The sequence below is a fragment of the Anabrus simplex genome, chromosome 1 (genome assembly GCF_040414725.1).
Source record: "Anabrus simplex isolate iqAnaSimp1 chromosome 1, ASM4041472v1, whole genome shotgun sequence".
Lineage (NCBI taxonomy): Eukaryota > Metazoa > Arthropoda > Insecta > Orthoptera > Tettigoniidae > Anabrus > Anabrus simplex.
The window spans coordinates 1,261,576,033-1,261,720,211 of record NC_090265.1 but is presented as its reverse complement, the minus strand read 5'-3'; the positions used below and the strand labels follow the sequence as shown (position 1 = coordinate 1,261,720,211).

Genomic DNA, 144,179 nt, shown 5'->3' with positions numbered 1-144,179 from the left:
TATTGAGTACATCGTTCGATTCTAGTCTTGATCACTTATTTTGTTTTCTGAACGCATCAATCAATGTTCTGATCACATGTCGTATCGAGTACAGCGTTTGATTCTACTCTTCTTATGTTTCGAAAGTCTAAACATGCACAATAATGTTATCGCTGTACACGCTTGCCTTCGCGATGCAGGTTTAAACTTGTTCGATATAAAGCTATGCCTTGACATAAGAGGTGGAGGAGGAGGTAGAGAAGGGGGAGGAGGAGGGGGGAGGAGGAGGAGGAGGAGAATGATAAGGCCTTAACAGCCTATGTATAGTCGCCATTGTTTTTAAAGATGATAGCTGTCAAAAGAATTTTTCAAATTATCCACCACCACATTTCAGCTAAAGAGGGCAGCAGGGTGCTCTGTTGATTAAGCACATAGAATTTCAAATTGCCCTCCACCACATGCATAACAGCAGCTGTTATCTTGCGCAGTAGCCTCTAAGCTAGCTTTCTTCATAAGAGTAGCCGCCATCTTGTGCGAGCACCCCTAGGCCGTCTCATAAGGAGCTATGTATAGTCACCATTTTGTGTCTGCCATCTTGCGTAAGCATCCCTAGGACGTCTCAAGGCATCTTGTTTCTCATAAGAGCAGCCACCATCTTGTGGAAATAGATAGCTGGGAATGCCAAAGGGCTTAAGTAGGAATCGAACCGTTGATCTCATCATTAGACTATGTTTTTTTCTTGTTCCTGATACTACGAACCTACGTGTTAGGCGGAAAAATTTTGTCCGTTTTGCTCTACGATGCATCGTTTTCGAGATATTTAACATTTTGCATTTAAGCCTCCAAATTTAATGAATCGAACCTGCACGGTACGTTATACTCTCTACCATAGCTAAACCTGATCATGTTACGAAGACTCGCTTCAATACAAGCTAAAACAGAGTGAATGCCAAAGGGCCTAAGTAGGAACCGAACCGTTGATCTCATCATTAGACTATGTTTTTCTTGTTCCTCATACTGCGAACCTAGGTATTGGGTAGAAAAATTTTGTCCGTTTTGCTCTACGATGCACCGTTTTCGAGATATTTAACATTTTGCATTTAAGCCCTAAATTTAATGAATCGAACTAGCACGACACGTTAGCCTCTAAGCTAAGAGCAGCAACCATCTTGCGCAAGCACCCTTAAAGCGTCTCATAAGGAGTTATGTATAGCCGCCATCTTGTGTCCGCCATCTTGCGCAAGCATCCTTAGGGCGTCTCAAGCCATCTTGTGCAAGGACCCTTAAGCCGTCCCATAAGAGCAGCCGCTATCTTGCGCAAGCATCCCTAGGGCATCTCATAAGGAGCCATGTATAACTGCCATCTTGCGCAAGCATCCCAAGGGCGTCTCATAAGAACCTGTGTATAGCAGCCATCTTGCGTAAGCACCCTTAAGGAGTCATGTATAGCCGCCATCTTATGCAATTAGCGTCGAGAGAGGGCTGCTGTAGAATTTTTCTTTTTAAATTATCCGCCACCACATTTCAAACGTATCTAGCTAAAGATGGCAGCACTGCGGATGACAGGTGACGAATTTACATCTACTACGATAAAGAGGGCAGCACGGTGCTCTCTGTATTAAAGATGGCGGATGACAGCTGTCAAAAAAGCACATGGCTATGTTTACCAAACAAGAGCACGTGGAATTTGCCGCTATCACATTTCAAACTAAAGAGGGCAGCACTATGCTCTGTTGATTAAAGATGGCGGATGGTAGCTGTCGAAAAAGCACGTGAGTTTGTTTCCAAACAAGAGCACGTGGAATTTTTCAATTTGCCGCCACCACATTTCAAAGGTATCTAGCTAAAGATGGCAGCACGGTGCTCTCTTGATTAAAGATGGCGGATGATAGCTAACAGAACTTTTCAAATTGTCCGCTACTACGTGCTTAAGGTAGTAGCCATAAAGAGGGCAGCACGGTGTTCTGTGGATTAAAGATGGCGGATGACAGGTGATGAAATTGCCCGCATGATAGTAGCACAGTGCTCTGTTGATTAAAGATGGCGGATGACAGCTGCACGTGGCTTTGTTTCCAAACAAGAGCACGTGGAATTTACCACCACCACATTTCAAACTAAAGAGGGCAGCACTGTGCTCTATAGATTAAAGATGGCAGATGACAGCTGTCAAAAAAGCACGTGAGTTTGTTTTCAAACAAGAGCATGTGGAATTTTTCAATTTGCCGCCACCACATAGAGGGCAGCACTGTTCTCTCTGGATTAAAGATGGCTGCTTGTCGAAAAGCATTTTTCAAATTATCCGCCACCACATTTCAAAGGTAAGTAGCTAAAGAGGGCAGCACTGTGCTCTATAGATTAAAGATGGCGGATGACAGCTATCAAAAAAGCACGTAGCTGTCAAAAAGCACGTGGATTTGTTTATCTCGAGCTAGTGAGGTTAAGTTGGTAGCACTAAGGTTTAGGCCCGTCAAGATGGCAGCACTGCCGATGACAGGTGACGAAAGAGGGCAGCACGGTGCTCTGTAGTTTAAAGATGGCGGATGACAGCTGTCAAAAAAGCACGTGGCTGTCAAAAAGCACGTAGCTTTGTTTATCTCGCGCTAGTTAGGTTAAGTTGGTACTACTGAGGTTTAGGCCCGTCAAGATGGCAGTACTGGGGTTAGCGATGCGTTGTTGTCGATGACAGCTGTCAAAAAGCACGTGGCTTTGTTTACAAATCTGTCGAAAAGCACGTGCCTCTCAAAAAAACACGTGGCTTTGTTTACCTCATGCTAGTTAGGTTAAGTTGGTACCACTAAGGTTTAGGCCCGTCAAGAAGGCAGTACTGAGGTTAGCGATGCGTTGTTGTCGATGACAGCTGTCAAAAAGCACGTGGCTTTGTTTACAAATTCAAATTTCCCGCGGGAGGTGGAGGAGACCTCTGGGAGGCCTCTGGCTGAGGTGGAGGTGGAGGAGGCATCTGGGAGGCCTCTGGCTGAGGTGGAGGTGGCCTCTGGGAGCCTGAGGTGGAGGTGGCGCCCGAACCCGCTTATTATACTACTCACCACCACCGCAAGCCTAGAACACAATCCTAATTTTCATCTCACTTTCTAGGACTTGAATTGTGGTAACATTATAGGGTCTATTTACAACCACTAAGCTAACGGTACTTCTTTCTAAGTTATCACGTTGAAACTTCCCTAACAGTAAATAATTTGCTTTCACAGTTCCAAACTGAACTTATTGAGTAACTCTTCTTCTTTTTAAATGTTCGACTTGTTCCCTTAAAAATATGAGGTAAAACAAAGATTCTGTACTTTAACGAATCACCTAACGAAACAGTATGAGCTTGCCGGGCATTTTTAATACATTTCTTTGTACACATTCAACACTAACACAAGTAGGACTGCAGGAGTGACTCCTATATAATTTACATAAATATTAATTTTGTTGAGATCACTTGGATATTTTACCATCAGCTAAACATGCCATTTCTTTTAGAAACACTCGGTAACTATTAACGTACACAGTGTCATTTTGAATTGGTGTATCAGTGGTGAATTTTGAGTAAATGGCTTACATTTGGCAAATCATCCATCTTATTGTTTTCCCTACTCTTCATTTCCAATCTCCTACCTTCGGGATATGACAGATATTTCGAAAAATTTGGGAAATTGGACATACATCAGGAAGAAGCTAATTATGTTCAGGTTGTAGTATAGTTACGTTCCCTTTACTATCACAACTTTTATTCCCTGTTGAATAACTTTCGTATGTGAAATGTTTTATGCGCACGACTGAATCCTTCCCAGGTTCCCAATTATCCCGTTTAAAGTGACAAACCCATTTTTGTTTTAATTCCTCGTCTGAAGGAAACCTAAACGAGGTAACAAAACCTTCTTTTTTATGTTATAGTTGCTACGATACATGAGGGACATAACATATTCTGGGCATCTGCAAATACATGAAACGTTGTTTTAGTAACCAATATTCAGTCTGCGCATTCACAAATAATAATGTAGTTGATTTAACGTCCCACTAACTACTTTTACGGTTTTTGGGAGACTCCAAGATGCCGTAATTTTGTGCCGCATGAGTTCTTTAACGTGCCAGTAAATCTACACGAGGCTGACCTATTGATCAATGCTTTACTTCTCGCAGCCCAGCACTCGCTACATTCAGCTGCGCGCGGAACGACTGTCGTTTGTTTACACGCTCGTGGCCTTCTCGAGAAGGATGTTGTGAAGCTATGCTCAGAGCTGCCAACCTCTGTACGGAGGAACTAATGAGTGAGGTGCTTCGATGGCTGGTGGCAAGACGATTAGTCTGGACGGTTAGGATTTTTGCCGTGGACAAGACGATTGGTCTGGACGGTTAGGATTCTTGCCGTGGACAAGACCATTGGTCTGGACGGTTAAAAGCTGCGAAGCGGCCTTAGGCCCCTAGTTTCATGTGAAAACACGATTGGTCTTGGTAAGTCTGTACTGTATGACTTCATTGCAAATGTATCCTTCTATGATTCCATGGTAAGCCTTTCCGTTCATATCTTCAACTGAGTGACCGACCAACTGTCGCCTCACTCTCTCAATGACTAATGACTCACTGAGTCTTCTCCATCTCATTGACTCTCGTTGACTCTCATTGACTCTCGTTGACTCACCGAATGAGGCCTCTGCATCCCTATGACTTCTTCACTGTTCAGCTTCCGTTTAACTAATGACTAATGACCGACTGAGGCCCCTCCATCTCGTTCACTCAATGACCAACTGTGGCCTCTCCTTCCAATTGAATAATGACTGACGCTACAAGATACACCCAACTTTTATAGACATTGGTTAACACACCTACGTAATCTCTAGAAATAACTATGATCTACTCCCACCTCGCGACAAATGTTACACCCTACGGCGAAATCGCCCGCAGCACCCAGTAGGTATCTCCAAGAACATGAGATCACAGCTAAATGCGCATGATGACGTAGCGAGGACTTGGCAGTAATGCCAGCAGTATTGCACAATGTAGCAATGTCATATCCACATCTGATATACAGCAACACTTACTGTACGGGTTTTTAGTGTTAATCTACACACACATATATATGCATACATTTAACTACAATCACCCAAGCGACAATGTGCCAGTCGTACCGGCAATTACTAGCACAAGTAAACAAGGGAAAGAAATAGACAAATCAAGAAAAACTTTAAAGTGGAAGCCAAATACTTACCCTTAAAGACACCAACTGGACCATTTAACAGAGGCAACACAGATCGTTACTAGCAGTTTTCACAGTGGTAAATGATAGAGAACGTGAAAGAAAAACCCAAAATTCTTATTTGAAGGAAAAAAAAAGGTTTAATTACTCAGAGCAAAGCTTACAGATGACATTCAAAAGAACTTCATTAAACGAAAAGGTGCACCTTCATGAATTCACAAATATTAATGACCTCGGTGCTAAGCTGGTCAGAAAAATAGACTTTGAATATTAAAACAGTAAATAATTGGTTAACTAAATTAAAATAACAAATACTTATAAAATGAGGGACGCCCTCTAGTACAAGAAATAAATTAAAGATTAATTTTAACCTGATCACTTACAAGTACCTATTTGAATTAAAGTCCATGGATTAAATTTTACAGCTCCCCAGATGAGTCCGAGTAGACAGACAAGGATTTACTTGGATATTAATAATTTAAACAAAATTTTCTCTTCAGAAATAATTGTACATAAGAAGAGAGTAGTTTAAATGAGACCGCAAGATTCTCTGCCGAGCCAGATCACGAGAGGCACAACTAGAAATTAAATAGTAAGTACAGAAAATGATACGAAGCAGAAGCAGCACACCTGAGTATCAGATAGAGCACACATAGGTTCCCAAAATAGTATGAAAGAGAGGGTAGCACATATCACAAGGGAAAGATCCCACCTTCAAACCAAAAAAACATTAAAAGAGAAATATATAGAGCCAACTGCTCTCACATAATGACACGCACGTCACCAATTCAACCGATCGTCAACACTTCAAAAAACCACATGGTTTAAAAAAAAACATCCCAAAACAATCGCTCCCATGGGCAACGGTCGCCTAGGAAACGTCAAACAAAACAACCATGCCAAAGAGAAAAGAAGGAAATCCCCATGAAAGAAAGACAGGAAAAATTAAAATAAACACAATTTAAAACCAACTAGACCCTGTTTCACAGAGATTATCTCGCGATCTCAATCATATAAGAAAGCCCTTACATGTTAAGTACCTTTTCTTTTTTTCTTTTTTAACTTAACCCGAAACAAATTAGTCCACAAGTCCCTTTGACCTCTAACATTTCGCCAAAAAGGAAAAAAAAATGTACACATAGTTGATTTAAGCGGTACAGTCAATAGGCCGTAAGTGCTTCCATGTTGATTAATTTTCTCAAGTTCATTTCAGCTGAAGGTCAACCGGAAAAGCAAATCGTAGAACAGATCCACTAGTTTAGCTAATTTTTTTTGAGATGATGAAATGCAACTCCCGTAGAAAGGACCAAAATAAATAGCTTGTAAATAGCCTTACTCATTCAGCATCAGTAGAAAGCTAACCCATGGCATCAGTTTGAGCTGTTCATTACTTACAGACTTGGAGAGTTAGAATTAAGTAAAGTAGAGAAACAGGCGTCTACACGAGGTAGTAAAATTTAAAAAAACATAAAAGATAAAACTTTTCTGGGCCTTAGCCCCACATCCTTCACATTTTATCCAGATTTGTCCCGATGAAAAGAGGCCCTGTTGAAGAGCCAACCTTCTAGCCATTTTGAAGCTCGACAATAGAATCAATCTCATGCCAGTAAGGCGATGTAGCGCAACAGAGAAAAGGAATAGTCAGCGGACCATAGGGACTCACTCTCTAGGTGGCGCGTCATTAGACTATTACTCCATAGCAGTGGCGGCCGGTCAATACGTGCTACCGGGCTCCAGCACGTAGCTTGGAACTGTACGGAATTATTTATGTACAGTACAATTATCCTGGTGCCTTTTCTTTGTTTTGAGTACGGTATGAATTTTGTTTGGTGAAAATCAGGACAAGATCTGTTGAACACCTAGCTCTCTTCTCCCGGGAAACTTAGTCCGTGCTCATCTGAAATGAGCTCTGGCCTGTAGCCTGAAGGAAGCAATACGCAGGCGCAGCCAAGCTTGCAACACACCCCGTAGCCGGTGGACTATACCATAAACCGGGCTCAACTTTCACTGATCCCGTCAATAGTTACTTTTTCTCCCGCAAGGGGGGTAGAACTGCACGATGTTTCCTGCTACCCTGATGTTGAACGTGGTAAGTGGTTAGCGATTCTGCCACTAGAGATTAGTATCGCCTGGGATTGAAAGCAACGTCAGTCTCGAAAGTAAAGCGTAAGTGGAGGCAATCTATCGCAATGATAATGTTGTTATTAAGGAAACCAACCAATGCTTATTAAAATATCCATCTTCCTTTTGGAATCAAAAATAAGGAATTCGTTGGTGAGTCAAAGAATCTTTGACTGGCCCTAAATGTTTTCCTGCATTACAATGTAATTTTGTTCTTGTTTGTTCTGAGTTATAAATTGTGAGAAAAGCTTTATTATTATTATTATTATTATTATTATTATTATTAACAGGTTTGAAGTATGTTGGTCATCATGGCAATATGCAGACTTAAAGAAAGCTTATTCAGTGGTTTTCCTGTAGCACGTAGGCTGATTTTTTCACGAGCCGCCACTGCTCCATAGTCGTATATTCCTATATTAATTACCTTATTGTTGTGTACTGTCCCAGACAATATATCCCTCCGTTCATTTATTTTTTTGCAAATAAGTTATTTAATTTTTAATTTAAAATTCCCCCCCCCGTAAAGAATGGCTAAGGAGCGCGAGTGTACTTGTTGTGGGTGTGGTGAGGCATTGAGGGGTATGAGGGAGGAGTTGGAAAGTTTGAGGGAGATAATTAGGATTCTCACAGAAGACAGGAAGGAAGATAGGACACCCTCAAACAATGTACAGGTTACAGTAGGTGTACAAGAGGGAGGGGAAGGAAAGGGAGGAGTTGTAGAAGACAGGTGGTCTAATGTTCTAAGGGGAAGGAGATTGAAGGCCAAGGGCTCTATTCAGGATCAGAATTCAGGACAGGTGTCTGTGCGAAATCGGTACGAGTCACTCCAGGTAGAACAACAGAGGGAAGATGAGGGACAGGGAACTGTTGCTGAGATGCGTGGAAGTAGAAGGAAGGGAAAAGGTAGGAAAGGGAAATGTAGAGTAGAGGATATGAAAAGACAGGTGGAACAGGGTCATGGGAAGGAGAAAAGGGAGGAGGAAGTAGCTTCTGCAGCTATCAGGAAAGATAGGGCTGACGAGGAGGGGAGGGGATCAAATGAGGTGGGTAGGGTTGAGGCTCTGGTCATGGGGGATTCCATCGTTAGACACGTGGGGAAAGTGTGTGGAGGAAAGGGAACCAGGGTAGAATGTTATCCAGGAATTAGGTTGAGGCAGATGTTGAGGAAAGTAGAAGAGAGGGAGGAGGGGAAGGAGAAGGTGGTAGTGTTTCACGTTGGTACCAACAACGTAAGGCAAGCTGATATAAGTACTTCATAGTTGGAGATGTGTGGGATCTGGTAAATGCAGCACGGGTGAAGTTTAAGAAAGCGGAGATTGTTATTAGTGGAATACTGTGTAGGAGGGATACTGACTGGAGGGTGATTGGGGATTTAAATGAGACTATGGAGTGGGTATGTGGGAAACTGGGAGTGAAATTTCTAGATCCTAATGGGTGGGTAGGAGAAAGGGATCTGCGCTCGGATGGCCTTCATTTAAACCGCAGTGGTACGTATAAGTTAGGAAATTTGTTTGGAAGGGTAATAGGGAGGTACATTCAGGGAAACGGGATGGCCTAGGGAGCGGTGATAAGGGAACAGGGAACTGGAAATCAAGTAGGGATGACATAAAATTTTTAGTGTTGAACTGTAGAAGTATTGTAAAGAAAGGAATAGAATTAAGTAATTTAATATATATATATTTACCAGATATTGTAATAGGAGTTGAATCATGGCTGAGAAATGATATAATGGATGCAGAAATTTTCTCACGGCACTGGAGTGTGTATCGTAGAGATAGGATAGGAAAGGTGGGAGGGGGAGTTTTCATTCTGGTGAAAGAAGAATTTGTAAGCTACGAAAAAGTTAAAGATGAGACACATGAAATTCTAGGTGTAAAGCTCATTTCTAAAGATAATAGGCAACTTGATATATTTGGAGTGTACAGATCGGGAAAGGGTAGCACTGATGCGGATTCGGAATTATTTGATAGGATAGTCAGCTATGTGGGAAACGACATGGAAAGAAATGTGATTGTAGCGGGAGATCTGAATTTGCCAGATGTCAATTGGGAAGGAAATGCGAACGACAGGAAGCATGACCAACAAATGGCAAATAAGTTAATATGGGAAGGACAGCTGATTCAGAAAGTGATGGAACCAACCAGAGGGAAAAATATTTTGGATGTGGTGCTGATAAAACCAGATGAGCTCTATAGAAAAACTGAAGTAATAGATGGTATTAGTGATCATGAAGCTGTTTTTGTGGTAGTTAAAAATAAATGTGATAGAAAGGAAGGTCTTAAAAGTAGGACTGTTAGGCAGTACCATATGGCTGATAAAGCAGGTATGAGGCAGTTTCTAAAAAGTAACTATGATCGGTGGAAACGGTAAATAAAAATGTAAACAGACTCTGGGATGGGTTTAAAGACATTGTTGAGGAATGCGAAAACAGGTTTGTACCTTTAAGGGTGGTAAGGAATGGTAAAGACCCACCTTATTATAATAGAGAAATAAAGAGACTAAGAAGGAGGTGCAGACTGGAAAGAAATAGAGTTAGAAATGGCTGTGGAAGTAAGGAGAAATTGAAGGAACTTACTAGAAAATTGAATCTAGCAAAGAAGGCAGCTAAGGATAACATGATGGCAAGCATAATTGGCAGTCATACAAATTTTAATGAAAAATGGAAGGGTATGTATAGGTATTTTAAGGCAGAAACAGGTTCCAAGAAGGACATTCCAGGACTAATTAATGAAGAAGGGGAGTGTGTATGTGAGGATCTTCAAAAGGCAGAAGTATTCAGTCAGCAGTATGTAAAGATTGTTGGTTACAAGGATAATGTCGAGATAGAGGAAGAGACTAAGGCCAAAGAAGTAATAAAATTTACATATGATAACAATGACATTTACAATAAGATACAAAAGTTGAAAACTAGAAAAGCGGCTGGAATTGATCAGATTTCTGGGGATATACTAAAGACAATGGGTTGGGATATAGTACCATATCTGAAGTACTTATTTGATTATTGTTTGGCCGAAGGAGCTATACCAGATGAATGGAGAGTTTCTATAGTAGCCCCTGTGTATAAAGGAAAGGGTGATAGACATAAAGCTGAAAATTACAGGCCAGTAAGTTTGACATGCATTGTATGTAAGCTTTGGGAAGGCATTCTTTCTGATCATATTAGCATTTTTGTGAAATTAATAACTGGTTCGATAGAAGGCAATTCGGTTTTAGGAAAGGTTATTCCACTGAAGCTCAACTTGTAGGATTCCAGCAAGATATAGCAGATATCTTGGATTCTGGAGGTCAAATGGACTGTATCGCGATTGACATGTCTAAAGCATTTGATAGGGTGGATCATGGGAGACTACTGGCAAAAATGAGTGCAATTGGACTAGACAAAAGAGTGACTGAATGGGTTGCTATATTTCTAGAAAATAGATCTCAGAGAGTTAGAGTAGGTGAAGCTTTGTCTGACCCTGTAATAGCTGAGTTCCTCAGGGCAGTGTTATCGGACCTTTATGTTTTCTTATATATATAAATGATATGAGTAAAGGAGTGGAATCGGAGGTAAGGCTTTTTGTGGATGATGTTATTCTCTATAGAGTGATAAATAAGTTACAAGATTGTGAGCAACTGCAACGTGACCTCGAAAATATTGTGAGATGGACAGCAGGCAATGGTATGTTGATAAACGGGGCTAAAAGTCAGGTTGTGAGTTTCAAAAATAGGAAAAGTCCTTTCAGTTTTAATTACTGCGTTGATGGGGTGAAAGTTCCTTTAGGGGATCATTGTAAGTATCTAGGTGTTAATATAAGGAAAGATCTTCATTGGGGTAATCACATAAATGGGATTGTAAATAAAGGGTACAGATCGCTGCACATGGTTATGAGGGTGTTTAGGGGTTGTAGTAAGGATGTAAAGGAGAGGGCATATAAGTCTCTGGTAAGACCCCAACTAGAGTATGGTTCCAGTGTATGGGATCCTCACCAGGTTTACCTGATTCAAGAACTGGAAAAAATCCAAAGAAAAGCAGCTCGATTTGTTCTGGGTGATTTCCGACAAAAGAGTAGCATTAAAAAAATGTTGCAAAGTCTGGGTTGGGAAGAATTGAGAGAAAGAAGAAGAGCTGCTCGACTAAGTGGTATGTTCCGAGCTGTCAGCGGAGAGATGGCGTGGAATGACATTAGTAGACGAATAGGTTTGAATGGCGTCTATAAAAGTAGGAAAGATCACAATATGAAGATAAAGTTGGAATTCAAGAGGACAAACTGGGGCAAATATTCATTTATAGGAAGAGGATTTAGGGATTGGAATAACTTACCAAGGGAGATTTTCAATAAATTTCCAATTTGTTGAAATCATTTCGGAAAAGGCTAGGAAAGCAACAGATAGGGAATCTGCCACCTGGGCGACTGCCCTAAATGCAGATCAGTATTGATTGATTTGTTAGGATTCTTGCCGTGGACAAGACCATTGGTCTGGACTGTTAGAAGCCGCGAAGCGGCCTTAGGCCCCTAGTTTCATGTGGAAACACGATTGGTCTGGACGGTTAGGATTCTTGCCGTGGACAAGGCCATTGGTCTGGACGGTTAGAAGCCGCGAAGCGGCCCTACGCCTCTAGTTTCATGTATAAACACGATTGGTCTGGACTGGTTCTTGCGTGCGGACGGTTAGGATAAGACCTGGACAAGACAATTGCTCCGGGCGGTTAAAGCCGCATTGTAATTTACATGGTGTTTTTTTGTTTGTGCTTTTATTCAGCCGGGGTTTGTAACGCAATGTATTTATCAGCATTGATGGCAATGACGCCACATTCCGTTCACCATGACCAATGAGAATGCAAGAAACTACTTGAGCCATGGACGATGGCGGCTACTGCTCTTTATTAGGTTATAAAAGTAAATATATTTCTCGGGGCGGGCTGGTTTGTTCCTAGACATGGCAATGAACACATCTCTCCTCTGTCTGTCTGTCTGTCTGTCTGTATGCATGTACACGCATCACGAGAAAACGGCTCAAGAGAATTTAATGAAAATCGGAATGTAAAGTCGGGTGATGAACCGCTACAATCTAGGCTATCAATTATTTTAATCACGCTGAGTAAAATGGTAGTTTAGGGGAAGGCCTGAGATTTAATTCTCAAATATTTATGTTATTAGTGGTCGTGTCTTAATGAAATTCGCTAGACAATAATGGGAAATAAGTCGCTACAATATAGGCTATACACGCTGAGAAAAATGGTAGTTTAGGGGAAGGCCTAAAATTTAATTGTCAAATATTTATTTTATTAGTGGTCGTATCTTCACGAAAATTGGTATGCAAAGTCGGGGAATACGTCGCTATAATCTAGGCTATCAATAATGTTATTCGCACTGAGAGAAACGGTAGTTTAGGGGAAGGCCTGAAATGTAATCTATATATAAAATAAGTGTCTTGCCTTATCATTGCTCAGAATTTGAAATGAATGATATTTCTGTATCTGTCATGTCCACAGTAACAAAGAAATGCAATTTTTAATTTTCCGTAATTTCTATCTGTCTGTCTGTACACGCATCAATAGGAAAGGGCTGAAGAGAATTTAATGAAAATCGGTATGTAATATCGTGTGATGAACCACTGCAATCTATGCCACAAATTATTTTATTCACGTTGAGTGAAATGGTAGTTTAGGGGAAGGCCTGAAATGTAATTCTCAAATAAGTTATTTATGTTATTAGTGGTCGTATCGATAAATACTACATAACTAACATAACTTTAGTTATGTCGTAAGTTAGTAGTAGTTATGTAAGAAATTATTAAATTTCCGATCACTTATGTCTTATACATTGTTACCGTACCGCATATAATCAGAGATATTCATGAATTTGCATTTTTATTACTAGGTCCATATCAGCGCCGAGTCACGAGAAAATGGGTGAACAGAATTTAGTGAAAATCGGTATGTAATTTCTGAGAATAAGGAACTCCAGTCTACGATATCAATAATTTTGTAAAACACCCTAATATCAGAGAGTCGGAAGAAAACTAATGTGAAGGCCTGCAATATAGAAAGCTCATAAACTTTATCAACAATAACATTACATTGACCATTGTTTGTTGTGATGTGCTTTTTGTCTTCTGTTTCCTCTCATCCCCGATAGATAGGATTACTGCAGCGTACCGAGGTTTTTTCAATTTGCTTGACGTCGCACCGACACAGGTAGGTCTTATGGCGACGATGGGATAGGAAATGAATAGGGGTGTGAAGGAAGGGGCCTTGGCTTTAAGGTACAGCCTGGTGTGACTGGTGTGAAAATGGGAAACCACGGAATACCATCTTCAGGGTTGCCGGCAGTTGGGTTCGAATCCACTATCTCCTTGTTGCAAGCTCACAGCTGCGCGCCCCTAACCACACGGGCAACTCGCCTGGTCGTACCGACTGTAACAGCCTGCGTGTATATTGGCGGGAAGTAGCTGTGGAGTGAGATAACTTTCTTCTTTAACATGCCATTCCTCTGGTTCATACATTTTCTGATATATCTGGTACGTAACACACTGGTTCATCATAGTATTCGAGCTATTCAATCCCTACTCTGCGGCACTGATCGGATTGATTAGTGTGCATATTTAACGGAATTATGACAGAGGAGTGTTCACGGCAGTCTGCGACCTGGTTATTCCAGCTCTGGAACTTTGGACTCTTAGATCGGCACCGTAGTACTGTTCGTTGAATGTGAGAAAGTGTGCGGTTTTTCATTTGATCGAGTATTTTATATGACAACATTGCTTTCAATCGCTACATTCCTACTGACGTTTTTGTAATGACCTATGTTCAATTCAGTTAGGGAAACCACAAATCAGTCTTTCTGATAATCCCGTAGCGAAGCACGGGTACATCAGCTAGTAATGTTATAAACGTTGGGCTGCGGGAAGTAAAGTTTTACCACGTATTGGAACACTTTCAAATACTACCGGACTGAGTTGGACTCGGAAGCCGTCGAAACTACTGATCCGTTTTGCACCTTTACATTATTTCAATAGTACCGGTAAGCACTAGGCATGTTTATTCAATCACTTATCTTCTTCTATATACTCGAACATACCCGTGAAAAATAAAACAAAAGACAGGACGAAGATCATTAACCATCAACAAACACGGAGAGCTCCCTCGCTTTCACCTTGGACTCCGCGGCACATTGCCAAACTTTTACAATACCCGGCTTGTAACTATAATCGGCTGTGTGTAGAAGGCAAGAAATTTCCTGCTTTCATACAAGAAATATTCCCTAAGAGTAGACATTGAAGAAGAGTATGTCTTATTATTTTTTAATAAAGCAGTTAATTTTATGATAACCTTATCTGGAAATGTTGAAAGCACCGCCGTCTCGATCCTCCTATACTGCCTGCTCTATGCGAGCCTTTTTGCGACTACGCTGCGACAAAATTTCTCCGCTAGATGGCAGACATAGACGCACAATGTTCTAAACTTATTCTAATGACGACAGCCTACAAAACACTATGCAGTATGGTCATATGTTCACTGAAGCTCGTAAATTACATCAGTAATATTAAATATCGGCAAAATTACCTGTATGAAGTTGCAGTTGGCCTCTTCATGCACAATTTAAAGATTTCCCTGGACGAAGGCTTGGAGTGGTACCGTACTTTTTGTGTTCTTGCCTACGCAATATAAACAAATAGAGGTATTACGAACTTGATTAGGATAATATCACTAACAGTTTGCTGATATTATTTGACCTCACACTATAAAAAGCACATTCTGAAAGGTTTTCTTTGCTGGTTGTTTTACGTCGCACCGACACAGATAGGTCTTATGGCGGCGATGGGATAGGAAAGGCCTAGGAATGGGAAGGAAGCGGCCTTGTCCTTAATTGAGGTACAGCCCCAGAATTTGCCTGGTGTGAAAATGTGAAACCACGGAAAACCATCTTCAGGGCTGCCAACAGTGGCATTCGAACCCACTATCTTGCGGACGAAGGCTCACAGCTGCGTGCTCTTAACCGCACGACCAAGTCGTCCGGTATTCTGAAAGGGAAGACGTCGCAAGTTCTCGTATTAAGCTCGAACGATTGAAGGACGTCGACAATAGGGCACAGCAGCTTCAGCGAACTCCTGCATATGCTTCACCAGAGCAACAAAACAAGGTTTTGAATATCGAACTTCTACTCTGTCCTGATGCATAATCAGTTCCATTTAGCGGTTTCGAAGCTCTAGGCAATGAGATGTTGCTGACACAAATGCACACTCCATCCTCTCTTCATCAACATGAACCTAGTACCCGCAAATTAGGATTTGATTTCCTGTTTTTAGTTTGATTGGAATATTATCGACTGGATATCTGAGGTTGTCCAAAATGTCTAAACATGAAGACGTTTGCTTTGTGATTGTCCGTCACAATTCTTATCACAAGGAATCCACTATCCTCCACGGCTTGAATCACCTTCTGAAAAAAAAATCTGCAGTCTGTTTCCAGTCATTCGACCGGGTCAGGAATGGAATGAATAAAGCCCCCATCTAGCAGCGAGGATAGGAATTGTGCCGGCTGCCCAAGCCTGTCGCACTCCTCCGGGGTAATGATTAATGAATGACAGACGAAATGAAATGATATTCGAGAGTGGTGCTGGAATGAAATATGACAGGGAAAACCAGAGTATCCGGAGAAAAACCTGTCCCGCCTCCGCTTTTTCCAGCACAAATTTCACATGGATTGACCGGGGTTTGAACCACTGAACCCAGCGGTGAGATGCCGGCGCGCTGCCGCCTGAGCCGCGGAGGCTCCATCACCTTCTGAAATAAGGTGTAAAGGCACAGATGCGAGAGTAATCTGAGGATAACCAATTACTTCCTTTATTAGGTCCTTGCCTAGATAAAGCCGACAGCCGCTTTTCTCTTAATTCCCTTCTAGACGGTGTTTCATGGAGTCGTATCTTTTCTGGCTGTGAACCACCTTGCCGAGATTGGCAAAATGGTACACAACAGTTGAATATTTCGGGGAAAGAATCTGAAATTTCAGTTCTACGAAAAATAGGACTTACACAAACGAAAAGAAACGAGTACCAACACCTTACAATCACTTTTGAAATATCTATCAGCATAACATGATTAATTCATTTCACAGTTCTATACAAAATATCTCTTGTACGAACGAAAGTGACCAGACACGTTTACTTATTGTACGAAATAACTCAGGTTTACACACACATTCATGCACCAATAACACAGTGCTACACCCACACTAACAGCGAAGATTGTGCGTCTACTGCTGCACTCTTACGGCGACTTGGAGAAATGTCGGTAGTCGCGCCTTCCTGTGTTAAAATAGTGGCATAGAGCAGGCAGTATAAGAGGATCGAGACGGCTGTGGTTGAAAGCAATATAAAATGCTCACTGCCTGCTCGATCTGCATCCGATGGCTGCTTATACTGCCTGCTCATTACAACATTTTAACATAGCACTAAAGTAATCGCCACGTAAGGAAATACCCCAGAACTTATTCTCTTTGCCCCAGAAAGTAAATATCGCCGCCCGATGCTCTTCTTTTCTCTTTTTTGTAATGGCTGATCACTCTTGCCAACCTGCCTGGTTACATATTAAAATCACCAGACATACCATAAAAAACTAACCTCAATGTAAACACCGATAATGAATGTTTCCCTACCCTGGTAAATGATAAAAGATAAGATGAAATAAATCAAGATAATTATGAATATCTCGTCGATTTCCACGCTCAATGAGGAATTAAGGAAATAAACACACTTTCTCACTCAAATTATCTGTCTTTATTTTGATATACAGTAGGCGTACTATAACCATATTCTTGAAAAGCGGGGCATGTTAAACGATGCAGTTTATTTAATAAGTCTTTGCAGTGTGATTTTCGAAAGTTCCAGACATCCAATGACTTCCCTTTCTTTTGCGCGAACATTTCCTTCTCTCTTCAATACCGGTAACCAGTAAGGAGAGAGATTATTGGGCATATTTTCAGCCTGCAGGCTGGTTATATCTTCAAGCTTATCAGGAAACATATAGGAATACTAATGTGCCAAGCTCCGTGAACGGAATTTAGGTCAACTTTCAAGTTCACTGCGGATTTTAAAATAATAATGTTACAAGTTCTACTGCCAAAATTTCGTCCCGCAAGAGTTATTTCATGTACCGGTAGATCTAGACATGAGACTGGCGTATTTGAGCACTTATATCATTTCACACAAACAATGTTATTAAATGCATTATCCGAACATGCCACAATTCTACTTACCTGGTATTAGCCAAATATATTTACAATCGCACAGAAAAACAAAATATACTTTAAATATTCTCTCAAATATATCACTAGTGACTTTAACGGCGATGCGGTGGCAACACGCAATTCACGCTAGAGCAGTGATTGAACGTTGCCAACGTGCCAGATTAACGTTAAATGTAAGACGTCGTATCGGCAAGTAGGGTCCCTAAACTGTATGGTTACCGACACTGAAAAAGACCCAACAGCAAGAAAAGTAACTATAAATCAGTACCTTAATATTACAGGGGAGAAAGGATAAGGTTGCACTCTTAGGGTACGTCCTTACACGGAGAGGACTTTAAATGAAACACTCCGTTTACAAATGCCCACAGCAGGTGGCAGCACTAACCGGCTCCAGACCTGTCGGAATGAAATAGCGGGAAATAGGATAGACTGTACTTGTTTTCAGTGAAAATGGTGTGTTGCTGCGTGCCTTTCTGCAAATCAAAGAAAGGGAAACCAGAATGCCGTGATATTTCATTCCATGATATACCTTCAAGTACACAATTGCGTCGAAAGTGGTTAAGTATTATATCCAGGGAAGGAAACAGCAAGGGAAGTAAATGGATTCCTTCTGATTATTCCGTGGTTTGCAGTCTACATTTCGTAAATGACGATTTCAAAGTGACCAGCAAAACACGAAAATTAAAAACAGGATCTGTACCCAGCCCTTTCCCTGATTATCCAGCTTATAAACAACCGCTAATTTCAGCGATGATTAAGAGAAGGGATTCAAGCACAGAGACGTCTAACAAGAGCTCTTCAAACACCATTGCAGAAAATGGTAAGCGTAAGGTTTGAAGTATTACATACTAAGTAATATAATATAATATCTGGGGACACTGTACTGTTAATGTGAAGGTACAAAACAGAATAATATGCTGTCATAGATTCCATTGTCCGCCTCTGTGGTGTAGTGGTTAGTGTGATTAGCTGCTAACGCCGGAGGCCCGGGTTCGATTCCCGACTCTGCTACGAAATTTGAAAAGTGGTACGAGGGCTGGAACGGGGTCCACTCAGCCTCGGGAGGTCAACTGAGTAGAGGTGGGTTCGATTCCCACCTCAGCCATCCTGGAAGTGGTTTTCCGTGGTTTCCCACTTCTCCTCCAGGCAAATGCCGGGAGCTTCCTTCACCCTTTCAAGGCCCCTGTTCAGCATAGCAGGTGAGGCCGCCTGGGCGAGGTACTGGTCATCCTCCCCAGTTTCATCCGCCCGACCCAGAGTCTGAAGCTCCAGGACACTGCCCTTGAGGCGGTAGAGGTGGGATCCTTCGCTGAGTCCGACGGAAAAGCCAACCCTGGAGGGTAAGCAGATTAAGATTCCATTACGAGTCTTTTGCTAGCAGTATAATATCGTGTCAATATACTGCTCTTTTTATTACTATTATTATTTACGCAAGTAGGGCCTATTCAGTTAATTAGTTAATTCGAGTGGCTCGGGGGCTGGGGTGTGTATGGCATCTTCAGCATTAGAAATCATTCTAGGTAGGGCTTTCATCTTCACAGATATGCAAGTCGCCTAATAGGCCGTCTATTATTATTATTCCCTGAGTATGTACTTGATTTACTGGAAGATTTTCGTGAGCCCCCTGAGTCAGTGTGTGTCACTTCGGAAACTGCTTACCGGGGACTAGTGTGTGGTTATTTAGTGCGTGTAATCGAAGAAAAAACAGAATGCAGCACGTGCCTGAATAACGTTTCTACCTCATTTAATTCATCCCCATTGATAGCTGCGCTAGCCCTAGCAACGATTTATTGGCCTAATTATGAGGCTTCAGAAATTTGTTGAGGCGGCTCTACCGTACTGCAAGAAATCTGCAAGTCTGCTCCAGATTATAAAAAACTATGTTCTACCTTCCTTGTGCCAATGTAAGTTTTTAAAGTGTTTTAGTAACAATAAGCACCAGGAACTTTTGTCAGAAACTGTGGTGGCCAAAGTCGTGAAACCTCTACTTAGTAATGTAGGGAAGTACCTACCATACAGACAAGTTTCCAGGTTTTCTTGTTCGTCGAAACTTCTTTCTCGAAAAGTGCTGAAACTATAACTCTCTAGAGCACCACTTTATACGTAAAATTCTTTAATATTTCTCTTACTTTTAGATTTTAAATTTTGCTGGTATGCTTATCTAGTTGTATTCACGCGGTAAATGGGTACGTTTGCTGCTGCCATCTAGCGGCAGATTGTTTGTAAGGCGTGTTACACGTTTGAGTATGGAATGAGCAGGCAGTTTAAGCAGCCAGTTCGCGCTGGTTCCCGGTGGCGAGTGGACGTGACTCTCGGTGCTAGCGTATTAATCGGTATAGTGTGCGAGTAGGTTCGGTGTTGGTAAGGTGTTCAAGTTTCTTCGCTTCCTTGGGAGTGGTGTGGGAGTCTTGTGAGTAACTATATGTATTAATTTCTCAACTCGCTCCGAACCTCATGGCGGAGTCGAGTGGGGGACAGCGTATGGAGGAGGAGTCAATTGAGGTAGATAGTCGTGAGTTCTCTTTGGATAACACCCTCGTGTTAAATGACCCACCCCCACCTGATAGTAACCGTGCTCCCTCTCCTAAAGTTGATGTGTATTCGCTGAAACCTGACACACAGACATATGATGAGACACATACGGGACCCTACGTAGTATTTGTGGAGGCCCTTGCTGACGGTAAGAAATTGGGCAGCATCCATCCCATGGCTTTGGGAAAAATTTTTTATGATCGTAAATTTGAGGGTGTTACTCAAATTGCTCGGCGAGGTCGCCATAGGATCCAAATTGAGTTTAATTCACGAACAAAAGCTAACGATTTTCTCACCAACCCTATTTTAAAGGAAAAAAACCTTAAAGCGTTTATTCCTTCTGCGTCAATCTATAAGATAGGCGTTATTCGAGGGGTTGATAAAGATTTATCGGTCGAGGAACTTTGTAAGGTTGCTGAATCAACTGCCCCATTAGTCGAAGCACAGAGAATGAACCGACGCTCCTTTCAGGATGGCCGCGTCAGTTACATTCCCACTGGTACCATTAGACTCACGTTTCGCAGCCAGACTCTCCCTGCTTTCATTTCCGTCTACCGAGTTCGTACCCAGGTCGAACCATTTGTTTTCCAGCCGACGATTTGCCGGCGATGCCAACGATACGGCCACACCAGAAAAAACTGTAGGGCTCAACACCCTCGATGCGCTAATTGCGCACATGAACATGAAACTACAGAATGTAAGAATTCTACCCGCCGTTGTCTCAATTGTTCCGGAGAACATTCCGTAGGTTCACTTCAATGCCCAGAACAAAAACGGCAACAGGAACTGAAAAAACAGCAGGCGTTGGCCGTCCCTCAGTTATCCTCAGAGTCCTTTTTTACTCCGACAGCCAATAGATTCAATCCCCTTTTGACCTTACACAACTTTCCTCCGCTTCCGAGCACTTCGTCGTTTCCTCAACCCCAGCAGCCGAGAAAGCGAAAATTTACGGCGGTTGTTTCATCGCCTCCACCTAGTCCGGATCGTTCGCCAGGTTACGATGTCAAGGGATATCGTGCTCTTCTCAAACAGCCTCCCTCTGTCACCACTGCTATACATCCTATACCTTCCATATCGGGGACGAACCTCCCGGCCACTTCCAGGCATGTAGATTCTACTGTATACTCAAAGCAAGACAGTTCCCGGGCCTCGAACCCGGTATCGGCTACCATTACAGCTATTTCAAACAAACTCTCTGCCTATGCCCGGGCGGCTGAAAACGATGCTAAATGGTCTAAAATGCTCCTCACCATGCAAGAGGAAGTTCAGTCACTACTCCATTCATTAGTATCAATTATATCGTTACATGATCATTCTTCAGTGGAATGCACGGAGCGTAGTTCACAAGAGACATGAAGTATTCTTACTTATTGATTCTTACAAACCTCATATCATTTTCCTTAGTGAAACTTGGTTGGCTCCGGCCAAACATTTTCATATACCCCATTATACTGTTATTCGTCATGACAATTATGGTTTTGACGGGGCGTGTATTTTGGTCCATAACAGCCTATCATACTCGTCGGTATCATTAACGTATAAAATACCTGGTACACAGGCGGTCGCCATTGTGATCAACAACATCCATTTTATTTCCATCTATTGCCCCCCGAGAATTCAAGGCACTTATGCTGATTGGGCGACCTTTTTCTCACACCTGCCGCACCCCTTTCTTCTGGGGGGCGATTTAAACGGGCACCATCGGAGTTGGGGATGTGACGTTTCGTGCCCTAAGGGCAATAAAATAGCTAAATTAGCGGCATCACATCATTTACGGATTTTGAATGATGGGTCACCTACTCGCGTTACGCCCCCTTCTACAAATAAAAGTGCTGTGGACTTAACTATCTGTTCGAGTAATCTGGCGCACCGTGTGGAATGGGAGGTCGTCAAGGACACCCATTCCAGTGACCATTTCCCTATCTTTATTGGGTTGGCTGACGGTCTCCCCGCCGCTCAACCCCCGGTTAAAGTAAGCAGACGAATGCGCAACTTCAATTCTTCTCAGTTTCAACATTTTTTAGCCCACAAGTTTGCAGCCTTAGGAGGTCAACCGGTGTCCTACAGTTCCTTCACAGCTATTATCACTGAATATCTCGATCTCTACCATCCACTACAACCATATTTCCCACCTAAATCTATCGTTTATGCTCGCTGGTGGGACGCGGAATGCACCGCCTTAATATCACGCCGGAAAGCAGCATTGCGCTCTTTTCGACGTTTGGGTACGTTCCAATCTTATTTACATTATAAAGTCATAGTAGCACAGTCGAAAAAGGTTTTTAATGATAAACGCCGCCGAGCTTGGAAAACATTCATTGCCTCGTTAAATAGGCAGACACCGTCCAAACATATATGGAGAGCAATCGCTGGTCTATCGAACCGCCTCCTTAATCCACCGTCTACTATACATTTCAATATGGATGCTTTGATTAACTTTTTTCATCACCTCACGCCAGATTCGGTAGACCCTCAGTATGGTTTCGTTATCCCTCCTAGTTCCAATACTTTTTCGTCGCTCATGAGCCCAATTGACATAGACGAATTAAATCTGGTTATCAATACTTCCAACAATTCGACACCTGGACGGGATGCGATTTCGTATTCCGTATTAAAGCAACTCCCCCTTCTAGCTAGGCAACATTTACTTCACATTTTCAATCATTGCCTTGAGACGGCTCGAACCCCTTCCACATGGAATTACTTTTATCTCGTACCCCTGTTGAAACCAGGTAAAAATCCTCTCCTCACTGATAGTTACCGGGGTATCTACCTGGGCCAATGCCTTAGGAAACTTTTCCAAAAAATTCTTCTGGAACGCCTCAAATGGTCTCTCGATTTTTATAACCTGTTACCAAAATATCAATTTGCCTTCCTCCCGGGTCGTTCTGCCTCTGATGCCATTCATCTTTTGGTTACAGATATCAGTTTAGCACGCTGTCGGAAGGAACCTTTGTTGGCAATTTTCTTTGACTTACGGGGAGCATATGATCATGTTAACCTAAAAATTTTACTCCAAAAATTGCTAATTTATAAGTTTCCGCCGCTCTTTATTAATCTCCTTTTGAATATGCTCAGGCACAGATCACTTCAACTCAAACACTTCCCACAAATCTCAGCACGACTGACCTCTACGGGGCTCCCTCAGGGGGATATCTTAAGTCCTATTCTTTTCTCAATTTATTCGATGTCCCTCGAGAACATTATTACACGCAGAGCACGTATGATTCAATTTGCTGACGATCTCGTGATATATCTCAGTCTTCCACAACTTGACGAGGTTTATAAGTCATTACATCTGACGTTACTGGATTTTGGAAAGTGGCTCCATGATCATAACTTAGAGGTATCTTTTGCCAAATGTCGTGCGATGATTTTCTCTTGGGCTCGGCGTACAGATCACCCGCCTATTCGCTTCCAAGGGTTTTCGATCCCGATAGTCCAGTCTACTAAATATCTTGGCATTTACCTTGACCGGAAATTACTATGGCACTCTCACATCAAATACCTGGTGGATAAGTCCTTTCCAAAAAAATCACTCTTTGTTGCCCTACGACATAGATCTTGGGGATCCGATCCTAGTACGATGCTTCTGTTATATCGTAACATTCTTCGATCGTCTTTGGATTATGGCTCGGGGTTTATCGACACGGCGGCCAAGACCAAACTTAATCACTTGGATTCACTGCAAGTACAGTTTGTTAAACTTTGTCTTGGGGCTCTACCATCTTCCCCCAACAATGCCACCCTGGTTGAAGCTGCGGAATTCCCCTTAAATCTGCGGCGAAAATTGCTAGCAACCAAGTTTCTTCTAAGGACTTTATCTCTAAACTCTCACCCTCTCATCCCTAAATTATCTTTACTCGTTCGCTATTATCACGATATGGGTACTCCGTTACACAGATTCCCCGCGTTGGCTTGGGCTTATTGGAAATTTAGCTATCTTCGCAACTCTATTCTGCGTAATCCGTCCACAGCTAACTACATTTTTCCCTTTCAGGCAAACTACTATGTCCCTGACATGATACTCCCCACGTCAGGGGAGGTCCCATCTTTTGGCCCGGCCCGGACACAAAGTGCTCGGAAATATGTCCATCACATTTTGGCACAGGATGTTCACACATTAGCACCAGTCTTCTATACGGATGGGTCCAAAATTGGTACCCCCCCAGGTGTGGGGGCGGCCTTTTTCTCCCCAGATCTTGTCCTAGGTAAACAATTCTCCCTCCCGTCGGAGACTTCTATCTTTACGGCTGAAGCTTTCGCCATCCGTCAAGCCCTCTTATACGTTAAGTACTCCCGCCTCGAAACTGCTACTATTGCTTCTGATTCCTTGAGTGTACTTCAGGCTTTACACAATCCCACTCACCGCTCTCATTGGTACATTCAGAATCTCAGAAAAATTTGTTTCGATCTTCATCAACGAGGTAAACAGATTAAATTTCTCTGGGTTCCGGGTCATTCCCATATCACTGGTAATGAACAGGCTGATCGCTTAGCCCAGGCTGCTGCGCATGGTCAGGGTGTGGCGTTTTATTTGATGTTGCCCTACATGGAATTTTGGAGCGGCTGTTGCGAGACCCTACGACAGATTTGGCAGACTGAGTGGAGTAACCCCGCGTGTCGAACAGGACGGAACTTATTCACAATTCTCCCGAATGTCCCACGTTCTCCGTGGTTTACAAAACATCCTTATACTCGACGTCATATTACGAATCTTGTCCGTTTGCGGCTTAACCACATGTGCACGCCGGATCAATTATTTCGGATGAAGTTGGTCGCGTCTAACCTCTGTCAGTGTCGAACGTCGATTGCTACCATTAATCATCTACTTTTTCAATGTCCGTTACTCGAAATTAGTAGGCGTAAATGGTTACAACCTTTTTTTAGTACACACTTCGCGTTACCCACTCAATTGACGTTTTGGATACTCGATCCCACGCCTACTACGGTAATTGCCCTCTCGAATTTCCTTCATGACACTAATTGTTTACTGTAGGTTCGGTGTTGTTGTTTTTCCTTTTCCCCTTATGTGTCGACCTGGTCTTGTTTGTGATTGGTAGAAGTCGCCAAGTATCGGTCACTCTGGCGTGAAGTCTAGTACCTTGTGTCCTTGTGCTTTTCCTGGGTGGTAGATATGTAGTTGAATTCCTTATTCCCTTTTTTTTTACATTCTACATATTCCTTTTCATCTTCTCCATCTTTTGGGTTTGTTTAGAGGATGCGTGGCTGGGTATACCGCTCCCAAGCGAAGCCCATTAAATTATACGATCAAGACAAGACAAGTTTAAGCAGCCATCGGATGCAGATCGAGCAGGCAGTGAAAATGCTATTTAGAACTGACTGTTGTACAGAAGTAAATATTATTTTTCTTTATGTTGGCTGTAGTTGTTTTGTCACGTGGTGCAAGCAAAGCGAACGCGAAAGTGACATTTCCATGTGTTTGGAAAAGTGTAGGTTAGGGAAACCTTGAGTTGGAAATTATACCTCTGGACTGTGGTGGTGTTATCGAAGTGTCCACGATTTGTCATTCTTGAATCTGCACCGTTCATTTCGTCTCATTAACGATGGATGCAGTTTATATGTCCTATGCTCGCCAATGGGTATCGCAACCGGTAAACATCAAAACATACTTCAGTGATTTCATAGAACAGTTAGAAGGTTACAGGAATCCATCCAAAATGAAAAAGAAAGAAGATATGTATGGAATACTTTCTATAATGCAAGCTGGCTTAACTGAAGACGAGTTCGTTGAGCTGGAAAACTATTGCTGGTACGACTTCATTTTTTTGTTATTGCGTTTACTTCATAGTTAACATGGTTTTATGTATAAATAAGAATTTGTTTGAAATACATTACATGCAGATGGTGCATCTTTTATTACTGTCTATGCGGATGTCAAATTAGTAATCTTGTTACGCAATTTTATGTTATTGGTTTGTGAGAAACAATATTGTCGGTATATTGTGGGTTGTTTCTTTTCCATATAGTTTACAGTGTCTGTGTTTAAGTAGCGAAAGAAAGCAGTTAGATTTATTAATCTTCAAACACGCGTATGGGGTGGAATCCACCCCAGGTCATTTTATTTCCTAGTGAAATGTACAAATAACTTTTCTGTGCTCTCCCGGCTCTTGTACTTTTCTGGCTGGATCCCCGCAGAAAGAGTCATTCTTACATAATCTATCTTAAAATCTCTAATTAATACAGTAATTCATATTTTACAATACAGTGATATGTGGGGTGGAAAGCACCCCCACACGTGTGTCTGCGTCCTAAGATCTGGCGCGTGTGCTTTAGGGTTAAGGGAATTCTGAGTACACAATCATATTAGCCCCCCTATTATGGAAATTTTGACTGTGCCCTTCCTTTTCACTTAATCATGTCTCATATTTGTAAAAATAAAATAAAATTGATATCTTTTCTGCATGGAGTAGTGAACATGACTAGGAAAATAAAAACAATCTTCAAACTGAATTTATGAAGTTAAGCAAATAATTTTGCAGTGTAATTGCATGAAGCTCTTAAGTAATTTACTTATGGCTGTTTCAGGGATGCCCATGCAACATTACGAAAGATATATGAAAATTTGAATATAGTGTAAGTGAATCTTAACTATATGTAGGTAGACAATGTTAATTTTGTGAATTATTGCCAGTGAAGGCTTTCAGAGCTTCAGATCAAAACATCGCGACAATAGAACAAAGCTTTTGAATTATTAGGCCATGTGTATGTATGTATATATGTATGCTGCATTTGCGTAGGGTGTGCTATGTGCTTATATGCTATATGTGCTCATCAGTTGAAGTGGCACACTTTTTTTGATAACTGAGAATCGCTTCACAAACCTTATGGTCCAATAACCCAAATGCGTAGTAATATTGATGTTAATATCTTGTTATTTTTTGGTTTACAATCTATGTCGCACAGATATGTCTTATGGTGACGATGGGATATAGAAAGGGCTAGGAGTGAGAAGGGAGAGACTGTGGCCTTAATTAAGATACAGTCCAAGCATTTGCCTGGTGTGAAAATAGGAAACCACTAAAAACCATCTTCAGGGCTGCCGACAGTAGGATTCGAACCCACAATCTCCCGAATGCAAGCTGTTAGGTATGTGACCTAAACCCCACAGCAACTTGCTCAGTTATATCTTGTGGATTATTGTTTATAAGACTTTTTAAAAGTTTTAATGATGTTTATTATAACAGTTTGTTGATTAATGATGATATATCTGAACCAAAGGTAAAGTTGTTTAAAATGGGTTGGGTAAGGAACTCTATTGTTGACACGTTAGGTTTAGATGATCTTATTGATAAGCACCAGTCGATTTTCACAGAACAAGGTGCAAAAATGCTGCTCCTTGTTTAATGACCAGAGATAAATAGCATTAGTGCATTATATTCTTCTTCTACTTCTCTTTCTCCCTTCTATTGCTTTGCCCAGTCTCCCAGACATTGGCTCACTGCAGCTAGTGCTTCTAGATTTTCTGCCAGGTGGTACAGCTCTTCAGTTGTTCTTGTTCCTGTCCATGCTTCAATGTTGTTGAGAAAGTTTTCACCACTCAACACATGACCCAAGTAGGCAGTCTTCCTGCATTTAATGACTGCGAATAGCTCTCTTTTACTGTATGCTCTTGTCAATACTGTTTTGTTGGTGACGTGCTGGACCCAAAAAAATTTTCTTTGTTCTATGCAACCACATTTCCAGAGCTCCCAGCTGTGGGGTAATCACATAAACATGATTGTAAATAAAGGGTACAGATCTCTGCACATGGTTATGTGGGTATTTAGGGGTTTTAGTAAGGATGTAAAGGAGAGGGCATGTAAGTCTCTGGTAAGACCCCAACTAGAGTATGGTTCCAGTGTATGGGACCCTCACCAGGATTACTTGATTCAAGAACTGGAAAAAAAATCCACAGAAAAGCAGCTTGATTTGTTCTGGGTGATTTCCCACAAAAGAGTAGCATTACAAATACCGGTATGTTGCAAATTTTGGGTTGGGAAGACTTGGAAGAAAGGAGATGAGCTGCTCGACTAAGTGGTATGTTATAATACCTATATAAATGGTCCGTTATTGGACATTATTTCAGGTTCCCTGTGGGAATCAACATTTATATCATAAGTGGTATGTTCCGAGCTGTCAGTGGAGAGATGGCATGGAATGACATCAGTAGACGAGTAAGTTTGAGTGGTGTCCGTAAAAGTAGGAAAGATCACAATATGAAGATAAAGTTGGAATTCAAGTGAACAAATTGGGGAAGTATTCGTTTATAGGAAGGGGAGTTAGGGATTGGAATAGCTTACCCAGGGAGATGTTCAATAAATTTCCAATTTCTTTGCAATCATTTAAGAAAAGGCTAGGAAAACAACAAATAGGGAATCTGCCATCTGGGCGATTGCCCTAAATGCAGATCAGTAGTGATTGATTGATTGAAATGTGGTCTGGTTTAGTGCGTTGAAACGCAGGGCATGTAAAGCATATGACAACCATATGTACAGATTAAACATAGGTGTAAGACCAATACACAGTAAAACATCATTAATATGACCTCGGATGGTTCAACTCTCTGCCTAATTTTTAACCATGACTCAGGTTCATATGTACTGTAGTATGTACACTCAACCATACAAAAATTGGCTGGCAAAGAAATATTTAATTTTATACATTCTCAAAATAAGAGAAGATGCATAAATTGTGGGTAGCTGGCTGCCAAAGAGATGATACTTGGAATCCTACCATTTCTAGATGAATATGTTTCAGAAATGCACAATATGTTTCAAACAAGAGGATTTTGAAAGAAAGGCTTCTTGTATGATGGCCAATTTTTGTGGTTGAGTGAACATTGTTGGCATGTTGACACGTAAAATACAAATTACAATATGTTGTTGAGTCAGTTAGCTGGTGATTCTACACCAACCATTGCATTCTGATGCTTTGCTTAGTGAGTATTAACAAATAGCTTAATATGATAATAGTGGAAACTCTCCTCACCTAGCACACAGAGCAGCGGTGACAGCGCGCAGTGCTGCCATCTAGTGGTTCGCAGGGAACACTAACATAACGCTCTATTCAAACACTACACATTTCGACTTCCAACCCAACAAAATACAGGTTTTAAGACGTTTGTGTCATTCTTGTAACATAATACAGAGAAGGAAAAAGGTGGATGTTGATCTGAATGAACCAGTGATGAGAATAAAACAAATGTATTATCAAACTGAAACATTAGACCGTCATGTTACGACTAGGGCCTACAGTCTTCAAGAGCAAATCACACATGCAATATCTTTTTCAACTTGGTATTTTTACAGGCAATATTTTTCACTGTAGAGTCATTGGTTCTATTCACATATGCCTTTATAAGAACTTTGAAAAACTTGTCATTCAGTAATTTTACACAGCTGTTACATATGCCTATACTACATTCATTCAATGACAAAAACATGTCAGTTAATTTTTTTCTAATCCCATGTGTGCTTTCTAACAAAAACTGACAAAAACTATCTTCAAATGTTCCTGATATTTTAGCACCCAACTTCCCCCCACAAATATTCGGAAACATCATTTTAGAATTTTCATACTTTTTCATTTCTATGTTTCAAGTTTCCCATGCTATAATCATTATCATGAGATGACAATACATCCCTACACTCAGCATGGGGAAATTTGCTACATGCCCAGCCCATGACATAATGGTCTGCATTTTCCGGTATTATATCATGGTCATAATCAGTTACCTGATCACTTAACTCTTACTTTTGAGTGACATTAGCATCAAAATTGCACTTCATCACAACAGTATGAGTCAGAAAGTCTGCAATATCAGAGTCACAATTGCTGTTATAAGAAACACAGAGCAATTGATTTATCATAACACTTCTTATGGCACTGAAAACTTTTGTTGCATCTGGGGTTACATTGTTACCTCCTCTTGCTCTGATGGAAAAATGTTATCAGTGCAGTCCTGTGTGAGCCTCCTTGTTAGCAAATAATGAAAACCATAATCACTATATAATTCAGACCACAGTAGTTTCAGTGCAGAAATACTGTCCATCCAACCCTGAATACAAAGGGGGTTGTCTTTGTGGTTATTCAAAACTATGAGTTGTTTTAGACAATCACAAATTTCAGCTTTTTTCATACTATGCCTTGAGTCATTGTTTAAGGGTCTCCTGTACTCTTTGGGGCTACTGAGACTTGAAGAATTAAAAATATCAGACAAAATATCACTCATTTCTATAAACTCTGTACCGGTAGTGTTTGCAGCACTTGATTGCAAAGAATTGAATTATACATGAACTAGCACAGTAGCATAGCCAGGATTTCAGTTTCGGATGGGGGCATTAAGGTAGTTCTGCTTCCAGAATTTTATTTTGATAGGTGTCCAAACTTCCAGATTTTAGGTGGAAATGAGTGTCCTTGGATCCAAGTAAGACTGGTGGATTTGTGCGGATTTTGGAAGCTATGGTAATAGTAATCTTCTTTCCCCCCCGCTTTTCCCACATCTGCGGGATTGACAGTGTGAACTGTGTCGCACATGTGGATTTGGCCCTGTTTTACGACCGGATGCCCTTCCCGACGCCAACCCTATATGTAGGGATGTAATCTCTGTTTTGTGTTTCTTTGGTGGTTGGTAGTGTAGTATGTTGTCTGAATATGAAGAGGAAAGTGTCGGGACAAACACCCAGCCCCGATCCAGAAGAATTAATCAGACGCGATTAAAATGCCCGGCCGGGAGTCGAACCCGGGACCCTCTGAACCGAAGGCCTCAACACTGATCATTCAGCCAATGAGTCGGATTCCAGAAGCTAATAGTAATATACATTACTAGCAGTTACCTGCGGCTTCGCTCGCGTGGATTTCGTAATATAATAAACGTAATCGTTCCTCGGCACTTTACTAAGACATTATCTGAAAATCCCTAATGTATAAACATTCACCGACAAATTGAGTTTCATTTACCCCGGAAACTCTTTGTAAACCACGTTTGTGTTATTGCCTTTTGGGGCTAAGATGACCATGCAACATAGAACTGTACATATTGTATGAGAAACAGTTTTCTCATCTGCCTCTGTGGTGTAGTGGTTAGTGTGATTAGCTGCCACCCCCAGAGGCCTGGGTTCGATTCCGAGGTCAACTGAGTAGAGGTGGGTTCGATTCCCACCTCAGCCATCCTGGAAGTGGTTTTCCTTGGTTTCCCACTTCTCCTCCAGGCAAATGCCGGGATGGTACCTAACTTAAGGCTACGGCCGCTTCCTTGTCTATCCATTCCAATCTTCCTATCCCCCTCAAGGCCCCTGTTCAGCATAGCAGGTGAGGCCAGCTGGGTGAGGTACTGCTCATCCTCCTCAGTTGTATCCCCCGACCCAGAGTCTGAAGCTCCAGGACTCTGCCCTTTGAGGCGTTAGAGGTGGGATCCCTCGCTCAGTCCAAGGGAAAACCGACCCTGGAGGGTAAGCAGATTAAGAAAGAAAGAACGGTTTTCTCTCAAATCGAAAAAAAATGTTTTTTAAAAGTAGATTCCAAATATCTATCTCCACATCGTAACATTTTCAGTTTTTGAGATAGGCTATAAGAATCCCAATAAAAGGAATTTAACCCCCTTATCAGTCCTTTCCATTTACTTTAAAAGGAGATTCCAAATGCTAATTTTCGCGTCTGTAACATTATCAGTTTGTGAGTAAGCATCCTCATTAAAAATTATTCACCTCCTTTTCACTTTTTTTCACCCCCCCCCCCCCCCCCCCCCCCCCCCCGTTAAGTGCCTCTTCCGAAAACAAAAAGTACATGTTCCTGTATTTTAAAATGATTTTCCAAATGCCAAGCTTTTTTTGTATTTTGCTTTTAGGTCGCACCGACACAGATAGGTCTTACGGCGACGATGGGATAGGAAAGGCCTTGGAATGGGAAGGAAGTGGCCGTGGCCTTAATTAAGGTACAGCCTGGTGTGAAAATGGGAAATCACGGAAAACCATCTTAAGGGCTGCCGACAGTGGGATTCGAACCCACTAGCTCCGGGATGCAAGCTCACAGCTGCGCGCTCCGAACCGCACTGCCAACTCGCCTGAAAATACCAAATTTCATGTGTGTAACATGTTAAGTTTTTTGACATATACTGTAGATATACCGGTACTCATTTTCAAAATTCACCCTCTTTTTCACTTCTTTTCAACCCCTTAAGTGGATTTCCCGAAAACAAAAACGTACGTATTTCTTTATTTTCAAAGGAGATTTAAAATACAGTACCAAATTTCATGTCTGTAACATCTTCAGTTTTTGAGATATAAGTATCCTCATAAAATGAATTCAACTTCTTTTTCCCTTTGTTCCACCCCTTCTCCCTTTAAGTGTACATTCCGAAAACAGAAAATATGTGTTTCTGAGATATAAGTATCCTTTTAAACAGAATGCAACTCCTTCTTTACTTATTTTCACCCCCTCCCCCCAAGTCTATTTTCCGAAAACAAAAAAATGGGTGCTTATTTTTAAAGGAGATTCCAAATACCAATTTTCACGTCTGTAACCATAAGTTTTTGAGATTAAAAAAATTAAATTTTTTCACTTCTGTTTACCCTCCCTCCTTAAGTGAATTTTCCGAAAACAGTAACATATGTGTTTATTTATAAAGGAGCTTATAAATACATATTATCACGACTGTAACATCTTCAGTTTTCGAGATATGTGTCCTCATAAAAGGAATTAAATACCTTTTCATCCCCCCCCCCAAGTTTATTTTCCCCTAAAATGCACGTTTATTTTCAGGGAGACTCCAGATACCAATTTTCACGTCTGTATCAAGTTTAGTTTTCATACGATATAAGTATCCTCATACAAATAATTCAATAAATTTAATTCATTAAATAAAGAGTGCAAGCTGTCATCAAGGCTAAGGGTGGGCCAACACCATATTGAATTCCAGCATTACCGATGGAGGGCACCATGAACTTGTACGTCATGTTCAGCTAGGTATCCGGATACTTTTGATCAGATAGTGTATATTTATGTGAATTAGGAGGGTAACCTGTATAGAAAGAGACATGTGCGTGGAAAGTGACAGATGGAAAAGAAACAAAGGGACAGTTTAGGATGGTTATTGTCAGGTATTGTGCCAAGGTAAATAACTTTAACAGGTAGAATTGTCTTCACGGGGATACCTTAAAGAAGAAGGGGTGATAGAAAGGTACAGCGGGCTCAGTTACTGGACAGATTTTGCTGTATGTGTGTTTGATTGCGAATACTCTGTTTGTGATGCCTAAAACGAATACTTTGATAAGTGAAAAATTGCATGTATTTGTGCAGTAGTTTGGTGAGAATCATTTCAGTACAGATTGCACTATTCTGTTCTGTAAGCTGTGCAAAATTAAAATTGAAGCTAAAAAGAGTTTTAATGTTGAACAACACTGCAGTACAGCAAAACATAAAAACAATTTGGCTTGAAATGTTATGTCACAGAACCAGCCACAGCTCCTGTTACAGAGAATTTTGTCACTGTCTGTGATAAGAAAAACTTCTGATTTTAACAAGGATTTAGGTACGACGATGTCTGCTGATATACCGTGGGAGAAAGTTAATAATCAGCACTTCAGCATTGTTTTGAGGAAATACACTAATCAGCACATTCTGATTACAATAACACTTTTCAAGAACTACGTGACTACCTGTTACGAAGATGTTTTAAATAGAATACAATCCTGCGTCGCTGATAACAAGATCTGGGTTTTATGAATGAAATCACCGACGCTGAAGGGAGATATGTGGCAAACGTTGTTGGTGTTCTTAGGGGAGACCGAGCCGGAGATAAATTTCTCATTTCCTGTGAAGCACTGGACAGAACTAACCACTCAACAATTGCTGTAACTTTCGATAATGCAATGAATCTGCTATGGCCTGAAGGAGTGAAGAGAGAAAATGTTCTACTTCTAGTCACACCAGGCGAGTTGACTGTGCAGTTAGGAGCGTGCAGCTGTGAGCTCACATCTGGGAGATAGTGGGTTTGAACCCCACTGTCGGCAGTCCTGAAGATGGCTTTCCGTGGTTTCCCATTTTCACACCAGCCAAATGCTGGGGCTGTACCTTAATTAACGCCATGGCCGCTCCCTTCCCATTTCTAGGCCTTTCCTGTCCCATCGTCGCCATAAGACCTATCTGTGTCGGTGCGACGTAAAGAAAAAACCAAAATACCTTCTAGTAACTGATGCAGCTCCTGTATGATGGAAGCTGGCAAAGGCCTGCAGTTTCTGTACCCTAAAATGATACATGTAACGTGCATAGCAGAGTTGCAGAAGAAATTCGTGGCAGCTATCCTGATGAGGTTAAGTTGATTTCAGTAGTGAAAAAAATCTTCATCAAACCTCCACTACCAGTGCAGAAATACAAGGAAATGGTCCCTTCTGTGCCATTGCCTCCCCAATGCATCCTCACATGTTGGGGAACGTGGCTTAATGCCTCAAACTACTACTGCACCAATTACAAAGTTATTGAAGATGTTAATGGGTTGAATGAAGGCGAAGCATGCATGTGTTGGATAGATGTGAAGGCACCTGGTGTCACACTGACCATTTTAACCTATTTTCAACCTGGCTGCATAATACATCTATCAACCGAAGATAATGGCAGGACTCCAAGTTTTAACGCAACTTCATTTATTTTTGTACAAATCCAATTGAACTTCGCAAGATAGTATTACAATTCCAAGGGCACCGTAAATTCACATCATTATACGACGCTGTGTCCAATATTTTAATTTAAATAGACATCATTTTAACACCCATTTACGGTGGATATCGGCAGGACTTCAAGTTTTAATGCAATTTCATTCATTCCTAACTCAACTTTTTTGAACTATGCAAGGAAACTTCAAGGATACTGTGAATTCAAATCATCACAAGACGTTGTATTTAATTAGACATTACTATATTGTGTTTTTAATTTGTACTTGACAAAATGGAATTTTAATTCTATGTTTGTACCATCCACATTTTTAAGTGTTACATTGTAATACTCATTGTTTTGAATTTTAATGGGGGGCCCCCCTATTTTAGTCAGGTCTTATTGTATACTGAATTTTAATCCACTAGCTGAGGAAGAGAATGCATAATATTCTCGAAACATGTACTAGATGTTAAGGTGAATGGTAAATAAATAGTATTGACTAGGCGGACCATCTTCCAACATATTTACTGTTACTAAGTCAATACGGATCCAATCTCGACCATCATGGTCAAGATTATTAATAATGATATGCTAGAGGCGCTACCGTTCTGAACCCCAGTTGGTGGGTTTGATCTCGGCTCAGTCCAGTGGTAATTGAAGGTGATGAAAGGTGTTGGAACATTCACCATCACGTAAAACAACTCCTGCAGGACAAAGTTCAAGCATCACTATTATTATCATCATCGTTGTCATGTTTATCCTTTTGTATGTTTACTTATATCCTCCATCCTAGACTCCTACCTACCTTTATTGATTTACATTTGAACAGTTGTTTGTTCCATTTTCACTACCATGAAAATCTGTTAATATTTTCTTATTTCTTTGCAGTTTGTGTGACTTAAAAGTTAAATATTTAAAACATTTACCTCATCCTAAGTGTGGATAGTGTTTGTTTGTTTGTTTTGCCTTCTCTTGAATGTTAACAGTTTTGTATTTACTTAATTTTGATATTGTGATATCAAAATATCTGTTTTCTAGTGTTGAAAAATTAGACGTCCCGAATGAGCCTTCACGTATTTCTGTTGATTCTGTGAAAATGAGACGTGGGCTATTTGAGGAGTATAAACTACCCGAAAAGGAGTCTTGCAAACTTGAGACTGTGAATTCATTGAGACGGCCAAATAAAAATGAGAAAGCTAGAAGTTACTTGAAGTACACAAGTACGGTGTGGCTTGTAAGTTCATATAAGTTCATTTTCTTTTCTACTTTGCATCATTGTGTGATATCTTTTGTGGATATTTAATGTAGTTTGAGTATTTCTTTTAACAAACATATCTTTCCTATCTTTTGTTGAATGAATATTTTTCTAGTTGATTTACTTCTTTCAGCACCTGTCACTTATTTTTTATATTAATTTAAAAATGTGAAGTAATATTACTAGTACTTTATTATGAAATGTTAGCTGCTGAGACCCGTTGATGGCCTGTTCGTAAGTGAAGAAAATGTTTCACTTGGATTCGAAAGTAGTTGACATTTTTGTCTACATAAACGTCACACAACGGTACTGAAGTTAACTACATATTTCTTTGTTCTTTATGTATTCTCTGTCTATCCGTTTGAACTTAATAAAAATAATAGCTTCATTGTTTTATGCTGGAAGTTCATCAGGTTGTGGAACCAGAATCGTGAACAGCGCAAGTAGATTAAGACTTATATATAAAAGCTGTGATTGTGCAGTATGATGCAAGACAATATAAGGTTGAATGTCCTGTTACTGAATAATGGAAATTACATATCTTGGAAAACAAAGATGCGAGCTAGATTTGTTCGTGATGATTTACGGGAATTTGCAGTGAGCCAAAATCCGAAGATGCAAATTATGACTGGAAAAAGAAGAACACGGATAACTAGCTCAGAAAGAGAATAGAAGCTTTTGAAATGTGGTGTTACAGAAGATAGCTGAAGGTGAGGTGGATAGATTGAATCATGAATGAAGAGATACTGAATCGAATTGGTGAGAGGAGATCGATTTGGCTAAATTTGACCAGAAGAAGAGGTAGAATGATAGGACACATCTTAAGACACCCAGGACTTATGCAGTTGGTTTTGGAGGGAAGTGTGGACAGTAAGAATGGTAGGGGTAGACCAAGATATGAATATGACAAGCAGATTAGAGCAGATGTAGGATGCAGCAGTTATGTAGAAATGAAAAGGTTAGCACAGGATAGGGCAGCATGGAGAGCTGCATCAAACCAGTCTATGGACTGATGGCTTAAACACACAACACAGCGTACATTACGTTGAGTGTTGAGGACAATCATCTCTTTCATTTTGCTCGTGGAAAATGCGTGTGTTGCATGGAAAACATTGTCAAAGGTATACGAGAGATCCACGTTTGGCAGCAGGCTGTATTTACATTGTAAGTTGTACGGAATACACTATTGTGGCAGCTCAATGAACAAGCAATTTATTTTAATGTGAATGTTTGTTTTGACATTGTTGTGCGTTCCCCTTAGGGATTTTGAGATTTTATTTGTCGCTGAAGAAGGGAATACATAAAGAGTGTATTCGAAATGTCTGCAAACTGTACGGAATTTACAGAAAACAACAAACGGTTCAACCCGGAAAAAGAACTAAATAGGAGAATACATCTGTTCTCGAAACATGTACAGTACGATTATGACGAATATAAGATCAAGTGTGAGGACTCAGCCATTATAGCATGGTAGTTTGTGGTCCCGGGTCCCGCCACTGCAAGCGATTATATCCAACTCGTGCTCCAGTAGTTCCGGCAAGCCGGGTATAGAAAAGTACGGGAGACGTTACTGTGCGAGATATTTCATTGAATATGTTGAATTTTCTTTGCCCTCAGTTCCTAAACTCAGTACATTGTATGTTATGTACTTCAAGCATGTATCTTATGTGGCTTGATTAATTCGGGGTGTCGACCTAGAAAGATCTTTCGCCCCTACTTTCACCATATGTGAGGAACCTGCGTGTATTTTGTAACTGGCAGAAGTGTTAAGTGTTGAATGTGAGGAAAGGAACGTTAAGGATGACATGAAAACCCAGTCCCCAGGCCAGGGATATTAATCATTTTCAATTAAAAACCCCTGACCCGGCCGGGAATCAAACCCGGGGTCGCCGGGTGAGAGGCAGACGCATTGTCCCGTACACCGCGGGGCCGGACTGGGTACGTTGTTAATCACGCTTCTAAATTTATTAAGTGTTCGTCCTGTGCCCATTCTCTATGTGAGAATAATCAAAGTAAATTTTCAGTTCTCACCGAAATAAGACTATGGTTCAAGCAATTAATTGAATACTGAACTCAAAATCGATGTGGACCGAGCTCGATAGCTGCAGTCGCTTAAGTGCGGCCAGTATCCAGTATTCGGGAGATAGTGGGTTCGAACCCCACTGTCGGCAGCCCTGAAAATGGTTTTCCGTGGTTTCCCATTTTCACACCAGGCAAATGCTGGGGCTGTACCTTAATTAAGGCCACGGCCGCTTCCTTCCCACTCCTAGCCCTTTCCTATCCCATCGTCGCCATAAGACCTATCTGTGTCGGTGCGACGTAAAGCAACTAGCAGAAAAGAAAATCGATGTGGGACGGAATAATTTTTGATTGTATAAATTCCATAGAAAAAAATTCAGTTGATCCTTCAGGAGCTGGCTGTTGTCTTCAACATGTTATGGATATAATCCCCAGACCTTCTTCTCATTATCTGAAGTGTCAATTTTTCCTCATAACAAAGGAAATCCGGCGAGTTTTACAATCTCGAACATCGCCAAATCTTCATGCAAACTTTTGAAAGTCCAGTAACTGATAAATTGAGTTGGTAAGTAGAGTATTACCTTTAAATAGTTCATAAGTGTTTGTTTCAATATGCTGGGAGTTATGTGCTGTTTATCTGTATATGTACAGTCAAGTAACCTGTGCTTTCCGCAACATGTGATGAAGGATGTAGCTCTTATTTTCATGTATGATTTTCCATTGTACCCTGCCATGGTATTTTAATTGTAATCTCTCATTGTTTTTTAAAAGACAGTGAATACTTATCAGTTACGGAGTAATACGTTTCTTCTGGCATCATTCCCTAGACCAGCTGATGGGTACTGTGGAGTTTGGCCACTCAAGCGCTGCCTGGCGGGGCGCCCTTGAACTCGAGGAGTCCTCACACTTGTTCTTTTATTCGTCATGGTACGATGTTAGGATGTTGTATATAAGTAAACATATACAGTACTATTGCATAATGTTATTATTGTATTGACAGGCAGACCATACCTTAGCCCTGTTTCACAGGTTTGTTGAATGTTACTAGTCAATACGGATCTAATAGGAATCAAATATGCTCAAGTTCATTAACACCGTTTACAGTACTACAATAATAATTACTGTAATGCAAACATAATCAGTTGATATACACTATTGTATAGAAATCAGTGAGTGAAGTGTCAAGAGCCAATTCATCAGGGAAGATTTGGCCCTGAATGTGATTAGAGAGAAAGAGAGAGAGAGAGAGAGTGCAAGTGAGGAGAAAAGGTGAAATTCGGTAGGCATAAAGTCAAGGGGGGGGAGTGTGGAATGGTTTCCCTGCTGAGTTCTTCAAATAACTTCTTTGGTCAGTTTGGGCAAATGTGAATATCCATTATCGTGCAGTAACAGATGGACATCCTGGTTGTTTGTCTTCAACAGCGGTGGTGAATTGTCTTAGTTGTTGGCTACACACAGTAGCAGTGATAGTTTTTTGAAGATGAAGGTACCGTATGTGAAACACATCTATAAAACTTAAATTGTTACATCAGTATTCAAAGATTATGTTGCAAAAAGTTGCAAAAAATGAAGTAGAGTACCAGTTTCAAAATTTTCTTTTCACATATTTGATGGGAGTAGGCGACTTAGAGCTGTCTGTGGGAGAAGCAGCTTGAGTGCACGTCAATGCCTGCAACCTGAAGTGTCTGTTCCTGAGTCATCAAGAATTAGAAGCATGCTGAAAACTGTGGGCAGTAAGGGAATTCGGTGGATAAAGATAGACTCGTCCTCATTGCATCCGTCAGTATCATATCCTCAATAAAAAAAAAAAAAAAAAAAAAAACTTGTAGGGGGCTTTAATTTTAAGGCAAACACCATTTCAAAGTTTGGGGGTGTTCAGATTCAAAGTAGCATAATTGGAGCTCCCACTTTCAGGCAGATCGTATGCCCGGAAGTCCAGGAGCTGTTACTGAGCTGAGGAACTCCTCAGGGTAGTGTACTGCTTCTTCTTTCTCATCAACTACTGTGTGCACAGAGGTGTACAATGACTTCATGCACATTAAACTTGCTGAGAATTATATTATTAGTAGTCTCTGCTAGATCGTTCCTGGAAGAGAGTATCACATGTTCATATAACCATGAGGGTATGAATGTTCTGATAGCTCCTGTGAGGGTTTCAGTATCCAGGACATTGAACATAGGTCATTTGGAAGTGTGATCCCTTCATCATCATCTTCCAGTGCCCTTTCACCAATCATCTAGAGGGTGTCTGCAAACTCTTTGCATGGAATGTCACCATTTAGGCAGGTTCTCAGGTTGCAGGTAAGACTCAAGAGTGCCAGATGACCAAACATTTCAGGCATGCATCCAATTCATCAGCTCACCTTTTCCTTGGGATAACAGGGAGAGTCTGGATGGAAGTCACCCATAAACAGGACTGTGATGCTTCCCATGATTCAGTTATTGTTCCTAATATCTCTTAATGTTCGATCCAGGAGATGATCCTTATACTTGTTTCATAAAGCCATAGCAGTCAGTGCAGAGTACCAGCATAATGGTGGAAAGTTATCTGATCTTTGGTGGACTCTCAGAAATAAAGGCCTCCCTAATTGTATCATCTCACTGACTATCATCCTCTGTAAGTCATGAGCCCTGCATGCTAACTGAAACAGGAGATGTTTTATCCTGTCTACCACCTTCAAGGAAGCAAATGAAACAGGACAAATGTTCTCTTTTCCCTAGTCATTTACCTTATTTTCTCACACGATTACCAACTGTAAATACTCCAAGGTGTGTATATTAATTATTGATCTGCGCATGTCTTGAATAGGACAAAACTCATTGGTCTAATACGTCAGGGGTGCTTGGCAAAGGGCCTCTCAAAGGGAGTGTGTCCATGCTTTTTGAATTCTGGAAGTGACATGATATTAATAAATTTCAGCCAGTGGCAGGGCTCTTCACCCGGGATGTATGGAAAATGTCCTACAATTACTACTATTTTGCTATAACAGTAAATTTATTTCTTGGGTGAGGTGTCCGGCTCCATGGCTAAATGGTTAGCGTGCTGGCCTTTGGTCACAGAGGTCACAGATTCGATTCCTGGCAGGGTCGGGAATTTTAACCATCATTGGTTAATTTCCCTGGCACGGGGGGGTGGGGGTGGGTGTATGCGTTGTCTTCATCATCATTTCATCTTCATCACGATGCGCAGGTCGCCTGCTGGTGTCAAATCAAAAGACCTGGGATCTCCCGGCATTAAAAGCCGTACGCCATTTCATTTTATTTGGGTGAGTTGGTGGGTCCCTAGCATTGGCAATGAACACATTTCTCTCCTACTAGATGTTACACAATGTAAAATTTCTAAGTTGCACGTTCCTAGATTGTATACTTTATGCTTTATGTACTTTACCTACAGCAACACAAAGAAACTGAACTACGTTAAGAATTAGTGTGTGATTGTTCATAACTTCTGAAATGTTTGTTGTGACTTTCATGTTCTGATCTCCTGTGGTGGCCAAGAAATTTTATTTTGTAAGAGCCAGTCAACTAAACCTGCCAATTGGGGTTAAGTCAAGCTCTGCTTCAAAGTAAACGGAAATGAGGTTTTGCTCAAATGGCATTTGATCTCGAGCGCTTTATTTGATTGTTCATGTTTTTTATCATTGGGTATTGGGAAAATTTTTGGGTTGTATAAGTTTCAACATTTAATACATTAATTTTGCACATTTATACATTACATAGCACAAGGCTCTATTTCTTTATGAATATTCTTAAGCTAATGGAACATTGGACAGTTAACAAGAACAACAAGATGGCTTAAGTGAACATCCAAACAACTATTAGGGGAAGCTAAAGAACTGTGGATTAATTAACATTGTAAAGAAATAAGATAGTTGAAAAAAGCATTTGCATAAGAGAGTGAAAGACAATAAGACCCTCTGGAAATGAATGGCTGCAAAACTTTTAGATACTGAGAATAAACTTGTAGATAAGGAAGAACAACAAGTAGTACGGAAGAACTATATTGTAGATCTCTTCAAAGATGATCGCTCAGAATCTGATGACGTCAGAAAGGAACTGAATAGTCCAGAGTTTCCCAAGGAGGAGGGGAAAGTTGTTGTTGTTGTTGTTGTTTTTGGGTCATGAGTCCTATCATTCTATTTCTTCTGGTCAAATTTTATCAAAATATTCTCCTCTCACAAATTTAATTCAGTGTGTCTTCATTTGTGATTCAGTTTAATCTCATCTTCAGCATTCAGGAAAATCAAGGAAACCTTTGAGAAAGGAAAATTAGGTTTATGAATATAAAGAGCTTAGATGGAAAACCAGTGCTAGGGAAAGTAGACAAGGCAGAAAGATGGCAGGAGCATATTAAGCAATTGAGGAGTTGAAATGGAAAATGACGTAAGTGCAGGAAATGTCATTTTGAGGTTTATGTTACGACATGAGTCTGTGTTGTGGTGATCCCTCTGGAAAGGATTCATGTACCAGAAACATTTATATTTGTTCCAAGCAGGGTACACAGATAGCGTTAGCATTTCGAGCAGACACTAGTGCCAGTGACCGTGGCCTGGAGAGAGACGCAAGTGCCTAGGGAGGTCCGGTCATCAATGTGTGTACTGCCGCAGCTCGCACAGCATTACATCATACTGGCCAGTGCTGTTATAGTGGTTGTGTGACACGTTATTACATTGTGTGTGTGTAATGCTGATGAACTTACATGGAACCTCATACGTCTCGCAAGGTTTACAAATCAACGATAAACAAAGAGTGTAAGGAGAAACGTACCACTGGTAAACCTTACACATCATCTACAGGTCATGAGATTCCTGGCAAGAAAACACCATCAGAACAACTTACATGTAAGAGTAAATATGCTTGTAAGACGTCACTTGGCGAGTACAGGGAGTGTCTGTTCACCCAATTTTACACTTTGGGCGAAAATGAGCAAGGTATACCTTTTAAATAGACTGAAACTTGTGAACGTAAACAGAAGACGACACGGAACATACAATGTATATAAGAAAATATTTAATATTTATTTCCACCTATTCAATACAATACAAGATGTTGGTATTAAAGTTAAAACATTTAAAAAAAAAGTGAGACATGTTTTGCCTCTTACTGTGAGGCATCTTCAGTCACTATCAAAACCTTATTATTTTTGTGAGGCAACAGGTTGAAATTATCCTAAAATGTGTTTGATAATGATTGTAGGTGAGATAAAAATTTTACAATTATTGTAAAAATGTTCATGAATAACTAAAAATCTAATATAATGATAAACTCATGTGTAATTCACTTGATGAATAGGACGTCATTTGATGGTACAGTAGCAAGAAGATGGCTTGAAGCCTTAGTCAATACCAGATATCCAACACATAGTGGAAAGCATATTAAAAAAATAAAAAAAATACAGTGGAGATATACAATACATTCAAATGATATTTAAAAAAAAAAATGATATTTAAAAAAACTAGTAGATTCTTAGGTAGTACACCTAAAGATGGAGGTGTCATATAATTATGAGTGACAGTTGTAGAACCTACGAACTGTTGACCATTAAACCTCACGGGCAAATATACGCTAACGTTAAATAATATTTGTCCAGCAAAATTGGAATGTTTTTCCTTTACATTTTATATTCAACAATGTAATTTATTTCATATTTATTCATTATATATTAGCACGTTACTTTACTTATATTTCAAACATTGATTACGGCTTTAAGCCATCAACTGTCACTCATAATTATGACACCTCCATCTTTAGGTGTACTGCCTAAGAATCTACTAGTTTTTTAAATATCATTTTTTAAAATATAATTTGAATGTATTGTATATCTTCACTGTAATTTTAAAAAAAAAATATGCTTTCCACTATGTGTTGGATATATGGTATTGACTAAGGCTTCAAGCCATCTTGCTACTGTACCATGAAATGACGTCCTATTCATCAAGTGAAAACACATGAGTTGATCATTATATTAGATTTTTAGTTATTCATGAACATATTTACAATAATTGTAAAATTTTTATCTCACCTACAATCATTATCAAACACATTTTAGGATAATTTCAACCTATTGCCTGACAAAAAAATAAGGTTTTGATAGTGACTGAAGATGCCTCACAGTAAGAGGCGAAACATGTCTCACATTAAAAAAAAAAATGTTTTAACTTAAATGCCAACATCTTGTATTGTATTGAATAGGTGGAAATAAATATTAAATATTTTCCTATATACATTTTATGACACTTTCAATATGGACGAAAAATGAATTTCATCACTTGTAACGGAACATACAGCCAACAAGTAACAGTGTGCTACAGTGTCCCTAATGGAAGAGGTGAGCATGTGCAAGTGGGCAGTAATACATTCAAGGGCATCTTTGCTGTGATAAATCGGCGGCTTCGGACACTTCAAGAAAAGAAAAAGAAAGGTGTTATTGTTTATGAAGATGGATGCTCAAACAGGTATAAGGTTAAGTTCTCCACAAATGATAAGGATCTGGTGAAAAACCATATAAATTCCTTTCCCCGAGAATGCAGTCATTATGGTAGGAAGAAATCGAAGAAAGAATATCTCAGTCTGGATTTAAGTTACCACCGGATGTTTACTGCGTGCAAAGAAAAGTATCCAGACAATAAGGTGACATACAAATACTATTGCGGTGTCTTCAAGACCGATTTTAAGACACTCTCCATTGCTAAGCCCAGAACAGACACTTCCCAGCGTTGTGACAAACTGCAGGCCGCTGTGAAAGCCATGTTTTCAGAGTCGGAATGACATAAAGCCAACAGTGAACTACAACTACATGTAGAGCGAGCGGAAAAAACACAAACACTTATGAAAAGTGATATCTGTGATTCTCAGTTACCCACTAGTAGTACCTGCACGGTGAGTATGGATATGCAACAGGTTCTGTTTCTTCCGACTCTCACGCATTCCAGTATGTTTTACTCACGACAACTAGCTTGCTATAATCAATGCATACATGATTCAGGCACCAACAACAGTTCCATTTGCTTATGGGATGAAGGGAGCGGAGGTTGAGGGGGTAATGAAATATCATCTTGTTTATTCAAAGTTATGACGTCCGGACATACAAATGAAACGTTGTTATATGGTGTGACAACTGCGCATCACAAGACAAAAAACAGGATGATGATAATGACACTCATTTATTTAGTTGCTAAAGACCATTTTGATACTATTGATTTAAAATTCTTCGTGTCCGGACATAGTTTTATGACATGTGACAGGGACTTTGGTCTCACTGATAAAAGGAAACAAGTAATGAAAGCCATGATCCCAGATGAGGCCGTTATTAAGTCCGCAGACCAAAAAACCCATTCAAAATAGTTAAAATGGGTAAAGATGATTGGTTTGACTTTGGAGCTCTCGCCAACGCCTGCATCAATACTACCAAGCTGCAGCCCAGTAAAGCCACACATATTAGAGTGAGTAACTGACACCCTAAAGAAATACATATCAGAATGTCATTCGATAGTGATTGGGTGTCCTACAAGATATTTGAGAAAACAAAGAAAATGTGGGGGCTTCCTGCACCATCACAGCTTCCCCGTGGGCAGAAGCATCATCATATCAGTACAGAAAAGAAGAAAGATCTGCTGGTGCTCTGTGACTACTTAGGTGTAAAGTATAGAGATTACTATCGTCAGCTGTGTCGAGAAGAAACCTTGTGTTTATAACCATGTACCGTGTAACATTCGTATGCAGATATTATCCACTTCATAACACGTCCTGCACGTATTGTATGTTTCGTTTCATAGTGATGATTACAGTGATCTTTAACATGTTCTATGCTGTAGGAAAGATACTTGGTTTGTCGTTCACAATGTGCACAATCATAAAACTTAACTAGAAATGTGTCATTTGTTACCCTTTTCATATTAGATAGTATGTAGGCTTTCATCACAATGTATGGAAGATAAAATGTGATGAGTACATACATTTACCACTTAATAAAGTGTTCCTAAATGCACTGAGTATGTTCCAAAACAGAATGATAGGTAATTGATTATTGTGTAGATAACAACCTGGAAAACATCACATGTGCCAGCAGAGGGAAATGGAGAACAACGTAAGTGCCATATTCTTGACAGCAATCATTTTGTCCGTATTTCTTCACTAGGTACCTTCTGGCACTTAGGTTGTTTTCCATTTCCACTCCTCAATTGTATCAAGGGAAAGAAGTAGATGACAAGGTTCTGAAACAAGAAGAGGCGGTTGATGCTGATGAAATGGGAGACGCAATTTTGAGGTCAGAATTCAAGAGAGCTTTGAGAGACTGTAATACGAACAAGGCACCTGGAACTGAAGAGACACCCTCAGAATTACTGACCGTGTTCAGAGAAACCAGCCCGGGGAGATTATTCCATTTAATGTGTAAGATGTATGATTCAGGAGAAATACCACCCAATTTTAGACGGAATATTGTTATACTTATTCCCCAAGAAATCAGATGCTGACAAACGTGAAAATTACTGCACCATAGTTTAGTACATCTCACGCTTACAAATTTTTAACACGTATTAATTGTAAAAAATGCATATATATGCAGCGAACATTTTTCTACCTTTGATTATGAAGATGTCTTGACAAATAGTTTTTGTCGGTGTGACGTAAAGCAGATTGTAAAAAATAAAAAAGTTAGGATTACCTCTAAAAAAAAATTCAAATTCAACTTTGTGACTTAAAGTAAGAAAAACTTGTTTAGCTGGCTTGGAAAGACTGGAAAATCCAACTAGAACAATGCATCGTTAAATGCAAAATGAAAACTCTCCTTTGATGAACTGGCTCGCCCGACTGCTCACACCTATGCAGATGAGGTTGGCACATGGTGGAAAAATTACTCGATGGACAAGCAAGGACATTTCCCAGTCAGTAATGATAAGGGCCTTATCACATAAAGTCTACCACTTCTGGAAGATCAAGCGAGTGGCTGTGTGGGTTGGGTCATGTAACTGTCAGCTTGCATTCAGGAGATAGTGGGTTTGAACCACACTGTTGCAGCCCTGAAGTTGGTTTTCTGTGGTTTCCCTTTTTCACACCAGGCAAATGCTGGAGCTGTATCTTAATTAAGCCCATGGTCATTTCCTTCCCGCTCCTAGCCCTTTCGTATCCATCGTCACCATAAGGCATATCTGTGTTGGAGCGACATAAAGAATTAAAACTTCTGGACAAGCTTTGGATTCCCTTTGCCCTCATAAACAACTTTAAGCAGGTGTTGCGCGAAGTTTACTTGTTGTCTCGGTATTCTTGATAATGTACTCAAGTTGGTGTAAAAATCTAGTGAAAATTGACCCATTATACACTTTGTTTTCTGAGCTTTGATAAAATGCACATAAACAGCAAGGTTGTTTATGATGTTGGAATGGACGAAATTTTTGGTCCCCATTCAAAAGTTCTGGTAGCACTAATCAGAGGACTGTGCGCTCAGTGGAAACAGCCTTTGTGTTTTAATTTCTATAAGACTATGAATCAATCATTACTTTTAAAGACCGAGCTTGATAGCTGCAGTCGCTTAAGTGCGGCCAGTATCCAGTAATCGGGAGATAGTGGGTTCGAGCCCCACTGTCGGCAGCCCTGAAGATAGTTTCCCGTGGTTTCCCATTTTCACACCAGGCAAATGCTGGGGCTGTACCTTAATTAAGGCCACGGCCGCTTCCTTCCACTTCCTAGGCCTTTCCTCTCCCATCGTCGCCATAAGACATATCTGTGTCGGTGCGACGTAAAACAAAATAGCAAAAAAAAAAAAAAATTACTTTTAATGATCATCACCACTATAGAATCTTCAGGTATTAAAGTTCCTGATTTAGAAGGCTGCGGGACAATGTGGGAGGAACTCGAAATATAAACACAGAACATATATTTTATTAATCCTGCAGACTCTGAGAGGTATGGGGTTTTGCTGACATGCATCACTATATCAAACTTTTAATTTTCTGGGTGAAGGGATCATACCGGAAGGTGGTTGCAGTTACTGCACTGTAAGTATATACAAGCAAAAGTATATACTGTATGTTTATGAACAGCTATATTAATAAACTATTAGAGTGAAGGCTCTGGTACCAGAATTTGTTATTGGTATAATAGTATGATGTGGCAATAGTACGAATTAAACCAGACCAGAAAGCTGTGTACCTGGCTTACAGAAGTGCTGCCCAGTTCTGTTTGGCTCATGCCGCCACGCATCGCTTCAGCGAGGTGATATATTCCAGGCTGCAGTGGGCCAGCCCTTACTTTATGGTCCTGGTTTCCTTCAGCCTTTTCATTTAGTCCTTGTGCAACATGTTCCTTGAAACAATCCTTCACACTCTTTTCTTTCAACTTATCTAGATCCCATCTTCTGGTATTCCTCCCTTTTTTCAGTGTTTTCAACTTCAGATGAAAACATTGCCACTAAGTTGTGGTCAGAGTCCAAGTCAGCTCCTGGGAACGTCTTGTAATACATCTGGTTTCTGAATCTCTGCCTACTCATAATGAAGTCTGTTTGATACCTTCCTGTGTCTCCAAGTCTTATCCGCGTATAAAGCTGTCGTCGTTTATGGTGTTTGAACCAAGTATTAGCAAGGACTAAATTATGATCAGTGCAGAATTCAACTAGCTGACTTCCTCTTTCATTCCTTTGTCCCAATCAGAATTCTCTTACTGGATTACCTTCAATTCCTTGGCCTACCACTGCATTCCCGTCCCCGATCATAATTAGATTCTAATCACCTTTTACGTATTGCATTAACCCATTAGTGCATAAAGTTAATTTTTTGTGTTTTATTTCAATTTATCTACATATTACCAGTCTTAATAATTGCAGAAACACGTTCCAACAATCGGAAAGTTCATACAAGTGATATTTTTATTTACACTGGCCGTCTGATATATTGGACGCTATGCACTCAGGTCAGTACAAGAACACTAGTTACTCAGCATTATTTTGTACAATGATGTAGCAAGCTGGGTAGTGTTAGAGAGTTGGATTATCTTATCCAATTTAAACTGTAAAGTAGATCTGCAATTTCCACTAAAGACTTATCACAATACTTCACGCTATTTACGGTTATGTATTTACTGATTATGATATCCGCAGAAGCATTTCAGGTGAAGTCTAAACTGGTCAAGCTCTTCGAATGCCACTCTTTGAATGCCACTATAGGACTTGAACAGCTTTCATTGCGGTATAGACACTTTGCATATTTTTTTACGCTGGACCGCCTTGATACACCGCTTATCTCCATCTGTTTGTAGTTCGTACCAGCAATGACAACACTGTTGTCATTCCAGTGCACCAGCAACGCACCACCAAAACTCCTGCAGTCGTATGATCCCCTTCTTCTTTTTCCTGTCTGCCTTTCTTTAAAGGTGGCACTTCTCTGTCTGGTTTTCTTGAAATGTCCCTGTTGCACTTATTCCCTTTTAAGTCAGATGTCTTGCCAATTTCAGGAATGTAAAGTAGTTGTCAAAGAATATCGTATGCCCCATGTTTGATTCAGTTCCACCTGCATCAATGAGAGGTAGGACTAGACTTCCTCCAAGTCCAAATTATTTCAGTCTTTCATTTTACATTGCTGTATACATTTGGAAAGGTGGAAAGGTATCCTATAACCACTGGCAGAGAAGCCTAGCGGAATTTCACAATTTTGTGCAACATCTGATGAGAGGGGTGGGGGGAGACAGGAAAACGGTCACCAAATGAGATGTAGATTGTGATCTTGTCCACTTTGGAGTTGCTTCTTTTATGTTACAGTTTGACCTACTAGTGGTTTTGAATTTTCTATCAGGGATACCAGAAACAGGAGTATTGGCCAAATCTTACGAATGACACTATTTTCGTATGGCAGCTTCCTTTTGCATGGTTTTCTAGTTTTTCAGCTCCATCTGTATATTTTCAGTAATATTTTGACAACCACTGGACCTAGCCTTCACTCTTTCATATTTTGTTGAAACAATTTGCCCTTCACATTTACCGAGAAGTAGATTTCTATGAACGTAATTTAGATTACTGTCGTACTCATATGTCATTATCATCAACTGTTTCACACCCTTCATCAGGAGGTTTGATGTGCTGCTTCTCCCCAAATGTCGGTTCTTCCTCCAAAACTTCTAATATTTTACTCACCATCAAACTAGTAAGGGAATACAAAGGTCTGAGACAGTAGGACTCCCTGTGCATAGCGTCTGATTTTCAGGACAGCTATATTTACAAGCCTCTGTCACGTCAATAATAAGACATATTTGACATCTTTGTGTGTCAGTAGATTCATAGGAGTGTCAACAATAAGGTCCATACCAAAGTTTACTGTTATTGGAAATATTTGTTAATTCATAAATAAAAATCTCGACTGTTGCACAAAACTCTGTACTGTCTTGCCGCCATGCTCGCAATAGGTGTGATTCAACAATGAATGGTAAGGATAAAGAAAGATGTAATCTTGGTTCTTGTTAGCTATAGCCGTTCTGAAGCACAAGAAAGTATCGCAGGCTTAAAACCATGCATAAATATCACACGTATTTATTTTTTTATAACGTCCGATTTTTCGGACGCTATGCACTAATGGGTTAAATCTTCTATCTCTTTATCTATTCTTTCGATTTTTTCATCATTTGTCAAACTAGCGGGTATATAGACCTGCACTATTATGGTGGATATTGGCTTGGTATCTATCTTGACAACAATAATTCTGGCCAGCAGGGTAAAATGTGGTAAACAATTTGCAATCGCTAGATTGCATGCCAAAAGCATGGATTCAGTTCCAAACCTATCCACAGTGTTTGTATGGAGTAAGGGCATATGACGCTCCGGGTGAATTGTCCTGCAGGTAGGGGTGTTAAGCCTAGAGCAAACCCGTTGGTGGTTATTGAACAGGAGTAGGCTAAGTGCCAAGGCTGGGTTTCACCCTCTCCCTACCTTATTATTCATAATCATCCCACATCCAGATGCGCATGGATCCCCTGTGGGTGGGAGATGCAGACAAAGAACACACCCACGGTATCCCCTGCCTGTCGTAAGAGGCGACTAAATGCTGCCCCAGAGGCGCTCAACTTAGGATTGTGGGTTGGCGACCACGGGGCCCTTAGCTGAATCCTGGCATTGCTTCCACAAGTGGCAGGCTCCTCACTTTCATCTATCCTGTCTGACCTCTCTTGGTCAACTCTTGTTCTTTTCTGATTCCGATGGTTTTAGGGCATTCGAGACCTAGAGAGTCTTTCGTTTTCACACCCTTCGTGGCCTTTGCTTTTCTTTGTCCGTTACTTCATTTTTCGAAGTGACGGATCCCTCCTTTTTTTCTTTTTTCTCTCTCTTTCTGGCCCCTATGGGTGGGGGACGCAGACGAAGAATACACCCACGGTATCCTCTGTCTGTCGTAAGAGGCTACTAAAAGCGGCGACCAAGGGATGATTGTATTAGAACCATGAAACAACTGGTGATTAGTACCATCACATGGGGAACACCATGGCTTGCCTTTACTAGCAAATAGTACCACTGTGTTAGGTACACAATAGGTTTGTGATTAGTAGCAACAAAGAGTGAATCAGTACAGGTTTTACAGTACCCATGGTTAGTACCATTGTGAGAAACACCACGGGTCTGGGTGTTGCCTGTGATTAGTACCACTATATGAACGACACCGTGGGTTTGCTCTGCATGTGATTAGTACCCTATATGTCAGGAATGCCATGGGAAAACCGGCACCCGTGATTAGTACACCTATGTGAGGAACACCATGGGTTTGCGTTGCCTATGAGTGGCGCCATTATGTGAGAAACACCATAGGTCTGCGTTACCTGTGCGACATTCAATACTTGTGGGTAGTACCATAATGTGTGGAACACCGTGATCTACATTACTTTTGATTAGTACCGCAGCATGACAAATACCATGGTTCTACTTTACTAGCGATAAGTACCATTATGAGGGGCCGTTGACCAGGATTTTGGATCCCTTTAGACAACAAGCATCCTTGATTTAGGATTGTGCTTTAGAAGCAGTCCCTTGGTCAGTAATACTATTGTTTATGATAGTTTCTGGGAAAGTGGGGCATTGGAGGTTGGATCCACTGATTGTTTTAAATTCATATCCATTCATTCTTCATCATCACATGTTTTTTTTTTCTGGTCAGTGGACTTTGAACTTTTAAATTGTCATTACATTTTGCCTCATTTCGTACTATTATGGGCTGATGACCTAAGTGTTAGGTCCCTTTAAACAAGAAGCATCATCAGATGTACAGGTCACCCATGGAAGCCTGCACCAGGCGAGCCGAACATGTCTTCAGACTTTCCTGGCATTAAAAGCCATGCATTGGGTAAATAAATAAAATAAATAAGTAAATAAATCCTTTAATTAATAGCAACACAAAATGATATAAAGACCATCTGAATATCAATTTGAGTCTCCCATATGGGTACTGAAATGATAGGAGGCAGTGGTTGCCCTATTATCCCAAAGTTATAGTGTTATGTGTGAATTTCTTAATTCTTTATATTGACTTCTAAATCTAAATTCTGACTCATGAAGATTGAATAGAGAATCTTTGCCCAAAATTATGAGATAATTGCAGTAGACATAGGGTAGTTAGGGCAGAGGTTACATGGTGTACAAAATTTAAAAAAATAAGAAATATTTTGAAAATTCGCCCTGTTGTGCCACAAAATTTGCACCATAAGCACTGCACGTTGTGTTGCTATGCAGGTGATCATATTTGTACCAGAATATAATTTTATATATTTTTAGATAGTAAGGAGGATGTATTTTTATTTGTATTGTTGGCTACACTAACTGTTGTATTGTCATTGTCACATGATATGCTTGGTACTTCCATGTCAGATGATAGGAGGAAGTCGTGCCATTCAGCTGACAACCAGCAGTGGCGGTTCATAGACAACAGTAGAAATGTGTCAAGAGTCTATATAGTGGTTGAATCTAGAACCTCAACTCTAGTCAGTTTGATGGTGAACTTCCTTGTCTCATATCCATCTGAGGATCTATTGAAGACCACCTCACACAAGCAACACAACCAGACTTCCTCCTAACGTCTAAAGGATTTCAACACACCCACTAACTGCACACTTATATCCAGAACCCAGTTGAACTCCTCTTCTGGCTTACACGGAATAACTTCATAAAAGCTTCACAACATAAACAACATACAGAATGTTTATACGGAGATGTAATAATCCGTTATTTAATGAAACTCGATGAAGCTCTTTACCAGTATTCTTGCCTTCCAACTGGCACTCCACTTTAATATTGATTCTCAATCTTCAAGGAAGTGATGTTGATCTATAGAATATTTAGGCCATCCCAAAAACCATGTAAGCTGAACGTGTTTGATCTCCTACAAATGTAAAAAGAAATGTTTAAATGTTATGATTCTAATAGACTACAATTGCCATTCGACGTGGACATGAGTAGGACGTCCCATTGGATCTCTAAGACAAGATCGACCAGTTCATTTACAAAATGTACCATATGTTATATATATGTGTAAATTTTGTAAAAAAAAATAGTTTTTAACAATAGTTCTAGTACAAGTTAATCTCCTAATAGGTTGTAAAAATGTACAGATGTTTTAAACCCACTTGTATCATGCCGTTCTCATTACCAGCATTATGAGAGTTGACAGTTAATATTATTTCCATTGGATGTGAACATAAGTTGGACATCACAAAGAACTTTAAGACATGAACGGCTTGTTCACTCCAATATGACCTAATGTCTTGTACTTCAGTGCAAATTGTACTATAAAAAATATTGATTTGTGAATAATCCTAGTATAGCATCCACTAAGAGCTCTGACTTGGAGATTTCATGGCTAATGATGCTTGCAATGACAGGTGAAATATGTACCAACTCAAACTTAATATAATGACAGTGTTAGAGTCCTAAAGACTTAACTAGTATTGAATAGGTGGTTTCAATAATTAATTGTTTAACATCTAATAAGTCGTGTGGATGCGGGGTGTCGGGTGCTTGCCGCGCATGCGCCTATCTCAAGTCTCAAGGCCTGACAATAAACATACGTTCCGTCCGTGGTTACTCTTGCAAAATGAGGTGCTGTTCTGAAGATTCAAAGTGGTAATGCAATTGTGCTTTAGTTACACATTTAGCCTACTACAGTTATAAATACTGAACATGGATCTGTTTCAGTGAGTTTGCACATCTTCCAGACAAACTACAAGAGCCATCTAGCTTGACACCAAAATTTATTATTGAGTTTCATCTCTATTCCATTGTATCCTCTTTGGTCAGTCTCAAGCCAGTCTTTGATGAGGGCCTGTGTTTGTTTGGATCGCGCAACCCTTCATTGGGATAATAAAGGAATAAAAATCAACGGGGTATATTTGAACCACCTGCGTTTTGCCGATGACATTGTGCTCATAAGTGAAAATCTAGATGAGCTAGAAAGCATGATCCAAGAATTAAAAACTGCTTCTGCTAAGATTGGTTTGGAAATGAACATTAATAAAACGAAAATACTAAGCCCAGAGAGTCGACCACTTAAAACGGGAAACCAATATATAGAAGCTGTCAATGAGTACATCTATCTTGGACACAAGATAAAACTTGGAAAAGACAACCAACGTGCAGAAATTCCTCGCAGAATAGGTATGAGTTGGACTGCATTCCGAAAACTAAGATTCATCCTCACTAACAAGGATGTTCCAATTAACCTGAAGACCAAGGTTTATAATACGTGCGTGCTGCCAGTTACAACTTACGGTCTGGAAACGATGACTCTGACGAAGGAAAGTGCTCGCAAGCTTCAGCGAACACAACGAGCCATGGAGCGACAGATGCTAGGGATCAGCCTTAGGGATAAGATCCGTTCAGAGGACATCAGGAGAAGAACTAATGTAACAGACATCCTAGAGATAGTAGCAAAACTAAAATGGCAATGGGTAGGACACGTAGCTCGACAAGACTACAACAGGTGGACCTCTAGGATTGTTCACTGGAGACCATGGGGACACAAGAGAGGCATTGGAAGACCCCTGAAGAGATGGCTCGACGACATAAAGCTGTTGGCTGGAACACGCTGGTTCCAAGTGGCTCAAGACCGAAGACGATGGAAGCACATGGAAGAGGCCTATATCCAGCAGTGGATTGAAATAGGCTAGAAAAGAAGAAGAGAAGAAGAAGTCACGACAAATCTTTGTAGCTTAGAGCATAGTATCTGTTACTCGTGTCATACTTACAAGCTGCTGTGACTTCTCGTGAGATGCAGATAGTTCTGTTGCGCGATCCAAACAAACACAGGCCCTCATCAAAGACTGGCTTGAGACTGACCAAAGAGGATACAATGGAATAGAGATGAAACTCAATAATAAATTTTGGTGTCAAGCTAGATGGCTCTTGTAGTTTGTCTGCAGTGAGAGATAGCGCCACAGTGTGCATTGTGTGCAGTACCTTACTATTATTGTCAACAGATAGTGCAGAGAAGCAACTTCTGTTGTCGTGATGCACATCCGGTTATGCTCACCACAGCTTCTCCCTCCCCCCCACCCACCTATCCCATCCCGCCCCTCTAACACCCATCCTACCCTCAGCCGCCTCACCAGCTATGCCGATTATAATGCAGTTCTGCTATTTCCATTCCCAATACATTACAATTCATATATTTTTATTTTCAAGTACTTACTACCAGGAGTATGCATAAGTCTTTTCCAGTTTCACTAAGAGCTGGTGCCAGCGAACAGTACTCAATGTATGAATTTGGCACATACGTCAGCTTGTTCGTCTGACATTAACCTACCAACACACACAAGTTGAATCCACCAAACGCAGGTGTCTGTGATGTATCATTCAATGACCATATCGATGTTTGTGTCTGAAAAAGAACATTTGGGGAACTAATTTGCTCTTCTTACTTAATCAAAAGAAATAGGCTGTGGAAAGTCATCGTTCGCTGGTAGAAACATACGGTGAACACGCTCCATTAATTAGAACATGTGAGACATGGTTTCGACAAGTTAAACGTGGTGATTTAAGTGTGAAAGACGGTGCGTGCTGTTGTGTATTATGAAGCCTGGTGAAAACGTTAATGCACAACGCTATCGTCAACAAATGATGATTTAAATCGTGCATTGATCAAAAGACTTGCCAAAATGGGCCAGAAGATGTGGCAAAGTGATTTTGTTACAGGACAATGCACCGTCTCGCACAGCAAAACCAGTGAAAGACACCTTGAAATTGCTTGGATGGGACATCCTTCCGCACCCGCCATACTGCCCCGACCTGGCGCCCTCTATCACCTCTTTGCATCAATGGGGCACGCGCTCGCAGAGCAGCACTTCAGCAATTTTTAGGAATTTAATACTAAAAACATCTTTGGTCCGTATTGAATGGAGATTAACATACAATAAAGAAGATAGCAATTGATCCACCTTTTTCAATACAAAATATGTTGCTAATTCAAAATCACAACATTATTTATTTGGTACCAAATAATCTGATACCTCTGGTTCGTATGGCATGCTGTGTTACTGAGAGCATAACCTCTCACCACAAAGTAGCTTTACCTTGAAATGAATGATTGACACATTAACACAAAACTGATATTATGACAAATAATACATCCTTTCAAAAGCAAGACAATAGAGCACACCAAGCTCGATAGCTGCAGTCGCTTAAGTGCGGCCAGTATCCAGTATTTGGGAGATAGTGGGTTCGAACCCCACTGTCGGCTGCCCTGAAGATGGTTTTCCGTGGTTTCCCATTTTCACACCAGGCAAATGCTGGAGTTGTACCTTAATTAAGGCCATGGCTGCTTCCTTCCCACTCCTAGCCTGTCCCTGTCCGATCATCGCCATAAGACCTATCTGAGTCGGTGCGACGTAAAGCAACTTGCAACGAACGACAATAGAGCACAGCATACACAATATATGGGTATCCTATGGGGATCACTGCGGATAAGGGTACAGGGATATGGAGGTCAAGAAAGGGATGACTTAAAAATGTTAATGTTGGAACTTTAGGAGTACCGGTATTGTAAAGAAAGGAGTAGAATTAAGTAATTTAATATATTTATATACTTACCAGATATTGTAATAGGAGTTGAATCAAGGCAAAGAAATGATATAATAGATGCAGAAATTTTCTCAGGGAACTGAAGTGTTTATCATAGAGACAGGATAGGAATGGTAGTAGGGGGAGTATTCATTCTGGTGAAAGAATAATTTGTGAACTACAAAAAATTTAAAGATGTCAAACATGAAATTCTAGGTGAGGCTTATCTCTAAAGATAATAGGCAGCTTGATGTTTTTAGGAGTGTATAGACCTAGAAAGAGTGACGGAGACACTGCATTATTCAGAATTATTTGACAAGATAATCAGTAACTAAACCCATGACACTACAGCCGTGAAGGACTTGCTTACCAAGCAACTGCTGCTCAGCCCGAAGGCCTGCAGATTACGAGGTGTTGTGTGGTCAGCACGACAAATCCCCTCAGCCGTTATTCTTGGCTTTCTAGACCGGGGCTGCTATCTCACCGTAATAAAGCTCCTAAATTCTAATCACGTAGGCTGAGTGGACATTGAACGATAAGCTATGTGGGAAACGATACAGAAAGGAACAGGATTGTAGCAGGTAATCTAAATTTACCAAAGATCAATTGGGAAGGTGTGGCGAACGACAGGAAGCATGACCAACAAATTGCAAATAGATCAATCTGGCAGGGACAGGTAAATCAGGAAGTGATGGGACCAACTAGAGGGAAGAATATTCTGGACGTGGTGCTGGTAAAATCAGATGAGCTCTATAGAGAAACTGAAGTAATAGACGATATTAGTGATCACAAAGTTGTTTTTGTCATAGTTAGAAATAAATTTGTTAGAAGGGAAGGTCGTAAAATTGGGACTGTTAGGCAGTACCATATGGTTGATAAGACAAGCATGAGGGAGTTAAAAAAAGTAATTATGATCAATGGTAAACAGTAAGTAAAAATCATGGGAGCTATCGCTTAAAGTTGATATGAGTGAGATCAAACAAGATTAATCTATTGGGTTAAGTCAGATTCATTGCAATCTAGAAATATTATCTCAACAAAACTTACATTATATGACTAATTCTTTGTCAGGAGGGACCCCTGATTGAGATTTAGACTTTGAAATATTTCAACTTGAGGCAAACAGCCTCTAATGATTAAAATCCCTCATTTCATGCCTACTTGCCTGCCATCTACAGACGCTGCAACAACTATCTTTACTCTGTGAATGACCTTGAACACGATATAAAGAAAGTAATGGAACCACCTGAAGCTAGCTACAGATTGTAACCGAAAGCCCCATTAGAGTTTCAGCGGTGTGAGACTGACACTCTCTGCAGCTGTAGGCCGATGCGCTACTGTGCTCTGGGGCTGTTAAATTAAGTTCTCTACCAAATCCTTACCCAGGCCAGTCGTCGCTGGCACGTCATGATGGGAGTTACGAACGTACTAAAGAGTGACGTAAATATGCTATCCAGGTTTCTTCAGGATGTATTTAATAGGGTATGGACTGGGACTTTCGAATAATGATGTAATAACCTGGGAAACGCGCTAGAGAGGGACGTCTTAAACAGTTTCGACTGTAGTTTATCCAGAAGGTCTATAAGGAGAAATAATTTTTCAAATTAATCTGGTCTTTTATATTGTTTTAATATTATTTGTACCATCCACCTACCTGGTATCTTAAGCATTAAGAGTAACAAGATAATTAAAAATAGAATAATGTAATTCATGCAATTTATGTAAAAATGATGCATGTTCATAGAATGTTTTTTTATTTTGCTAGTATATACGCAACCGGGCAAGTTGGCTGTGCGGTTAGGGGCGCACAGCTTTGAGCTTGCATCCAGGAGATAGTGGGTTCAAACTCCATTGTTGGCAGCCCTGAAGATGGTTTTCCATGGTTTCCCATTTTTACACCAGGCAAATGCTGGGGCTGTACCTTAATTAACCCCTTAACTGGGGAATAGTTTCGTAATGTCAACCAGGCAGTGGGTAATTATTCGGCGCATGGTGCAGTTTTGGAATGGGTACAGTAGCGTGCGGCAGATGTAAATACTCAACAGAAAAATATATTTTACTTGATTTATTTAAATTATTAGTGATATAGTAGAAATTCAGTAGCATTGTATTATTACCCTTTTTCTTCTAAACCCATAAATGTATACATATGTACAGAGTGTGTTCGTACAAAAGTGAATATAAAAAGTGTTCCTTTCATTATTATGATGATATTTTCAAGTTTTCAGTTATGCATCAATAGGTTATACATACTTTCTGCTTCATAGGTCATTCAGAAATTGCACACAGTGTGGTAAATACGGAAGCATGGGCAAGCACAAAGTGCCACGTCATATTCCTCACAGCAGTAGACAGTTTCCCGTCGCCTCTGGTTTGACAGGCACACAACACAACGTTTTCTTGAGTGATTCTTACTTCCAGTTGGTGGATTCTCAGGTATGAAATGACGTGCAGTTAGTCGTTGAACTCAATCTCCAGAAGGTCTCCCTGGGTGTTTTGGTTTTACTGTCGAATCACAATTCTTCTCTGTTAGTTTTGATACCAGATTGAGATGAAAACTCAGTTGAGAATCAGTCCCACCTTTCTTTTGGAAGAGAACAAATTAATTGAAAACAGCAATGTTCAATAAGTGCTGGAACATTTTCATGTAGTACTTCTTTAGTCTCCTCCGTGCCACAGAGTAACTGGCGATACACTGGTCAGACAAATCGAGACCGAGCTCGATAGCTGCAGTCGCTTAAGTGCGGCCAGTATCCAGTATTCGGGAGGTAGTAGGTTCGAACCCCACTGTCGGCAGCCCTGAAAATGGTTTTCCGTGGTTTCCCATTTTCACACCAGGCAAATGCTGGGGCTGTACCTTAATTAAGGCCATGGCCGCTTCCTTCCCTTTCCTAGCCCTTTCCTATCCCATCGTCGCCATAAGACGTATCTGTGTCGGTGCGACGTAAAGCAACTAGCTAACTAGCAGACAAATAGACTCCTCCCATTCCCGTAAAAGTTGAACACTGTTGTCATGGACGGTACTGGTCATATGGACATTTTTCTTGTCTGCTCACTTCATTATCATCAGTTTGTTCTTGTACTAGACTGTAAACTCTCCCTTTTGTAACTTTCAGGTCTTCAGATCTTTGGGTACATCCTTCCTGTTTACACGTAAAGTGCCTGCGGCGTCAGTTTTCTTTTCAATCAACAATTCAAACAGTCGTGGAGAACAATAGTAATTGTCCATGTATTACATATACCCTTTGCCTAGTAGGACACACATTAGTGACAGCATGACTTGGGAAGGCTTCTCAAGAATCTTTAGTTCAATACCGTCAACTTCAGCTTGAACCTGTGTAGATTTTCCAGTGTACACTAGAATGTTCCAAACAAACCCAGAATCAGATTCGTACAATTTGAAGGACTCCATCCCAAACCATGCTCTTTTCTTCGGAATAAACATTTTCCAGCCAAGGTGACCTTTCCACAACAACAGACTCTCATCAATGGCAATGTCACGTTCAGGGGTGTAGGCTGCTTGAAATCACTCAACAATATATTTCAACACAGACCAAATTTTGTAAAGCTTTTGATTGGGGGCACTTTCTGGATCAAAACTTGCATTGTCGCTGAAGTGCAGGAATTTCACTAACAAATTAAATCATGATTCATTCATGATATCGGTAAAGAATGGAGTATAAACCAGTTTGTTTTTACTGAAAAACATCCCCATTGTTGGCTTCTGAACTATGCCTTGTAGTAAAAATAGGCCTAACAACAGTTTTATTTCTGAGCTATTAGTAGGTTCCCACTTTTTGTCACGACTTCTATTTTTCATTTTCCCAGGTTGTTTTTTTTCCAATGTATTGTGTGCCATATAAATTTGTTTGATCAGCAATTAGAATACATAGTTCTTCAGTAAAAAAGAATTCAAAATTGTTTAGCGGATCACATTCCAGTACTATGTGTATACCTGCATCTCCAATGAAAGGAAATCTAGACCTAGGCTTACTTGGAATGTCAGTCCATACAGTGTCACTTTCCACCACTTCTTCTTCTCCTTCTCCTCTTCCTCTTAAAGGTCGTTCTCTGTGTCACTTTGCCCATCAGTGGATACGTCAGTGTCAGTATCTTGTAATAAATGTTCCACTATTTCATCGTCACTGATATAATTCAACGTCTATCCTAACCAAACCATGTTCACGTCACACAAAACAGTTTACCACCGTACACAGATCAATTTACAAAATCTTATCAGAACATGGACAATGGAATTCGCAGAACAACTATCGTAACAACAACGACAACTTGCAAATTTAGTAATTTCACTGTACTAATACACAAATTCTTTACGAAGAATTTGGCGCGGACCGCATGAGGCAACACGAGACAGCTGTTGGACTGCCGCCTAGGCGCGAACTACCCGACTGGCGTGAAACTGGATAAAAATTAATAGGACAGCAATAATCACATCTAATATGAATGTAATTAGTTTTAAATTACGATAGTAGATGGCAGAAGTGACTAAGAATAGTCAGACGCCTATAGGCAGCTAACCCAACGTAAGACATTTAGAATTACAAGAACGCCTAAAGGCCTCAAACCCAATACTCGTGTGACAGCTGTTGATGCCTTTAGGCGTCAAACCCAGTTAAGGGGTTAAGGTCACGGCCACTTCCTTCCCAGTCCTAGCCCTTTCCTGTCCCATCGTCGCTATAAGACCTATCTGTGTCGGTGCCACGTAAAGCAAGTAGCAAAAAGAAAAAGTATATATGTATATAATAATGTCTCAACTCATTCAACTATTACCACTGAATAGTGTAAAGAATTGCATACGGCAGTGTGTGCGAAAACCTCAAAAATGTAAACCCACAGTACACTTTCTGTTGTAAGAATTGTATTAATTCTTATTGGTCTGCATTTCCAGAACTCGCCCAGCGATGATACGCCTGATATGACCCCAAGCAGTGAAGCCATACTAACAATTAGAGTGTATGAGCCTTTCAAATACACAACAGGAGCAAAGTTTAATAAGCCATTTATACATTGTATGTATGAAGTAGCAGTGAGAGCTAAACAAACATTGGATGTCTTTCGAGATAAGATTGTGTGCTCATCTGATCTGGCAGTGCCTGGAGATGTTAGTGAAAATCCTGACCAAGAAGTAGCTCAGACAGCATGGGTATGTATATTTTTTATTGATAATTGGTGATAGTTGGCCACAGTTTATTGTTCATTATTTAAAAGTACAATGTAACTGATGGACTGTTGAGGTGTGAGTAGTTTATTTTTGATTACCGTATTTAAAAGTGAAATGTAAGTGATGGAGCTGGTAGCATATGGTAAGGGCCCTTTCCAGGATTACGGTGAAGACCTTAACAGTATTTCTGACAAAGAAGGAAACCTTCAGTATGGCATACTTGGCAGACGCGGCAACCTGTCCCTTCTGTGGAAAAAAGAAGGAAACCACTGCCTTGCGGGGAAGAAGGGTCTTCATAGGCTAAGGCTGTGAGTTAGTAGAGGTGTAATGTTTAGTTGCTTTTGAAGTAAAAACAAGCCTCGAATGAATAATAAACCAAATGTAGAACCCACTTCTTATGTCCCAGGAATGTGACACAGAATAGATGCTGGTCCTGGAAAAGTGAAAAGATTTACCAATGGAAGACACAGCACTCAGAATAAACTTAATTCTTAAAGCAAACTGAGAATTGGAACTCTAAATGTGATTATGAATGGAGGAGAATACATATATATTAGGACTGAGTGAAACAAAATGAAGTTGAAAGGAGGTTGCAAATTGTATTGAAACAGTAACAGCAAGTAATGGAGTGTATTTCTGCTGCACAATGATTTTGAGGCCAAGATAGATGTTTCCTTTGTAAATGAAGGAATCATCAAAGCCAGAGTAAATCTAGGAAAAATCAGTTTCACAATAATTCAAGTAAACACTGATCAGCAATTGAATTAGATATAACTGCTTTTTTTTTTGTTGGCAAAATGGTGCTTTGGTCAGGTCTGTGGATGTGATGCAATTGTATTGTCTTCAGACCTTGTTCTGGCCGTATAAGTAACAGCTGCATAAAAGAAATGTCATTATGCTAAGCCCGTTTTGTCATAAGTATCACTTTAGCAATCCTTATCATGTATTTCACTTTTGCAATACAATCTGAGTTTATTGATAGACTACATTAACCCGGTTCTAGAACCAGCAAGCGTCGATGAATCAACGGTTTTCCCATTTCTGTACTGGCAGAGTTGATTCTTCGACGCATTTTTATATCTTCATTTAGTAGCACTATTCTGCTAACAGATGGTGTGACATGTCTTGTCTTGTGATCCCAGAAGTTTACAGATACTTCTTACTAATTTTCATCATAGAAACAATTTCCTTGTATAGGTTTCCTTGGAAACAAATGAGCGACTCGTTGCTATTCGAACCAAAACATTGTGTAATGGCACTGTACTTGTTATCACTACCGCGCTTTGAGCCTGTAATTGTAGGTATTGTTGAGTTAAAAGTGCACATTTCTTGTTATTTCTGTCTACGATATTTTCGTTTTAGTTAGCTTATACTATATGTAGCATAGCTGCTGTAATAACATTTATTATAACAAGTTCGTGCACCTGCGTAAGTTATAGCCCGGCCAGCATATATGGGAAAATATATTTTTTTTTTGCTAATCAAACAAGTATTATTGCATAGACTTGAAAGTTTCACATGTATTATGTATATATATGTGCATCATTTTGTATATCTGGGATTTTGTGTTTTCATGTTTCATCTCGTATGTTACATTGTTAGAATTTTGATATTGCTCATGACATAATAATTCCACCATTTTCAAATCTCAAGTTCTTTTTAAAAAATATAAATTCACACAGATTAGTTGACGTTACCATCTGTATCTTTCCAAGCTTTCCAATGATATGCAACAGTGCCATGGAACATTGTTCATAATAGGATGAAAATAAGAATCCACTAGGTAGGTAAGTATCACACAAAATAGCTGCCGGTACAGAATTTTAACATTGCCGGTTCTAGGGTTAAAATTGATAGATGTTCCACTGGGACATCATCGGCACATGAATAACAGACCTTATAAAAATTGTCACATGGATATTGGTACATATACACAGCAAAAAATACATTCACTTTAGAGATAAAAATGTCCTTAAAAAAATCAAAATGAGAGGGCAACTTTGTGATAAAAATCTTGAGAAAACTGTATGTTGAGCATAATTGATGTTGATGGATTGAGTTGTTCAAAGAAGTGGAACATTCAGTTTTTAGATGGAACATTTGACTAGGACTGCTTGGTTGTTGGCGGAGTACTGCTTACGTAACCCCTCGCATCCTGTCACGTATGAATTAACGGCCGTAAGAGCCAGGTTTTTATCTATAAAGCAACATATTTTTTACTGTGTATGTGTACCAATATCCATGTGACAATTTTTATAAGGTCTGTTATTCATGTGTCGACAGTAGGGATGAAACATTTATTGATTTTGATGTAGTCTAACAATAAAGACTCAGATTGTATTGTAAAGGTGGAATACGTGTTAAGGATTGCTAAACTGATAAGTAACAGTTGAGCGCTGGATGGAAAAGAGATGAGATCTCAACCTATGTAATTGCAATCAGATTGTCCATGCCAGATGTTTAGGACATTGCTTGTCTGCAGTACAGCAGGCAATTTTTTCCACAGGGCACAGTGTGAAAAGCGTTCCATGCATTAGTAGATTCTGGCAAAACCATCACCTCCACAGTCAGTTGCTGTGGTGTACAATGCCTTGATGACAGGGTTCGCCGTCAGCTAGCTTAGGTGGTAAGAGCAGATAAACAGACCACGGTGCAGCAGATCATTTTCAGATTCAATGCTGGACAACAATAAATTGTAAACAGCCTCACCATTCAGAACCATTTCCTCACATTGCAGTACAGAAGCCACCGTCCCACTAAGATACCTCTGCTCGCTGCATGTCACAAGGCGCAAAGAGTTGACATGACCAAAAGAACATAGCCATTGCACTCTGGAAACATGGACAGATGAATTTAGGTACCAGTTGGCTTATGACGATGACAGGGTACAAGTGCATGAGCAATCTCATGAGGCAATGGATGCCTATTGCCAGCAGAGTACAGTTCAAGCCAATGTTAGTTGTATCCCTGAATGGGAACTCAGATGAAATGGGACCTCTGGTACTTCTTCCAAGGTCTCCCACTAGTGAACAATACAGGAACCTGCTGTCAGATTATGTCTACCTATTTGTTCACCTTCAGCACCCTGCAAGAGACAAGTACATAGGCAGGACAATGTACTGACCCATCGGTTTTGAATTGTGGCTGGAAGACATTTACAACATAACTAGAAATGTTGTATGTGGTTTTGAAGAGTAGAAGATCAAGTAGAAAGGATATTAAAGCAATTGAAGCAGGCGCTGAAGAAGAGTAGAAGATCAAGTAGAAATGAAGAAACTAGTTGGTGGAGTAAAGATTGAAATATAGCAAAGAAAAATAATGATATTGAAAAACAAATCTAAGCAATCATTTCATAGGATGTTTAAAAAAAAAAAAAAACACCGTGTCAGTAATTCAGAGATAGGAATGGGGACACCATGACCTTGACGTCGGTGTGGGGACTTGTGTGCTTTTTGATCCCGGGGGCTGTGCCAGCTCAGGGTTACCCATTGGCCTCTGTGTAGAGCCAGACTAACAAAGTGTTCCCCAAGTTGCCTGAGAGGTGTCTGTGCTCTTTTATCTTCATTTCTGTTTCTACCGTACCAAAATGCATGGCTAGTGCATATAGTGGAGGCCACTGCGTAGGCTACTTGGAACACAATCACTCGGCTTGATTCTGATTGATTGATTGATCTGATCTGTACCTGGAGCACAGCCATTAAGTTTGATCCTGGATTGACATGCGACCGGTGCACAAAGACAGTCTGTAGGAAGAACGGAGATGCACCGACCCTAACGGACATGAGCCTTTACTATAAGGAGGAGCCAGCCGAGGCTAGTGACTGAAAGACCGATGCAGAGTGCATGTCGCTCATATCGAATCTTGTGCCTGTAACATAGTGCCTTAAACAAAGCAATTACAATGTTTTAGATTAGAAATAGAACTAGCTTGCCCGAGCATGTACTGTGAGTAGATGATATCTGAACTAGATTAAATTCATCATTTAGTGCAGTTCGCGGAAAGTTAGCTGCCTAATAGACTTGTTGTGACCAGGTTTTCATATCCCTAATAGGCTCTACTCGTGATCAAACTCATAAGTAGGAGATTTACGTTAACATTCTCCCCTAGATCGCGGCATTGTGCATGTATACACACAAGGCAGTGAAGAGGAATATTTGATTGCAGCATCCAGTTTCCAGGACTTGCAGTGGAGCAAGAAAGAACAAGACGGAAACAGTGATGGCCTTCCCAGGAGTCGAGTGCCAGGCTTCCAGATTCAATGCCCACAGCTCTAGGATATGCTAACTGTACAACATAGCCTCGAATGGTATGCTTAGGCAAATGGCGGAGGATATCAGATGAGTTGAACTGCAATTTAAACGTAATTTATAGTTGTAGACTCAACACAGGGCTTCTTTTTAATAATGTAAATATTTAATTATGTAAGCTTCAATGCCTTAAGCATGTTTATTTGAAGTGTAGATTAATTTAACTTGGGGCTGACAGCACGTGCCAGCCATGTGTTTTATTAGCTTTGCTTAAGGTGGTATGAGGGTAATGATAGTGTAATAATTTTTTTGGGGTTTTGTATGTAGTTTTCTTAAGCGGCATTTTGGACACTAGGGTTGTATTGATGTCATTGTCTTCAGATAGATTTGGAGGTTAGCTCACCTCTAGAGTACATATGAGTACATATCGAATGCTTTTGGCTGATGATGACCCTGAACAGGGTCGCAACTAGAACCAAAGTTTGTAATGTAATGTCAAAATCGGCATTGCAAACATATTGTATTGAATAGATGGATAATTTTAATTGAATAAATCAACTGTAATCTCAGTCCAATATTGACCAATCAGAATGAAATTTCTAACCCTCGCCTCTAAAGTTTCGAATGGGGAACCCGGTATGTGCATGATTTGCATGGAGCATGTTTTTCAACTTGGAGCGAGACCAGTGAGATATTTCCACCGTTGTAAATGAGCGAGGATCTTTTAGAATCATGTGCAACAGACTGACTCATAGCTGAGTGAGAGATTAGAACCCAGAGAGGGTAGATGTGAGGCCAGAAAGAGCCCAGATATGTGTGTGTATTACCACCATGAGATATTAGTGGAAGTAGCCTTGAGAAGGCTTAGATAATGGGCCGAGAGTGAGCCAAGATTCAAATCTGTATATTCTAGATGCGAGGCGCGAGAAGCGCTAATGAGTGTGGCCCTTCTTCAAGAGGTATGTGTGAAGTACGGGTTAATGTGAGCCTTGAATGTGGCATATTACGTGACGCAATTGTACTTGTGTGTCAGAGCGGAATACTGGGCACTATTTGTGCCGCCTTCTTTGTCACTGTGATGGTAGTTGAATCTTGTTCCATAAGATATGTGGAGTAAGGTCTTGTAACGAACGCAGGTAGTTGAAGGCTTCCCATGCCAGCCGCATGAGCCGTTGGGAATGAATGGTCATGTGCACACAATTCCGTTATCCCGGATCGAGCCAAAGGGGGGCTGTTCGCATTTAAAATTATCTCCGTTGGTTACTTTCTCCCACAGCTCAGCTGATTTTGCTAATTCTAGCCGTTAAATACCTGCAACATGCGCGGTATACAGCTGGTGATATCTAGAACCATAGAGGGCTTGTGTTCGAGACCAGGATCTCAGATGACGACATGAATTGTATTTATTTGTTTTTCTTTTCAGGAAGTGTCTTATTGCACCTTGTATGTTTGTTTTGTATATTTATTGCCCTTTGTTATTGTGTGCAACGTTGTATAATTGGGTTACAGTGTGAGCTGGATTTTTGGTAGTGGGGTTCCATCCCTATTCAGCTTATCCGGGCAGATCCCATGATATTAAATTCAGTGTTCTTTTGGGGGTATATGTGTCAGTCCCAAGTCATTATTTTATTATTTGTTTACTGACTAGATCGGATTGTTTAACCAGGCCGAGGTGTGAGAGTCTATAATTATGCTCATGCGCAGAGATGATTTAGATCGAGGCATCGTGCCACCCGCAGATTTAACTCATCTGTACACTCCGTAAAATACAATGATACCACCGTATTTCCACACACGATGTTTATAATTTGGGTTCGAGATCCGTGTTTCGATTTACATTCTGTGATGACGAATTTCTTTGTAAATTTTTGTGAATTTGATATTGATACTTTTTATTTGGGAATTTATCATGCCTATCATGCGATTTTGTTAGTACATTTGTTCCACCCATTATTTCCACGATTTCTCATTTACAAAATATGTATCCTAGAACCTGTCCTATTGATTTAAGTTAATTTTAGGTAGACTTCGCGACCCATTTATTTCACCCGAACGCTCCACGCAGCTTCTTCGCTGAGCTAGGCAAAAATTAGGGGACAGGGAAAGGTGCAATAAATACATACATTTCATGTTCTTATTATTTTACTTGATTTGTATGGAGAATTTTCTTTACAACTTGCTTTACGTCACACTGACACACATGGGTCTTATGGCGATGATGGGATACGAAAGGGCTAGGAGTGGAAAGGAAGCGACATTGGCTTTATTTAAGGTACAGCTCCAGCACATTTGCCTTCATGAATTCCAACTTTATCTTCTTTTGATAGATATATTGTATTACATAATATTATATTATAAGAATTTAATTCAAGCTTATTCATCTACTAATATCTTTCCACACCACCTCTCCATTGACAGCTCAGAACATACCACTTAGTCAAGTAGCTCATCTCCTTGCTCTGAAGGTTTCCCAGCCCAAAATTTGCAACAGTTTTGTAACACTACTCTTTTGTTGGAACTCACCCAGAACAAATCACGCTGTTTTCCTGTGGGTCTTTTCCAGTTCTCGAATCAAGTAATCTTGGTGAGGATCCCATACAGTGGAACAATACTCGAATTGAGGTCTTACCAGTGACTTATGTGCCCTCTCCTGTACATGCTTAATCATCATCATCATCTTCATCATCATTTCCCATTATCCATCTGTAGCTGGGTAGGGGCAAATATGGTTCCTCCTCACTTTCTTTGGTCTTTCCACCACTCCTCCTCCAACACTGTGTACCAGTCCAGGTTTCTTTCTCTAATACTGCATTGGATTGCGTCCTTCCATCCCAATCGTGGTCGTCCGCTGCCTCTCCTTCCTTGCATTTGCATTTCCATCGCCTTTTTTGGCATTCTTTCATCACTCATTCGCCATCACCATCTTAGTCGGCTCTTCTCTATTCTATCATTCATATTTCCACTCCAATTTTTTCCCGATTTTCTCATTCCTTATTTTGTCTCTTCTGCTCTTCTGTATTATATTCTTCAAGAACTTCATTTCGGCTGCCTGTGTTAGACTCTCATCCTTCTTTGTCACTGTCCAAGTTCCTGCTCCGTAAGTTGTTATGGGTACGTAATACATCTTGTACATAGTTTCCTTTGCTTCCATTGGCACATCTTTGTCCCATAACAGCTTCCAGCTTGAATCCTTTTACTAACTTCAGCATCTAGTGGAGCATTCTCCATTAATTCACTCTCCAGGTATTTGAACGTCTCCACTACTTCCAGGGGCTTGTCTGCAAGTTTAATCTGAACTTTCCCTTCTTTCTCCCATCTAATCATAACAAGAGTTTTACTCTTTTCTACACTTATTTTCAATCCATATTCTTAGAACTTCCCATTCACCACATCCAACTATTTTTGAACCTTCATGTCGTCTTCTCCCCAAATCACAATATCATCTACAAATAAAAATATGTTCATTTCTCTTCCTCCATATGGTGCTTTTGCTGTTCTCATGATGTCATCCATTACTATTGTAAACAGGATTGGCGATGGAACACTTCCCTGTCTTAGCCCACTAGTATTTTGAACCTACTTGTCCTGCTAACTTGTGTTTGCATGCAACTACAACATTCCTTGTACATTGCCATAATCATTTTTATTAATTCTTGTCCAATTCCTTTTTGCACCAGACTGTCCCAAACTCTAGTCCTGGGGACACTGTCATATGCCTTTTCAGTGTCAATGTCATCACCATATCATTCCCATACTCCCATAATGAAAATGGGCTCTATTGTTGACCTTCCTCTTTTGAAACAAAACTGATTTCCTCGTATCTGATTTTCAACCCTCAACCTTATCCTACTTTCCAGTATCCTCTCCATTATCTTAGCAACATGGGTTATCAGAATAATTCCCCTCTAGTTCTTCAATACTTTCTTATCGCCTTTCTTGAAAATTGGGATGATTATTCTTTTTTGCCAATCCTCGTGGACCTCCTTATTTTCCCAGACAATCCTGAGAACTTGGTATGTCCACTGCAGGCCTACAGCTCCAGCTGCCTTTATCATCTCCACTGAAATTTCATCTATTCCAGCAGTTTTTCCATTCTTCACCTTTCTTACTGCCATTTCTATTTCATTCATTGTAATTTCTTTATCCATTTCTTCATGAACTAGTTGCCTTTTCTGGTGGTCCATTGAATGACTGTCTCATTCAGCAACTTCTGAAAATACTCTCTCCATCTATTTCTTATTTCTTCTGGCTTTGTTAATATTATGCTGCCTTCATCCTTCACAAATTTGGTGTTTACTCTATCTCTCTTTTTGTTTCTTAAGATACCATACAATAATTTCTTGCTACCCTGCATATCACCTCACAATTTCTGTGTGAATAAGGTCCATCTTTTCCTCCTCCAATATTTTCTTGGCCAAATTATTTGCCTTCACATATTTTCTTCAGTCTTAGATGTTTTCTATGCTTTCCATGCCATTTTCTTTTCCTTCACTTTAATCTTTACCCTGTCATTTCACCAATGTGTCTCTTTGTCTTTCACATTTCCTGATGTCCTTACTACAACCCCTAAATACCCTCATATTCATATGAAGTGGTCTGTAACCCTTATTTACAACCTTGATAATGCAATTACCCCAATGAAGATATTTCCTTATATTAACACCTAGGAACTTACAGCGATCGCTAAGAGGTATTTTCACTCCATCAACCCAGTAATGAAAACTAGGGGATTTTTCCTTTTGATGAAATTTACAACCAGACTTTTCACCATCATAACATTGTCTGCTGTCCATCTCACAACATTTTCAAAGTCTTCTTACAGTTGTTCACTATACTCTAAGTTATTCATTACTCTATGGAGATGACGACATCTTCAAAAAAGCCTTATCTGTGATTCCAGTTATTTATTCATATATATTAAAAATCATAAAGGTCCAATAATACCTCTCTTAACCATTACAGGATCAGATAATTCTTCACCTACTCTTCTTGCCCGAGTTCTGTTCTCTAGAAATTCAATTGCTCTTTTATCCTGCTCATTTTCATTAGTAGTCTCCCATGATCTACCCTATAATAAAACATTGGATAGGTCAATAGCAATACAGTCCATTTGTCCTGAATCTGAAATACTGTATCTGCTATATCTTGCTGAAATCCTGCAAGTTGAACCTCACTGGAAAAATCTTTCTTAAACCTGAACTGCTTTCCAAGAAACCAGTTATTAGTTTTGCTAATGTGTCTAATGTGTCTTTTCCAGAGCTCACATACAACATGTCAAGCTCACCGACCTCTAATTATGCGTCTTATGTTTAGCACCCTTTCCTTTATACACTGGAGCTACTATTGCAACTCTCCATTCATTTGGTTTTGCTCCTTCATGCAAACAGTAATCAGATAAGCATTTCAGATATGGCACTATATCCCTACTTGTTTCCTTTAGTATGACCCCAGATATCTTATCATAGGCAAATTTCATTTAGTGTAGTCTGGTTACTTGGACATGATCCTTATGTCCAACTGTCTTTACATACTGCTGACTAAATACTTCTGCCTTGTGTAAGTCCTCTCATGTACACTCCTTTTGTTCATTAACCCATTCACCGTTGCCCATTTAAATCTCCTGTTGTCACTAGCACATTGCCCGATAGGCATTGTGTTTTCACTCTGCACATTTAATTGGAAAACAATTCGTATCTTCGGTCATTTTAATGATATTTTTATGAAACTAAAACTGCAGTGGTTGTGAACCTTTGCTCTATATTCTTAGAAAGTTACAGGCTTAGTTCATTAATATTTGAGGTATTATATTTATCAGAAGTTTTGTTTTTTTAGGTTAGTTGCAAGAAAATGCCAATAGTAGTTAAAAATTTGTGTTTAGATTGTACAATCTGCGCGGCCAGACATTTCTGCTTACCTTACGAAAGAAACCTATGTAGAGTTTCAGCTTTCGTGATAGGCTAAAAGAGAGACATTTCATCTCCAAGATTCCAAAAAAATATGGTAGCCAGCGATCTGTGTTGAGTTAGGAAAGGTGTAAGAACAATGCACGCTGCCTGTGGAAGTGTGCTCTTGTACTTTAACTCCTGTTTTGAGGCATCATACTAAACTTAGCATGTAAGGAAAGGTAAGATACAAATACAATGTATTAGTATTTCAAGAAAATTATTTTTTTTCCAAAATGTTCAGTAAAGTACAATGCACTTTTCATCAAAATAATTTGCGATAAATTTATGTCCATAACATGCGGTGGGCATTTTCTGCTCGATGACAATTTGTCATCCACAACAGGGAGCGGGTTAATGATTCCTGGAATGTCTTTCCTTGAACCTTTTTTTGCCTTAATGTACCTATATATACCCTTCCATTTTAAACTAAACCTGATATGACTGCTAGCAATGCTTGTCAGCTTGTTAACCTTCGCTGACCTTTATGCTAAATTTAACTTCCTAATAAGTTCCTTCAAGTTTTTGACGAAGGTTCCTGAGAGTATTACCTATCTGAGATCACAGGCTCCTCCACTCAAGATAAAACTGATGCTGCTCCAACTTGGAACAGATAGGTTTACTGTTGAGGGTTGAGAATCAGATACTGGAAAATCAGTTTGGTTTCAGAAGTGGAAGGTCATCAATAGAGCCCATTTTCATTATGAGACAACTAATGGAAAAGAAATGAGAGTGTGGGAATGATATGGTGATGACATTGAAAAGGCATATGACAGTGTCCCTAGGACTGAGTTTGGGACAGTCTGGTGCAAAAAAGAATTGGACAGGGATTAATAAAAATGATTATGGCACTGTACATACAAGGAATGTTGTAGTTGTGTGCAAACCCAAGTTGGTTCAAAATCACTAGTGGGCTGAGACAGGGAAGTGTTCTATCACCAACTCTGTTTACAATAGTAATGGATGACATCATGAGAACAGCAAAAGTAGCATGTGGAGGAAGAGAAATGAACATGTTGTTATTTGCAGATGATATTGTGATTTGGGGAGAAGGCGAGATGAAGGTTCAAGAACAGTTGGATGTGGTGAATGGGAAGATCTAAGAATGTGGATTGAAAATAAGTGTAGAAAAGTGTAAAACTCTTGTTATGACTAGAGGGGAGAAGGAAGGGAAAGGTCAGATTAGACCTGCAGACAAGCCCCTGGAAGTAGTGGTGACGTTCAAATGCCTGGGGAGTGTATTAATAGAGAATGCTTGACTGGATCCTGAATTTAGTAAGAGGATTCAAGCTGGAAGCTGTTTCTATCATAGTGTAAGATACATGTTAGGGGACATAGATGTGCCAATGGAAGCAAAGGAAACGATGTACAAGATGTATTACTTAACCATAACAACTGACAAAGCAGAAACTTGAACAGTGACAAAGAAGGATGAGAGTCTAATACAGGCAGCCGAAATGAAGTTTTTGAGGAGTATGATACAGAAGAGTAAAAGAGACAAAATAAGGAATGAGAAAATCTGGGAAGGAATTGGAGTGTAAAAAGTGAATGATAGAGATGGTTTGGGCACATAAAGTGATTGAGTGATGAATGAATGCCAAAAAAAGGTGATGGAAATGGAAATGCAAGGAAGGAGAGGAACCATATTTGCCCCTACCTGGCTACAGCTGGATAATGGGAAATGATGATGATGATGATCATGATGATGAGAGAAAGTGTGTCCTAAACCATACAGTGTTACCATCTCTTGACTGTTGTGTCAGTTACTTGCAGTGCTGCCTGCTCTGTTTAAAGAAAAATCCTTATATGTAGGTACTGTATATGAATGGCAAGGAATTTAACCTGCTCATTTGCTTCTTTATTCTCTTTTTCCTGTCTACTGTGTTGATTTTTGTCTTTCTCTACCTGTAATTACATCCTTTTCACATATCTTAAAACACTGCATGGTATAGAGATCAGTGTTTGCATTTTTAGTTTTAGGTGGTCAATAAAGAAATTACCTATCCTTAGAGATTGAAGTTCTGGTATGTGTTCAAGTTTAAATCTCAGTTTTTTGGTCCCCCAACCCCCCGCCAAGCGCTGGCAGCTGGTAGTAGTTTTAGCATCTTTTGTCTCCTATTTATTATCCTTTGCAATTTAGGTGTTGAGGTAAACACTAAAATTGAGTGTTTATAACATGTGGATTTTATTTTCCCTTGAATGAATTTTAAAAATTTGCTTCTAGGATATTTACAAATCTGGGTTCCTGTTCATTGAAGATGTTTTTTACAATGATCTGCGTGACCCTAGGAATATTGATTATAGTGCTGTTATAAGAAATTGGGCTGAAGGAAAGAAGTTGGGCCCTTTCCATGTGAGTGACATGTCAAAGACAAAGTTTGAAGATTTAACTCTACGTTTGGGTTTCCCTTATGTATTTCAACATCAGGGAAGATGTGAACATCTTATTATCATCAGTGATGCAAGGTATTTTAATATTATGTAGTTAGATTTAATTATTTTTTATTGAGTGCAGTAATATCAGTTAGTTACTTGTGTGTGATGAGTAATATATTCAAGTGGGTGATGCCCTTCGCCTACTAGCTGAACTGTGCAGCGGGCGCATGAGACGCGGGACTGTTAACTGCGCAGTGTAGAGAGAACTTTGAGAGGCAACATTACATGCTCCGCGCCAGTGGGAATGTGCCTGTACGGAACGTGCTGTGTGGTGTGTGCCTGTGTATAGTTATGGCCAACTGTGTTGTCATTGTAATGGCGCTATGTGCTATTAAATATTTTAGCAACTACGTGTTGTATTTAATTGGAGCCTGAGACCCAGTAACTGTTATCTTCAACTCGTCTGTCTATCTTTGAATGCTGATTGGTTTCTTGTGAGCTCGCTGTTCTGTTGAGATGAGAGTAGGAAACTGCCTGCTGTCTAGCATTATTACTAGTTACTTTATACTCTTTATTACGAACCAGCCAGTCGTGTAGGACGGATGTATTTTGTTGGGCGCTGGGAATTAATGGAGTAATGGATAAGGACGTTGGACATATGGTGTGTAGGGTTGGGCACTATGTCCCTGTTTCGGGACACTGTGCCGGTGCACAGTTATGTTCCGCTGTTCCAGAACACCGAATGTCAATTGTTCCGAAACATTCTCAAGCGAGCCAGAGACACTGACTCGCTGTCCCGTCAGAAGCGCCACTATGCACTGCCCTTCGCCTAATAGCTGAACTGTGCAGTGGGCCCACGGGACGTGGGACTGTTAACTGCGCAGTGTAGAGAGAACTTCGAGAGGCAACATTACATGCTCCACGCCAGTGGGAATGTGCCTGTACAGAACGTGCTGTGTGGTGTGTGCCTGTGTAGTTATGGCCATGGTCCAGCATAAAGCTGCAGGGAACGTGAACGAACAGTCGGAACACTGAAATTCGCGCCCAATAATCACGTTTAAAGGCTGCTTTTAGGTTAAGAGTTTTCCGGTCAATATAAAATTCACATAACACGGTTACAATGGCAGTGCAAGTGTTTAACACTAGAACCGCCGGAATATATTATATACCTAGAACCGCCGATGCGGTCATTTTGACCGCTATTGAAATTATTATATTTTCGTTCTCGGTACGCACGGTTACTCATTATCATTTTACCTCTGTTTCTGTGTATTGCTTTATGAGTTTCAGTATTTAATTAGCAATAATTTTTATTATTACTTTTTTTGCTAGTGGCTTTACATCGCACTGACACAGATAGGTCTTATGGTAACGATGGGATAGGTAAGGCCTAGGATTTGGAAGGAAGCGGCCGTGGCCGTAATTAAGGTACAGCCCCAGCATTTGCCTGGTGTGAAAATGAGAAACCACGGAAAACCATCTTCAGAGCTATCGACAGTGGGATTTGAACCCACTATCTCCCGGATTCAAGCTCACATTAGCGCGCCTCTAACCGCATGGCCTACTAGCCTGGTAATTAGCAATAAAAGGACGCCACACACTCGTTACACTGTCATCACAAACATGCCGCTTTGAATATGGAGTAAGTCTTGGATTTTCTTTCAAGGGGGAATGGCGAACAATCCAACCACAGGTGTCATCTTCCCAGTCTGCTACATTCCACGCCCTGATGCCATCAGTACCTAATGGTGCATTATCTGGCCATGGGAGGCTTTTACCTTGGTTGTCGCGTCCTCTATGATACCATGCTTTACGGGTTACTGTTTCTATGGCTGTAATAGAAAACTCGTCAGTACGCAGCCTATATGATGGATCATTGTAATTGTAATACGGTATAAATAAAGGAATTTCACCAAAATTGTTATGCTGATAGTTATAACACTAATATCAACTTGCCTTCAGCCTGAACAATCCGGTTTTCACCGTGATCTGAATCACTGCTTTTCGAGTTATCCCTTAACTGATAGTAATCTTCGTATGCATTTTCTCTTTTTAGGTCCTTTATATCTGGGCCACATTCTTTTGCTTTTTGCTTTACATCGCACCGACACAGGTAGGTCTTATGGCGACAATGGGACAGGAAAGGCCTAGGAGTGGGAAGGAAGCGGTCGTGGCCTTATTTAAGGTACAGCCCCAGCATTTGCCTGGTGTAAAAATGGGAAACCACGGAAAACCATCATCAGGGCTGCCGACAGTGGGGTTCGAACCCACTATCTCCCGGATGCAAGCTCACAGCTGCGTGACCCTAACCGCACGGCCAACTCGCCCGGTGGGCCGCATTCTACATCGGACATATCTTCAGGAATGTCATACAATAGACTCAGCAACAGATAGTTTACGAGACATGTTTACTGTCCTGTAACAAGCTGACGAATGATAACACTACCGGAAACGCAGCGGAAATATAACTCGTACAATTCGTAATATATCCGATTTCCATTGTTATGTTTTTGAACATTACCAATGTTGATAGGATAATTATAAGTAGATGATTATATCTCAACAAGAGCTATGTGTTGTTATACATTTTTTAATAATTAATACAGCGGTCAAAATGACCGCTCCGGCGGTAGTAGGCCCGTTACTAACGCCCCATCCATCGATGCAAAATTAATTATATTTAATATGAATTTTCCTGACCACTAATCAGGAAATGTCGCTGCAGCTCAATATCGTACAATAAAGACTGTAGTCAAAATTCAGTTTGGAAAATGTGTAGCTGTCATTTTGACCGCTCCGGCGGTTCTAGTGTTAAAAGTAACCAATTCAAGAATATTTTCACCAGTTGAATGTATTGGCCTGTAGTGTGAGTAATTAGTGAGTAATTAATATCTCGAAAATTTCCCTCAACACTTTCTCGGGGATTGACGTTAAAAATTCATTTGGACTTTAAGGAAACTTTTAAGCCCAAGAAAAATATGGGTCGTCGCTTTGGAATTAAAAATATAACTGGATAAAAACATTGATGTACTTTCGTGCTGTTATGCTCTCTGCACTTCGAATTCCTTCCCTGTCAACTTCCATTTACTTTCTTCAATATCTCGAAAATTTTCCTCAACACTTTCTCGGGGATTGACGTTAAAAATTAATTTGGACTTTAAGGGAACTTTTAAGCTCAAGAAAAATACGGGTCGTCATTTTGGAATTAAAAATATAACTGGATGAAAACATTTATGTACTTTCGTGCTGTTATGCTCTCTGCACTTCGAATTCCTTCCCTCTCAACTTCCATTTACTTTCTTCAATATCTCGAAAATTTCCCTCAACAATTTCTCGGGGATTGACGTTAAAAATTAATTTGGACTTTAAGGAATCTTTTAAGCCCAAGAAAAATATGGGTCGTCGCTTTGGAATTAAAGATATAACTGGATGAAAAAATGTTGACACTCCAGCACAGGGCAGCACACAGCCGGTATCGGCAGGCAGACACAGCCAAGGCCAACTAATCTATCTAGTGCGGCCTTGATACAGCACGTTCGGTTCAGGCACATTCCAGCTGAAGCGGAGAATGTCCTGTTGCCTCTTGAAGTTCTCGCTAGGACGCAGTTACAGTCCTTTGTCCCGTGTCCCGGCACTCTGTACCGAAACACTCCGCCTGAAGCTCCTAATGTTGCGGAACAAGTGAATGTTCCGGTCTGCCCAACTCTAATGGTGTGTACTGAGTGATTTAGCCCATTTTCTTTTGTAATTATGTAGGGTGTTTGATTTAATATCAAGGCATTTATTTTAATTTTGTATATTTTTATATTTAAGGGTTGAGTTACCAGGATTGTTAATACATGTCTACTGATTTTAAATATTGTAGCAATGAGTTAAGATTTCTTTTCCTCGTTATATTAGATTGCTTTTCATATTGTAGTTCTGTAATCATCTTTGTGCTTTAGTTATTTAAACATTTAATATTTTCCCTTGAAGGTTAACCTTTCTGGATATTCATTATCTTAATGTAATATTTGTTTCTTTTATTTCATGCTCGTTAAGTGAATTTGAAGCTAATGGTTTAAGCTACTACTTTCCAGATTCGTGAATATTTGCATCTTCTTTTAATTTTTACTATGCATTCAGATTATTTCTTTTATTTATTATTTTATATTTCAGGTAGAAGCCTCCGTGGCTCAGGCGCTGGATACCGTGGTTCAAATCCCGGTCACTCCATGCGAGATTTGTGCTAGGCAAAGTGGAGGCAAAACAGGTTTTTCTCTGGGTACTCCAGTTTCCCCTGTCATCTTTCATTCCAGCAACATTCTCCATTTACATTTCATTTCATCTGTCAGTCATCTGTCAGGAGTACGACAGGCTTCGGCAGCCGGCACATTTCCTATCCTCACCGCTAGATTCATTTCATTTTATGTTTCAGGTCAATATCAGGGAACTGTAAATTTTTGTGAATAGTGCATTCTACTTTCTTAAGATTTCTGTTTGAGCTGGTTTCATGTTATCTTTATCTGATCTTCCTCCTGTTGTTGTTGCTATGGACTTGTTTTGATGTGAAGCTAAGAGTATCTCATATTTATGGGTGGCTTGGTCTTCTATTATTGTCATTTAACACCATTATGTTAAGGAACTGGTGACTTGTTTCCTTGGGATCTTGTGTATGAGAACCTGACCATCACCACCACCTGCTGGGTTGATAGCACCTCTCCATCTTGCGCTGTCCAACCACCATTGTTCCTGCTGAAGTGTGTTCCAATCAAAGTTTCTTCTATTATATTATTTGTATCGTTTTTGTTATGGTGGTCCATGGTGGATTAAAGAAACAGAATCAGGGCCGTAGGGCTGGACGAATGAAATAAAGGTGATCACATAAAGGGCAAAACACTAATAAATTTAGTATACTTTGTCTTTAAAAAAAACCAAAATAATAACAATAGTGAGTGATTGCTCACTCTGAATAACAATTGGTAATAGTATGTAACTTTTACAAGGTATGAAAAACTTAAATCTGATTGTGCTCTCAGAGCCTAATTAATAATGAGAGACAATTTGTATTTCCATTTTCCAAGGCTTGAATGGCTTCAGGCATCAGGGCAAGCACAGCCAAGACACTCATTGCTCTTTTATCTGTAAAAGGGAGGCTATGACGACACAACATACAAAAAGGGGAGAATCCCGAAGTTAAACAGGAGCAAAGCTCTTAGTACAGATAGGCCAAGACATATTTAAATTCCAAAAGGAAATCGGAACAAAATTTTAGAAAATCGGCCTGCACAAAATCGAAAAGAGATGCTGAAACCTACTAAGCGATCCTTTGACATCATTACAATAAAATGAACAGGGCATGAGACCCAAAGAAACAGAAGTTAAGCTTATGCCACTTTGTGACTATGAAGAAGGGAAAAATAAACCAAAAATAAACAAATAAAAGAGTTAAATTTTGAAAGTTCTAGACACAAGGAAAGTATGGAAAAAGGGAAACGAGGGTCTAGACTCTTGCTTCCTTTTAAAATATCACAGCCATTAGGGGTTCTACATTCATTCTCAAAGGAACCAGGAAAGCCTACATAATTCTGAAATAATTATGTCAACACCCCTACATTACAGTTAGTGGCAACCTTAAGCAGAGAAATTTGAGGAGGTGTCAAGCCATTCCAATTCTTTCTAAAAAAAAAAAATGAAAATAATTCCAACACGGGCTCCTGTAGGTAGGCCAAAGAACTTATATCTTGAGAATGACTTGCCACTACCCTAAACTTCACATTCTAAGATTGTAAAGTATCTCTGTCCGCTTCTTGTTGTTTCTCTATGTCTGTATAGTTTACATGATGTTTATGATGCAGTAGCCTATCTTATGGTTGCCGCACTGTGGCCTTAAGCGGAACCTCAGCTGATTATAAGAATAAGATACCCTCTGCAGGCAACTGTGGACTCTTTTTTTTTTTTTTTTTTTACAGCTGACTGCCTGCTGTTTGTGGCAACCTCGAGCAGAAAAATTTTAGGGGGTGCCAAGCCATTCCAATTATTTCTAAAATATTAAAATAATTGCAAAATGGGCTCCTAGGTGGTAACTCCTAACAGCAAAGCCATACCTGTAGGTAGGGTAAAGAACTGATATCGAGAGAGAGCCCAATGAGATGCCAGTAGATGATACGAAGACCATGTGATTAGAGTTGCCCAGCTCTAGGCAGAGGCTGTCTTCATGTTACAGTTTTCAACCACCTTAATCTGGGTTTTCCTCTTGCTCTCCCTCTTTCTGTCTGGGTTTCCATGATATGCTTCAGCATCCTTTGCTCTTCCATCCTCTTAACATGTCCAAACCATCTAAGTTTATCCCTCTCCGTTCTATCAAATAGCTTTTCCACTCCAATTTACTTCTTGACATCTTCATTTCTTACTCTGCCCTTCCTTTTCTTTCCTGTCCTTTTCTTTCCTGTTATACTTCTTAAGGAGACCCTACTGTGTTTTTATTCCAAAATTGTCCGAAAGCCAAAAATTGGGTTTTTTGCCCTGAAGGTTATCTTATTCCTTGGGGCACTGGGCGATATATTTTTTTCGTGTGTGGCCATTTTTAAGTGTCTTGATGAGATATTTAAAAGTTTCTTTGAAAGGCCACGCACGCTCACTTCATCTTCAGAATTTCACTACATTTTATATTTCCGCTTTTGAATTTCTGCCGTTTCCCGTAGTACTGGTCTCTACTGTCATCTGTGGACAGTTTCCATAGTAGTTATGTACACAGAGGAATATTAGAAAAATATGAGAAATAGTCAAATTAACCCGATCCTTGTTATGAACGATCGATTGTCATAGAGCATAAAATGCCCATCGCACATGTATTTTTGTTTGCGTTTGCTGAGGAATATTTCAAACTTCAGAGTTCAGCTCAGGTTCAGAGTGTTAGATTTACCAAAAATTCTTAACTAGAGTTAATATCTTAACCCTTGTGTGTGATTTTGCTTATCATAATGGAATTTATTGAACAGTTTTTATGAATACTATTCTATGCTTTTAACACTCAAAGATGAATCATTGCTGCCAACTGGTCATGGGTACATACTGTACGTTTATCTGGAAGGGCTTAGTAATAAGAGTAGAATGTTAAAAGGCCAAGGAAGGAGAAATATATGGTTCTAGGAAGTTTTGATGCACTTGCTGTAATTTTATGCAAAATTAGCTTTATCTCAAAACTTCATATACGGGCCAATAAGGGGCAGTCAGCTGAAAACCGTACACTCGCCATAACACACATTGCTCGTGCGAAATGTGGCAACTGTTGTTACGTATCAATACTGCCATCGCTGTGGTAGGATAACTGCATCGTGACATCTCACAGGTGCACGCAGTTGTTGAGTTATGTCTTCGTCGGTGTACGGACTGGTCTAGTGTGTTCATCCAGCTGTGGAAATGGAGGCAAGCAAAGAAGTGTGGTTTGTTGCCTGGTGGGGTAGCGCTATGAAGACACTGCAGAAACTGCGATGCACCATAAAGTCAAAACGCCCTGGAATGCTGTTGGATGGAATCATCCTGTTGCATGATAATGTTTGCCCCCATACTTCCAATCTGACAAAGGCTACACTTCAGCGATTTGGTTGGGAAACACTTCAACGTTCTCTGTACAGACTGGATCTTTCACCTTGTGATTTTCACATTTTTGGCAACCTGAAAAAAGACATTCATGGACGTCGGTTTCATTCTGACGAGAAAATGCAAGAGTGGGTGCGGTTGTGGATCTGTCAGCGATTTACCTCTTTCTACAAAACTGGAATTGATCTTTTCATCTCCCAGTCGGATAAATGTATTAATGTTTTTGGTAATTACTTTTGAATAAAACCATTTCATGCTCACGTTGTAGCAGGTGTTCGGTTTTCATTTTACTGCCCCTTATATTTCAGTATTCAAAATGTTGTTAGTACAACATTCCCCCCCCCCCGATCGTCTTCAAACTTGCCATGCTTATACTACCATATGAGATGCATGAAAGTAGGTATACATTTTTAAAATAATGGTATCTGATAGAAATATTTTGAGTCATTTATGAATATTTGATTATTTCTAAAAGAATTCATGAGGGTGAGAGAAGTAGTACTTAAACATCTGTAATGTAATTTCATTACCCTAAGAAGTATGAAAAAATAAAGTTTCAAAGTAAGATATAAAAAAAAATGGTATTCAAATTACTTTTATAAAATGTGTTATAAATCTGAAACCATGTTACCTAACTAGTTCAAATTTTAGAATAATCTTAATTTTGGTAACATAAATGAACTCACAAAATATGGTGAATATCAGATTAAAATTGCAAGACTAACAAAACTCAGTAGGGTCCTCAATAAAAATTTTCATTTAACTGGCCTGGATTTTATTCACCTGTCTTTTTGTCAGTGTCCAGGTCTTCATTGCACATGTCAGTATTGGGCAGTAGTACGTCTAATACATCACTTCTTTACACTTCATTGGTACTTCTTTCCTCAATGCCAGATTTCTCACTCTCGTAGAATGTGTTTCTGTTCTGAATCCTTTTACTGATCTCGATGCATCTCTGCATCCTGCATCAGTTTGTTTCACAAGTACTTGAAGCTCTCTACAGTTTCAAGTATTGTCCCTTTATTTAAATAATACCTTTTCATTTCCTTTCTCCTCTAGTCAACTCCATTATTTTACTCCTTGCCACACTGATTTTCATTCCTTAATTTTCAATACTTTCACTCAGCATGTCGAGTTGCCCTTGTACTTCCTCTCTGTTTGCTCCCCGCACCAGAATACCGCCTGCAAACAACATTACCGTTATCTCCTTTACGTTTGTTTCCTTCACAATTTCATCCATAACCATCATGAATAATGATGGTGACAGCACACTTCCTTGTCGTAGTCCAGTTTCATTCCAAAACCACACTGTCCTTCCCGCATGTGTCTGGACACTGCTACAACAAGAATTTGTGTACGTTGTTTCCACATATTCTATAATTTGTTTTCCATATCCTTTCTGTTGCATTACTTTCCATACCTTTGCTCTTGGTTTACCATTGTAAGTCTTTTCTTTAATCAAGGAATGTTATCATATCTCCTTCATATTCCCTATGTTTTTCCATTAACTGGCTCATATTGAAGATGGGGTCTAGTGTTGATCTTCCATTTCAAAAGCCATATTGCTCTTCTTGTAATTGTCCTTCCACCTTTCTCCTCATTTGCTTTTCTAGTACCCTTTCAAATATTTCTGCTATCTGAGATGTGTCATTCCTCAATAATTATCACATTATCTTCTTGTCCCCGTTCTTAAATATAGGTATTTTATTACTCCTTTACTTCAGTCATTTGGTACCGATTTTTATTTCCAGATATATCTAAATTGCCTATCTAGCTGTTGTAGACCAACTGGTCCTGCTGCTTTTATAATTTCCACACACAGTTCATCCAGTCTCACTGCTTTTCACATTTTCAATTGTTTGACAGCAATTTCCACCTCTTCCATTATGATTTAACTCTTGGATTCTATCTGCTCATAATCTAACTCTTCCATCTCGTCTATACCCCTTCTGACATTCAGGAGTTCATCAAGGTAATCCTTCAATCTTTTCCTTATCTCCTCTAGTTGTGTTATTATCTGTCCTTCCTTCCCTTTCATGTGGTTTCATTTCTCTTCCTTCGTGCAAGTTCATAAAGCATTCTTTTTCTGCTATACACTTCCTCTTCCAACTCTCGCATAAATTCTTCCCATCTCTTTTTTTTTTTCCCACTTACTACTTTTTTGCACCGTCTTTTCATTTCCTGATACTTTTGTCCGTATTATCTGTATTCCATACTTGCTTTTCTTTGGACTGGGCAAGTTGGCTGTGCGGTTAGGGTCGTGCAGCTGTGAGCTTGCATCCGGGAGATAGTGGGTTTGAACCCCAGTGTCGGCAGCCCTGGAGATAGTTTTCTGTGGGTTCCCATTTTCACACCAGGCAAATGCTGGGGCTATACCTTAATTAAGGCCACGGCCGTTTCCTTCCCACTCCTAGGCTTTTCCTATCCTATCGTTGCAATAAGACCTATCTGTGTCAGTGCGATGTACCGTACAACAAATTCAAAAATAAATTATTCACTGCTTACTTTTACCCTTTCATTCTACCATGAGGTCTCTTTATCTTCCACTGTTTCATTTATTCTGCTACAAGCACTCTCTGCACAGCTTACAAATGCCTTCTTGAACAATTCTCATTCTACTTCCACTTTTCCCACCTCAACTCTAGATATGTGTTGTTTCAATTGATTTTGACATTTTTCTTTAACTTCCATGTATTTTACCAAGCGGAGTGACTGCGCGTGTTAACACACTATGGCTATGGAGCTAAGCTCTGCATTTGGGAGACATGTGGGTACGAACCCCACCGTCGACTGTCTTGAGAGCGGTTTTCTGTGGTCTCCCATTTTTACTTCTAGGCAGATGCTGAGACATTCCTATTCATAGGCCACAGTCAGTTCCTTCCACCCCCTTACCCAGTTTCATTCACAATCATTCATTTCATATTCATTAGCGCCTCAACTGAGGTTGGTATCAGGAAGGGCATCTGGCCATAAAAATATGCCAGATAATTTCACCTAGTCTCTTCCCTGACCCCGTACCAGGAAATGGAATTAAGATGTAGACATACCCACTTCCATATGTTTCAATTTCTATGCTTTTATTTTCTTTTGTCTGATTTCTTTAATTTTTACTGTATTTTCTACTTTCAATTTTGCTACCACTATTGTATGATCTCCGTTAAAGGCTACTTCTGGCAATACTGTTATATCTAAGAACTGTCTACAAATTGCTTTATCCACCAAGAAGTAATCAATTATTGTCTTCGTCCCTCTGTTCCCTCATCCATATCTTGTAGCCTTTCTGCTATTCTTCCTGAAACACGTATTGTCTACACATTTCTCACACAAAAATCTACCAACTTCCTTCCGTCTTCATTCCTCTTAGGTCCAGTTACTTCTTCCATTCCTTTTCTGTCGCATCCCACCATTGCATTAAAGTCTCCCTTGACAGTCACTTCCACATCCTTTATTTCTCTCTTCACTGTCTCCAGGAATTTATCCATATCTTCTTTGCATCCAGTCTGGTGTGCGTACACATGGATGATATATTTCATTCCATAATCTGTTCTCAACTATATCTTTATCTATCTCTTACATAGTCCTCTTTATCTACATACTCACCTGCATTTACGGCATTATATAATTCCATTTTGTTATCAGAGAGTTTTGTCTCCCACATGAATATTTCACTGATTGATGGCTGTCTGAAATGCACTAAATCAATGGAATTAGACTGCTTTGCGGCATTTCTGGATGTGAGTAAAGCTTACCATTCTGTTGGTAATTAGCATATATAATGGACACTGAATATAAGACTTTTTTTTTTTTTTTTTTTTTGCTAGTTGCTTTTATGTCGCACCGACACAGATAGGTCTTATGGCGACGATGGGACAGGAAATGGCTAGGAGTGGGAAGGAAGCGGCCATGGCCTTAATTAAGGTACAGCCCCAGCATTTGCCTGGTGTGAAAATGGGAAACCACAGAAAACCATTTTCAGGGCTACCGACAGTGGGGTTCGAACCTACTATCTCCCGAATACTGGATACTGGCCGCACTTAAGCGACTGTAGCTATCAAGCTCGGTGAATATAAGACTGAGGTGCCCCATGACTTAAGGAAGTTCTTAGTAAACTTGTTGGTAAATAATTAGATCCAAATCAAGGTCTCTATTAGCAAAACCAAACCAATATCAGTAAAAAGAGGTGTCCCTCAAGGCAGTCCATTCTGGCCGACTCTCTTTAACTTATCGAGTGATGAGATCATTGAAGACTTAACAGGTGCTGAACTCTATGCAGTATGTGGGTTATCACTAGATCCTTCTCTGAGTAATCTTTCATCTATGGCATTTGCAGATGATATTGCTTTCATAGCCAGTAATGAGGTTGGTATTTAACATATCCATGTCGTGGGAGGTTAGCAACTGCATGAAGTAGGGGATTGCCTGTAGGGGTGATGTTCATCAGGGACTGTGTGTGCCCCAGGACCATTACAGTAGCTGTGAAGGCCCTTCAGGAACCCTGAAAAGTGATGGTTAGCAGGGCTCTGGTGAAGTTCTCAATAGCAGATGCGGCAGAGAAGGAAGCCTTTGGAATGGCAAATCTGGCAGACGAGGCAATCCTCTTCCTAAGGGGTGAAAGAAATAGGGGGGAAACCACTCCCTTGTGGCGAAGAGGGATCTTCAAGAGCTAAGGGAGACAATCCCTACAGAAAACGGCAGGCTTGGAGGCTCGGATGGCAGCCCCACCACCAAGCTCGGGTGCTGTGGTTTAATAACTTGCACATCTTAAATCCAATTATTAAAGAAACTGAAGTGAAAAGAAACCGGATGGATACCTTGATGACGAACTTTGGCCCAAAGTGGGAAATGAGAATTGGTTGTTGGAATGTCAGAACTTTGACAGGGGAATGGAAACTAAAGCAGGTTGAGAAAGAGATGCAAAATTATGGCTTGGGAATTTTGGAGAGATTATGATGCAAAATGGGAACACATTTATTTATTCTGGACAGTCTGGGGAGGGCACTGAACAGAGAAATGGAGTGGGTATGTTGCTAAGTAGGACATCCAAGAACAGTTTAATTGGATGGAGTCCCATCTTGGAGAGAATTATGACAGCTAGATTTCAAGGTAAAATTCGAAATGTAACAATAGTACTTTGTTATGCACTAACTGAAGTATCTGATGCCAACATGAAGGGTCAATTTTATCATCAGTCGAGTGAAACTATGAAGAATATAAATAAATGAGATAATGCTAGTATTATGGATGATATGAATGCGAAGATTGGATCAAATAATGAGGGACTAGAGCATGTGATTGCAAAACATGGATTGGATGAAATGAATGATAATGGAGAGAGATTTTTAAATTTGTGTTTCAGCTGGGAAATGGTGATTGGAGGGACATTCTTTCCTCACAAAAGGTGTCATAAGTTTACATGGATATCACCAGATCACAAATAGAAAATCAGATCGACCTTGTAGCTATTAGTAAGAATTTCAGGTCATTGACAGATGTGAGGTGCAGAAGAGGAGCTGATGTTGGTAGTGATCATCATCTAGTAGTAGCTGAGTTTAAATTGAAAATAAAGACTGAATCGAAGAACTTTTCAACTTAAAAGAGGTTCAACATACAAAGGTTAAACAATGAAAAGAGGAGGAAAGAATTTACTTTGGAGTTTAAAAATCGGTTTGAATTCCCTTCAAATCTTGAAGAAGAGGAAGAGTTGAGTGTGGAAAACTTTGTGAAAATGTTAAGAATATTTATATACAAACACGTGAAAAAGTAATTGGTTATAGGAGCTATCAACTGAAAGACTGGATGTCTGAGGAAACATGGGACTTAATTGAAAAAAAAAAAGAGAGGAAAAAGTTATAGTAAATCAAAGCAGAACAAGAAAGCAGAAGTCAGAAACCTGAAGGAAATATTCGGAAATTGACAAAATGGTTACAAGGAGTGTGAGAAGTGATAAAAGAAGATGGATTGACCAACAGGCACAAATTGCAGAGGAAGCTGAGAAGAAGGGTGATATGAAACAACTCTATAATATTACAAGGAGGTTGTCAAGAGGAGGTTATAGGAAGAGTAAACCAGTGAGAGATAAGCAAGGAAATCTGCTGTTATCACAAGAACAATTGAGAAGATGGCAAGAGTATTTTTCAGAAATTTTAAACAAAGATAATGGAGATGAGCAGAAAATGCAAGAAGTAAATTAAGGCTTAGATAGTGAAGACTCAAGAATAAAGCTAGATCCCCCAACAAGACATGAAGTTATGTTAGTGTTGAAACAATTAAAGAATTGTAAAGCAGTAGGTATAGTTAGATCCAGAAATACTAAAAGTGAATAAAGAGGACACCATTAATTTGCTCCTACCATTATTGGGGAAAATATGGAAAGAAGAGAGAATTGTGAAACTTCCCAATAAAGGTGACACCAGTGTGTAAGAATTGGAGAGGAATAACACTACTGAGCATACCAAGTATAATTCTCTCTAGAATAATTCTAAACAGAGTAAAGGACTCAATTGAGTAGCGTTTTCGAAAAGAACAAGCTGGTTTCCGTACACAGCGCAGCTGTGTTGATCTAATAAATACCGTACGTTAAGAATAATTCTAGAGCAAAGTAATGAATAGGAGGCCACATTCTACTTGACATTCATAGACTTCGAAAGAGAATTTGATTCAGGAAATAGGACTGTAATGTGGAAGACCTTGGTGAAATATGGAGTACCGCATAAGATCTTGAATCTCATGAAGGAAATGTATGAAGGGTACAGATGCAAATCAATCAATCAAATCAGTCAATACAAATCTGCATTTAGGGCAGTTGCCCAGGTGGCAGATTCCCTATCTGTTGCTTTCCTAGCCTTTTCCTAAATGATTTCAATGAAATTGGAAATTTATTGAACGTCTCCCGTGGTAAGTTATTCCAATCCCTAACTCCCCTTCCTATAAATGAATATTTGCCCCAGTTTGTCCTCTTGAATTCCAACTTTATCTTTATATTGTGATCTTTCCTACTTTTATAAACGCCACTCAAACTTATTCGTCTACTAATGTCATTCCACACCATCTCTCCGCTGACAGCTCGGAACATACCACTTAGTCGAGCAGCTCTTCTTCTTTCTCTCAATTCTTCCCAACCCAAACATTGCAACATTTTTGTAACGCTACTCTTTTGTCGGAAATCACCCAGAACAAATCGAGCTGCTTTTCTTTGTATTTTTTCCAATTCTTGAATCAGGTAATCCTGGTGAGGGTCCCATACACTGGAACCATACTCTAGTTGGGGTCTTACCAGAGACTTATATGCCCTCTCCTTTACATCCTTACTACAACCCCTAAACACCCTCATAACCATGTGCAGAGATCTGTACCCTTTATTTACAATCCCATTTATGTGATTACCCCAATGAAGATCTCTCCTTATATTAACACCTAGATACTTACAATGATCCCCAAAAGGAACTTTCACCCCATCAACGCAGTAATTAAAACTGAGAGGACTTTTCCTATTTGTGAAACTCACAACCTGACTTTTAACCCCGTTGATCAACATACCATTGCCTGCTGTCCATCTCACAACATTTTCGAGGTCACGTTGCAGTTGCTCACAATCTTGTAATTTATTTATCACTCTATAGAGAATAACATCATCCGCAAAAAGCCTTACCTCCGATTACACTCCTTTACTCATATCATTTATATATATAAGAAAACATAAAGGTCCGATAATACTGCCTTGAGGAATTCCCCTCTTAATTATTACAAGGTCAGATAAAGCTTCACCTACTCTAATTCTCTGACATCTATTTTCTAGAAATATAGCAACCCATTCAGTCACTATTTTGTCTAGTCCAATTGCACTCATTTTTGCCAGTAGTCTCCCATGATCCACCCTATCAAATGCTTTAGACAGGTCAATCGCGATACAGTCCATTTGACCTCCAGAATCCAAGATATCTGCTATATCTTGCTGGAATCCTACAAGTTGAGCTTCAGTGGAATAACCTTTCCTAAAACCGAACTGCCTTCTATCGAACCAGTTATTAATTTCACAAACATGTCTAATATAATCAGAAAGAATGCCTTCCCAAAGCTTACATACAATGCATGTCAAACTTACTGGCCTGTAATTTTCAGCTTTATGTCTATCACCCTTTCCTTTATACACGGGGGCTACAATAGCAACTCTCCATTCATCTGGTATAGCTCCTCCTACCAAACAATAATCAAATAAGTACTTCAGATATGGTACTATATCCCAACCCATTGTCTTTAGTATATCCCCAGAAATCTGATCAATTCCAGCGGCTTTTCTATTTTTCAACTTTTGTATCTTATTGTAAATGTCATTGTTATCATATGTAAATTTTATTACTTCTTTGGCCTTAGTCTCCTCCTCTATCTCAACATTATCCTTGTAACCAACAATCTTTACATACTGCTGACTGAATACTTCTGCCTTTTGAAGATCCTCACATACACACTCCCCTTGTTCATTAATTATTCCTGGAATGTCCTTCTTGGAACCTGTTTCTGTCTTAAAATACCTACACATACCCTTCTATTTTTCACTAAAATTTGTATGACTGCCAATTATGCTTGCCATCATGTTATGCTTAGCTACCTTCTTTGCTAGATTCAATTTTCTAGTAAGGGAAAGCTCACAGATTACAAGTGCTTTACCATTATTTAATTGTTTCAGTGCTAACCTAACTTCATGCCTTGTTGGGGATCTAGCTTTATTCTTGTGTCTTGACTATTTCAAGTGGAGTTCACCAGGGATGCATTCTTTCACCAACAATATTTTTAGTGATGATCGATAATGTCATGAGAAAATTGTTGGGTAGAAGGAAAAGAGGAATACAATGGGGAATGGGAATGGGGGAAAGATTGGAGGATTTAGAATTTGCAGATGATATTTGTCTTCAAGAATTAGTGATATGAAACATAAGTTAGAAGGATTACGGAAGGAAGCAGAGGCTGCAGGACTCAATATATATGAATAAAAGCTGAAAATATTTAAAATTACAAAGCAGACTGTATTGACATGAGGCTGGTTCTCTCACAGGATGCAAGAAGGGTAATTATAAATAACGGTAAAACTTGCATAACTGTATTAGACCTTGTCATGTGAACAATATTAATACATACGGTGTATGTAGTTAAATACACTAGCGCAGGACTACGCTGCCACTAACCACAAGCAAACATAAAAACTTCGTCCATCATGTCCAGACCTACCCTCACTCCTCGCACACTCCCTCACACCCCACACACACTGTAGTTGCCAGGGGGCGACCTGAGGCCATCTGGTAGCGCCAGAGAGAAGTGCAACACACCAAAAGGGAAGTGGTGCTATCTACAGGCTAATAACAGATACATTGAATATTACACATCCTCCGCCTCTGCCACTTTGAACTTGTTCAAAACACAACTATATGACAGTATGCACAGAATAGTTAAGGAGGAGGCAGAGGCACTAGCTTCGTGATGGCACGCCTCAAGATACTGGAATTGCATCTGACATCAGCAACGATGTTCTGAGAAGAAGCCCAAAAGAAAGAGTCCTAAACACAGAATTGGAACATTAAATATCCTGACCCTGACTGGCAGAAGCGAGGAGCTGATAGATATGATGGAAAGGAGGAACCTCTGTATTCTTGGCCTGAGTGAGGCAAAGTGGAAGGGAAGAGGAACAAAAAAGCTAAGAAAAGGATACAAACTACATTGGAATGGAAATAAAACAAGCCAAAAATGGTGTAGGTTTTATATTAAGAGAGGACATTGATGTCATCAGTGAGGTAATATATGTTAATGAAAGAATTATTAAGTTGAACATCTCTCTTAACAAGGGTGTGCTGACAGTAGTCCAGGTGTATGCCCCACAGACTGGCTGTAACGAAGAGGAAAAAGAACAATTCCGAACTGATTTAGAAGAAGCTATAGAAAGAGAGGAAAATATCATAATAATGGGAGATCTAAATGCTCAAGTTGCATCAGACAGGTGTGGATATGAAAATGTACTAGGTCCACATGGTTATGGAGACAGGAACCCAGAAGGAGAAAGTCTTCTAGATCTGTGTGTAAGGAATGGCTTGAGAATAAACAACAGTTGGTTTCAGAAGCAGCTAAGTCATAAACTAACAAGATACAGTTGGAATGGAGATACTAAAACTCTGATAGATTATTTTATATCTGACAATGAAGCAGGAAAGACCATATGTGATGTCAGAGTTATACCAAGTGAAAGCCTGGACAGTGGCCACAGACTTCTCCTCGCAACAATAAAGCACATCGAAATTTATAGACCTCAGAAATACAGGAAACCAAAAATTAAGACATGGGAGCTAAAGAAGACAGAGAAACAAGTTGAATACACAAAAAATGTGACCAATAAATTACCATCAGATGCATTACAAGAAGGCAACATCGAGTGGACTAGATTCAAAGAAAGCATTGTCGGAGCTGCATTAGAAGTTTGTGGTAAATGAAGGGAATAGAAACTCCTTGGTGGAACGATCGGGTGAAGATTGCTGTGAAAGTGAAAAATGAAACCAGGAAAGCCAGAGACAAAGAAATGCAAAAAGGAAGTCAAAGGAATGAATCTAGAGTAAACGAACTGCAGCAGAAATACAGAGATCAGAAGTTACAAGTAAAGAAAATTGTGGCTGAAGAAAAACAGAAAGCTTGGACTGATTTCACAGATAAACTAGAGCAAGACAGCAAAGCTAATTCTAAACTACTTTACCGAACAATACGAAATATAAGAAGAGACAATGAATACATAACAGCAATAGAGGAACCAGATGGTAACATAGTTAGGGAGGAGACAGAAATAAGGAAGATCATGAAATCCTATTTTGATAATTTATACAACAGTACTGGGAAAGACTCCAATGATGTATCTACGCAGGTCAGTTTAAGCTGCAATGATGAGCCTGACCAAGAGAGTCCGCCAACATGGAAGGAAGTAGAGACGGCCCTTAATAGTATGCCCAAAGAAAGATCTACAGGATTTGATGAAGTCAGTGCAGATATGATCAAAGCAACTGATGCAATAGGAATACAGTGGCTTCATAGAGTAATTAATGCAATATGGAAGGATAGGAAAGTCCCAGATGATTGGAAAAAGGGAATAATAATACCTCTCTTCAAAAAAGGAAGCTGGAAGAAATGTAGCAATTATAGAGGGATCACTTTATTGTCACATGGTTTGAAAATATTTGAGAAAATACTTCAAAAAAGGCTAAGGAAAATAATAGAACCACAACTACAGGAAGAACAATATGGATTCAGAGAACACCGATCAACTACCGATCTCATATTTGCACTTAGAATACTGTTAAAAAGCATTGGGAGAAGGGCAAAGACTTAACACTAGTGTTTTTGGATCTCGAAAAAGCATTTGATAGTGTTCCAAGGAAGACTATATGGGAATGTTTGAGAAAGAAGAATGTACCCAAAGGGCTTATCCAGAAAGTTAAAATGCTTTACGAAGACTGCTGCAGTTGCGTACAGGTAGGAAACGGTAATTCTGATTGGTTCCAAACCACTAAAGGAGTGCAACAAGGCAGTACCCTTTCACCATTACTTTTTATCACTGTCATGGATGAAGTCATGAAAGAAATTAAGCAGAAGAACAATATGGACATCAATGCATTTGCATTTGCAGATGATGTAGTAATTTGGGGAAATACAGAGAAGGAAGTCCAAGAGAGGCTGAACACCTGGAATGAACATTTGAAAGCACACGGATTAACAATAAATAAATCGAAAACTATTACTATGTCTGTCAACAGGCAGAAGAAGAAAGGAAAAATAATGCTGGAAGGTACACAACTGGAAACAGTAGACCAATATAAATATCTTGGGTGCATCATTTCAAGTGATAACAGAATACAGCATGAGATTAACAACCGCATTCAAAAATCAGCTCAGTTTTACCATCAAGTTCGGAACCTCCTCTGGAACGAACAAGTTCCCTTAAGATCAAAGCAGATTCTATTCCAATCATACTTCACCCCCATAATAACATATGGCCTAGAAACCTGCACAACAACCCAACAAGTGGACAGCAAACTACAAGCCGCAGAAATGAAGTTCCTACGAACTATGGTACAGAAGACAAAAAGGGACAGGGTAAGGAATGAAAGAATAAGGGAGCAAGCTGGTGTGTACCCATCCCTGAATGAAAAAGTGACAAGGGCCCGTTTGAAATGGTTTGGCCGTCAAACGAATGGACGATGGAAGGACAGCAAAACAATGGCTACACACAGTCGTGGCCGGAAAACGACCGGTAGGAAGACCTAGGAAGAGGTGGCTGGACCAAGTAAAAGAGGACATAGGCACAAAAGGAATCAGCTGGGATGTCGTCTTGAGAGAAGAGTGGTACATGGACAGACAGAAGTGGAGAGTGCTCGTAAACCACACCCGGGCAACTGGAGTGGAAAACTGATGATGATGATCAGCAACTCTTATTAAATTGTCCCTTTCTGGAAACACCTGCTCAATAATGCCCATCTTCCACTGCACAGGTGGCTGGTGATCTTACTTCAGCAGAACAAGAGTGCCCGCTTGAAGATTCGGATGCGACGTGGATCATTTCTTCCTCTGTTGCAGAGTGTGAAGATAATCCGTGGACCATGGATGCCACCAGTGCTGCTGCATCTGCTGAAGGTGTTGCTAGTGTGACAGTCTGTTTGGATGAGACTCGGTCATATCAGGGTCAGGGATGGACATGAGTGGAGCTCCAATTAGAAAGTGACCCGGTGTGAGAATAGAAGGATCACTAGGTTCATCGGATAATGCACACAATGGTCTAAAATTGAGGCACGCTTCAATTTGTGCGAGTAAAGTAACCAACTCTTCGTAGGTTAAAAGTGTTTGACCCACTACCCGACAGAAGTGGAACTTTATCGCTTCCTATATTCCGCCAAAGTGTGGTGAATGTGCCGAAATGAAGTGCCATTGAAATTTTGATGCAGCATGGTTGCTTATTTCTTTGTTGCGTTGAGTTGTTCATCCCTCAGCATTTGCTGAAGTTCCTTGTTAGGCCCAACAAATGTTGTAGCATTATCACCATAGAGCTCTTGAATATCTCCCTCATTAATCCTCCTATCGAAAAAGTGTGCATGTGAAAAAAAGTTTTAGAAATACATTTCTGTTGTATTTCATTTAAGGATATTCTGTGGGAGAGTGAATTCACTGTCTCGGTCTTCCTATTAACCCCCAGTCATTTCTGAGATTTTGATATAGTATGAAACCCAAAAACTACCTTTGGATAGGAGGATTCTAAATATGAAGTTTGGTTGAAATATGTCCGGTAGTTGCTCAGTTTTAAGAAATTAGCACTACATTCATCTGCTTCTGGGCTGTCCGCTAGGATTTAGAGTGAGAGACACTGTTAAGAATATCTCCTGTATTAGTCCTGTCAAATAAGTGTATGTGAGAAAAAAGTTTTAGAAGTAGATTTCCATTAAGGTTTATAGATTTTCATTAAGGTTGGTCGTAGCTATTTTGAGGGAGAGTAAAATCAGTGTTTTGGTGGTCCTGTAAACTCCCAGTCCAGTCAGGGAGTTTGAAATGGTATGAACGCAAAGAACTACTTTTGGATAGGTGGATTAATTATGAAGTTTGGTTGAAATATGTCCAGTAGTTTTTCAGTTATAAGAAACCAGCACTGTGCACACCTATCCATAGGTAATTTTTAGGTTTCACAGGAACAAACAAGGAAGCCTCCATGGCTCAGGCGGCAGCGCGCCGGCCTCTCACCGCTGGATACCGTGGTTCAAATCCCGGTCACTCCAAGTGAGATTTGTGCTGGACAAAGCAGAGGCAGGACAGGTTTTTCTCCGGGTACTCCGGTTTTCCCTGTCATCTTTCATTCCAGCAACACTCTCCATTCACATTTCATTTCATCTATCAGTCATTTATCATTGCCCCAGAGGAGTACAACAGGCTTCGTCAGCCGGCACATTTCCTATCCTCGCTGCTAGGTAGGGGCTTCATTCATTCCATCCCTGACCCGGTCAAATGACTGAAAACAGGCTGTGGATTTTCATTTTCAGAGGAACAAACAACAAACAGAATACTAAAGCTACAATTGTTACAATTTTATTATTATTATTTTTAGAGATTTTATCATAATTAACACTTAATGGGTAAATTTAAAAGAAAATTTTGGACTTTTGCAGGAATTTTACTGAATTGGCCAGGACAGTTTTTCTGCCCTTGAACCTGGGACAATCCCTGTTTTCTGGGGGCGTATGGCAACCCTAAGGGCGTCAATGTGTGAAGATATAGAGATTCTACTTGTCCTTCTGCATTTTCTTTTTTGTCCTTGTCTCCTCTTTCTGTTGCTCCCTCTTCTCACACTACCATATCTACCATATATATGCAAATAATCCATGCATATTTTTTCAAAAATTACCAGCAGAAATTGGGGGTATGAGTATTATTTATATCAAGGTCAGTACAGTGCTCTCGACTGTTATTTATCTGCCCAGTCTCTTGGGCAAATCGGTTCTTCCCCCCCCCAAATGAGAAGCAGCTGGGTACATATCTAGTCTTTTCTGTGGTATCAGTTTAAGTAGTATCACTTGTTCAGAATGGCCAGTGTGAGTTCTCATTATGGGTTGTTTATGGCTATAGAAAAGCTCCACATTATCAAAGATGTGGAGCAATTTGGTAATTGCGGTGAGCGAAGAAAATTTGATGTGGGCAGGAGTTCCATATGTGATTGGAGGAAATATAAAGCTAGTCTGAACAAACAATACCACCAGATATTTTACAAAAGAAAAGTGAAGTACATGCAAATACACATGACTGAAAAGAAACAGTTTGGATATGCCGTTTCTAGTGAAATGTGTCAGTTGAAAGCTATAGCAAAAGCAAGAGAGTTAAAAATTATTAAAAATTATGGTTTGTAAGGCTAGCCGTGGATGGCTCATACAGATTGGTAATGCAGACCAGACAGATCTATTGTACTATTATATTTACGATATTCAACACACCTATACAATTACCAAGATTTTTTTTCTTTCAAAATTTCTCTTCTAAAATTGGGTTGCGGGGATTATTTCATATACAGTATACGGTATTGCTCTTCATGTCCTCCCTTTATGATATGATTTATCACTTGTTTGCATCCTTGTGTTTCATATTTTCATAAAGCTTGCAAGCTTGCAAGCTTGTCAAGCAGATTGTCGCACATTATTTATTTTGTAGAGCAAAACACAGGACAAAATTTCTGTTTGATATGTAATGAACTGTAAAAGGCTTTTGATACAGTAGATAGACAGAAACTTGTTAGAAATCTAGAGGAAATCATCGGTCGTACCTGGCTCACTAGACTAGTTACCAACATACTTGCGGAGAACTTATTCAAATAAGCGACAATCTCTGCACATCAAGATGGATCTGGCAGACAAATGGGGTATTACAGGGGGACCCACTAAGTCCTCTGCTGTTTAACATCTTCAACAGGATGCAATAAAAGAAATTAAGAAGCAAACATGGAAGGTTAACGCGTACATATATGCGGACGACATGGCTATTGAGTCTGAGAGTAAAGAGGAACTACAAGTTGCCATGGACTTAATCGTGGAATGGGCAGAAGATAATAAAATGGACCTTAATGCGAACAAAACAGAATTGGTTGTTTTTAGGAGGGGAGAAAAATTATCTAAAGACGATTATATCCTGTGTAAAGGACAAAAATTACGAATTAGTAATCAATACAAATATCTGGGGATTACAATACAGGTAACAGGAACAACATTCACAATACACCTAAAGGAGAGAATCATCGCAGCTATACGAAGCATTAGTGATATTAAACACCTTCCACAGCTATCTTTGGAGACAGCCGTGGCTCTGTTTAATACGAAAGTTGTTCCAACAACCATATATGGTCTAGAGCTAATATGGGAACACCTCTCAAAAAGACAACTGCAAGAGCTGGAAAGTTTGAAGGCTAGATTCTTGAAGAGAGTTCTATGCGTTTCTAAATATACATTATCAAGGCTAGTATACGTTCTGGCAAAGGAGACGTACTTCATTGAAGACGTAAGACTTAGATTGTTACTCTCACCGACAAGGAGTTGCAGAGAGTTGCCACAAGAACTGCAAGCAAAGAGGGCTATGATATGGGACGAGTTTTACTCAACTGATGCGATGTTAAACAGGGACTGGACGCGTGGTGGATATGACCTGAGGCATACAGTGACCAGGTTTTCCGTACACGGGTTCCACCATAAGGTGTGCAGAACCATGGAATTTCACAAGCCAGGACCGGGTTGCGTATGTGTCTTCTGTGACCAACGATGCGGCATGTACCATGCTATCAAATGTGTCTGTAGAAAAGGAAGCTTGACACAATTGTGTAAATAACTGATCATGTTTTGCAAGCATTGACTGCATATTATCACTATTAGTGATGTACATCTATGTGTATTTAAGTGTATATATCGTGACCATTTGGTTGCATTATTATTATTATTATTATTATTATTATTATTATTATTATTATTATTATTAACTGTAAAATTTTAAGAAAATAAAAAGGAAGTTGCTGTAATACCATCCCTCTTTTTGAGAGACTCCAAACATTGCAGGTAAATATGTGAAAAATGTATTTCTTATTTTACAGGTTACTTCATGAATCAGATACATTGGTTGCAGAAGCTTACCCTCTATATGCCACTCTTGGAGCGAAGAGAACTCGTTACTGTCTTGTGTGCAATTTGTATGCTGCAAGGTAACATGTCTTAATTTTGCATATTTTGTGGTACTTTTTTGGCAAGATTAGGATAGAGTGAGGTGTGCTATGGGTGAGTTATGGTCCAAGACCAACAGTTAGTCATTTGCAGGCAGCACTGTTGTTCATTGGTAGAAGTGCAGTTATTTGACTTGAAGATTGATAGAGCAACTTGATTGTTAATCATACTGTGGCTTTAAAAAAAAGTTATTCATATTGCAGAGCCTCTGATTTCTGTCTGTGACACTCAATGTGTTTTACAATTTCTATGACCCATTAAGAGAATGCATTGTCAGGAAGCTTCATCTCAGAGGACAAAATTACAAGGCTGCACCAACTTTGACAGAGGAAGGCCTCCTATTAAATATGTGGACTTACCTTTGTAGACTTGGACATCTGTTCCATCATGTAGAACAACTTGATTGTTGATTGCTAGGGTTCGGAAGTTTATGGCCAAACTAAGTACAAAATATGAAAGTAAATAGGCCCTAAAATCTAGCCAAATGAGCTAAAAAACAATAAAATATGTATGAATTTTAGGGGTATGTAGCAAGTATTAGAGTATTACTACCATTAAACATCTTAAGTACTAAAATGTGATCAATAATAATACACCAAACACATTTAATATTACAAACTGACAGAGAGCTACAGTACTTTAAAACTTTCAACATTCATTTAGTATCATGTCTTGAGGTGTAGTTATCACTTGGTTTTCCTAAAAAAGTAAGTAAAAAACCAACAAACAAATAAACAAAGTTTTGGTATGCTTTTTGGTATCTGTCAGTGTAAACTAGAAGACACTGCCTAACAGGAAGTTTATTGAGTTAATTATGGAACTTAACCTCTTAATCATCTTCTTCTTCTTCTTCTGCCAGTATTGCACATCACAACCATGTGCATTCTCAGGCTGTCGAAAAGAAGGCTCTGTTTTTTTTCGTACTGTGAAGAGCTTCTTTCTATGTCACATGAAGTTACAGGAGCGTGCTTAGCTGCCTAGTTGTGGGTCGTCTTCATTTAAACCATATTGACTACCCTCTAGAATGGTACTAATTTTGCACATTGTTGTGTATCCCTCACCTGCTCTCAGTACCATACTGAGTTTGTTCTTAATTGTAACTGACACTCAACCTCTTGCTTGTTCTGCCTTGGATACCATGTCCTTTACTGTTCCCCAAATTCTCACATAATTCCAAACCAAGAGTTTCTAGATGAGAGATAGATTTTGACAGATCTCTGAAGTAATATATACTAAATTTTCCCAACAAATCATTGAAAAACAGTTCCAGTGCAATTTTTATTGACATTGCCTCACTACTGCCAAAAGCAGAAACAATTTTTTGCTCGGTTTCATAGTCTTCCCAGTAGTACTCCACTGCGTTATGCCACTTATCCCATTGGGTGAGCACTGGCTGAGGAAGGGGAAGCGAAAGTGTGTGATCTTTGAATTTTGCCACCCTCAGTGGAGACTACGCAAATATTTTCTTAACATTTGATATTAACCAGTCAACATCAGGAAAATTCCACTGTATTTCTTCAGCAACTCTTTGCAACCCGTTAGCAAGACACGTTGCACCATTCCCTGTCTCCAAATTGGGCTAAGCTCAGGGTAGAAGTGCCTAGTAATGTTCGGAAAATAAAGGGCAATACGAAGATCTCTAAATCAATCATACTAAAAGTATATAGACAGGGAAGATGGATACATAGCTACTGAATGATACACGGGTAATCAGGTACAATGGATTTATAATCCCAAAAACATGTATGTAGCTCATACTAATATATATGCAAAATTAAAAAAAAAAAAACATGAAACGACCTAAAAGCGGTCTGTAACGGTGACACGCATCAAGATCACCTAAAATAAACACACATGTAATTACACTGTTGAAGATGAAGTGGTTGGAATTCAACCTTGGCTCTCGCAGGCTTGTTTGTATTGCTAGATCGCGATTTGGTTTTGCGTGATCCCGCGTACAGTTACTGCATTAATTCACAACTGAAATATACTTGGTGAGAAATTCGTGTATCTGCCACTTTGGCATTTCTCCCCACGTGGCTCGGGCAAATCAGCTGTAAGGGACAACAAGCAAGTAACTGGGTGAGGGAGCGGTATTCCAGGAATCTAGCGGTCACCCTAGGAGAGTACTTTCTCTTTCTAATGGGCTTACAGTACAATAAGTTGTGACAAACTGTCTGGCTCTCTAGGAACTAACAAAATAAACCAAGTCTGGCCACGGCCGACTTCTTCTATTCTTTCACATAATATCACAGCCCAGAGCATAATCGTGCTCATTCATAGGCTGGCACTTTAACGAATTCAACTTTCCGTTCCCAGGCAAATATAACAGCTTCACGCCTATGTAACACACATTTAGGCCAAACAATATCTCATGGCCTTACAAGCCTCGCATATGACTCATCATTGGTTCGACGCCCTAGCACTCCTTATACCTGCCTGCCCTGAATATTGAAGATTTTACTCTAATGCCAACGACGTATGGAAACTTGTTGCACTGTCAGCTGATATTGCACATGCATCATGCCAAAAAAAAATATAACCTACTCTATTTATATACATAATCTGTCCTCAAATATGCAACGCTGAAAGGCGTGTAGCCTACTACCATGGCTAAGATTCTATCAAACTCTAGCAAAAAAAAAAACAAAAAAAAAAACCAACAGCAACATGGGAATAAAAGTTCACTAAAATCACAAACAAACAAAAATACATATATAGCTAAATAGTCCTGCATTTTGTCCTTCATCCCATCTATTTAAAATATATACATAGGTGCCTCTGGGCTTGATCATGCAATTTCAGCCCTGAACTATATTTACATTAATGAAAATAAAACAAAGGAAAGGCCTCTGTGGCTTACATTAACTCAGTTTACAACTGATAAATATTCCCGATAACTATTATACAATTCCTACGTTTGCATGCTAAAAAGACAAAGGAAACTTAACTTTCACAGCTTACTGCCATCAGCGATGAATCACATGACCACTATGTCATGTTAAGTTAGCCGCACATCACTGCCCAGAATAGGGGCTGAACAGTCTTCATCTCGACTCCCGGAGATCCCATTGATATCATCTTCTTGAGGTTGGAGCTGCCTGGAATGATGCTGAAATATCTGGATATCAACTGGACTGCTTAGCGTGCACGTGCACTAGAAATCGACCTAAATGATAGACTGTACTTTGCTTAGTCAACGTGCAAATGTTAGTCTGATTTGCACGTCATTTAATTAAGGGTGTATTTCCTGGTCAACGTCAGTCCTTCACAGCGGTATTTTAGATACGGAACGCACACGTTAAATCGTGACTCCATTGCCATAAGACCTATCTGTGTTGGCGTGACGTAAAGCACTAGGAAAATAAAAAGTGACTCATGAACGCGAATCGAAAGTTTACATTGCTAGATCGCAATTTCATTTTGCATGAACACGCGCACCTTTACTGCATTAATTCACAACTGAAATATATGAAATATACTTAGTGAGAAATTTGTGTATCTGCCATTGCCACACTTGGCTTAATTTGACATTATATAAGTCAACAGAGAACTCACGGTCTCTTACTACATTCAGTCCCATAGTTATAATAATAATAACAAAATCTGTATGCATGACATTCAGCTAAATTCACCACAAAAATAAAACACCAGAACAGAAAATATTTATCAAGTCCATGTGACCGACGATTATCTCAGTTCATACAGCGACTGCTGTATACCCATAGCATGAAACCGACCGAACAGAGATGAATGAGAGCGCTTCCACCCCCACGCTGGTTTAAATAACCTTCCACTGAGACCGTTGGGCTCTGTTCGTCCCAAGGACACTTTAGCCTCTGGCTACTAACGGCTGTTAGAGACTCAACAAACTTTTATTTCAAAGCGCAGAAAATTTAATTTATCACAAGTACCGACTATTATTCATTCAGAGTGCTTGTAAATTTATTCTATACTTTATGATGTATTTAGACCTGTGTAGTTAAGCTCAGTAGCAGAGATATCAATTTAATTTCAAACGATCCAGTCTTGGAATAGCGAAGTTGGCTAGCCTGGAGTAGTTGTTGATTGGTTCCCAAGGTTTGAATTACCGCGCCTTCAGCTTGAAGTCGTTGGGTTTGAAATCTAGTGTGGGGTCTACACAACGAGATACACAACCAACGGCCCGATTCTAACTTGAAATGTACGTTCGTACTGGTTGTATCTGGGGTCCATCGTGCCTATGCCACTGCCTTCCGTACCTTGGTGTTGAGCTATTTACTGCTATATTTAATACAATTATGCTGCAGTGTTACAATTAATATATTGAGGCATATCGTGATGTGGCTCATCCTTCTCCTAGCCAGAGATAAAAGTATGTGAAAAAGTATTTTTTTAAAGTATACCGCCAATTATCATCTTCTAACACTGTCTCTCAATGTCCTTATTTTCTCCTCTATCGACACATAGTTGCTGGGCTGCTTTCAGGCGCTCATTTTCCTTCCTTGCCTGGTGATAAATGTCAAGTAAGGCTTGGAACTTTCTGTGGTTACTGTCACATGCAGTGCATTCTTCTCCACTAGGCTGGACTGGCTCTTCATTGCAGATCATATTTACACTCTCAGCAGCTTCCTCTTCTCCTTCTTCTTCCGGAATCACGGGTTCCTTGTCTGGATCTTCTTCTTTATCCATATATAATCATCTTCTACGTTCTCATTTACATCATCCATTTCTTCATCAGCTGGGATATCATCAATAGGAATTTGACCTGGTGGATAGTAGGGCTTTAGGTTAGCGGCATTAAAAGCCTTCTCCACCGAACCGTCCATGCTTCTGACCTGGTCTAATTTCATCTCTTCTCTGCTATTTTCTGTCCAAAAAATTATATTATTGCTTCCCATATCAATTAGAGCGTTATATTCACTCAGAAAATCCGCCCCTAAAATCAGGTTGTATTCCATTTTCTGTAGGATAATGCAAAGAGGTGACATGACAGAACTACCGATTTCAACGTCTAGTAAAGCTTGCTCCTTGCATATTGTTGTTCTGTCAGGTATTATTCCTCGTACCCTCAGCCTTGCGATCGGAATAATCGGGATGTGGATTTGTGACTTTAATTCAGTAATTAATGCTTGTGACACCTCATTAATGGTCGCACGTGTATCAGTCAATGTCCTCACACGAAGGTCTCCTATTCTGGTATAAATAATTGGTAATCGCTTCATTGATTTTGAATTTAATGTCGCATCTTCTATTAAATCCTCAGGTTGGATAACCCAGCTGTCTACCAATACCACGATCCAATTTTCCACATTTTCCTTCCAGGTCAAATTCAGCCTATCTCCTTTCTCTAGTTTTTTTTTTTTTTTTTTTTTTTTTTTTTACACGCACCCCCTCTTGCATCGTACTGAGGAACGTTAGGTTTCAGTCCCAAGCATTGCTGTCTCTGCCGATAGTTCCTGTATTGGTCACTTTCAGCACCATGACATTTCTCCTCACTCTGGCCCTGGATTGCTTCCTTCTATCTGGCTTCCTCCTGTCTCTTATCTGGGGGGGTGTTCTTCCATATACCGTCGGGACTCGTTATTTCTTTGCTCATAGTTATAGCAAAAGTTATCCCCATTTCTTCTGTTCCTAGCTTCTCTCTCCTCCCAGCAATAATACGGTCATCTCTGACCCACAAAATTACCATACCTATAGTGGTAAGTTCTCCCATTATGACCTGTTGGGTAGTTCCTTTCTCTTTGGTTTCCTTAGCTCCAATCATAGCTAGCTCCTCGCTTGATGTCTGCTCTATTACCTGGTCTCCAATTTCCGCTTTGTGGTTCCCTCTCTTCTCCTTTCTCCTTGCGAGTCAAGGTCTGCGTGCTCGAGTTTTGACGCTCACTACTTTTTCTAACTTTTGGCGGTGGGCTGCTGTCTTCAGATACATCTAATGTATGCACGGCCTCAGTGTGTCTTACTCTCGGATGGCTCTGGTTCGAGGTCTGATCGAGTTGCCTGAGCGTCATCTCGGCTTCAGCAGCAGTTTTAACATTGGCAGCAATCAAGGTCGTCTGTACCTCTATAGGTAGCTGCCTCGATATCGCCGCAGAGATCTCGCTCTCACACGGCAGTACGTCAAGATCTCTGAACTTTATCATTTGTGACACAAAGAATGGAGAGAATTTGGTAGGCAATGTCGCAGGATATTTACATGAATACAATTCCATGCGTAACCCTTGCTGCACAGTTACATCCCAAATTTTTTTTAGAAACGCGACCTTAAATTCTTCATAGGTACTGAATGTGTAGCGAAATGCCATCATCCACTCTAAAGCTGCATCTCCCTAAAAATTTTTCAATGGTCCTGAGTCTTTGCTCTGGTGAAATCCTAAAATCTTGGATGTAGTCTTCCATTTCTCGTAGAAAATTGCGGGGCGTCCTGTCATCCATGCCTGTGAATTTCCTAGGCTGGTCCTTTGCTGTGCGCACAATATTATATACAGGGACTCCTCCTCCTGTCATATTAGGAGTTGAACTGCGTTCCTCTGGATGTTGCAAATACAAGCTTTCACTGATCATAGCGGGTTCACTCGTTTGGCTATGTTCCCCGTTCGATTCTCGTTCTCCGTCTAAACTCTGCTGCTGTATAGAACATCTGAGTTTACTAAACTCCCTGTTTGTCCTAGGTCTAGTAACTCCCTTTTATCCCTCATGTGTTCCAGTTCCTTTTCTACCAAACTTCGTCTTGTTCTTCTGGCTCACCCCTGCCCACGCTACAGTACTAGCTCCAATTTCTTGGTTGTTGATTTTAGTCGCTTCTCAGTCTGATAAAATCGTCCTTTGGATTTCTCTTCACTTGTCTGCTATCTCCTCAGCTACTTCTTGTCTGATCTGACATTCCATTTCTTTCATTTTGTCCTGAGTTTCCCGTTGTTTTCTGTCCATCTCGCCCTCTAATTTTTCTTCAGTTTGCTTCTGAGTGCTAGCAATCTGGTCGCTTAATTCATTAGCTATGTTCTTGAAACTTATCTCCGTGTCCTTACTAAGCTTATCGATCGCTCTCTGGATCTTTACAATTTATGTATGCCACGAACCTACTACGCTGGCGTAGCAGGGCGAGAGGTGATACTCCCATATGGCGCGTCCCAGGTGGCGGGTAGTGGGGTCCTAACCGGCTTGCTGGCAGACTTGAGGGAAATAAAATACCTCTCGCGGACCAAACACACTACCCCCTGTGGGTGGTGGATGCACTTGTAGAATACACCTGCGGTATCCCCTGCCTGTCATAAGAGGCGACTACAAGGGGCGACCAAGGGATGATTGAATTAGAACCATGAAACTACTCTTGATTCGTACCATCATGCGGGACATGGGTTGCCTGTACTTGCGAGTAGTACCACTAAATTAGTATGAAATAGGTTTATGATTAGTAGCAGTAAAGAGGCTGGCCTGGGGGTTTCCAGTACCCGTGCGTCGTACCCATGTGAGCAACACCGCGGGTCTGGGCGTAGCCTGTGAGTTGTACCGCTATATGAGCGGCACCGTGGGTCTGCGTTTCCTGTGATTAGTACCCACTATGTGAGGAACACCACGGGAATACCGGCGCCCGTGGTTAGTACACCTAGGTGGGGAACCTTATCGGTTTGCGTTGGCTCTGAGTGGTGCCATTGTGTGAGAAACACCATAGGTCTGCGTTCCCTGTACGAAGTGCAATCCTTGTGAGTAGTACCATCTTGTGTGGAACACCGTGAGTCTTCGCTACTTTTGATTAGTACCCCAACATGACAAATGCCATGGTTCTACTTTACTCGCGACATGTACCATTCTGTGGGGCCTTAGACATGGATTTTGCACCCCTTTAGACATCAAGCATCATTGTGCTTTATAAGTGGTCCCTTGGTCAGTAATAATATTATTTACGATCTTTTTTTGAGTCTGATCCACTGGTTTTTGTTTGTTTGTTTGGTTTTTGTTGAGTTCATGTCCATCCATTCATTCTTTGTGACATTTAAAAAAAAATTTGGTCAGTGGATGAATTTGAACTTTTTGTTATTTCATTTCGTACCATTAGGGGCCGATGACCTCAATGTTAGGCGCCTTTAAACAACAGGCATCATCATCATCATCATCATCATCATCATCATCAATTTCTGTATGGGCTTCGTTGAGACTGGCTACTACTTCATTTAAATGTTTCTCTGTACTCTCCGTTACTTTGCTCTTTTAACTTCTCAACAGTGTCCTTAAGAGTTTCTACTTGTACTTGTGTTTTATTCTCAACTTCTCCCATTCGCTTCTCTAAACGTTCCATACCATCCTTGCAACACTGTTGTACTGTTTCTATTTTTGTCTCTAACTCCTCTACGATCTTATTTACGCGTTCACTTAGTACTTCAGTTTTCTTCGCGGCCTGCTTAAATTGCGTATTCATCTCGATCATAAGTTTGTCCATGCACTCCTGCTCGCGTCTTTCTGTCTCCTCCGCTGCTAAGTCCATTTTTGCCATAATGCTGATATATAAAATATATGACTGTGCGGTCTGCTTTTCATTGCTAATGGCTTATTTATATAGCTACAAATTTCCATGTTTCATAATTTTAACTGTCCAGCTTCTATAAATTTACGTTACAACACCAATCTATGGCTCAATAACTCACCATTTGGAAACTGCCTATTGAGCTAAATCCATGTTTTTGTAAAGTCGCGACAACATTATCTCAAAACGCTCTTATCTGACAATTTTGAAAAATCTTTAATAATTATAGCCCCAAATTTTATTACCAAAATATCTAAGATTCCTACTTCTTGGGCTCACAGCTATGTGTTAGACAATAACACTAACCATATTTACATCACATCTCCGACTTGAGTTTAATATATTCCGAGACAATGGTTTATACACCCCTAACCTTTGATATACTGTAGGTGTAACTATTGCTATTAATAACATAATCTAAACAAACAAATATCTAATTTACTGGCTATCCAGATTTACTGTACAGAACAAATTTTAGGCTGTGTCCATATCGATTCATATCTGATGGATATATCATTGTTTCTTTTTACCTCATATGTGAGAAATCATTTTATTGTTCTCGAACTCTAATGGAGTCACTTAATTTGACACGCCTTAATTATCGGCTACATAGTTCTAATTCAGTACCTAACTACAATCGAAATTTACATTACTGCCGATTTATACCCAACGTGGCGTATTTAGATTTACTGATCTCTTCTAAATACTCGATTTCAACAGAAATCTTGCCCTTTCACATATGCATACCAACACGTGGTATCGAACACAAGACTTCTAGACATAACATCGTCTAACACGTTAGGTTGCCATGTTTATTACTCTGTCTGACCATCACACAAGGAAACAGACTCCAGGTTCGAAGTTACCTATACCTACTTCAAAATTTAAAATGCCTGGCATATTGTAAACAAAACAACTGCAACAGCCTGACACCTGGGTACCACAATGGTCATTCCCAGACTTCAAACCAAAATCCTAACACATACCTACTTTAAAATATGCCTTCGGTTGTGGCTACATCTCTGTATTCACTACTGTGGACATAAATTGTGCCAAACAATATCAAAACTGTCCGTAGTTGTGGCGCCAAATCTATGCACCATTTGCTGTCTCCAAATTGGGCTAAGCTCAGGGTAGAAGTGCGTGGTAATGTTTGGAAAATAAAGGGCAATACAAAGATCTCTAAATCAATCATACTAAAAGTATATAGAGAGGAAAGATGGATACATAGATACTGAATGATACACGGGTAATCGGGTACAATGGATTTATTATTCCAAAAACATGTATATAGCTCATACTAATATATGAGCAAAATTTAAATAAAAAATGTGAAATGACCTAAAAGCATTATGTAACGGTGATACAAACCCAAATAATTACACAAATCAAAGAATAATCGAACAAAGAACCACGGGTACATCCCGCAAATTAAATCATAAATACATTACGTTTACTGTGGAAATTTGGATTCGCGCTGCATTCGCGTATGGAGTATACTGATCTGTTAAGTTTCTCTGTCAATAGCCCTAAGGCGCGATATGATACCGTCTTTGTGAGTGCACATGTAATAATCGGTATAACTAGTTATTGGTTTGATTACACATTATTTAAGGTCCGAAAATTTGGATACACAAGATATCAACAGTAGTTCAAGGCTGTCCCTCACAACTCTCCATATTACACAGATTCTATTAATGGGTGCGATCCCATTGCAAACGGATCAGGATTGGAACCTGAACTTCCCTCATTTTAGCCCTGTGGGCTGATAATCCCCTTATGCTACACAAAGACAATATGACAACACACATATGAAAGAGCAAAATTGTAAAAAACACAGGACCCAAACTATATACAATTCAAACACACGCATGAAGATCACTTGTAATAAACACACATGTAATTACACTGTCGAAGATGAAGTGATTGAATTTCAACCTCGGCTCTCGCAGGCTCGTGTCTTTACAAAACACCACTTTGACATTTCTCCCCACGTGGCTCGGGCAAATCAGCTGTAAGGGACTACAAGCGAGTAACTGGGCGAGGGAGCGGTATTCCAGGAATCTAGCGGTCACCCTCGGAGAGTACTTTCTGTTTCTAACGGGCTCACAGTACAATAAGCTGTGACAAACTGCCTGGCTCTCTGGGAACTAACAAAATAAACAGAGTCGGGCCACGGCCGGCTTCTTCTATTCTTTCACATAATGTCACAGCCCAGAGCATAATTCTGCTCTTTCATAGCTGGCTCTTTAACAAATTCAACTTTCTGTTCCCAGGTAAATATAACGGCTTCACGCCTATGTAACACACATTTAGCCCAAATAATATCTCATGGCATTATAAGCCTCGCATGTGACTCATCATTGGTTCGATGCCCTAGCATTTCTTATACCTGCCTGCCTGCCCTGAATATTGGAGATTTTACTCTAATGCCAACGATGAATGGAACCTTGTTACACCATATTTACAGCTGAAATTGCACATGAAAAAAAAAAAGCAAACCCTGCTCTATTTATATACATAATCTGTCCTCAAATATGCAACGCTGAAAGGCACGTAGCCTACTACCATTGCTAAGATTCTATCATACATCTATAAAAGTTCACTAAAATCACAAAAACAAAAAAATACGTATCTAGCTAAATAGTCCTGCATTTTGCCCTTCATCCCATCTATTTAAAATATATACATAGGTGCCTCTGGGCTCAATCATGCAATTTCAGCCCCCCTGAACTATTTTTACATTAATAAAAATAAAACAAAGCAAAGGCCTCTGTGGCTTACGTTAACTCAGTTTACAACTGATAAACATTCCCAATAACTATTGTACAATTCCTACGTTTGCATGTTAAAAAGACAAAGGAAACTTAACTTTCACAGCTTACTGCTATCAGTGACGAATCACATGACCACTACGTCATGTTAAGTTAGCCGCACATCACTGCACAGAATATGGGCTGAACAGTCTGCATCTCGACTCCCGGAGATCCCATTGATATCGTCTTCTTGTGGTTGGAGCCGCCTGGAATGATGCTGAAATATCCGGATATCAACTGGACAGCTTAGTGTGCACTTGCACTAGAAATCAACCTAATTGATACTTTGTACTTTGCTTCAGTCAACGTGCAAATGTTAGTCTGATTTGTACGTCATTTAATTAAGGGTGTATTTCCCGGTCAACTTCAGTCCTTCACAGCGGTATTTGTAGATACGGAATGCACACATTAAATTGTGACTCCGTTGCCATAAGACCTATCTGCGTCGGTGTGACGTAAAGCCACTTGCAAAAAAAGAAAAAAAAGAAAGGAAATCGTGACTCGTGAACGCGGATTGAGAGTTTGCGTTGCTAGATCGTGATTTGGTTTTGCGTGAGTATGTGCACAGTTACTGCATTAATTCACAACTGAAATATACTTAGTGAGAAATTCATGTATCTGCCATTGCCGCACTTGGCTTATTTTGACATTATATAAGTCAACAGAGAACTCATGGTCTCTTATTACATTCCGTCTCATACGTATAATAATAATAATAATAATAATAATAATAATAATAATAATAATAATAATAATAATAATAACATCTGGATGCACAGCGTTAAGCTAAATTCAACACAAAAATAAAAAACCGGCACAAAGAAAATGTTTATCAAGTCCATGCGATCGACGATTATCTCAGTTCATACAGCGACTGCCGTACCCATAGCATGAAACAGACCGAGCAGAGATGAATGAGAGCGCTTCCACCCCCAGGCTGGTTTAAATAACCTTCCACTGAGACCGTTGGGCTCTGTTCGTCCCAAGGACACTTTATCTCTGGCTTCTAACGGCTGTTAGAGACTCAACAAACTTTTATTTCAAACCGCAGAAAATTTAATTTATCACAAGTACTGACTATTATTAATTCAAAGTGTTTGTTAATTTATTCTATACTTTGATGTATTTAGACCTGTGGAGTTAAGCTCGGTAGCAGAGATATCAGTTTAATTTCAAATGATACCAGTCTTGAAATAGCAAAGTTGGCCTTTTATCACTAAAATGATCAAAATAGGACCAAAACAATAAAAATGGCCAAAATATGCATTTATATATGACATCAAATTGCTTTAAACAGGGTCAGTGACCCATCATTCTCACTTATTTTCCAGATTTCAGGTAAAATGAGCTCAGGAAAGAAATATGACTTTTGCTTAACTTCTGAACCTCATTGATTATACTGTGGCATATGGACAAATAGCCATGGTCCTTGAAGAAGGCTACTGGTTTTATTTGTATTTCTTGTATTAAAGCATTTAATGAAAGTTGACTTACTATTGATAGCCTAACATCACAAGCAGTGTCCGACTCGTTGGCTGAACGGTCAGCGTACTGGCCTTCGGTTCAGAGGGTCCCGGGTTCGATTCCCGTCCCGGTCGGGGATTTTAACCTTAGTTAGTTAATTCCAATGGCACGGGGGCTGGGTGTATGTGTTGTCTTCATCATTTCATCCTCATCACGACGCGCATGTCGCCTACGGGAGTCAAATAGAAAGACCTGCACCTGGCGAGCCGAACCCATCCTGGGATATCCCGGCACTAAAAGCCATACGACATTTCATTTCATCACAAGCAGTTTCTTATGACGTCTTCTTTGCTTAGCCTTGGTCACCTCAATCACAGGTACGGTCTTATATTTAAATATCCACACTTGATTTTGAGTTTTGGTTGGGACTTCATAATAAGTTTAAACATTTTTTTTTTTTTTTACAATTTGCTTTACGTTGCACCGACACAAATAGTTTTTATGGCAGCGACAGAGTAGGAAATGTATAGGAGTGGGAAGGAAGAGGCTGTGGCCTTAATTAAGGTACACAACCAGCATTTGCCTGGTGTGAAAATGGGAAACCACGGAAAAACATCTTCAGGGCTGTCGACAGTAGGGTTTGGGCCCACTATTTCCCGAATTCAAGCTGACAGCTACATGACCCAAACCTCGCAGCCACTCGCTCGGTTTTCTAATAATTAACTTACATCTCATCACCTGCGAGGCTGCTCTGTAGGCCTACTTGGAGAGAGATTTTAGTTGCAAATTCTTAAGCATTAAGTCTTTCAATATCACCCCATGTCATATAACTTATGCTATTTGGGAAAGAAAGGGAAAGAAATTGTGGCATCCAGAGCAGAGATGGGAATTTTAGGCACAAATAGGTCAGAATGCAAACGTATTTAACCAAGGTGCAAGTTTCTTCTACCCACACAATAGTTCTGTAGTGAGATTTGCATAAATTTTAGCGAACTGAGCTAGCAGAACCCCTAAAATTTATGCAGCTGTAGAGCGGCTAGATTACATTTGCGCCTTGTTCAAATACGTATGCAGTATCAAAGTGTGGTTGTCTGACGAAGATCGTCTCTACCCAGCTTAAGAGCCATTTCCTCTCTTTACTGCTGAACAGTCAAATTTTCTCCCATTTTTGATGGCACAAAATATATCTAGCCAATAAATTCTGTGTGCTATAAAGCTTACCTGTTGACCAGTTGCAAACATTTTCAGTCCCATCTCATATTAACAGAATATATCCATTATTGACAGACACTGTCTTCTGTTTGTACCCATTGTTGATGTGTAAGCTGTCATTTTTCACTTTGCTGGTAACGTAATGAGTTATTTTTCTTTTGATTTATGATATTTGAAGCCATTTCTTTTCAGGTTTGACTCAGTTAATTTATAACTGTTTGGTTCTTCATTCTGTCGAAAGTAATTTATAAATAAATGTATAAACTACCTGAAAAAAACTCCAACATATGATCACAAAATTATACCTGAAAAAGCAGCAGTGTAATTAAAGTAGAATGACGTTAGGTTCTTGAAAGATCATAATCAGATTCTGTCAAATCACACTCAGAAGTATTTATAAATGTATAAACAAAGCAAAAGCGAAGTAATCTCCTTACAGCCCATGAAGGCCCTTGGAGGGGTAGAAGGTAAAGGCTTCCATTATCCGTAACCTCGGCACTTATTGGGGTAGAACGGTTAGCTCTATGCCCGGCCGCATTTGCCCCCAGAAATTAACCTGGTACTCATTTTTGGTGTAGGCTGAGTGAACGTCGGGGCCATGTGCACCTCCGGAAATGGAAAAGCTCGTTTCTTAAATTTTACGACTTCCTGACGGGGATTCGAACCCACGTCCTTCTGGGCGGACCAAGCACGCCTTTACCGCCTCGGCCAGGCAGCTCCTATAAATGTATAAACATTTATGTTTAAATTCTGTTTAAGTCCTTCTTCAGTCTGTCAAAATTAATTTATGAATAAACTACCTGATAAAAAACCTGTTGGAGGATTTCATTAAAATAAGTTCCAAATTTCAAGTAATTTTAAGGAGGCAGTGATTGACAAATGACACGGATAAGTAGTGTGTGTACATTATAGATAGTAATTATGAGTATATAATCCACTAACAGAAGAAAAAGAAGTTTCGACAAAAATGACTGGAACTTATATACCTTATAAGTTTTCTTATGTAATACTTTTCGATAGGACCAGTAACATAGGTATTTGAAAAATTAAAGTTTAGGCACCTTCTCCTAAACTACTATTTCATCCATTGAGAATAAAAATTATTTATAGCATAGACCGTAGTACCTTATTCCCAGGCTTTACACATTGATTTTAATTAAATTCTGTTCACCCATTTCCTTGTGGTTTCGGCGTTGATATGGACTTGACAACAAAAATCGAAATTCATCAATATCTCCGTTATCATAGCCAGTACGGTGAAAATATATAAGACATAAATGATCGGAAATTTAATTCTATATAAAGTTTAGTATTTATCGATAGGACCACTAATACCGTTCTAAATATTTGAGAATTAAATTTTAGGTCTTCGCCTAACCTACCATTTCATTCAGCGTGAATAAAATTATTTATAGCCTAGATTGTAGTGGCTCATTCTCCGACTTTACATGCCGATTTTCATTAAATTCTCTTCAGCCATTTTCTCGTGATACCCGTACAGACAGACAGACAGACAGACAGACAGACAGACAGACAGACAGACAGACAGAGATGATGTCTTCTAGTTTAGGAGGATGCCATATTTGAATAGATCTCCACACCAGAAGTGACAAAACAACAAAATAAGCAAACATGGCACCACCAAAGAATGTAACTGTTAGTCAAGGAGAAGCAAAGTTCAAAGTATGCGAACAAGATTTTGTTCCACAAAGAATATGTAAGTTGAAAGCAAGGGAAGTATGACATCTTGAGTAAAAGCAACTGCAATCTATCGTGGTTCTGCAACAGTTGTAAAAATGAAGTTCAGAGAATGAAGCATCAAGAAGACATAATTAAACTAATGTTAAAAATAGAAGAGCTTACCTTAAATCAATAATGCAGTAGTAAGGGAAGTCAGCAGGACTCGATGACCTTCGAATGGAACAAATTAAGAACTTTGGTCCTACTGCGAAGTGCTGGTTGGTAGAACTCATGAACAACTGCGTTCAGTCTTCCTTGATACCTAAAATATGGAGGAAGGCTAGGGTCATAGCCATTCTAAAACTAGGCCAAGATAAAAATGACCCTAGGAGCTACAGACCAATCTCCTTATTGTGCCATCTTTTTAAGATTCTGGAGAGACTAATCCTCAAATTGGTTGACTGATAAAATCGAGCCACTTCTGATTCCACAGCAAGCTGGTTTCAGGAGAGGAAAAAGCTGCACATCGCAGGTGTTGAAATTAAGTCAACACATAGAAGATGGTTTTGAAAGCTGGAAAATCACAGGAGGTGCATTTATAGATCTCTCGGCAGCATATGATACTGTTAATCACCGAATTCTCCTAGGAAAGGTATATAGCATGACAAAGGACTTTCATCTGACTTGTGCCATTAGAAATCTACTTCAAAATCGAAGTTTCTTCGTTGAGTTCCAGGGAAAAAGAAGCAGGTGGAGGATACAGAAGAACGGACTACCTCAGGGAAGCGTTTTGGCATCAATGCTTTTCAATATGTACACAAATGATCAGCCTTTTCCTGCCGGGACGAATAGTTTCATCTATGCTGATGATTGTGTCATCACTTCTCAGGGGGATAACTTCGAGGTGATTGAACAGACATTGTCCAAAGCTCTAGACACTCTTGCTGGCTATTACAAGAAGAATCAACTAACACCAAACGCAACTAAGACGCAAACCAGTGTTTTCCATCTAAACAACAGAGAAGCTTCCCGAACTCTGAAGGTCACTTGGCAAGGCATAGCATTACAACACAATCCTACCCTGAAGTACCTCGGAGTCACTCTGGATCGTGCCTTAACCTACAGAAAACATTGTTTGAACATCAAGCAGAAAGTGGCTGCTGGAAACAATGTGTGGAAGCTAACTGGAACATCTTGGGGAGCACATCTAGACACAGTGAGGACACCTGCCCTTTCGCTCTGCTATTCCGCAGCTGAATACGCATGCCCGGTGTGGTACAAATCTTGCCATGCCAAAGCAGTTGATGTAGCACTCAACGAAACCTGCCACATTATTACTGGATGTTTGAGACCTACACCTTTGGAAAAAGTGTATTGCCTTGCAGGGATAGCACCTCCCGATATCCGCCGTGAAGTGGCAGTCAGGAAAGAAGAGAGAAAGGTGTTGACATCGGAAGCCCACCCTTTGTTTGGATATGAGCCACCACGCCAGCGGCTTAAGTCTAGGAAAAGCTTCTTGAGAGTAACCGAAACACTTGCAGGAACAGCGCAGCGAGCAAGAATTCAAGAATGGCGCGTCAGGAGTCAACATACGAGGATCAATCAATGGATGACCCCAAAAGAGGAACTCCCTCTTGGCCATGTCACAGATTGGGTGAATTGGAGAGCACTGAATAGACTGCGCTCTGGTGTTACACGGTGTAGGGCAAACCAGAAGAAATGGGGTTTCGAAGTGGACAGTACCTTGTGTGTATGTGGAGAAGAGCAGACCGCAGCGCATTTGCTGCAATGTAGTTCATGCCCATTCAGCTGCACAACAGAAGACCTGGTTAAAGCAAAGCCAAATGCACTTGATGTTGCAAGGTTTTGGGCTCACATAGTTTAATGTGGCTCTTCATCATTGAAGTATTTATATTATGTTTTATGTTTTTTCCTTGTATTTAATTTTTTAAACTTATGCATGCTTCTGACACGATATAAATAAATAAAGGATATAACAGAAAAAGTAGAGAGTATAGCAGACTTTTTGCAAAACAAATTGAAGAGACACTTCAAAACATCATCTGTAAAATGCAGTCAACGGCACCAAGGCAAACCGATAAAGAAACAGCACACTAACTATGAAGAATCTTCCATCACAATCCTGTTAGGAGCAGATGAATTTCCACCATTAACAAGAGATATGACATAAGTCTTAAACCAAAGTACAGTGACAGATATGACAAGAGGGGATAAACGGTCACTAATCTATTGTGACTGGCAGTAGGAAATGGGGGCCTGCCATTATAATGAAAACTCTCCAACTCGAATGTGACTGGAAGTATGGGCTTTGTAATGAATATTCCCCAAATCGGTTGTGACTGGTGGTAGGCAAGAGCACCTGCCATTATAATGAAAACTCCCAAGTTGACTGCGAATTCAACAACCACCTTGGACAACATAATTTGAACAGCAGTAGGCAAAGGAGTCTGCCTTTATAATGACAATTACGCAATTCAGTTGTGACTGGCTGTAGGCCGGTCATTATAATAAGAACTTCCAAAGTCGCAAACATCTTTTTCCTTGGTACCCTGTCGTATGCTTTCTTTAGATCTACCAAACATAACTATCTGTTCCTCTCATATCATTTTTCAGTTACCTGGTGCATACTGAAAATGTGATTCTCACAGCCCCTCTATGGTCTGAAACCACACTGGTGTTCATCCAATTTCTTCTTGATCACTGATTGCACCCTCCCTTCCAAGATGCCAGTGAATACTTTTGCCTGGTATACTATTCAATGAGATACCTTGATAGTTGTTGCAATCCTTTTTGTTCCCTTGCTTATAGATAGGTGCAATTACTGCTTTTGTCCAATCTGAAGTAACCTTACCAACACTCCATGCTAATCTTATTACTCTATGAAGCCATTTCATCTCTGCCTTCCCACTATACTTCACCATATCAGGTCTAATTTTATCTATTGCTTTATGACAACAGAGTTTATTTACCATCCTTTCCACTTCCCCAAGCGTAATTTCATCAACATCATTGTCCTCCTCCCCATGAGCTTGGTTGTTCACGGTATCACGAGGAAGATTTCCATTTACGCTGAGAAGATTTTCAAAATGCACTGGTGGAAAAAAATATCCAAACACCAAGAAGGGGTTGTGCTAGATTAACAAACATTGGCAGGCGTCTTTATACATCTGAAAGATGACGTAGATTCAAATTTCCTGCAAATCGCATTAGCGTGGCGCTGGTAGTGGCTCCGTGACGTTGCACATCAGAGGTTTGCTTTAAATACGGGCTGTACTGTGCGAGAGTGTTAGTTACCTGTGAGATTGGATAGAGTGGCTGTGAGTGGGTCAAGAATGCCTTTATGACGATGAAGAGGCCAGTATCAACAGCTCACTGCGGTTGAACGAGGCTGTATAATAGGGCTACGCGAAGGTGGATTTTTCTTCTGCGCTATTGCAGAACGACTTGGCAGGAATGTTTCCACTGTGTATGCGTGCTGGCAGCAGTGGTCATGAGAAGGTATGCTTGCAAGAAGACCAGGGTCCGGACTTCCCCATGGCACCACCGAGGGGGAGGTCCGCTGTGTTCGGCGTATGGCTGTGACGCTGCGGACTGTGTCTGCAGGAGCAATACGAGCAGCATTTGGCACCACAGTGACGTAATGAACTGTTTGAAATCTGTTACTTCAAGGGCAGCTCCCAGCCAGATGCGTTGCGGCGTGCATTCCACTTACCCCAAACCACTGCCGTCTGCGACTTCAGTGGTGTCAAGCAAGAGTTCATTGGAGGATGGAGCGGAGTTCTGTTGTGTTTTCCGATGTAAGCCAGTTCTTCCTTGGTGCCAGTGATGGCCGTGTGTTGGTTAGAAAGAGGCCAGATGAGCACCTGTATTCCACCTGTCTGCTGCGTCGACACACTGGACCTACACTGGGAATTCCGGTCTGCGGAGCAATTTCCTATGACAGCAGAAGCACTCTCGTGGTTATCTCACGCACCCTGAATGCAAATATGTACGTCCGTCTGGTGATTTGACTGTTGTGCTGCCATTCATGAACAGCATTCCCGGGGGTGTTTTCCAACAGGATAATGCATGCTCCCATGCCGCTGTTGTAACCCAACATGCTCTACAGTGTGTCGACATGTTATCTTGGCCTGCACAATCTCCCGATCTGTCCCCAATCGAGCACATATGGGACATCATTGGACGACAATTCCAGCGTCATCCATAACCGGCATTAACTGTCCCTGTATGGACCGACCAATTGCAACAGACATGGAACTTCATCCCGCAAGCTGACATCCGGCACCTGTATGATACAATGCATGCACGTTTGCATGCCTGCATTCAGCAGTCAGGCAATTACATTGGTTATTAATGGACCAGCATGGCAAATTTGCAATGGCTTTTTTCCACCAAAATGTTTGCTTTTTTCCATTTAATCAATTAAATATATTACCTCAACAAATATATTGCCAAAATTTCCATATTCTACATTTCTTATTTCATGGTGTTCGGATATTTTTATCTGCCAGTGTATTCCTTCCACCTGTCCAGTCATTCCTTGGGATCTGTTATGAGTTCACCTGAATTACCCAAAACATTATTCATTTCCTTCTTCCCTCCTTTCCTAAGATTCTTTATTACTGTCCAGAAAGGTTTCCCTGCTGCTTGACCTAGCCTTTCCAGGTTATTACAAAAATCTTCCCATGACTTCTTTTGGATTCAACAACTATTGGTTTTGCTCTGTTTCTTTCATCTACATACAATTCCTTGTCTGCATCAGCCCTTGTTTGGAGCCATTTGTGATAAGCCTTCTTTTTATGTTTACAAGCTGCTCTCACTTCATCATTCCACCAAAATGTTTGCTTTTTTCCATCTTTACACACAGTTGTTCCTAAGCATTCCCTTGCTGTTTCTACTACAGCATCCCTGTTTGCCACAGGTTCTCTTTCTATATCCTGAATCTGCTTACTATCCACTCTTAGGAACTTCTCACTAATCATATCCATGTCTTCTAATTTCCTCATCCTGGAGATTTTCTACTCTTATTCTTTTGCAGATAGATTTCACTTTCTCTATCTTAGGCCTTGAGATAGTTCACTACAGATCAGATAGTGGTCTGTACCATCTAAAAATCCTAACAGATTTTCTGAATGTTCATAAACTTAACCATGATAGGTTAATATGGTTGTTTGATCCGTATTGACTTGTCTGAATCTATTACAGAACTGTTTAAAATAGTTTTACTTGAGTCTGCCTTGTCAATACACCTTATAATGAAAGAAAACTATTTATTTTACCATACATGTTTCGGGAAGTCATCCATTCCCTTCATCAGTGATCAGTTCAAAGAATAAAACAATACGACACTATCTTTTGTTTTTACACAATACTTCTTCCAGCTGCCTTTATAGTTTCCACTGAAATTTCATCTATTCCAGCAGTTTTTCCATTCATCTTTCTTACTGCCATTTCAGTTTCATGTCTTGTAATTTCTTTATCCATTTCTTCAACTAATTGCCTTTCCTGGTCGTCCATTGAATGACTGTCATCAGTTCTTATGTTCAGCAACTTCTGAAAATACTCTCTCCATCTTTTCCTTATTTCTTCTGGCTTTGTTAATATTATGCCATCTTTATCCTTCACAAATCCGGTGTTTACTTGCTCTCTCCTTTTGTTTTTTAAGATACCATACAGTAATTTCTTGGTGCCCTGCATATCATCTCTCAATTTCTGTGTGAATAAGGCCCAGCTGTTCCTCTTTTCTTGGTCAAATTCTTTGCCTCCACATATTTTCTACTTTCTTCAGTCTTAGATGTTTTCCATGCTTTCCATGCCATTTTCTTTTCCTTCACTTTATTCTTTACCCTATCATTCCACCAGAGTGTCTCTTTTGTCTTTCACATTTCCTGATGTTCTACCACATACCTTTTCTGCACATCCAACCAGTGCTTCCTTAAATCTTTTTCCCTTCACTTTCAACATTCCCCGCCTCTGTCCTGGGTACCAAGGGTATTATTTCCCTTTGAAATTCTTCTTGTATGCTTTTCTCCTTTAAGTTCCATACTTTAATCTTCTCTCTTCTTAATGGGTGTTTTTCAGTCTTTCACACTTTCAATTTTCCTATCACAATTCTATGATCTCCAACAAAGACTTCTTCAGGCATAGCTGTAACATCTGAAAGGTTCTTCCAGTGTTCTTTCTCTATGATTATATAATCAATCGTGGTCTTTGTTCGTCTGTCTCCCCAACCATACCTTGTAATCTTCTGACTGTTCTTCTTTCTAAACCATGTGTTTCCTCATGCAAAAATCCACCAACAACTCGCTTTCTGGATTTACCTTTCCATATCCAAAGGGCCCTACAACATCTTCCTTTCCTTGTCTGGATTTTCACACCAGGCAAATGCTGGGGCTGTACCTTAATTAAGGCCACGGCCACTTCCTTCCAACTCCTAGGCCTTTCCTACCCCATCATCGCCATACGACTTACCTGTGTCGGTGCGACGTAAAGCCACTAGCAAAAAAAACAAAACAAAAAAAAAACAACAAATAAAAAACAACCCTTTAGATGTTCGTGTGTGCAACCCGTTTGTGGGGCATACAGCTGAAATAGATCTTTCATACCATTTTCAAAGTGGAGTCTTATCACCATCGTCCTATCGCTGACGTATTTTGTATATTCCACACATTCTTGGATTTATTTTCTAAGTATGATGGCCACTCCATTTTTTGCTGCAGGTCCTCCGCTGTAATACAGCCTGTATCCTTCTTTCAGAGAAATCTCTCCCGTACCCCTCTTCTTGGTCTCACACAGTCCAAGTGTGGCTATATCTTTTTCTTTCATGAAGTCAACCAGTTCTTCTGTCTTTCCCGTCAGTATCAGGACATTTGCTGTCGCAATCTTGATGTAGTTTGGTGCTGGTTGCCCATTTTGGACAGTTCCCGCGGCACCTGAAGAGCTGCGCATCGCTTTTAGCAGGGGGCACCCTAACCTTTTCCGAGGCACCATATCTGCTTTGTCCCTATAGGCTATTGTTATGATGGGCTCGCCACACCCAAAGGCATTTTATACCTACTGCCAGGTTCAAAATTAGGCCGCCCCTAACATGGAAACAGACGCCTTTCGTTGCCGTTCCTCTGGAGTACAGATGCCTTCGGATTTGCCCCTTCCGCCATCTCCACCGTACCAAAGTCCACCTTCTCTGCCGTAGATGCCATTGAGGTCTTCACTCGTAACCCTGAGCTAGGACCCATACCAGATGTTACACCGGGTCAGTGTGCTCTGGGACTCACATAGGCAGGGGCACCACTCCTTGGGTAGGGCTTCCTCCGAAGAGGGGTCCCTACCTGCTACACTATCAGTTGATAATACCAACACAGACTTTGGAGGAATGAAATGAAATAATTTCTCTAGAATATGATAAGGCCTGTTTGTTAAAGGAGCCTTCTATATGTCTCTCAGTCATGGCCATCAATCAGTACTTCACATCACAGTCTGCACAGTTGCTAGGTTAATGTTGTGTCACATATTTGTGGATATTTTAAACAGTTGTATCTTTCAGATAGACAGAGACTAGGGCCGCGTTCACACTAAGGCAATATAAGATAAGTGATATATCGTAAGCAATATACAATACGCAACACGCACAGACAGATACTGAAATCTAAAGGGAGGCGATAAAAAAGGTTCACAGTTGAGCGACTGCACAACATATTGCAAGTGATATATCTCTCGAAGTGCCGCTTGCTGGTCTCTTCAGCGATTAGTATCGTACGATATTTCGAGCTGTGAACATGACTGGAAGAAGAGAAGACAATTCTGTAATACCTTTCATTAGTGAAAGCTCATGAGTGCATCTGGAACTATTCCATTGCCGCATACAGCAAGGCAGATGTGACGAGTGCCGCATGGAGGGAAATTGCATCAGAAACAAAAGAGACAGGTAAATGCATTGTTTGTTTATTAATTATGTAACACAAGTAAGTAATCAAATTGTTATATTATTAACTTATAAATATTTCTAAACTCTGGCAGATGAAATAAGTAATTCAATTATAATTAAGTTTATTTCAATATTAATTTCAAGCAGGGTAAACGCATCGGTTCTCGACACTGTACCAATCGTCGACACTTACTTTACATTTACTGGCACGTAAAAACTCCTATGGGACTAAATTTTGGCACCTTACGACTTAACCCGTTCCACGTTTTGGAAAATTACCGACCCTGCCAGGAATCGAATCCGGGACCCCTGTGATCAATGGCCAGCATGCTAACTATTTAGCCATGAGGCCGGACTTGAAGCCATAGTTACGATCTGTCTAATTTAGACATTCAGAGTATATTACTAGTGAAATATAACGTTCTATTTATAGGCCTGTATCTTTATTTGAAGATAACAAGATATGTACTATATACGTTGAAAGTTTTTTTTTTTTCCCCCGAGAGTAAACAGATGGGCCAGACTGTTGCTTGCTTTCGTAATTCATAGCGAGATGCTAGTCAGCACATTTATTGGGAATGAGGAAATAAAACTTCTGTGATATTGAACTCTATCTGGGTTTCCTTCGTAACACGAGAGGAAATATATGATCACGTTGATTGTACAGTACGAACACAAAATTTTAACTACAGTAACATTTTCTCGCAAGTAACTTCGAATATAAAATAAAAACCTGCTGGGATATACCTGAAGTACGTAATAACGGCAACAACAATAATAATAATAATAATGAAATGAAATGTCGTATGGCTTTTAGTGCCGGGATATCCCAGGACGGGTTCGGCTCCCGTAGGCGACCTGCGCGTCATGATGAAGATGAAATGATGATGAAGACAACACATACACCCAGCCCTCGTGCCGTAGGAATTAACCAATTAAGGTTAAAATCCCCAACCCGGCCGGGAATCGAACCCGGGACCCTCTGAACCGAAGGCCAGTACGCTGACCGTTCAGCCAACGAAATAATATGTAACTCAACTCTCTAGGTACATAGAGTAAATATCCATAATTGTAGATTAATTTCAAAAAATATCACAGGCCCTCTCTGTGGTGTAGTGGTTAGCGTTATTAGCTGCCACCCCTGGAGGTCCAGGTTCGATTCCCGGCTGTGTCACAAAATTTGAAGCATGGTACAAGCACTGGAACGCGGTCCACTAAGCCTCGGGAGGTCAAATGAGTAGAGGGGGTTGTAAAGTGAAGTAAAAGCTTGAGGTAATCTGTCCATGTACCGTAATCGAATAAATCATTTCAAGGTTAGTTGCGAAAGGACCTCCTTACTTTATCGTACACGCGAGGTCCAGGAAAAACTACAAAATATAATTTTAATTATTTGTCTAAACTTCAAGATAATCAAACTTGAAAGCTTGTGATTATTACCTGGTATCATTGTTTACTACGTAATGCACAATCATACTGCACCGAAATTGTTTGTTTCATCGCTGTGCGCTGAACATTACCGACGTTACATACGTCGACTACTAGTTCACTAAGGTGTCGGATACTGGCCGAAATCAAAATTGACATGTCGAATACTGGAAGAAAATTTGCATTTTTCAGTGAAAACTTTCCGTACGAAAAAATGTTTAATTCTGTTCAACAATGATAGTTAAGAAAGTTTTGAGGTTACACACGACCCATTCAGAAATTTTCTAAAACACGCCAGGCGGTACATACATATTTTAAACATAAAAAAATCCATAACATGTCGAGAACCAGTGCATTTACCTTATATACAGGTATATAAAGAATGTATTAATGACACATTGCCCACAATTGTTGTACTAAAGGGCTGGGTCTTTTAAACCGACACATCTCCATTGTGTAGATTTCACCAGTTGGTTTCAGAAAGTATTCACCTAGTTTATTTCGTAAGCGGTTTGCTGCATTCAAATTGTTGTTTTCACTGAATGTACTGTTATCTGATAATGCTGGTACCACAGAACACTTATTAAATTGTTGTAGAACATAAGGTTGTCCTCCTCGTCTGCGTATAAAATTATGAAGCACGCATGCTGTCTTAATCGTCTGTACAGCATTACTTCTGTTGGTATAAATTGGTCGGTCAAATAGACGAAATTTTGATGTTAGCATTCCAAAAGTGCATTCCACACTTTTTCTGCCTCTTGAAAGTCGAAAATTGAATATTCTTCTGGCATCATTTAATACTCTTTTTTGGAAATGGCCGCATTGTATTATGTTGGAGAGGGAATGCTTCATCTGCCACAAAGTAGAACGGAAAAGGATTATCATTTGCCTCGCCTGGCAAGTGAGTTGCTTCTGGTATTTTCAATTTATTATCCTGCAATAATTTGCCGATTGCTGATTTGCGAAACACAGCACCGTCACTATTCCGTCCGTAGTCTCCAACATCTGTTGCGGTGAACATTCCATCTGCGTCAGACAAAGCCATTAGAACTATTGAAAAGAACCCTTTATAATTATAATCTGTGGATCCTGTACTAAGGGAACACTGAATGCGGAAATGTTTGCCATCAAGAGAACCAATACAGTTAGGTAAATTCCATAACTCATAATAACGTTTTGATATTTGCTTCCAACTTTCCTCTGTTGGTTGTGGCATATACACTGGTCGTAAGTGGGACCTTATAGCAGCACAAGTCGAATGAACAATGTAACTGATAGTTGATTTACCTCTGTAAAATTGCAAGGAAAGATCTTGAAAACTGCTTCCAGTAACTAGATACCTGAAACCACAATAATTTTGTGTCAGTGTTGTCAACAATTTTGACCTTGCCATTAAAACAAAATAAGCACTATATAAATAATACATGAAATAAATTTAGGGTTTTAAATCGTAAATACCTATGCTTTCATTTTAATAAACAACATTTTTAAATAAATCATTCCGATGTCTACTTTTAAAACTTTTGTTGCAGAAAAGAACTGTCGAGAGCGATGGAAGAATATCCGGACAGCATATGTGCGATCGCTGAAACTACCAAAGTCTGGGGCTAGCCATAATTCGAAGAAAAGTTATTATTTGACTGAGCATTTAGTTTTTCTGCAACCATATTTGAAAGGAGGAGATACGTCCGGCACACATTGAAGACACTGCAGTAGAGAAGTCCAATACTAATCAAAATGACGGAAGTGAGACATTTCTTGAAGAGGAAATTCCTGATGAAGCTTCTTCCGTGCAATTAATCGAAAAACCTGCTCGTGAAAGCTCAACTCAAACACACAAAAAACTAAAGAGACAAGACAAAGTCGACGTTGCTTTTATAGAATGGATGAAAATGAAAAAATCTCTCAATAAAACTGACCAAGGTACTGACCAGCATTTCCTTCTTTCTCTTTTACCTGATCTGAAAAACCTTAGCTTGCGTCGTAAGAGAACTTTCAAAACACAAACAATGTGTCTCTTACATAAGTTGTCAGATATTTTAGATATTAGATATTTTAGATATTTTATTCTTCCACCATCAAGTACAGAAAATGTACACTAGGTATTGTCAGTATTAATAAAAATAATATATATACAATATCTTAGTAATTATGCCTGAGTCATTAGAAAAATTATTTTAGCTACCTATATTAGGTCAGTTTTTGAAATACCACATACTCTTCTACACTATAACATGCCTTTTTCCTTAAGAATTGAGACAGTACCCTGTTAAATGCACTATTGTCTAATGTTCGAATAGGTAGTGGAAGCTTATTGTACATCTTAAGCTGTTGATAACAGTGGCTGTTTGTGCTTTTACTAAGCCTGGAGTAAGGAGTATCCAGATCATTCTTGTATCTTGTGTCGTGCATGTGAACTGTAGATCTTTCTTTAAATTTGGAAAGATTCTCTTTCACATGCATAATATTTGTAAGAATATATAAAAGTAGGAAAGATCACAATATGAAGATAAAGTTGGAATTCAAGAGGACAAACTGGGGCAAATATTCATTTATAGGAAGGGGAGTTAGGGATTGGAATAACTTACCAAGGGAGATGTTCAATAAATTTCCAATTTCTTTGAAATCATTTAGGAAAAGGCTAGGAAAGCAACATATAGGGAATCTGCCACCTAGGCGACTGCCTTAAATGCAGATCAGTATTGATTGATTGATTGATTGATTGATTGATTGATAAACAGGGAACTGTCATAATTTGTAGGCTCACAAAGGAAGTTTTACAGGAGTCTCTAAATTCTAATCCAGCAATTAGACGGACTGCCTTTTTCTGCCATATAAATACATTATTTGATGTGGGACAATTTCCCCATAACCTGATCCCATACAGTATATGAGGGTGAAAGAAAGCATGATAGGATGCAAGTAGCATATCCCGACTGATGCAGGTTTTCAGTTTCCGCAACAGATACCACACCCTGGCTAATCTCTTACAGAGTTCTGATGTATGTATTTCCCATGTAAGTCTTGTATCTACATGTAGGCCTAATAATTTAACAGAATTACGGCAGCCATTATTTACAGTGTGATCCAGGGTAAATACGATATTTTCTGTTTTTGTGACGTTAATAGTTAATTTATTGTGATGAAACCAGTTTTCAGCAATTTTAACAGTTGTGTTGACTTGGTTTTGAGTGTTGTGATATCAACATTACTGTTTACGAAAGTTGTATGATCAGCATATAGAACTGATGTGCAGGGAACATTACATGCTAGGTCATTGATATAGACCAATGCCTGGAAAGGTCCCAAAACAGACCCTTGTGGGACACCTGCTTTAACCGTTTCCATACCAGATTTTTTATCACTTATTACCACCATCTGTCTCCTTTGATGAAGATAGGATGCCATTAATTTCAGTTCATGACCCCTTACTCCATAATAACCAAGCTTGTGAATTAGGATTTCATGTGAGACACAATCAAAAGCTTTTGTCAGGTCAATTAATGTAGCACCTGTGACTGATTTATTCTCAAAATTATTTAATATGTCTTTGATGACACATTCAACTGCTTTTATCGTTGAATGACCCTTTCTAAATCCAAACTGTTTGTTGTAAAGCAAATTATTTTTGAAAAAGTACTCATCGAGTTGTATAAATATACAGGATTCAGTCATTTTGCTCAGAATGGGTACTATTGTTATAGGGCGGTAATTTGATGGGCACATTCTATCCCCCTTTTTAAAGATAGGTATCACTTTAGACATCTTTAAACACTCAGGAAAAACACAGTGTCTAAGCATTAAATTTATTAAAAATGTCAATGGCATTAATATCATGTCAATAACGGCTTTGATTGTATTGTTAGAGAGACCATAAATGTCTTGGGTACTAGATGAATTCAAATTTGTGACAATACTTCTGACTGCAGATTTACTTCCACCCACCTAAAATCATTATTCAATACATTTGAGGGAAGATCAAAGTTATGCAACCAGTCTGAGAAATTATGTTTACTTGCATCCCCATCTGATGAAATGCTATTATCCTGATCACATGTGCTTTCATGTGCATTGATAAAATACCTATTACACGGATCAGGTTCTAGAGGAATCACATCTTTGTTATTTAAAGTATGACTAGCACTTCTTATGATAGACCATGCAGCTTTGCATTTATTGTTCGCACTTTGGATATACCTGTCATTTGCTGCAAGTTTAGCCTCATGTATATGTTTTTTATATAATTTCCTGTAGTTTTTGAATATTTGTTCATCCTGTAAATTATTATTTAATTTATACTTATTATAATAAGCTAACATAATGCTACGCATTTTACTCAAATTAGGCATAAACCAGTTTTTAACTCTATTTCTTGGTTTATAGCTGTTGGCCTTTATAGTTACAGCTTTTTCAGGGAAGGCTGAACTAAAATATATAATTATCGTGTTAATGAAATAAGAAAATGCAAAGTTGACATCATTCATGGCATAAAGGCTAGTCCAGTCTGTTCTTATTAATTTGTCTTTGAATTTATTAACCCCTTTAATTGATATGACACGCCTGATGCATTTTAATTCTTTTGATGACTCGATAACTCTTCTCTTATAGTTAACTTTAAATTCAACCCAAATACCACCATGGTCTGACAATACATCTTGTCCTAGAAATGAACATTTGTAAAATGATTTGTGTACATTGGTTACAACATTATCTAGGCATGCATTATTTCTTGTGGGTTCACCATGTGTACAATATAAGTCATGCGATCTTAACATATTAAGGAAGTTTTGAGTATTTTGTGATACCTCTAAGGTATTTACATTAAAGTCACCAGCTATAGCAATCTTTTGATCATATTTACAAGTTAAATAAGAAATCAACTTCTCTGTGATATAAATAATTTTACGTTGGTGTTAGGGGCACGATACACAGATACTACAACAAAATCATATTCACACAATCTAATAGCTACTGATTCACATAGGTTATTAATGCAAAAGGAGGAAACATCTATTACTTCAAATTTAAGTGATTTCTTAACATATATTGCAGCTCCACCATGTGTTAGTGGGAAATCTCTAGTAAAAATACTTCCTAATTCAAAATCATGAGGTATATATAGATTGGTCTCATCTCTAGTCAGCCAGTGCTCATTTACACACAAAACATCAGTAGGCCTTTTATTGAGTATTACATCTAATTCATCCAGTTTATTTCTAATTGACTGTAAGTTAATGTGAAAAATATAATAAAATTCTTCCGGGCTGTTATGCCGTGGTCCACTCCTCTCGCTTCTCCCAGACGTTTCGACTACTGCTGCGGTAGTCATCTTCTGTGGCGTCGTGTAGATACGCTCTCCTGTATCCCGCTGGCGACTGCAAAAGTTGTTTGGGAAGCAGCTGTATTTATATGTAAGTGTGTGGCCTCCAATTGGTTCGCGCTGTGCAAACCGACATCTGATTGACTATCTGAAAGCACGACCTCCGATTGGGTCGCGCCGAGCAGCTTGACGTTTGGTTGGCTATCTGAACACACGACCTCTGATTGGTTCGCGCCGGGCATGGATTCTGACTGGGTCGCTCCGAGAAGTCTGTCGTCTGATTGGATCTCGGAGTGCACGACCTCCGATTGGGTCGTGTCGAGCAATGGATCCTCTGGTTGGTTGACTGTAATGTCCCTGATCTTAGTAAACTTCGGCCGTACGTTATATAAAGGGGTGTACCAGGCCTTGCTGAGTTTCAGTCCTTCCTCCTTTCTATTAAAGTTATCTGGATGTTTATGTATTTCGATTGCTTCCCTGTAGAGACGGGCGTGAAAGTGGGATGTTGTGGCCAGTATGTCAGTATCCTCGTAACGGATCTCATGATTTCCGTCAAGCAGTGCATGCTCCGCTACTGCTGATTTGTCGTATTGCCCCAGGCGACAATTCCTTTTGTGCTCCGTCAGGCGAGTATTGACACTTCTGCCAGTCGTGCCAATATAAACAGCTCCACAGCTGCAAGGTATCCTATAGACCCCAGTAGATGTTAAAGGGTCACGTGGATCTTTGGCAGAACGTACCATGTTCCGTAGCTGTTGGGTCGGCTGAAAAATGGTTTTAACTTCGTGACGTTCAAGGAGCCTTCCAATACGATCCGTGACGTCCCGTATATACGGCAAATAAGCGATACCTTTCTTCCTGGGTTCTTCTCGCTTACTATTCGCTGGCTGTCTTCTGGGGTGGAGTGCTCTCCTGACCTCTTGTACCGTGTAGCCATTAGTTTGTAAGGCTAGATCAAGATGCCGTAGTTCCTTCTCGATGTACTCTGGTTCACAGACACGAAGGGCGCGATCCACCAAAGTCTTCATCATGGCGCGCTTCTGCCCAGGATGGTGATTCGAATTTTTGTTTAAATATCGGTCTGTGTGTGTTGGTTTTCGGTATACTTGATGCCCTAGGGATCCATCATTCTTCCTCTTCACCAGCACGTCCAGGAAAGCTAATTCTCCATCCTTTTCCTTCTCCACAGTGAATTGTATACGAGGATGAATACTGTTCAGATGGGTAAGAAAACCGTCAAGTGCCTCCTCTCCATGTCCCCATATTACAAAAGTGTCATCAACAAAGCGGAACCAACAGCTGGGTTTATTTACAGCAGTCTGCAGGGCTTCCTCTTCAAAGAACTCCATATAAAAATTAGCAATAACAGGGCTAAGTGGGCTTCCCATGGCAACACCGTCTGTCTGTTCATAAAATTCATGTTTCCATTGGAAAAATGTCGTCGTAAGTACATGTTCAAATAAAACTATTGTCTCCTCTGCAAAGAGATGTTGAATATGTTCAAGAGTATCCTTGATTGGTACCATAGTGAACAGCGAGACGACGTCAAAACTAACAAGTATATCCCCCGGTTGTACTCGCAAGTGTCGCAATCTGTTTATGAAATGGGCCGAGTCTTTGATGTGCGAGTCCTTAGTCCCTACGTAAGGTTTCAGTAAATTGCTTAAATATTTTGCGACTTCATACGTTGGAGAGCCAATGGTACTAACGATGGGACGAAGAGGGACGTCTGGCTTATGGACCTTAGGAAGACCATATAGTCTTGGACACAAGGCTTCTGATTTCTTCAGCTTCTTCTGTTCTTCTGGTGAAATAGAAGATTTCTTAATGAGAGTATTGGTCTTGCGCAGGATACTCATAGTCGGGTCACGGGGAAGTTTTTTGTAGATCGATGGATCAAGAAGTTCTTTGATCTTATGTTCATAATCCATGGTGTTCAAGATAACAGTAGCATTACCTTTGTCAGCTGCTAATATGATAATACTTTCGTCGGCTTTTAAATCCTTTAGAGCAAGCCCCTCCTTCTTGCTAAGATTACGTTTAGGTAACTTGGCCTTGCAGAGTATCTTGGAACAGTCGTGACGTATTTCCTCGGAAACCTCTGGCGGCAACTGACGTATTCCTGATTCTATGTTGGAAATAATATCTTCTATTGGGATGGTCGCCGGTGTAACAGCAAAATTGCCTCCTTTTGCAAGAACAGTAGTTTCATCTTCTGTTAAAGAACGGTTAGATAAATTAACGACTGTCCGAGCAGTGTCCACTCTGTCGATCGGATCCCTCGTCCTCATATTGCCACTTACGCGTTGGTACTTTTTCTTCTGCCGTAGCGTATCCTTCTTCTCCTGATGTTCCATGGTGTTGTAAGTAATCCTGTCAATTCGGTCCCAGTCACTCCAGTGCATCGAGTTGCCTGTCGTCAAATGTAGTGATAAAAGCCGTTCATCATTGAGGGCCAGTTCTTTACGAGTAAAATGAATACGTTCCCTAAGAAGGGCTTGTTCAGTCCTGTTATAAATTCTGTGTGCCGAAGGAGTTGAAAAAAGTCTCTTCTGTCGAAGAAATTGTGGAATAACACATGTGTCGCGGCAGCGGAGTAAAAATGTAAGAGAGCAAAGTAGATGGGATTTCTTCTTGCGAAGCGTTTCAAATTGACGACTTAAACGATAAATATCCTCCCCGTAGAGGTGGGTCATTAATGTATGAAGGCTTTCACGGCCGGTGTCAATATAATAAAATTCTTCCGGGCTGTTATGCCGTGGTCCACTCCTCTCGCTTCTCCCAGACGTTTCGACCATTGCTCGACACGACCCAATCGGAGGTCGTGCACTCCGAGATCCAATCAGACGACAGACTTCTCGGAGCGACCCAGTCAGAATCCATGCCCGGCGCGAACCAATCAGAGGTCGTGTGTTCAGATAGCCAACCAAACGTCAAGCTGCTCGGCGCGACCCAATCGGAGGTCGTGCTTTCAGATAGTCAATCAGATGTCGGTTTGCACAGCGCGAACCAATTGGAGGCCACACACTTACATATAAATACAGCTGCTTCCCAAACAACTTTTGCAGTCGCCAGCGGGATACAGGAGAGCGTATCTACACGACGCCACAGAAGATGACTACCGCAGCAGTAGTCGAAACGTCTGGGAGAAGCGAGAGGAGTGGACCACGGCATAACAGCCCGGAAGAATTTTATTATATTGACACCGGCCGTGAAAGCCTTCATACATTAATGTGAAAAATAACTATGTTGCTCATGATTGTTTCTACTGGTTCATTGATTTTAGTGAACTGATGAGAACCTAACCTAGTCTGTCTACCTTGCACATTAATACTATTCTCCAATACAGTTTTAAAAGTACCTAACCTGTCCAGACCACCATAAGCATTAATATCATTCCTTGACTCTAACACAACAGACCGACCTACATCGGTCACTTTCTCTAGTTTTTTAGAGGAATAGGAAAAGTTTTACACTCGACATCTTTAATTGCATTAGCAAACTCTAATATACTATTTACAACATACCTTTTTCCCAACCTATTTAGGTGCAGAGGAGGATGAACGGGAGAATGTGGAATCCAGTATTTCAGTTGCTTCCAGCTCTTCTGTATGGAGTTCCCCATCCCATCATGACACCTTACAAACTGTCTCACATGAGCAATATTGCAACGACTTCGGCTTTCAATTCGATTACCCCACTGCCGCAAGAAAGTGGAACTGACTGGTACAAGTTGTAAAAAAAAAAAATTGTAAAAAATTATCAAATTAAAACTGCTAAATTTTATTAATACTGCTTTTTGTATTCATATCTACTTACCTTATAGTAATCAGAAGTCTTTCATCTGAAGAAATGGCCTTCCTGAAGTGTGAATATTTTTTTTTTTTCAAGGGTTCGTGACACTAGGCTTTTCATAAAATGAAAGTTTTCAGGATTCATCCGATAAAACTTCCTGAATTTTGATTTATGTTGAGACAGCTCTCGAGAAACAACAGCCAAGCTATGGTGCGCGTTGGTAAGATTATAGGGATGCACCCAGTATTTCCTTTTTCTTCTCATCCTACGCATGAACCAATAAGCCACTACAACGTCTTCCTCACTTGAACTCATATTTGTAACTGATGTAGTGAGAATTGCGTTCCCATCAAATTTTTATCACCCAGGTCGTGCCGATTGATCGCCCAGTGTCATGAACCTTCCTAGCAATATATCGTCGCAATATATTCCTTACTATATATCGCTTATCTTATATCGCCTTAGTGTGAATGGCTCCTAGTACTTTGAGCATTATAACTTGTAAAGAAAAGTAATAGAATCCAAATGGCCGATATGGAATTCCAGTCCAGCGATAATTTGTCCCTGGAATATGAGTGTACAAATTTTCACGAAATTTCATGAGGAAGGAATCTGTTTTAGCATTTTCATCTGTGGAACCAATGCCTGCGTGGAAAGTGCTTTTTCAATTATGAACTCTGTGTGGACTGATGAAAGAAATGAACTACAGTATGCATTAAATTCTTGGTGCATCTGTGACACTTAAGACACATTTTGACAGAAATATGTAAATTTGGTGGTTCACAGTGGGGTAGTCAACCGCAAACCCTCTGTTACATCTACTGTGGCACTTTGTTATTCCGTCGAAGAATATGCACGTCCTGTTTGGTATTCATCATCCCATGCCAGACAGGTGGATGTGGCCTTCAGCGAGACATGCAGGCTAGTGACTGGCTGCTTAAAGTCTACTCCAGTTGGCAAACTCTATTGTCTTGAAGGGATTGCTCCACCTTGTATTCGGAGGAAAGTAGCTGCAGACAAGGAGAGGACTATAGTGGAGCAAGAAAATACTCATCTCCTGCATGGCCATACACCTCCAGTCCAGAGACTGAAGTCAAGAAAAAGTTTCCTACGAACGTCTTAGGAACTTACTGGATCACCTAACACTACAAGAGTACATCTTTGGGAAGCTAAGGTCCCCCGTCATCCCAGGACAGATCACAGTTGCAGAACGTTTGCAACCTGGATGTCATGAAGACCGGTCTGACTGGTAGTCCTTGAGCAGACTGAGGACAGGAGTAGGCATATCCAAAGTCAACCTAGCAAGATGGGGCTATATCGATGCTAGCAACATCAAATGTGACTGTGGCGAAAAACAAACTATGCCGCATATGCTCCAGTGTTCATTGTGTCCATCTTCCTGCACTGAAGATGATCCTTTTCATGCAACACGGAATGCACTTTATGTTGCTAGGTTGCTAGATTGGTGAGAAGTGCTTTAATTTTTATCTCTGTCATGGTTTGTTGTGTGGTTTAGTATGCATAATTGAACTGTGTAAATGATATTTCTGATGCAATAATAATTAAAACACCCACACATTCTGGCCGACACAAATGAGTTCTGCCACCGTAATGTTTCTGATTTCATTTGTAATGTTTTCTTTCAGTTCCTGCAATGTGTGAGGATTTGTTTGTTGCATGTTTTCCTTCGGTTTACCCCAGAAGTAAAAGTCACACACTGTTAGATCTGGAGAATGAGGGGGGAAATAGACCAGTACTGATCACTCTGTCTGCAAACACTTCCGAGATTGTAAGAAGGGAATTTTCTGCTGTATGAGTAGGGGCTGAATCTTGTTGAAACCACCCATGTGATTATTATTCTTCCGTTAACTTATGGAAGAATGGGGTCAAAATTTCATCTTGGTAGCTCTCTGCATTTACTGTCGTCTTGAAAAAAATAGGCCCAATTATTATTCGTCTTGCACAAACTCCAATCTTCCTATCATAATGAGGGACTTCATAAACACCATTAGAATTTTCTGCACACCAAAAGCTAGAGTTATGACTGTTCACACGACCATTAAGATGAAACTAGGCCTCATCCGAAAAGAACATCAGCTTTGGGTCGAATAAATGATCATTCAGTAGATACAAGAATAGGCCCATGTAAACCTGTACGGTTTCATGTGTAACAGGTTTGTAGCTGTGTGTGCCGAGGAAATCGAAACTACTACTTGTGCTCATTTTGTGACTGATTTATTTGGTGACCGTTCAAGATTCTCACTAATATCATCTAGCTTTTCCTCTGTTAAAACTCAGTGTGCACGTGCGTGTAGTCTCTCTCTCTCTCTCTCTTTCTTTCTCTCCCCTTCCCCCCAATTAAACCCCATGTTTGTATGATTCTTATGATTGCATCTCGGTCCTCTTGATTTACAATAGAGTAAAATAATATATTATTATTGGTCCACCTTTTCAATACAAAATGAAAATTACATAGGGACTAGTTTCGACCTAGTAATAGGTCATCATCAGCCTGAAGTAAATTAAAGTGTAAATATCGAAGAAAACATAAACAATGTAAACACAAGTACAGTCTTTTTAAAGGTACATACCATGTGGGAAATTGAGTAGAGATATATTAAAAATAATAACTCTTCCAATTGACGAAGCACTGAGCGGAAGTTATGTAAAGTTCGGTGCGCCGTATATTATAAAAGACCACTGTGCACTAAATGATGTAATAAAGAAGAATAGTAGGTTGAATGCTGGCTTCTTCTTAGCTGTTGTATATTCGAAGAAGATTACGTCGTATTTTATAAGGTATTGATAGACGTCAAAATACATGGATGTTGGAAAGGCTCTTCAGTTTTTTTGGAACAAGGCAATTGTTGCGCGTGGAGGTTTAGGAAACCAGAGAAGCGCTATATTATGTTAAAAAATAGAGATCCTTAAAAAAGTCCCGTGCGTCGTATAAATCGTGGAAATGGAAATCGAAAAACCTTGGTTCTTAAGCGATAATGTTGTTCATTCAGAGATCAATTGAAAATAAAGAATCGTAACATTGTCTTCTCAAAATGTTTATAAACTAGAATTAATAGACGATGCGAAGTATGATACTAGGAAAAAGCTCTTCTGCTTCTGGAATCTTGAAGGACGATGGATGTTTCACGAGGTGGAATAACATATATGGAGTTAAATAAAGGTGGATGGATATAAATTCGCAGTTCAATGCGGACCATAAATTTGATTCTGAATAAAAGACAGTAAGAATTTGTTTTTAATTTCCTTTGATCCTTTCCTACCTCCGTTTCTCTCTTCAGCTCATCACATCACGCTTAAATTTTCCTTTTGACATATTTAAAAACAAATTCTTACTGTCTTATGTAATTTTCATTTTGTATTGAAAAGGTGGACCAATAATAATATATTATTTTACTCTATTGTAATCACAGTTCAATACAGATCTATCATTATGAAACTTATTTCTTTTAATTAACCTCTTGATTTAGCAATTCTAATTCTACAAGGTCTTTATTTACCAATTCAGTCTAGTAGTGTTATTTTTCTGGAATGTGTGGACTTTGTTTGATAGCCTGTTTGGGTCTATTCTTTCTAGGTGTTCCAGGAATTGGATTTATCACATGCACATTGTATCTGTGATTTTGGGGATTTGTTTGTAGATTTCAGCATTGGCTTTAGGGTAACATACTCCATCTTTGGTTCTTATCCTACAATTTTCCCGTAATTTTGTGTTCTTTAAACTCCTGCTGCTGTAGTGCTTTGTGGTGGAGATTGAGTGTGTCTGATGCATATAGTGCTTCTGATTTCATTATTCTTTTATAGTTTTTGATATTGCAGTTCCAGGAGATACATTTTTTGTTACAAATATTTTTTATTTGAAAGCAGTTTCCATTTTCTGCTGTCTCGATTCTATAGATTTCTTTTCATTGCAATTTACTGTGATCCATTCCCCAAGGTATTTAAATTCTTTCACAAGCGAGATTTTGTTGTTGCTGATTCTACTCTGAATGGGTCGAATCTACCCAGATTTATTTTCAATTGCTTGTAATTGAAAAATATAGACTCTGTATCCACGAGACCTTGTGTATTTGTTCATCTTATTTAGTAGTTATTGACGTGTTTAAAAAATATTTTTTGGTTGCTGACTACTCCTGTTCAATAAATCTATGTATATAAAATAAGAGTTTTGTCTGTACATTGCTCAGAATTTGAAAAGAATGGTATTTCTGTATCGGTCATGTCTATAGTAACAAGGAACTTCACTTTTTACTTTTCCATAATTTCTGTCTGTCTGTTGTATGTATGTATGTATGTATGTATGTATGTATGTATGTATGTATGTACACACATCACGAGAAAATGGTTGAAGAGTATTTAATAAAAATCAGCCACTGCAATCTAGGCTATAAATAATTTTACTCACACAGAGTGAAATGGTAGTTTAGGGGAAGGCCTAAAATTTAATTCTCAAATATTTATATATTCAGTGGTCCTATCGATAAATACTACATAACTAAAGATATATAGAATGAAATTTCTGATCATTCATGTCATACATTATTACCGTACCAGCTTTGATAACGCAGATATTCAAGAATTTGAATTTTTTTGCCAAGTCCGTATCAACGCCGAGCCACGAGAAAATGGGTTAATAGAATTTAATGAAAGTCGGTATATAGAGTCGGGGAATAAGAAACTACAGTATAAGTTATAAACAATTTTATTCACCCTGGATGAAATTGTAGTTTAGGGGAAGACACCTACAATTTAATTTTTAAATACCTATGTTATTGGTCCTATCGAAAAGTACTACATAACAAAAGTTATAGAGAATACAATTTCTGACCATTTATGTTTTATTATGTTTTACCATACCAACTATGATAAGAGTGGTATTTCAGAGTTGGAAGAAAACTAAATGTGAAGGCCTACAGTATTGATCAACAATAACATTACATTGACCATTGTTTCTTGTGATATTCTTTGTCTCTTCTGCCGCTCAATTCAGATAGATGGGATTACTGCTGCGTACCGAGTATAACAACCTGACTGAATATTGGCGGGAAATAACTGGGGAGTTGGAAAACTTTCTTCATTAGCATGCCATTCCTCTGGTTCATACATCTTCTGATACTACAGGTACATAACACTGGTTCATCATAGTATTCCAGCTATTCGACCCCTACTCTGACGTGTTGGTTTGAATGAGCAGTCTGCATACTTAAGGCAGAGGCTCAAGTAGTAGTAGTAGTAGTAGTAGTATGACCTTTTCTAGAATTACAATTTAGGCCTATTCCAAATGATAGCACCACAGTTCACTAAATAACTCAAAATTCAACCCTGAAAAGAGCTGTTTCTTAAGAAAAGCTTCTTCCTCTTCACTTTTATTAAATTCTACATTCATTTTATTCCAAATTAGCAGTGAAGAGGGGGTTTCTCCTCTGGCTTGGAGGAAAAATTTACCTCCAAGTCAGATAGATTTTTCCGCCGCCTGTGTAGTGAACTGAGATTTTCAGACTCATCGGGTACTCCTAGGAAACAGATTAGTAAAAGGGCATAATTTTTGCCCTGGGAGTCTCAACTATTCGACACCGTCATCCGGCCGAAATAAGACGAAGTGTGTTCACGAATCACGGCTGTCTGCGGCTTGGTCATTCCAGCTCTGGAACTTTGGACTGTTAGATCAGCAGCGTAGTACTGTTCATTAAAAGTGAGAAAATGTTTTCTCATTTGATCAAGTATTTCGTATGAAAGCATTGCTTTTAATCGCGCCATTCCTACTGACGTCACTGTAATGACCTATGTTCATTTCAATTGGGAAAACTACTAAGACAGTCCTTCTGAAGATGTAAAAAGGCAGGTGGAGAGTGAGTGTCTGCCATTATAATGAAAACTCCCCAACCTGATTGTGACTGATGGTAGGCAAGGGGGCCTGCCATTACAGTGAAAATTCTCTAACTCGGTCTTCATATGAGAAGACGTTTGGTGACTTCCCCGTCGCGTTTCTAGGGTAATGTTAAGTGCTATGCGATATAATACAATCTTGCTACACTACCTAACCTAGAATTCTGTATACAATATACAATTCTGTAGCGAAGCACGGGTACATCAGCTAGTTACATGTATGATGAATGGCCCATAGACGTAATGACATGTTAGCAGCAATAAAGGGATGTCTTTGATATGTTCGTATCACAATTACCTAAAGTGTTTTTTCCATATGAAAATGCTACTGTAGATTAACAGCTGGTTCCCTTTAGGGGAAAGTGCCCCTTTAGGCAGTATTTACCTACCAAACCAAGAGGAAAATATGGAATAAACTATGGCTCCTCTTGGATATGGATATGGCTTAGGTGTGTGCCATTGAAGTTTACACCGGTAAACCAGTAAACGGACAGAGAGAAGTGAACCAGGGACGGAATCTAGTATTGAGACTTGTCAAGGATATCGAGGGAATAGGGCGAAACGTCACTATAGACAATTTCTTCACCGACTTTACCCTGCCTAGTGAGCTTCTAAAAAAGAAACTAATGTTGGTTGATACACTCCGCAGGAACAAGCCTGAAATTCCTTGTGAATTTATGCCATCACGATCTCGGGATCTGTTGTCATCAACTTTTGGATTCCAGTGAGACATTACCATAGTGTCTTGTGTGCCTAAGAAGCAATAAATGCTTATGTGCTCTATATACATGGGAATCCCAATTACAATGCAAAGAAACTTTATAAAAGGTGTTTATTCTAGAAAAACTTTGGAAAGTCAATGACGGAACAACTACGCAGAGAACGAATCCAGAGAGTTGTTCCACGAGCAGTGAAGGTGAAGCTCTTTCAAGTTGAGGGTACCAGTTCTCAAGATGTAACCAACAAAAAACATGGTCGTTGCACTGTATGTGGACCAAGGAAGGACTGAAAATCAAACAACGAAATGTGCTGTTTGTAAAGCTTTCTCATGTCAGGAGCATGTCAGTGTGTATTGCACATCGTGCATTGACCTGAGGTGAAGGAGAACAGCTGTTCTTGTCATATCTCATTACATCATTTATTGTTTTAAAATTATGTTGCCGGCCAGATAACTAATTGCATATATGTTAAAATCAAGATTCTAATTAATTTAAATAAAAAATAATAATGTGTTTGTTTGTTCATTATTATAAAATTTCGATAGGTTGTTCTGACCCATTCATGAAATATGTAATTTTAAAAAAATGTTAATTTGGTGCTGTTTTGATTGCTGTCATGAATTTTTTTTTTTTTTCCAGATAAAATTTGTAGTCTGTTTTTGTCTTTTATTTTAAGTTGTTTTTGTGCATCCGAGATGTCTTCGGCAATTAATGCCATGTCATCAGCAAAGGCTAGACAGTCTAATTCTACACGTTTGGTCATAGTTGATGTGTTGGTACACCTGCTTTTTCCCATTCTCTTAAGTTGTATTCAAGGATGCAGTTGAAGAGTAATGAGGATAATCCTCTGACTCACACAATTCTTCCATAAATTTTACTTTAGGTTTGGTCTCTGTCCTTGAGGTTTGTTGACTTTAGATCTAGTCGAAATTCTGCATTGAACGTTTCTTTGAAGTCGACATACGTTACTGTGTTGCAAAAATATTTCATCAAAATATTCAGGTTAATAATTTGTTCTGCACATGATTGTCCTTTCCCAAATCCACTGTGATTCTGTATGGTTGATGAGGATTTTGGAGAGAATTTTTGTAGTGCACTGGAAGAAGTGAGATTCCATGATAGTTGTTTGGATCTGTCTTGCTTTCTTTTTTTTTTTTTTTTGTGTAATGGATGTATGATTCACCCATCTTCAGGAATTTTTTCCTTTTGCCGGAATTCATCAGTTATTTCTTAGAGTTTCATGATGAGATTTCTCTGTTATTTTGCCATAGTTCTGCACTGATTTAAAAATGCAGCAAGAAGACATAATAAAAAATAAAAAAAGAAATGCTGCTGTGTAATGTTTGTAAGAAGAGTTTCACTTTATCCTCATCACACTATATGTTTTCCTTGTTGCCAAAATGTCATTATAATCAAAGTTGTGTTTATTCATGTATTTAAGCGGCATGTCTCAACACTGCAATGCTGTGTTATTCTTCATGGCCGCAATTAATTAATTAATTTGTTTGTTTGTTTGTTTGTTTGTTTGAAGTAAATTAATCTGAGTGTAGGTAAAATTTCCAGCACATTCTTCTGAATAGCTTTAGGTTGCTTATGTCTCTAATTTCAGCCGGGAGAGAATTCCAGGAACGTATGGTCCCCGGTACAAATGACTTGTTATACGTACTACTGTGATGAATGGGAATGGACAGCAGGGTTCGTACTGATGACCTTGAGGGTGTTCTACCTGAGGGAGAGAGGTAGTTGAAATCTATTCTCAGATAATGTGGTTTACCTGTTCGCAGTATTTTGTGAAGAAGAGAAACAGCATGGTACTTATGTCTATCACATAATCTTAACCAGGACAGCTGATGGAGGAATGGGCTGATGTGGGAATGGAGCGGAACATTTAGAATGAATCGAATGCAGGCATTATGCGCCCGTTGAAGTTTAGAACCAAGTGAACAACTTATGTTATTATAGACTACATCACCATAATCAAATATTGGTAGTATTAGTCCTTGAATGAGCAGTTTCCTGGTTTTGACAGGTAGAAAATCCCTCAGTTTGTATAGTGAGTGTAATGAACCGAATACACGTTGACAAATTTTTGTTACATGCTCTGACCAACTTAAATACTTATTAAAAATTATTCCAAGGTTCTTAACGGAGTCTTTCAGTGCTATAGGTGTTTCACTGATCTTGACAACCGTTATGTTGATGCTTTCTAACTTGGCATGCGCTTTTCTAAATCCTATTATGATGGCTTGCAATTTTAATGGGTTTACCTTCAGGCAGTGGCTACTAGTCCATTCGTTAATGTTAAATAAGTCTTCGTTTAATTTCATGGTTGCTTCTTGTATGTCATTCGGCTTGGTATGAATATACAATTGGATATTGTCAGCGTATAAGTGATATTTACAGTTCGTCAGTTGTTCTGATAGGTCATTCATGTATAGGGAGAACAGAAGTGGTGATAACACCCCACCCTGTGCTACCCCCATCTCAGTATTTCGCCACCTAGACATATTGTCTCCCACTGACACACATTGTTTACGTCCACTGAGATAGGAACGTACCCAGCATAATACATTATTAGAAAATGTCATCATTTCTAATTTAGCTAGTAAAATGTCTTTATCTACGCAATCAAATGCCTTTGTAAGGTCGAGAAGAATAAGAATTGTCATTTGTCCGTTATCCATTGCTAGCTGAATGTCGTTAGTTACTTTTACTAATGCTGTGCTGGTACTGTAGTTCGATCTAAACCCTGATTGATATCTGTCGAGTAAGTTATGATGTAAGAGATATGCTATCATTTGTTTGTGTACTAGTTTCTCCAGTACTTTTCCTAGTACAGGGAGAATACTAATAGGGCGGTAATCGTCAAGGGTTATCATCTCTGTTGTCGTCTTCTTCTCCCTGTTCATCTGACCCTTCATCTTTGACTGGATTGTATGCAGTCATGCATACAAAGTCTTTGTCAGGCGTATGTTGGAAGTCGTGTTCACAAGAATATTGCCCTCATTGGTGTTTGAATCCTCCCATATTGGAGGCCTTGTCAGTTACGGGTGACTTGCTTACATCTTCTCCTGTTCAAGGTAAGAAGTCATTTTCTACATCTGGCAGTATTTTGCACCATGACTTCATGACATTCTGTCAAATATCAGGTATACCATAAATGGCATCCAATTTGGTTATTTTCTTTCAGAACACTACTGTGTTGGCATGTTCCATTAGCATTCTCAGGGTACTTGTTCGATAATATCATTTTAATGTTTTAAATATTACTATGTATGTTCCTTTGAAAATATGGTGTTCTGATAATGTTTATTGTTAACTGATTGTTTATTTGAATGTGACAATCTAAAGAACCACACAAAGGAAGTCGTTAATGAAGGTGAAATACATATGTGACAAAGTATTGACTGGCAGATTATCTGTTTAACTTTATTAGTATTGTAGCAGTTGCTCAGTGCAAATTAATGATTTCTTCCTTGTTTTATAACTGTGATTTATCAATGGAATTCTCATTACGTATTGCTCGAATACAATATGTTTATCTTTCAGGTGGGTCACTCGAGGAAATGATAAGGTGTGCATCGATCCCTGCTATTTTTGTGACAAATGTTTTAAATCTTGCAATTATAAGGATGGCAAGAAGATTGGTGATTTTACTGCATACAGGTACTATGATAGAGCCTGTATTATATAAGTGAAGTTCTGAAGAGAAAGATGTTCAATGACTATTTTTCAGTACCCATAAAAGATAACTTATGAAGAACATAATTTAAAGCTGTAATTTGTGTGTGTAATGTATTTATTTATACTCAACATAGAAAATAAATTACCATTTGTGAATACTACAGTTTTTCATTCTTAAAGTAGTTTCATATCTTTCATGTACTGTATGTAATGTATTACAGGTTATAACATTTCTGACTTCATCATCATCATCATCATCATCATCATCATCATCATAGAACCTCTCCAGCATGCCAAGTAGAGTGGTGTTGAATGAGTCTTCACCATCGTTGTCTTTCACCACTGACTCCCAATTCCCTCCTCTTCTCTCCTAGGTCTTCCTACTGGTCTTCTTTTGTCAGCTCTTCTTTCTAGGCATATATGTTGTATTCTTGTGCCAGGAATTTGGTTTCCATGCCCATACCATTTTAATCTCAAATTCCTTAGCTTCTCTTCTATTAAGTCCACTCCCAGTTCCATTTTGATATCATCGTTCCTTACACAGTCCTGATGTGTTTTTTGGAGAGTAGTTCTTAGAATGCCTGCAGTTTACTAATCTCTCTCTCTTTCATTGTACATGTTTCTACACTGTATG

At 39.7% G+C, this 144,179-nt stretch overlaps 1 protein-coding gene across 3 annotated transcripts; it reads left to right on the top strand.

The window, feature by feature from the left end:
* The first annotated feature begins 25,471 nt into the window (after nt 1-25,471).
* LOC136858262 (snRNA-activating protein complex subunit 3) lies at nt 25,472-143,703 on the top strand. Of its 3 annotated transcripts, none has more exons than XM_067137664.2 (6): nt 25,472-25,830; nt 35,748-35,943; nt 61,905-62,159; nt 74,592-74,833; nt 98,955-99,062; nt 143,411-143,703. In XM_067137664.2, the coding sequence occupies exons 1-6, from the start codon at nt 25,625-25,627 to the stop codon at nt 143,553-143,555; spliced, it is 1,152 nt and encodes a 383-aa protein (XP_066993765.1). In that variant the 5' UTR covers nt 25,472-25,624; the 3' UTR covers nt 143,556-143,703. The 3 variants fall into 3 exon arrangements, with proteins under 3 accessions (XP_066993765.1, XP_066993767.1, XP_066993766.1); XM_067137666.2 differs by lacking the exon at nt 143,411-143,703 and adding an exon at nt 132,991-133,189; XM_067137665.2 differs by lacking the exon at nt 98,955-99,062.
* The last annotated feature ends 476 nt before the right edge of the window (nt 143,704-144,179 follow it).

Bases quoted from the DNA above. Each gene is read 5' to 3' on its own strand.
- LOC136858262 (XM_067137664.2), top strand. From the start codon at position 25,625: ATGGATGCAGTTTATATGTCCTATGCTCGCCAATGGGTATCGCAACCG. The intron at 35,944-61,904 runs GTAAGTTCATAT...CTGCATTTCCAG, and splicing joins ACACAAGTACGGTGTGGCTT to AACTCGCCCAGCGATGATAC. The intron at 74,834-98,954 runs GTATTTTAATAT...CTTATTTTACAG, and splicing joins ATTATCATCAGTGATGCAAG to GTTACTTCATGAATCAGATA.